Raw genomic sequence first — 136,940 nt, forward strand, 5'->3', positions numbered from 1 at the left:
TAAATACAGCTGACTTTTGCTATTTTGAATTTTGACTGAAACGTATCAGTGTATGCAGACACTCGTATTGATGATGCCTTAATACTTTAGACATTTCTCAGTAGTGGTGTAAACTAATACTCCTAGGACACCATAGGCTGATTTACAAGGTTCTAATGTGGTCCAGAACAGAACAGTGGGCTAATTCAGTCTTAGATGTGGTTAAGTGTCAATGGACACAAAATAGAGAAAAGGTTTCACTTATGTAGCAGTGTGGGCGCATATTAACTTATACCACTTACGTATGCCAAACTGCATTGCAGCCCAACTGTAGACCTCATCCCTACATCCCGTCTACCATCTCAAATAATTCTAACATTGAAAAGATACACTAAAATTATTTAATCCACTCAACCATTTATTTTACATCAGCTTTTATTACAGTGAAATACAATCTCCATTTTACAAAACACAAATGCTTTGAGTGGCTTGTTTCTGTATAAGCTGGCTATATTGATTAGTTCAATAGTGTGTACTTTATAGAAATGACCACACTTTTAAAGTTAACTGATTTATTACTGGGTAGGAAGGAACTGACAAAACCTACATGCATTGCTAGTTTTGATAGTATAGCACAAACATGAAATTGCAAATCTGAGCAATGTCACCAATTTTAGTAAAAAAAAAGGTTGTGTGTGCTCATATTCTACATGAATATACAAGTATGTTTCATTTTGAAATAAGATCCAATAATCAAATTTATAGAACATATTAGTTTCATCTAACTGGAGGAATCATCGTGGGTTTTATGTAAACTGTTTATACTCAAATGTATTTAATTCCGTTTTTAGATATTTGAGAGAATATGCATATATTCATATATATTTGTGCATGTATAATCTAAGCTTAGCAAATAGTTAACACTATTTTCTAAGACACTTGACAATGTCATTAAATCCTATCACACTTTAATTATTTTCACATAAAAATATAGGAGTCAGTCTTGAATGATACTGTATGTTACCACTAGGAAGACAAAAATTAGTACCTGGAAATAATAAACCAACACTATGCTAAAGTTGCTCCCCTATAAACATTCTCTTCACCCATGATTCCAACAACTGGCTTGGAACCCCAGAAAACTGCCACACACACCCTCTTTTTATACCCTCTTCTGTAGATAGCTACAGAACTTGTAAAAGCGACAAAACAGACTGGAAGAAATAGGCACATGTACCTTTTAAGCTAACTTGGCATGTGCAAGTTTTCTTGCAATTATTCTTCTGAAATGTGACTACTGTGGCTTCCTATCTATCTGCATTTCAAGTTGTGGTTATCTGCTAGCAAATAATTTTCTTTTCAAATGCCTATATTTTTAATTAGCCTACATTATTACCTATCATTTTATATTGAGTTTGACTTATACTGACAGTCAAAAAATTTGGAACAAATAGTCAAGCATGAAATTTCTCTTAGCAGGGTATAATGATGACAAATGTAACCAGCTTGTTTTTCAGATTTTTAAAATAAGATTCCAAAAACAAGGATTGGTGCAATGTCTACAACCACAGCACTGAGAGGCAGAAGGATTGCTTAAAAAACAAACAAACAAACAAAAAAAAAAAAAACCATCAAACCAACCAAACAAAAACTCCGCTATTAACTATAAAAGAAAAAAAAAAAAAGCAAGCAAGTAAACAAACAAACCAATAAAAGGACCTCCATAGATGTTACCACAGTTCTACTCAGCCTATTCAACCAGCATTCATACTTTAAAATAGTCAAATAGGCAATAACAGAAACAGTGCCTCATCATGAATCAGTGGCATGGTCATCTGTTGTTCTCTGTTCAATTTAAATATAAGGTAGTGATAAGCTTGTGTCCTGCCTAAATCCCTATCACTCTGACTACAATGGAAGGTTTCCTTTCACATGTGGTGCCGAACACTGATTCAGTGGCTTCCTTCTAAGGTCAGCAAGGCTCAAAATAATCACTGAGCAACTCTCCTCTACAAAATCTTCAATGTCATTGGGAAATGAATCCAAGGCCAAAAAAAAAAAAAAAAACAAAACAAAACAAAACAAAAACAAAACAAAAAACTCTTAGGGAAGTGCTCTACCAATAACCTATACTCCCCAGTCCTCATTTTTTTAAAATATAAATAAGTGCTTCTTTGCATGTGTGTGTGTGTGTGTGTGTGTATTTTTGTCTGGTGCCTGGGGAGGCCAGAAGAGTGCATGTGATCCCTGGAACGCTACACAGGTGGTCATTAACTGCCATGTGGATGCTGGTCCTCTTCAAGAGCAGTAAGTCCTCCTTTTAGCCCTCAGCCCTGCCATTTAATTTCTATTAATAGAAACCAAGTTCTTCAAAGCAATATCCTTTTGCTTTTCTCAAATGACTAAGAGACACTGCAGGTGACTAATATAACCTCAATTGTTCACCTTCTCCATTACTAAATGCTCTATATAACTCTCTCAAGGTCATCTGCTCCCAAACCAGCAGCTCATTCAAATTACCGATCAATACATAACCCCAGACCTAACACTTCAAACCTTCTACACCACACTAAAAAAAATGAAACAAAACCCCCCAAGTCTTCCAGGTAAACTCTATCCTAAATACTGTGCAAAGCATCTTCCCAATTTTGAGAAACTATGATGTCACCAAATAGTTAAGTAAGTTAAGAGTCAAGAACTGCTATGGAAAAGGGGGGGGGGTATGAAAACACTTGGGGGGAAGCACGTCTGTAAACAAAGGGTTTGGACAGTATTTAAGATCCACTCTAGCTCTAGAATTCCCCATCCATTTTCCTTTTGTCTCCTCATCTTGACAGGCAGGAATGAAAATATATGGTTAAGGGAATGAGAGATTTCAAAACTACCTTTAATCTTAGCAGATGGCCTATAGAAATGTGTTCTGCTGATCTGGTTTTAACAAAACCATTAAATACAAAATTCCATACCACACTTATTCTTAAGGCCCTGTTCACAATCAGCTATTCCGTATAATCCAATCTCATCTCCATTTTTATTTTGCTGTAACTGTACTTACATTCCAAAACAACTGCTTTGGTAGGCAAAGATTACAATAATGTGATATCACTTGTGATTTGGTGTATAAGGAAGGACAGAAATAAAATGAGTACTAGATCGTGTTTCTTCAAAATATACCAAAGCAAATTCACAGAAAAATTATACTGTCATTCCTGATAGATTCACAAATCCTAAATTTTTTTCCATCTTTGTCACGTTACCATTTATTGTCATTCCAAACACGTTTTGTACTGATAGTTGGGCGTGTGTGGTGTAGCATGGGATCTATGGGCTCGTTCTCTGAATGTGCTCACTGTTGCAGCTGCACAGACACCTCAGCACGTGGCAAACACATCAGGCAGCCTCCAGCTCTGGCACCTGTGCTGCAACACCAGCTGTCATGGGACCCAGGCAGGCTAGGAAATCCCAGATCCTCTGCGATCCTCTGCAATCCTTGTTCTCAGAAGACCGAGGCAGGAGAGTTGTCTCAAGTTCAAGGATAGTTTTAGACCATGTTAGCACCAGGCTGGCTTGTACTACACAGCAAGATCTTATCTGGGAGGGGACGGGGAAGAAGACTAAGTCTCACACTAGCAGCATGCCCCTACCCTGCCAACATCAAACCTGTTCATCTTTGCCACTGTCTTGGGTGCACAAATTATGTCTTTATTTGTTTGTTTTGTTCTTTTTGTTTTTCGAGACAGGATTTCTCTATGGCTTTGGAGGCTGGCCTGGAACTAGCTCTTATAGACCGGGCTGATCTGAAACTCACAGAGATCCACATGCCTCCGCCTCCGGAATGCTGGGATTAAAGGCATTGTACTACCAATGCCCAGCAAGAACTCTGTGGAAACTTACAAGCTTCCATGATCTGAAATAAGGATACAGAAGCAGTACTTTGGAATGGACACTTTCCGGCAAGTCTGGCTCATTTTTCAAAATTCCTTTGACAGAGAAACACAATGTACTTAGGTTCATTTTATAATGCTTTTAGTCTTACATTAGGAAGTCCATTTACTCTAACAAAATCCTGAATCTCAACAATGTGAAGCAAATGTAGTTAACTGATAAGCATCTCTATATAATATCTTTAAAAATAATACCAAATATAAAACTCTTAAAGCTGAATGGTAAAAATGACTTATTTGCTCATAAAATATTATTTATAATTTCTAAGACTCTAGATATTATTTAATAAAGACATAACAGGCTTAAAACTCAGGCATTAAAAGCAATGGTCACTCCCAGGTTTTGTTTACCAGCACCCACAGGGGCCCAGGCTCACAGTGTCTGTAACTCTATTTCCAGAGGGTCTAATATACTCTTCTGGCCTCTGTGGCACCAGGTGTACACACACACACACACACACACACACACACACACACACACTGTACACACATTCATGTAATCATACATACACATAAAATAAAAGGCTAAACTCTTGAAAATTAGGAAGTGAAAGAGATTTGGACTTTGGATTCTTGTAGAGTCCTGGATTACTAAATAGCCTCTGTAGCAAGTCTCCTTCCACTTAGAACCAGCGACACTGAGAAAAATTATGAGAACTCCACTCTAGCAAGAAGTCAATTTCACCTTTCCCTTTGGCTCTCAAGAACAAGGAAGTAGCCTGCGGATTAGATTAGAACTCCAACAACACAAACACAGTAAGCCAAATACAGTGGTGTGAACCCGTAATGCCAGTGGCCAGCATTTAGCACACCAGGAGGAGAGGTGGGAACATCAGAAACTCACAGGAAGCCTCTCCTACACTCCAGTGTGCTTCCACAGGCCATTAACAAAGAGCCCGGGACCCACTAACTGCAACTGTACAAACTCTCTCAATACTGCACATCGAAGAGCTAACAGGAAGGAGCCAAATCCCTACACCTTCTACAGATGGATGAAATGCTTGCCAACGTATTTCTCATTCACTTTACCATAAGTAAAGTGTATCTGAGGATACAAAGGAGCATCTTGCACCAAAAATGTCAGTGAGACCTAACAGAACACAGACCCACCAGTAGGCTGTAAAGGCTAAGATAATGATGCCAAATCTCCAAGTCACCTGTGCACACATATATGCACACATATATTTTTTGGTTTCAAAACTCTTTAGTCCAACATTCAACCATTTTGTAACTTTTTCCTGAATGTTAGCCTTCTCTCAGTTATAGTATAAACTCTAAAAATGATGGTGTCTTTTCATTTTTATTATCCTTAAAGAATCTACAGATCTCAAGCACAAAATGCTAAACATATGCATATTAATTTACACTCAAGTAGCAAAACAATCATGGCAAAAGAGGAAGCCATAGAAATGGGCTTCTCTAGGCCTTTCTTGGCCTCCACTTCAGATGATGAGTTAAATCTGTGTGGTGCTACATTTCCAGAATCTACGTTTTATTCTGGAATTTGAAGAGTAGAATCAAAATCTTGGTACAATTACAAATATTCATAAAAACAAAATGAAATTCTGTGCAGTAATTTCTCAACATTCTCAGTAAAAACTTAAAATTGTATTTATTACTCATTCAAAAGCAGCTCGTAAAAGTAAATACAACACTGAAGTTGAAAAAATGTATGCCCACAAAAAGTTGCCAGGTCTCATAAATTATTAACAGAACACTGCATCAAAAATAAGGCAATTACCCAAGATGTCATTAAAGATTTCTCCACTCCCATAACTAGACAGAGCTGATCTATCTAGGAACAAACGACATTTCATTCAGTTTCAGGACGTGTGAAATCCTTACGGACAGAAGTGATAAGATGTGATTGTCACTCTTTAGAATACTTGCAGGAAAATCATTTCTAGAGCACAAAGAGGCAAAGAGGTTTAATCTCTCAAAAAGATATTGTTCAAAATTCAAGAATGTGATAAAGCACACAACGGGCACTCGTGAACAAACGTACTCTTCGATACCAAATTCATTTATTTAGTACTGTTTCCATTCCATATCATCAGGAGGGTTGATTTCAACTTTTCTTTTACCTACATCAGACCAGTTGGTACTCAAGACTGTACCACCAGACTCCATCTGCAATTAAAAAAAAAAAAAAAAAAAAGTTCATTCCTGCACTGTATATCAAAACACAATATTTTCCTCAAAATGGATCAAACATACCCATACCCTCCCCCAAACATAGGCACTAAAGATAACTCAACGCCTGAACAAAGACAACCCTAGAGTAATTAGGTAGGTTTATCATGTGCACATACAGCGCCATACTAAGAGTCATGAACTCTGCTAATTAGTAGAGGAAGCATCATGTGGAAAACTTACCTTCAAATGAAAAAATCCCTTCCCTCAAAATGACATATTTTTATTTTTTTTTTATGAAGCCAGTAAAAGATAGGCAAAGTAAATAAACTTTCTAACCATCTAAACAAAATTTTAAGGATCCCCATTTAATGTTTCCCAAACACACTCTAATGTACTCTGAAATTTTCTTCTTTTAATTAAGGTACATACAAAAGAGGTACACAAAGTCAACATCCTGTGACCTGGTTATCTGTTTATAAGGAAGTGAATATATAAGCCACCAAACCCACCAACAATCCTAGCATGTGCATAGAGTCATACACTTCATAAAAATGTTTTGGTCAGCAATGAACTTTAACAAGAGTGATGTCATAAGATTACAACACAGCTGAAGAATGTGGGCTGCCTAGTGATACTGAAGCCATTAATAATATCCACAACACACAATTCTTATTTCAAACTCACTGAGCTGCTAGCCACATAAAAGGACAGCTCGTACAATTATATACAGTATATAATATTTGACAATTATTAGTTTGACTATTTCCTAAGCTAGATTTTTATTGTAATTTGAGAATATACTTCTCCGTGTGCGTGGTCTACTGTAAAATAATCTGTGTCACACTTGCAGCAGCCTCAAACATCTTGATGACATTGAGAAGCCCTGTCAGGCTGTGGGTACAGGTCAACAGGACAGCACATGGCTGATTTGTATAAACACACTCAATAGTGTTATCTAATAATAAAAATCACCCAACAGATTTCTCACAGCCAACACAGCCAAGTGTTAAGCAATACATAACTGTATTATTAAAAACTTGGAATGGAAAGATAGCACATCTGTTAAAGGCAAGGTTCACACTTCCAAACTAGAACGATGCATCTGTTGTGATGAAAATTCACTGACATGGATCACAGTAGAGTATAATGTGAATTCCTGAAACCTACATCTTTTAATTGGCTGTTATTACTAACAAACACAAGAAGTAATATGCCCCTTTGGACTGCGACCCCAAGATAACCAATGCCTTCTGCAAAACTCTTTTGAGTTCCTTTGCATGAGATGATACGGTCTACCACAATTTTTAGATCATTACTTATCTTCAAAACAAACATGAAGGGCAGCACCTCTTGGTCTTTGACTCTTATAAGTGTATGTACATATGTGTATAGGCACGGGCATGCCATGGTACACATGTAGAGGTCAGAGGACAACTAGTGGAAGTCAGATCTTTCTTTTTTTTTTTTTCTTTTGAGACTGGGTTATAGTGTTTTCATGTTTTCAGAGAAATAGTTTTAACTGTCCTGGAACTCATTTTGTAAACCAGGCAGGCCTCAAACTCAGAGATCCACCTGCCTCTGTACTTCCACTTCCCTGAGTGCTGGGATTAAAATTTGTACTACCACACAGGCTCAACCAGTCATCTCCTTCCCCACCCCACCCCACCCCCCTTGGTTTCTCAAGACAGGGTTTCTCTGTGTAGTTTTGGAGCCTTCCTCAAACTCACAGAGATTCACCCACCTCTGCCTCCCGAGTACTGGGATTAAAGGTGTGTGCCATCACCACATACCACATGGCTCTGGCTAACTTTCTTAAGACTACTAATTACCAGGCTGTATTCCCATACAATCAGTATTCTACATAACTACCATTAATATACACCCTGAACCTCTGCAATTTAAGGACTTCCTCCTTTCCTCTTCACATTTGTTTTTGAGACAGTCTTGTTATGTAGCTCAGACTGACCTTGAACTCACAGCATCCCAAGTGCTAGGATTACCACCACATCCACTGAAGAGTCTGCCTTCTTAAGTCTACTTCTTGTTATTGACTAAGACTAACTAAAGAGGAGAGTTCTTCAAAGACATAGACAATATTTTACCAACATAAATATCCCTCGGTAGCTATAAAGGGCACAGGCATGCCCTTCCTCCACATACAACAGCATCTGCAGATGCTACAGTCTCAATAGGTACTCAGTAGAAACAGCTCTTCCTCTAATATTTTCCAATCACAAATTAGTTGAGCCACAGATGGGGAACCCATGTAAAGACATCTGAATGTATTTACACTGTGGTCCTAATCATGGGGACCTGGCACAAGGCAGGCTTCAAATAAAACAAGTAAATTCAATGGGACAAGCCTGTAAAACCAGCTACTCTGAAAAGAACTCTCAGTTATAAAACTCACAGAAGTGACACTAACCACAATTTCCCCTTCTCTGTGTAAAGGTAGACTACTGTGCAGTTTAGCATCTTCTCATTTTTGTATGTTGGTCTTCCACAATTATACTTTAGAACCATAAAGGACAGTCCGTTCTGTCTTCCCCGCAGAGACAGAAGCAAGCTCCGAATTGAAGGTCAATATTGCCAAACAGATGGCTTTCTTTATAGATCTGTATCTCTCGTGTAACTGTTTTTTGTTTTGTTTTGTTTTTTAAAGGATGAAAATGGATACAGATTCCATAATGTATCTTTGACCTGACATATGGCTATTCTCTCTAGAACGCTTTTTAGAAATCAATAGTAAGGGTGAGTTTCTTGCCCGAAAGATTTTTTTGAATAGAAAATATTTTTCCTGGCAAAATTCATGACTATACCTTTAAGAAAAATATTTTATTGATGGGTAGGGTGGCACATCAGTACTTGGGAGATAAACAGGAAGATCAGAAATTCAAGGCCAAGCAAATCTAAGACCAGTCTGAACTACAGAAGAATGCAGTTCCCAGCACCCATATGACAGCTGACAACTGCCTGTAATTCTGGTTCCAGCAGCTCTAACACCCTCTTCTGATCTCCACAAGCTTAAAGGGCACATACAGCCAAACATGTGAAACAAGCACACACAAATTCCTTGAAGTCTAAATAAATAATTTATACAATTTTATAGCAGTAAATTGTCAATAAAACCCCAGAACTGATTCAGGTGGCCTCATTCAGGTGATATTTAGGCTTTCTAGCAAAAGCCTAAATTTTCTTAATCAACTGAGAAATTAAGTCATTGGATAATAATAAATACTTTCTACTAGCCCAATACTGTTCTGGGAATTTCCCATCCATGTTCTTCATTTTAAAGAAGAAAACAATGTACAATTCTATGAGATAAAACAGTAGAAGCTCAATGAGCTACTGTGACAAATTCAACTAAAAAATGAATTTCCATTAGTAGCAGCAGTCTTAGAATTTCTTATTCTTCCAACTCCTAACTCACAAATGAGTTACAAGTCACTTCTATCTCATCTCTTCTGTACGTTTCAGACTTCTCCAACCAATACTCTGCTGGAGCAAGAAGAAATGGATGTTCAGCCAATGTCTACCCACAGACTATCCCAGCTCTCCAGGCCATGCAGTTTGTCCTCAAATTCACTACTTGATCTTACTTAAAGTGTCTAAACTTCACGGCCATAGTTGAAAATATTTAAAAACTGTTGGTATTCTTACAAATGACTTGTTCATGGCACGCTTGACTTCATCAGAGCCATCTGAGTAGATCTGCTGAAACAGCTTGTTCAAAGCTGCGTCACCCTCCAGTTTCTCATTCTTCTCTTCCTCTTTGATTTCACCAACCAGTTTATCCCAGTTCCTGGTATAATGAGATGATGATGGATACAGGTTCTTTACATCTGCAAAGTGAAAAAGACACAAGTGATTCATCAGCACAGTTGATTATGTCAAGAAATATGTAAATGCTGTGACCACAGTGTACAGAACATCTTAGCAAGTAGTTTAGGTCACTGAATTTCAAGTTTGCCGTTAAGTGTCTCTTTGCTATGTACATCAATAATTAGATCTACGTTTCAAAAGCTGAATCAGTTAGCAAACTGCAAAACCCAGGACTTCCTCTGAGCAAAATAATTCAATAAAGCATATGCTTCTGATATGATATACAAAAATGAACTAAAAACACCCTGTATGCTAATCACAGTGGGAGTGGATTAAGTACACAGAAATTCTTATATGGGAAGGAAAGTTACTCAACAAGCTGAATGAAGATCGTAATTTAGATAACCACACTAAGCTACATGGTTATAGTTATGGTCAGACTGTGAGAACTGTCTCAAGAAAAAAGGAAATTACAGAAAAAAAGGAAAACTAGATGGAAGAGAGGAAAATTAAAGTTAAAGGATAGATGAGAGACGGTGAGCAGTGGCACAAGCCTAATAACCCAAGTTATATCACCAGAACCTATGAAAAGATAAAAAATGGACCTACACTGCTGTCCTCTGACCTCCAAATGCAAGCCAAATGCATGCACACCACTATATATATATATATATATATATATATATATATAAATTTTTTTTTTAAAAGAAAAGAAGCAAAGGTTTGCAAAGGGCAGCATGGGGCCAGAAGACATGGCTCGGTAGTTAAGAGTACTTGTTTTTGCACAGGATCTGGCTTTGGCCTCCAGCACATCCAGGACAGCTCAAAACCATTCCTAACTCTAGTTTCAAAGCCCACTTCTGACCACTCAGGGCACCGGGCACACATACATTACACAGGCACACTTGTCAGCAGAACACTCACACAAGTCAGTATAAATAAACCTTTAAAAAAACAACACACATAATTATAAAAACACCAGAGTGTACGTACAAACACAAACACAAACACACACACACTTTTTAGGATGTTACATTAGAGGCAATGGCAAAGGGCTTTACCTCCTGTGTACAAGGTTTTTACATCAATTCCAAATACTATCCAAAAGCATACCTCACTTTTAAATGTCTAAAGCTTTTCTAAAATTTTTATTTTAGGTGTGTACCTGACTGTTACATATGTTCACCCTGTATGTGCAAGTAAGTGCCTGCGCCAGAAGGTGTCAGATCCCCTGGAACTGGAGTTACAGGTAATTGTGAGGTGCCTGATGTGAGTGCTGGGTACCAAGGCTGAGTCTTCTATGAGTACAGCCAGTGTGCTAAACCACTGAATCATCTCTCCAACTCATCTCTCAAGATTTTAACACTGTAAGTATAGCTTTTCTACAAAATACTTAGGTATGTTTCAAAGTAGAAATGCTCTGAAAAATCAAACCAACTGTCACATAGGGAGCTATTATTCTATCTCCTGTGTACACACACACACTCACAAACACGTATGCACACACACAAAGTTAGATTACTTCAATAGAAAACATTCCCCAGCAGTGGTGGTGCACACATTTAATCCCAGCACTCAGGAGGCAGATGCTCTGTTTGAGGCCAGCATGGTCTACAGAGCGAGTTCTAGGACAGGCTCCAAAGCTACACAGAGAAACCATATCTTGAAGAGGGGAAAAAAAAAAAAAAAAAAAAAAAAGGAAGGGAGGGAAAGAGAGAGGAAAAAAATTAAGTAATTAAGCAATTTCATGGGGCTGGAGAGATGGCTCAGCAGTTAAAAGCACTGGTTGCTCTTCCAGAGGTCCTGAGTTCAATTCCTAGCACACAGCAGCTCACAACTCTCTATAACTCCAGTTCCAGGGGATCTGACTCCCTCACACAGACATACATGCAGGCAAAACATCAAAGCACATAAAATGAGAAAAAAAAAAAAAATATTAAGCCCTGAATGCTGAATAATAACCCACTTGACCTACATCTTAATATACTACCTGAAAATAACAACACAAATAGTTCTCTACATAATACAGAAAACAACAGAATTTGTGTATCTATTAGGATAGAGGCTACGTAAATACAAAAAGTACTGGCTCAACAACTCAAGGGAGGCTGTAAGACCAAGGAAATGAAGATCTAGCTCTGTTTATCATCTAATTAAACTACAGTAATGCGCACACACACACACACACACACACACACACACACACACAGAGTAACAGTTTTAGTACTAGGTTATTAAAAGGAACTCAGATACGTTTCTTTTAAAAATTACATTTATTGGGAACTGGGGGGGATGGCTCAGCAGTTAACAGCACTTGCTGCTATTGCAAAGGACCTGAGTTTAATTTCAAGCATCCACATGGCAGCTCACAACTGTCCTAACTCCAGTTCCATTGGATACAGTACACTGTTCTGTCTTCCACACTAACGATGCACACACATGGTATACAAACAATATGCAACAAACCCTCATGCATTTATTTATTTACTTGGGGGAGGTGGTCCTCAGAATTAAACTCTGCTATAAAGCTTGGCAACAAACACCTTCACCCGCTGCACCATCTCACTAGCCCTGGGCTCATAGGGGCTCACAGAGACTGAACAACCAGGGACAGAGCCTGCATGGGACTGATGAGGTCACTCGGCATACATGCTAAAGTTGTGTATGCTGTGAAATATTCCTGTACACTGATGCTCTGGCTGATTTAATAAAGAAGATGACTGACCAACAGCCAGGCAGGCAGGATAAGGTTAGGCAGAAAAACCAAACTAAGAGAGGGAAGAAGGACAGCGTCAGAGACATAAGGCAGCCACCAAGCAAAAGCCATGTGTAAAAACGAGGTAACAAGCCGTAAGTCATGTGGCAACGTTCAGATAGGAATATGGGTTAATTTATAATTAATATTTAGCCTGAGTCACTTATTTGGGACTGGGCAGTTGGAACAGGAAACGTCCGTTTGCATGTGTAGCTTGGTCTTCTTGTAGGACTCCTAACAGTGGGAACAGGAGCTGTCTCTGACTCTTTTACCTTTCCCAGCCTCAATACCCAGGGAGGTGCTTAGTCTTCCTGTAACTTGATATGCCATGTTTTGTTGATACTCATGGAAGACAGCAGGGGAGTGGATCGGGGAGTTGAGGGGCGGGATGATTGGGAAACTACAACCTGGATGTAAAATAAATAAATTTATTAAATTGACATGGAATTTACAAAGACCCTATCTCATTTACACACCAAAAAATTTTATATTAATGAATGGCAAGAAAAAGAAGAAGGTGGCAAGTGAAAGAATTTGTACTATCAGAAATGAATTGTGTAGTTTCCTACACAAAATAAAAATGGCTAGACCATATATATATATATATATATATATATGAATGAGAGATTTAACATAGCAAGAAAGAATATTATTTCAACTTGAAGTCAGCTGAAAAACACTAAAACACATTATGATCCATATATGTATATGTGTGTGTGTGTATATATATATGTGTGTGTATATATATGTGTGTGTGTGTGTGTACTTTATATATATATATTTATATAGTCTTAAAAACTGGGCATGCATTTTACATCTCAATGCAGACTAATCCTACTTCAAGTAGTCAATAGCCAGAAGCTACTATAGGGGACAGTACAACTTACAATGCTTTAAAAAAAAAACTGATTCCAAGTTTCCCCATCACACTGGAACACAGTAACACCAATCCAAATGGTCCTTCTCCAGTAAGGACTTTCTACAACCCCTTTCTAAAACTAGTTGAGAAACTACTAAACAAACATTCACTGTTTCCTGTGCTTTCATTTCACCAGCACATAAACACTCTTTCTTTCTTTCTTTTTTTGTTCAGTTTCTCAGTGTAGCCCTGGCTGTCCTACAACTCACCCTGTAGACCAAACTGCCCCCAAACTCAAGAGATTCACCTGCCTCTGCCTCCCAAGTGCAGGGATGACAGGCGTGCACCACCACTGCCTGGCATAAACCTACTTTGTATTTACCCATCCTTCATCAAAACAAAATCCAGGAAGACATAGTGCAGTTTTATTCAGAGGGTGTGTGTGTGTGTGTGTGTGTATGTATGTATGTATGTATGTATGTATGTATGTATGTATGTATGTGATGTCCTAAATGTCCTTTAAATGTCCTAAATGTCACTTTCCTCTCTATTGGAAATGCTGTCTTTCTACATTTTCACTGGTAGCCCCAAAAAATAAATAAATAAATAAAAAGCAGATGACATGGTTAAGGAGCAGGGAACATGGATTTAATTAATTCTAATGCTGACTCCAAGGAAGAATGGGAATGAAGTTTTAATCTCTACTCAACAGATAAGAACGCTGGCCCGGATAGGTTAAGTGACTTGCCCTTATCTACAGTTTCCAGCTTGCAGTACACAGAATCTGACAAGCATATTAATTCCTCACAAAACACAACAGAAGGGAAAGCATCTGAATTTCTAAGGGATTCAGTTCACAAAAATCTTACACACACACACACACACACACACACACACACACACACACACACACAGACTCAGAAAACTTGAATAATTGAAGACAGTAGGCGAACCACTGGGTTCTTGCTCATTCACTTTGCCAGACGACTATGACAGCAGAGATCACCTACATTTTTGGTGAATGTGTCCCACAGGAAGCAGCGAATTACCAGAAACACACCCACACTCTGCATCCCTGCAATTAGTCTTCCACAAATCTACTAGGTGACCTGAGCCTGTAAAAGGGAAGAAATAATACCGGGCTGCCTATTATATGAGCACTGTATTGTATAGTTGTTCACTATTTAAAAAAAAAAAAAAAAACTCAGCCCCAAACCTCTAGGAGTCAGTCCCAAGAGATGAGATGGCCTTTGAAGTAGCAATAAGAAGTCATCTGTTGCTGTCTCTCCTGGTTTTGCTATTTTTGCTACAGACTAATTTAAATTCTATCACTGGGAAAAGAAATTTTATTCTTGTAACTTCTATATGTACATGAAATTAATTCACATATACCCACACACACTGGATCTGCTGGTAACCAACTTCCTAAAAGTTGTTACAAACAAAAGTGTTTTCTACTATAAAAGGGGCAAAATCTGAAAACAGACAAGACACATCGTTGGCGTGTTTCAGCCACCAGAGCAGAGCATTAAATAACAAAGAGAAATTTCTCCCTATTCAGTAATGAGGCAATTACACTTAAATACAATCTAAGGTTGCAGTTCTAAGAGTGTCCCGCAGATTAATTATTCCACTAGTAAAAGATGCTTATCTGCTGGTTATATATGCTTAGGATGGACTTCAACACAAAGAGATTTATATAATTTATATAAATGTAACCAACCCTGGTTGTCTCCTCTTCTATGCATTCCTTTACTGGTTTGTGCCCATCTCTATATTAGTAACAGAAATAGTCCAAATGCCCTACTCTGTGAAAAGTCCTGGATCTGAGTGAGAAAGGAATAAAGGGGGAAGAGGGGAGGGAGGGGACACTCAGCAAGGCAAACCATCTTACTGTAGTACAACAGGCAGCTCACAACTCCAACTCCTGAGCTTTACCACCTTTGTCTGTATTCAAGCTTCAGGAATTAGAATAACTTTATTATATTCAAAGTATCTTTCCTCATAAATAATGAAGTAGGGAGAATGCTCATTATTATTTAATTTCAACTACACAATGAACTTAAACCTCAACAAGGCCAAAATACAAACCTGCTGTGAACTGTTTTGGTGTGGGCTCATCACCTTGCCCCTCTAGCTTTTCCCATCTCACAGCCTCTGGCTTTTTCATTTTAATTTCAATCTGAAGGATAAATAAATAAATAAAATCCATTACCCAATGTAAGATACATAAAACAGTACAAATGCAATTTTCTTAAATCATCAAAATTTTATAAGAATAGTGTCTTTGACAGTATGCTTAAATTATACAAAGTTAAATCTGAAGAATTATGAAACATTTATTTTGCTTCTACTCTTAAAATTTTAACCTTCAACAAACAATACATATCATATAAGTTAAAATTAAGTCTAGAAATTCGGGCCAATGAGAGGGCCCAGTGAGTAAAGGTGCTTGCTGCTAAGCCAGACAGCTCACGGAGCCCGTATGGAGAGGAGAGAATTGACTTCTGACCTCCATATGCATGTGTGCATTTGAGTGCTCTCTCCAAATAGGTTTTGTCCTGTCCCAATCTAAATGCTTTATTGTTCTTAAAGAGGACAGGACGATTCTGCCATTCAAGGAACATTTGACAATAACAACAGACACTGGTCTTTGACCCAAGGCTAGTAAATGAAAGGGATACAGACACCCAGTGAGAATAGACTCGAGATTCTAACAACCCCTTCAACAGATTTATACAGACCAAACAAATGTCAGTAGTGCCACCTGAGACACCCTGTTCTCAACCCTACATTAATGTGTGTGTTTCACTTGCTTCAGAAGGGTTTTGCTTTTAAATAATGTCTTGGGATTAGGGCAAAAGCTAAAACAGATTCATTTATGTTTCAGATAATTATAGATACATAGCTTGCAGATCATTTTATACAATTGCTTTTAGGGTATACACATTTAAAATTTTTTACTTTTATTTTTTAGTTTTATGTATGCACGTGTGTGCAGTGCCTTCAGAGGACAAAAGAGGGAGCCTACTCCCCTGGAGCTGAAGTTTCAGGCAGTTGTGAGCAGCCAGGTAGGAGTGCTGGGTACCAAACACAGGCACAGAGATTAAGAGTACTAGTTACTCTTCAATCAAGTCAAACAGGGCACTGTGTGACCAAAGATTGTATACAAAGTCTAGCTTGGTTAACTAATGACTCCCATCAAATCCATATACTACATCCCTAGTTTTACCTGAAGAACAGCACATACTAGCACTCACATTTACTGAAAGCTACTGTAGCCTGAGCATGTGTGGCAGATGAACAAAGTGGTCTTTATAAAGCCAATCTCTTAGCAACATCCTAAAACAGACTGACCTGAACTTGAATTTAATTTAATCCATCACTAAGACAGCACCACGAAGCATGCATGCAATAAACCATCTAAGGCAAGGTGGGGAGAACTAATTTTCTATGACTTCCTTTTTACACTTCATTTTCAATTTGTATATACTTTTAAATAAGAAGCCAAAGTCTTGAGGATTCTGGTAGATAATTCTAGAATTACTTGCCCAGTTCCAGAAATGTTTTCATTGTAACCGTTACTAAGCCAACTTATTTTTATTTAAGTAAATTTTCCTCACAAGTTTGAGAAGATGATGGGCAGTGGTGGTACATGCCCTTTAATCCCAGCATTCAGCAGAAGCAGGCAGATCTCTGTGAGCTCAAGACCAGGCTGGTCTTATAGAACAGCCATAGCTGCTACACAAAGAAATCTTGAAGGAGGAGGATGAAGAAAGGAAGAGGAGGGAGAGGAGGCAGAGGGGGAGGAGAAGAAAGTAAAAAAGGAGCAGGAAGAGGAGGAGAGAAAAAGTCTGAGATGGCTCAGGTGGTAAGATGCTTGCTCCACAAGCCTAAGGCACCGAATTCATATCCCCAGCACCGTGTACAAATGTAGCCCCTGAGCTAATGAGCTAGAGACAGGGAGTGGGGATCCTTGAGGTTTGCTGGTCAACTAATCTAGCCAATCAACGAGCTTCAGGTTCAGTGACAGACCCTGTCTGAAAAGGTGACTTGAGGAAGACACCAGATGCTGACTTGGCCTTAACACACACACACACATGTTCATGCATCCCACCGCACCACACAATTATCCTAAAACTTTGCTAGTTAACTTAAATATTTTTTTCAAAATGCATAGAAAAGGCTTTGAAGATACTACCTACTGTATTTTAAAACAGTATCTACAAGTCATCTGTAAGAACCCACATTGTGCTGGGCCATCAGTTCCCAACATTAAATACCACCATCCAACTCTGAGGACTCTCTATAAGAGAACTTCTTAATTCTTCCCTGGGGAAGACAATTCCTCCAACACTACTCCTAAGCAATCGTGGCATTCAGGGACACAACCACTATAGGCTGGTGGTAGAAGGCTCTTTCTTGGGACCTGAAGAGCAGTGGCAGTTTCCCAGCAACCTTTTGCAAACCATTGCTTCATGGTTGCATTTAGCAACTAGTTCTTTGTCTTCAGGAGGAAGCATGCCCAGCATTCTCTTACTCTGCTCTCTGCAGTCAATTAGTGTATCAAATCCCTTTGCCTTAGAGCAATAGCTCAGTTCCCCTGTGAGCAGACTCGATAATCTATCTACCTGTATTCTTACAATGAATCACTTAATAATGTGGGTGGTAGGGTGCGCATAACCATGTATAGGTCAGAGGGCAATTTACAGAAAGGTGGCTCTCCTCACCTCTTCTAACTGCTTAATTCTAATATTTACCAAGTGTCAAGACTGAGTCAGGGCAATATATTATATACAAGACAAAACTTTGGTTCTTCCTTCCTGTTATATGTAATGACTTTCCACCAAAATCCTTATTTCATAATACTCTTCTTGAAGACTCTGCCTTAGAGCAACAACATTCCAGTGTACATCATGCACACTGAGAAATAGCTGGTTATGCAGAGGAATGCATGTTAAAATATCATCAGTGATTACTATGCATGTTCTGTTGGAAAGATCTTAGGAAGATGCTAAAATGTCACCAAGGTTTTACCCCCTCAGTGCCTTTGCATACTTTTCCAGTTATCCTACGGTCTGCATGTATTGTTTCTAGCTAGAATAAAAATCCAAATTATGAGAGTAATAGTAGCATTTATTTAGCACTCACTATATGCTTAGCTTACTTAACAGAATCACCTGAGATTACTGTATATATGTATATTTATATATTTGCATGCAGAGTGAGTGTGTGTGTATGCGCACACACATGAGCAAGAGCACATGTGCACAAAGGTGACATCAGGTGTCTTCTCCATCACTCTCCACCTTTTATCTGGAGGTAGGGTCTCTCACTGAACTGAAAACACAGCATTTTAGCTAGTCTGACAAGTCAGCTAGCTCTGGGGATTCCCTACCTCCTGCGCGCTGAGAAGCATAAGCAGCCACCACAGCCACCTGACTTTATATAGGTTCTAGAAATCTGGGTCCTCACATTTGTGTGGTTAGCTCTTTACCCACTGAACCATCTCCCTAGAATTACTGTCTATAACACTGCCTCCCTCTGCTGTTTGAAAAAGAGAAATGATCCAAGATTTCACTATTTCCCTAAAGATACATAATTATGAAAAAAAAAATCAATGTATTTTCTATAAAACACAGTAGTCTAATAGTTACTACATAAGCAAAACAAGTTGATTTCAGGATCAAGACACAACCTCTTCTAACTGTAGGTCTCTCAACCCCATATCCAGCTGTATAACTGAATCCAGGAGCCACAAAAGCTTCGGCAACAGCAATGAACAACCAAACGTTACTTCAAAACCAAATATGTAAAAAGTTCAAGGCATTTAGGCAGCCCTGTGCATGCTGGCATAACATACAACACCAACTGAATACTATCTGAAAACACCTCAGCTGAGATTCAAGACTAGTGTATGTTATAAACTGTAATAATTTTAGTGCACACACGTTTTCTGAATTTAAAATACAGAAACAAAATGGCTTAATTACAGGGGAAAAAAAAGACTTTAATATATTCCTACTGTTATAGCCCAACATGTAAGAATCAAGCTACTCTATCTTTGGATTTTATTATTAAATTGGTGTTTGAGATACCAACTTGAATTTCATTAAAAACAAATAAATCATTCAATAAATTTGGATTTGGGATTAGGACAGAATTTTCAACACTTTCTGAAATGACCCCAAAAGTGCTTGTCATTCTGTGTGAAGCAGTATTCTCAGAACTGATGGTTACAAAGCCAAACGATCAAACAACTCTAGAAAATATCTAAGATGTTCTATGCATCGAGTCTTAATTCTCCATGCAAAAGCAAATAAGAACACCTACCTTCAATTTGTTTTTATCTTTACAATTTATTAAAGCAAGGTTCTATGTATAACCAAAGAATTGTTTTTAAATCTATTCCTTTAAAATTTACCACCAGTAAAATGTTTGATTTATATATCTATATATGGCCAGGGTCATAATGGTTCAAAAAGCCCTGCTTTAGAATACAACATTAGTTCTTCCATTCAGAACAAAGAAGATTCTAGTAAAGTACTACTAGCCTTAGCTGGAGGTCAGAATTAAAATATGTATCTTGGGCCAATACAATTTATTGTTTTTTTGAACCAGGGTCTCTCTACATAGCTATGGCTGTCCTGGAACTCACTATGTAGACAAGACCTGCCTCTGCCTCCTGCCCAGTGAACAATTATTTACTGTAGTGTATATTTGGGGAAATCATTTAAAGCCCACGAGCCTGTTTTCTTTCCCTATGTAAACTAAGAATAAAACATTGACTCTACTCTACAGGGTTAATATGAGACTCCAATTCAGATTCTTCCCCTACTAATTAGCAAATACTGGGAGCATATTTATGCTAAAAAATTATTCAGCTTACCTGAAATACAAACTGCATTTATGTGTCAAACATGTGAAATACAAGTTCTTAAGTCATTTCCTGCAGAAATCAATTCTTACTTAAATTACTTCAAATGGACATGCAGTAAGAATCTCATGGGCTGGGAATATACTTAAGTGGTCGAGTATCTGTGAGCTTGCACAAGGCCTACATTCAATGTTGGGGAAGAGAATGGAGGGGAGGCATAACAACACAGGACAGTATCTGAATTTCGGCCTTCTAAAGGCCAAAGCAGGAGAACTTTGAGGTCAGCCCTGGACTTAAAAACCCAAACAACTAAAATGTGATTAACAAAAGGCAAACAATGTCAAACTCACCATTTCCTCACCACCTCTCTCATATCCCCCCAGTTTTTGTGGCCAACTGCTTAAAATTCTATTATTAAGCAAATGTAACTCTCTGTGGCTAGAACCAGCATTGGAAATACTGGTTGGGTCAGCACTCAGGAAACAAGAGGCATGTGGATCTCTGTGAGTTCAAGACCAGACTGGTATACCGAGCAAGTTGCTCCAAGGATACACACAGAAACCCTGTCAGGAAAAGAAAAAAACAAAAACAAACAACAACAACAACAACAAAAAAAAAAAAATACAAAAACCAAATACTGGCTTCTCACTCTGTATCATCTACAGAGCTGCCTCATTACTAACCAGCTTTGCTCCTGACAAGCCAGACATTTTTTAAAGGATACATCTTTCTCTTTATTTTGGGTTGCACACACACATTTTACTTTATTTTTCTTTCTTTTTTTAAAGGGAGGGTCTCACTCTAACCGGTGCTGCCCTGAAAATCATTCTATGCCCAGGCTTGCCTCAAGCTCACATCAATCCTCACACCCTAGTCTTCTGGATGCTGGGATTACAGGTATGAATCACCATACCCTCCAATTTTTATATTCAATTTTATATTTTCTACTAAGTGATATTATACGACTTCCTTCCTCTTTGGAATCTTAAAATACTCTGAAAACAAATTCCATTGTGTATTCTTGTTTTGTAAAATATACAGGAATCTAAAATATACAACCAACTATAATTTCATCATTTCTTCTTAATAAAATAACCTAAATTCAGCTAAACTAATAAAAATAAGAAAATGGAGACTCATCCTTATAGTTCTTCGTTATAAATCATATAAGACTAAGTATTTGTATATCAAAACAGACCCCACTGACAAATTCATGAGTATCAAATAAGAGGCTGGTTAGAAGTAGAGAGATGGCTCAGTGGCAAAAAGTATAAACTGTTCGAGCAGATGTTTCCAGCACCTGGGGCTCACAACAACCTGTAACTCCACTTCCAAAGGGATCCACAGCCTCTGGCCTCTTTAGGCACCTGTACTCATGTGCATGTACCCCAATACAAACACACACACACACACACACACACACACAATTTTAAAAATAAAAATAAATGCTAAGGTATTTGCTCTGTATGCATGAGGACACAAACTTAGATCCCCATCACCCACAGAAAATGCAGCTGTGTCATTTGTCCTTAATCCCAGAGCTAATAGGACAGAAACAGGCAGATTCCAGAGGCTCGATGACCTGTCAATCTAAACAAAACGGGAGCTTTGGTATAGTCTAAGACCCTATTATAAAAAATAAGATGAAGCGCAACAGAAAAAAAGACACCTTACCTCAATCTCCAACCTGTACACTCATATACAGAGAAGCCTAACACATTAACTAAACAGGAGGGATGGATATGTCTATATTAAATAGAAACCTTTCTTCAAAAGTATTAACGTACATTAACAGTCACCCCAACAACCACATAAGCTAAGAAGATGTTACACTGTAATAAAACAACAACAAACTCTACCTAACACTAAAAAGTAATTGTTCTTGGGCCAGTGAGATGAATCAGCCAGTAAAGGCACCTGCAACCAAGCCTGGCAAGCTGACTTTGATCCCCCGGACCCACATAGTAGAAGAGAACAAATTCCCACAAGCTGTCCTATATCTCTACCTAGCCCACCATGGCATTCATATATCCACATACACACACAAAATTAAAAGTTTTAAATGTAATTTTAAAATTTATGAACAAAAACTTTCTTATTTACTTTATAGTATGTTTACATCCCACAAGGTCTGGGATGTAGACCTTTGGGACAGTACTTGCCTAGCATACACAAAGCCCTGAGTCTGATCCTTAACACACTGGGCGTGGGGGCTGCAAGCCTATGCTACCTGGACGACTTCATCTACCAGTATGTTTTGCAGATACTACTATTTCTATATTACATTTTTTTCAACATGCTTACCTTTGTTGAAAGTACTTTAAATGTGCTCTGTTCAGGGACTACAGGGTGAAGCAACCTCAGTTTCAAATTGTAATCTTCTCCAGAAGGGAGTTTCACCAAAGCAGACAACTAATGAAAACAAAGTTGGCATCATATTTTGTAAATGCACATTAAAGAGTAAATATTTAATATAAATACAAATTTCAGCAATGCTTCAGATTAAGAATTCAACACAGAATGTTTTTAGTGTGTATATGTGTGCACACGTGTGTGCGTGTGCATCTGTGCTTGTATGCATGCATACCCCTACACCTGCCACATTATTCATGTGGAGGTCATATGACAAGTTTCAGGAGTTTGTGTTCTCCTTCTACCATGTGGAACCCCAGGATTGAACTCAGATTGTCAGGCTTGACAAAAGATGCCTTTAGCCACTAAGCCACCTCACCATCTCTGGAATGTCAGATTTAGGTACTTCAAAAGAGTTTTTTTTTTGGGTTTTTTTTTTTTTGTTTTGTTTTTCTCCACATGGCATCTCTCATTTAGATTCTCATATACAGAACACCAAATGGCATAGTATTAATTACAGATCTAAATACACATGCTAAACATTTAAATCAAGAAAATGTAATACATAAGAACAAAGTAATAGAGCATATAATTTTAAAAATGCCTATTCATGTGTACATTGTTAATTCTACCACACCACTGCTCTTAAATCTCTATACTAGTAAGCATGGACCTTAATAATCTCAACCCAGTTTGGCTTTACCAGGCAAACCTAGCAGAAGATGCACATACAAGCCCACTAGTGATGGTGGCATAAGTTTGCCATGTGCAGTACATGCACAGTGACATACACTCCAGAGGCAGAGGCAGGAGTTCTCTAACAGGTTCAAGGCCAGTCATGGCTACACGGTTCAAATTTTTTAAATCTTCAAAATGAGTTGGGTGTTGGTGGCACACTCCTTTAATCCCAGCACTCAGGGGATCTCTGTGAGTTGAGGCCAGTCTGGTCTACAAAGTAAGTTCCTGCACAGCTAAGGCTGTGACAGAGAAACCCTGTCTCAAAGGGGAAAAAACTTCAAATGAATGCTTCCCATTCTATTTAGTATTTTCCATATTATCTCAAGAAGACATGGAGTATATATATTTAATAAACTGGTATGTTCTGCAACATACTAAACTTATAGACAGTTTTTAACATGGTTCAAAGTCTAATTACCTCTTTTTCTGAAAATTCCACATTTACATCATTCTTCTGAATATTCTTGATCATAAGTGTAATGATTACTTGAGATTCCGTTTGATACCAGTCATACCTATTTAAAGGAATACATTCATATCATTTCTGATTTTCTTAAAGTTGTTTGCCAAATTAATAGACTGATAAATAACAAGAGCTCCACCTTGAGGAAGACAATAACAAAGCAGCTGTAAACAACTTCAGGAAAATTAAATTCCTATCACTACACTGACAGAAGAGAGCTGTCTTTCCAGCCAACACAAACCCTGTAATTTCTTAATACTGCTGTTCTTAAGCTAAGACAGAAGAGGGAAATTTAACAGTTACCACCTAATGCTAACTCCTTTCTTTTTTCTAAAAGATTGAGAATGCTAGCTCAGGAAAATAAAGCAATCAGCTTCTGAATCAATCAGCAGCAGTGATACAGCAGACACAGGTCAACATGGGTCAATACTACTCTAAGCTCTGCTCACTGAAGATGGGGGCAAATACAGGGAGAAGAAACAAATGAGTACAAATTACATAGATTCCCCACAGTAACAGTGCAAAGTTCTACAGCAAACACACACGTTTCTGTTATAGTCTTAAGAACACAAGTTGTTTAACCAGGGCTCAAAGAGACTGAACCAACAACCAGGGAGCCTGCATGGGACTGACCTAAGCTCTCTACATATATGTTACAGTTGTGTAACTTGGTCTTCTTGTGGGAAGAGGGGCTGTCTCTAATTAACTGTCAGCTTTTGAGAACCCTTTCCTCATACTGGGTTGCCCCATCCAGTGGTGGAGGTACCTAGTCTTACTACAACTTAATAGACCATGCTTGGTTGACTTCATGGCAGGCCTGACCTTTCCTGAATTGAAAGGGAAGAGTGGATGGGAGGGGAGGGAGACAGAGGGTCAGAGGGAATGGGAGAAGGGAGGGGAAACTTCAGTCTGGATATTTAAAAAAGTAGTAAATAATAAAACATTTTCTCAATAAATTTAAAAATACAAGTTGTCTACATGGCTAGTGAATAATTTGTTATGTTGTATGCATGTATGCACATGGCTGAGTGTACATGCATATGTGTGTTGGCCAGTGCTTGGATGTCTTCTTCAACGCTTCCTACCTTATTTTCTGAAACGGGTTTCTCATTGGACCTGGAGTTCCCAAAATGGCTAGGCAAGCTGGCTGGCCAGTGAGCTCCAGGGATCCCTTGTCTCCATCTCCCCACCACTAGAAGTACAGATGTGTGCTGCCAAGATTACACTTTGTTTTTATGTGGGTGATGGGAATGCACACTCAGGTGCTCAAAGCTTACAGGCCAAGCATTTTACTAAGCCAAAGCCAGAGCCTTGTTATTCATTATTGTGACTACAATACTAACTTTGAACTCATGTAGAACATTTCTATGAAAAACTGATCCGAGGCTGGAGGACCTGGGTTCAATTCCCAGCACCCACATAGCAGCTCACATCTGTCTATAGCTTCAATTCCTGGGGATCTGACATCCACGGAAAAATACCAATGCACATAAAATAAAAATGAATAAATAAAAAAGAAAAACTGATCCAAATATAAGAGGCAGGACAAGGGTCTTATATATGTCCTACATCTCCACTGTGAACCACTCACCTACATGGAACTTGCCTAGCATGCATGAGGCCTTTGCTGGTTCAATCCTCAGTACCTCTCTCATGTGCACACACACATGCCATCGCCACTAGCAGCAGCAGCACAGCAAATTTCAATTCTGTGTGGCCTACTGCTTCTTTGCATGTTTAACAGGATCAACTTACATGGAAGCAGCTCTTCTTATTATACAGAGAGGCAACATAATATGGAGCCAAGCTAAGCAAGTTTAGAGATGAGAGCTATTTGAATTTATTTAAATGTTAATACTAATTAGTAGACAGCCTCAAAATATGATTTTTCATAAATACATTAACATAATTTTTAAAATTAGAAAACATTTAGAATTACAGGGTATGGCTATGCCTTCTGTGAAACCAGAGCTTTCTCTTTAAATACATTACCAGGGGACGCATTATAAAACAAAGAAACACTTACTTGATTTTTGACTGAGTTCTCTGAGACGCAGACTGATTTTGGCAAGGTGAAAGATAAAGATTTTTACATGTTAGTATAGCAACTACATTAAAAACTCATGTATTATTAATTCACTTAGCACTATGGTTCTTTAATGTAGAAAAGGTATAGTAATGTGCGATCTTAACACTTGGCAGGATGCTTGGAAGAAGGAGTTCCAGGCCAGCTTTACTCACACAGTTAGACCCTGCCACAACAAACAACAAAACTTTCTACAAGTATGACTGTGAAAACTGATTTGTGTAGTATATCCAGTCATAAGACACACTCAAACCTGATCAGGTTAGCATTTTGAAGACCATTTTTAGCCTGATGTGGTGGCAGAACACACCAGTAATCCCAGCACTTGGAAGCTAGAAAGAGGAGCAGGAGGTCAAGGTCATTCTGAGGGATAAAGCAAGTTCAAGAGCAGCTAAGGCTATGAGACTCTGCCTCAAGAAAGATCATTTTTAAGAGAGTATAACCTCAGGCTTAATTATGATATCAAATACTGCTCTAAACAATGAAGGACCACTTGAATGGCTAGCTTCAGAAGAACATTTTAATCTATTTAAGACATCTCTGCAACATACCCTGACCATAAGGAAATAAATTGACTCTTACTTCTTGCAAGTCTCACTCATAGCCTAGGCTGGCTGAACTCCTGATCCTCCTGCCTCTGCCTCCTACGTACTGTAATTATAAGGATGCGTCACCATTCCCAGTCATGGAAATGAGAATTATATAATCCATGCACTGATAAACTATATAACTTCACTAGTTAAAGCTATGTAAAGGTAAAGACGATGTCCGGAGTTATGGGTGGCCTCAGAACTGTCTCTAAATGAAAAAAGGAAGCAACCAATGAAGTAAGCAAAGCCATTCCAGAGGTGTGAAGTCAACAGGAAACAAGTGCAAACAAACACTGACCAAAACTACAATTTAGCCTGGAACCAGGACTAAAGTAGACTAAATTGGGGCTGAAGCAGTTAAAAGAGTACTGGCTGCTATCCACAAGACCCAGGTTCTGTTTACAGCACCAATATGACAGCCCACAAACATCTGAAACTACAATTCCAGGAGATCCAATGCCAACTTCTGACATCCAAGGGTACCAGGTACACATGTGGTGCATATACACATATACTTAGGAAAAACTCAGGCACATTAAAAAAATTCTTTAAAAAAGCATAAGAGGACACACTAAAACCATGATCCTTTATTACTGGACAAATGGAAATTTTATTATGCAAATGCCATTCTGTTGTTCACAGGCTCAACAGTTTAGTTACAAAGTACCCTCAGATCCCAAAGGTAGTGGATGGTACCACTGGGGGAGGCAGGGCCTAGCTGGAGCAGTCACTGGGAACGAATGCTTCTGATGGTATATTGGGTGCCCAGTCACATCCCCTTTTCTCTGGTCACCCCTGATGTAAGCTGCTATGTTTTGACTCATCTTCCCTAACCAGATGAATAACACTGCAGCTAAATAAATCTTTCTTCCCTTAAGTCACTTTTCTCGGGTCACAGTCATTGCAAGAGCCTGGCCCACACACTAACTCAGACCAACAAAAATCTATTAGCAGGCCAATTAAGAAGCCAACCTATCAAGACCTGTCCAATCAGTCCCTCATTTACCACCCAGTCACCTAGGATTAAAGGGCAACATGGAAGTTCAGAAAAGGATGAACAGGGCTTCAATTTTGGAAGCTGTTCTAAACTTTACCTATACACATGCATTGCCTAATGCTCCCAGGAAATCTGTTATGAAGCGGATTAGCTCTGTTAGCCATTGTTTATACATGAATAAATCTCTCAGAATAAGTGGTTTTCTCAATGTCACAATGTAATTTTGGAAACTGGAGATGGAAATATTTCTTAAAAGATGAATGAGCTTCTCAAAAAGGTAATTATCCATAAAATGAGTTATATATACATTTCCCAACTCAGTGATTTTCTTTTCTGACTTTGTATGTGACAACTACTACTACTAAAACAGCATGCCATAATTTAACTGCATTCTTTGAAAGTCTAAACTGATAAAAAATTAAGCAAACCATTGTGGCTTGGAGAGATGGCTCAGCAGTCAAAAACACTGATCCTTCCAGAGGACCCAGCTCCAATTCCTAGCACCCCATGGAAACTGATGTCCCTTCTGACTTCCATACATACCATACACACACATGGACATACACACAGATAAAAACACATAAAAAATGTAAAATAATTAAGGTCACCAAATATCTTGTTACTTTTCCTTACAACTACACGGTAATTTTTTAAAGATTTATTCATGTTTTATTTCTGTGTATGTGTGCCTGCATAAGTGTCTGCTCACCACATGTGAACATGTGTACTACAGAACATCAAACACTCTGAAACTAGAGTTACAAGTGGTTGTGAGCTACTCGATGCGGACACCAGGAAGAGCTGCAAGTGCTTTTAGCTACCAAGTCCGCTCTGCAGCCCTGGCACTGTAATTTAAGATTCTCATGTCCAAAACATTAACAAATATTAAGAATGAGCCACACAAATAAAAGCATTCCCAATATACTTTAAACATATGGTTAAAAAAAAGTTCTATATATGACAACTAATTAACCTAATAAGTTGTAGATACTGGTAAGAAAAAACCACCCTGATCACACTAAAACCCCATCAGCTTATATTATACACACTTCATTAAGACAACCTAGTACTTTACATGACTATAACTTGTAGTTTTTTTCAACAAAATGAATTATTTCAGATAACTATTATTTAAATGAAATTGTTTAATATTTGTAAGAGCTCATCCCAAGCCCTGGCTTAAGTATATTTGATTCATTAAGTTTAACATGACTCAGTAGAACATCAGAGATGAGTGGACTTACCACTTCAGATTCTGATCCTATAAAACAAAAAAGGACACATTTTCAGCAAACAGTACATTTGTGGGCAAAGCTACAGACATGATTTCTACAGCAAACACATCAATCAAGAAAGCGAATTCTTTATATATAATGAAGCAAACTGTTTCAGTTTTGCATCCAGGAGTTTCTTTAGATTCCTTGGTTATCTTTTACTGGTAATAACATAATATGATTGGCAAAGCAAAACCATCAAATTTTCCTGAAAATGAGGGTCAATCAGAAAGAGTCTATTATTGGTGCTGGAGTGTAACTTAGTGGTAGAGCAACATGTACTAGGCCCAACATGTACAAGGCCATGGGTTTGATCTATAGAGCCAAGAAAGAAAGATTAAAAATAAAATGTTTAAACTCCAAAACTTGAAATATTTATTTTAAAACAAAAGACCGTGGAAACCTCTGCATTATACTTACCATTCTGAGTCTCCTGGCATCTTTTAATCCAGATGGCAAAATTTGCATCTGCACCTGGAACACACACACACACACACACAAAAAAAAAAAAAAAAAAAAAAAAAAAAGACTGTAAAATACCTCATGTGAACAATGTAACATATTCATTCAAGAAATATTACTAGCTACCTACTGTGCTAGAAGTCATGTAGGTGCTGGGAATTGAACAGTCAATAAAAAAGGTGAGTACAAACAGAGAGTACAGCAACTATAGTGTTAAAAGGTCTAATGTAACCATGGGTTTTCCACTGAGCTGTTCATCCTAGAAAACTATTAAAGTTTTAACGACAACCTCACTAGTTTCTCCATTTCTTCCACTACCCTGATCTTAAAGGAACTCTCTCATAAGGCAAAGGAGACATGAATCAGATTCCCAAATCAGTTCTCATCACGTTATCTTGCAGCTACCAACTATTTACCATTTCCTCTGTGATTTGTCTATCTTCAGTACTTGAAATTTGGTGAAAACTGTCACATCTCCATGGTATCCATGAAACTGAACATACATACACAGTGAACTCTATAGTTACAGAGAACAGCAATATGAAATCAATAAATTATTTACCTCTGAAGATCTAGAACAATATCTTGTTACTATGCCTAGTAAAAGGTGCTAAATATTAAGTGATCAGAACAAAAGCTTTTAGCTGGGTGGAGGTGGTACACACCTTTAGTTCTAGCACCTGGGAAGCAGAGGCAGGAGGATCTCTGTGAGTCTGAGGCCAGCCAAATCTAGAGTGAAGTTCCAGGACAGCCAGAGTTGTTAAAGAGAAACCCTGTTCTGGAAGTAAGTAAGTAAGTAAGTAAGTAAATAAATAAATAAATAGATAGATAGATAAATAGATAAATAAAATCTGAAAATATATCTTTTGTTGTTTTGTTTTTTCAAGACAGAGTTTCTCTGTGTAGCCCTGGCTCTTCTGGAACTAGCTCTGTAGACCAGACTGGCCTCAGAACTCTCAGAGATCCACCTGCTTCTGCCTCCCAAGCACTGGGATGAGAGGCATGCACTGCCACTGCTCAATCATACATTTCTAAATTCCCTGATTTATAAAAGCAATTAAGCTATTCATAACTTATAAAAATGTTAGGCACACATGCAATATATTCTTCTGGGGAACTATTATATTCAATATTATATTCAAACACTAGTCTTAAATAACAGATTACTCACACAAGCAGTAAAAGCCTCTTACCATACAAGAGCAAAGAAGGGACAAGGCAAAGAATACATCACAGTATTAAACAACTAGATTCCTTAAAATTTGCAAAGAGCTACAGAATTCATGGGTCCAGTTAGGCTACTGTTACAGTGATCTGCCTTCCTAAGTCAAACCTTCTGTTTGCATACTGGAGCCCAAACTCCTTTCTTCTGAGAAATCAGGCAGTAGAAGAGCAATGGTAAAGGACTACAGAGTAAAACTTTAAAACATGTAGCACTTTAGCAGCAGGGCTTGTCAATTTCATTACACTGACATTTTGGAGCAGATACTTCTCATGGGAACAGTCATGTACACTAGAGGATGCTGCTCACAAGACCTTCAGTGGCCCCTTCTACTAGTCACGACTACCCAATCTCTCAGCCATTCGAAAAAGTCCCCGTCCGAAGCACTACTGTTCCCAGTTAAGAACCTGTTTTAAAGAGCTGCAGTTACTACTCCACCATAGGGGGAAAAAATAATACAATTTGGATTATGAAGTTTCTAAAATCTACCTTCTAGTAGCTTTCCAGCACTCACTTTCTTTATGTAACAGATCCTGGTATTATGTTCACACACACGTCTCAAAATCATGGCAGTTTGAAGAAGCATAATACTCTCAAAATTAGTTTTTTCTGAGAGTACAACTATGTATTTCTGTAGGAAGCCCTGGTTTTGATTCCCCAGTACCACATAAACTGAGTAAAGTGGTGCCCTTCAGTAATCTTAGTACTCCCAATGGCAGGAGGTCGGTCACAAGGTCAAGGTCATCTTCAGCTTCATAATGAGTTCAAGTTCAGTCTAGGATTCATGACACCATCTTAAACAGGAAGTTCCCATTTCTGTATCTCACAAGGTTTTCAGAGTTACCCTTTACTTCTCCATATGAAGACTCTGCTGCAAAACCTCCTCTTCTAGCAATCTGAGTAACTTAAAAACTTTTTTTTATATTATTATTTTATGTGTGTGAGTGCCTGCATGTATGTCTGTATACTCTATTTGTGTCCAGTGGCCTCACAGGCCAGAAGAGGGTGTGGGATCCCCTGAAACTGGGGTTATAGGCCAATTGTGACCCACCATGTGTATGTATATTGGGAATCAAACCTGGATCTTCTGGAAGAACATTCATCTTAACCTCTGAGCCAGATTAATTAGCAGGGAAGCACATTGGATGTTTACATATAATTCGTAGCTTCTTCCTTCCCCTTTCTTTTCATGTATGTGTATGTAGTATGCCAGAACATGTATGTGCATGTTTGGAGGTCTGAGCTGATGTCAGTAATCTTTCTCAATTGTCCTTCCTATACTTTGAGGAAGTCCTCTCAATCACAGAGCTGGCTAGTTTGGATAGCCAACTTGCTCCAGGAACCCTCTGCCCCAGCCTTCCCAGACTGAAATCAGGCAAGCCACCATCCCATCCCAACACTTCAAGGGTTCCAGGGACACAGACTCTAGTCCCCTTGCTTGCACATTAAATGCTTTAACAGCTAACTTGCTTGCCAGACCCTAATTTTGGTCCTTAATGGCAAAGTTTATCTGTGATTAAAATGCTAAAGAAAGGTCAATTTAATCAAAATTTAAGTGAATTCAAATTCTAAAAATCAACATGAAATATCATTAAAAGGACAGCAAGACCTTAACAAAATTTAGCTATGGTATTTAAGATCCAGAAAGGATAGTCATTTATGAAATGTATTTCTAATACTTACTATCTAATTTCTGTCCTTCTACAAAAGTGTCTAAAGCAGAAGCGTAGTCTTTTTCATGGTATTCACATATCCTATATGAGAACATTAAAGACAAATTAATACACACATGAGAAGTCATGGAAAATAACCTTTCTAAATAAACATACTTTTTACTTTCATATGCTAAATTGGAGAATTTCAGATATATGCTAATAAGCCAGAGGGTTTTTTTTTTAAATAGCTACTATAATATCTAGTATAATGGTCATTAAAATTCCATTTTAATACTCAGTTCAGATGACTCCGATTTTAATTGTACAAACATGCCCATTTCAAAACAATTATTCAAAAGAATTACTTTCTCAGTTAACTAAGTCATGCTTATCTGTGAAAATAAGCAGTGCTTATTAAATACATACAAAGCAGACCAAGTTTTTGTTTATTATTACATGTGGCTACCTAGCTTTGTTGACAGAAAACATCCATAAGCTCCAGCCACACTTTGCAGCTACTCCAGTCATCACTACTTTAAAGTCATGCATTATCTCCTACTTCAGTTAACATACTAACATTAGTTAGTACTGTAACGTTACAACATACATAAATAGCTTACAACAAATTTACTCAACAAATCAACATCGACTGGCTATAGTCCAAACCCATGATTCTATTACATACCCTTTCCTCAGGATAGCAGTAGGATTATTTGGATTGAGTTCAAGAGACTTCTTTACATCAGCAATACCATCTATATATAAAAAGGTAAGGTTGTTTAGTCAAACTGACAACCTAAATTGAATGCCCAGAACTCACAGGCGGAATAAGAATGGACTCCAGTTGTCCTCTGTCCTCCATGTGTGTACTATGACATATACAAGCTGACACACACAGACATATAAAATAAATAATGTAAAACATGTCAGTATTTTATTTTTAACCTCTTAAGCTGGAGAATGGTTTTAAGTGAGGAGAAGCTAATCCAAGATAAAATGTAAGTTCATATCTTCCTGTGGTCTAATATTTGGCCTATTATTAAACTGTATGTGTCCTGTCTGTGTGTCCAGAGTGTAGGTCCCAGGGAGGCTAGGAGAGGGTATCATATCCACTGGAGCTGGAGTTACTGGCAGCCGTGCGCAGCCTGACCTGAGTGCGGAACAGAATGAGGCCCTCTGTAAAGAGCAGTATCCATTCTTTAACTACTGAGGCCGCTTTCCAGCCCCCTTAGCTTTCTTCCTTCAGTTCATCTGTCATCAGTATCTGTATCCTAAAGGTCATCTCTTTTTCTCATTAACAATATTTAAAATTCTGAATCCCCCACTCAACTCTTTAAAGTTACATAACTCAGAAATACATTCATTTTTATTAAAAATTGCTAACAAAAGGAATGTAATTTGAATAGTGTATTAGTAAATTAAGTACTATCCATCAATGAATACAGCCATTTCCATAAATTCTCTACCCACTGAAGGAAAGACATCCATAACTGTTAAATCAATGTTACTCAGCACATTTCTTTCATGAAAATCCATGTTACAAATTCTCAAAGATGGTACTGGGGAGATGGCTCATCCAGGGAAAGCCTCCATTCATAAACACAAAGACCTAAGCCCCATGGAAGAACTCCAGGTGTGGTAACTTATCCACCAGGTATGAGCAGTCTAACCTAACTGGTGAGCTCCAGGCCAATGAGCCATTCTGTTTTAAAAGAGATGGACAGCAAACCCAAGCACACCCAAGGATGTCCTCTGACTCCCAGAGGCACAGGCACACTTGAACACACCCACACACCTAACCCAAACCCTAATTTAACATCCTAACGAGGGCAAAATTTTTAAGTAAACTACAAACTGACAAAATAGTTTGTAAGAAACATTACCACGGTATTTCCCAAGAAGAATGTGACAGTAAGCTCTCTGACAGTAATACTGTGCATCATCTGGATTCTGTCCCAAAGCCTTAGTCAGCTCCTACAAATACAAACATGTAGGTCAGGAAATAATGTTCAAACGCATCAAATTCTAATGAAAACATAAAGTCAAATAACCTGTGAACACATACTACTAGAGAGAAAAAAAAGGAAGGAAACAAGCTTAGAGCTTGTCACTGTAAAAAGGATCACTATTTCTCTCTTTAAAAGCTCAATAAATGGTAATTATATCATCTCATTTATTCCAAAAGAGCTGTTGATATACATAGACCAGCTCAGAATCCCTCATTTAGAGAAAGCCCAAATATCATATAGAATTTGAGGTATCCAACTTCAAAACAAAACAAACAGAAACAGAAAATTTAAAACAAAACAAAAACCTTTAAGTTAAATCTAGCCAGGTAGTGGTATAAGTCTTTAATCCCAGCACTCGACAGGCAGAGACAGACAGATTTCTGTTGAGTTCAAGACCAGCCTGGTCTACAGGCAAGTTTCAGGACAGGTTCCAAAGATAAACAGAAAGAAACGCTGTCTCAAAAAACTGGGGGAAAAAAGTTAAATCTAGAGTTCACGGAAGTTAACAGAATGAGTGAATGTACAGCGGACTGACCTTCCCTATCAATTCCAAAAGAATAAAATAGATTACAACATTCTGCTCAAAGCCCAGATAAAATCCCCAGATAACTGATTAAGAGTTAGCGAGAGAAATGAAAACGTTCACTGCCCTGGGTAGTCATAGTAGTCACAGTAGTCAGACCATTAACAATGCAAGAAAACATCACATGTCAACAAGGCCAATGCCAAGTGTAGACAAAAAGAGTGATTCTCTGTTCAATGCACCCACACACTGGTTTTTTATAAAAGATGCATTTAAATACCACTTACCACTGACTTTGTTTTTATTCTACTGATTTCCAAAACCAATGTATACAAAAAATAAAAATAAACATAAAACCAGGATGGTAGATAGCTTGATTGGCTGAATGCTTGCTTAGCACTGAGCACACACAAAGTCTTGGTAGTCAACCCTTGGAATCTACAAAACTGGATGCAGTGGCAAACGCAAGGTGGAGGCAGGAGAAAGAAATGGGAGTTCAGGGTCCTTGTCACCTACACAGCAAGGTGCAGACCAGCTTGGTATACATGAGAGCTTGTCTGAAAAAAACAAACAAACAAAAAAAAAAAAAAAAAAAAAAAAAAAACTCCACCAAAATACACCTCTAATCAACTACTTCAAACACACTAAAAGTATTACTCCAATCAGTAACATTAGATCTTTGAATGTGTCTCTGCACAAAGCTTTCCAACTGTCACCAAGCAAAGGATCTTCCACACAAGGCTCTTGGTAGGACTCCCTACATCCTTACACCTTTAACACCTTATTACTCTCCCAGCTCATGTTCAACTACAGTAATTGACTAGTAGTCCCTCAAATTTATTGCTTCATCTGACTAGAACAGCTATTCTTAACCTATGGGCTACAATCCCTTTGGGGGCCAAACACATATTTACATGACGATCCAGAACAGTAGCAAAATTACAGTTACGAAGTATGTTGGGGCCCACAAAAGTAGCTCAGTTTCATCTTGACTTAAAGTCAGAGTTGAAGCCTATCCTTACTATTTCAAGGTTAAAGGGCTAAATCCTAATGGTCTAAGCATGTCTGGCCTAAGGTGTGGTCACTGGATATCTTACCAGATAACAGAATACTTGATCTGAGGTATGGTTACTAGATGTCTGAATCCTCAAGACCAGACAATAAGAAGTTTGATCTAAGGTGTGGTTACTGAATTAAGGAAGTAACTATGTTTGTTTGTTCCTTTTATCATTGGTTGGGGGAATAGAAAAACTTAGAGCAGATCCCAGTATTCACTGGATGCCCTCCCAACTCTATCTTCTATTTCTTTCCTCAATCCACATTCCCCCTCTTAGGTACAGTTCAGACAAGTCAGCTGGACCCAACAGAAGTAGCTACGAAAATAATTGTATGGTTAGGGTCACCACAACACGAAGATCTGTGTTCAAGGGTCACAGCATTAGAAGGCTGAGAACCACTGGACTAATGTTAGTGTTCTCTTTCCAGAGGGACACAAAAATTTATCCTCTTATTTCCTTAGTGACAAAACTGTACTAGAGAGCAGATTCAAATCAGGTCTGTCAAGCCCCAGATTAGAATTTACACAAAACAGAAGCACCTCCCAGCTTACTGTACTCCAACCAACCTCTCACCGGTATTGATGTTTTCTAGTATTTTGAAATCCCCAGGCTAAGTAAATCTTGCACCTAATTTTAAAAATAATTTTAAAAGTAGCAAATGGGCCAGGCATAGTGGCATACCCCTTTAATCCCAGTACAGAGGCAGAGGGGGGAACCAGCCTGGTCTATATATATATAGAGAATTCCAAAATCTTGTCACCAGACAGCAGGTTGAAGGAAAAACTTTTAATATAGCTTTCTTTCTTTTCTTTTCTATTAACGTGGCTCAGTAGACAGAGTACTTCCCTACTGGATACAAACCCCTCTCTTTTTTTTTTTTTTTTTTTTTTGGTCTCCTCCTATGAAATTTCTATGGGGGTCTGGAGACATGGCTCAGAGGTTAAGAGCAGGCTGCTCTTCCAAAGGCCCCAAGTTCAATCCCCAGAAACCACATGGTGACTCACAACCATCTTTAAGATGTGGTGCCCACTTCTGCCATGTAAGCAAAAGGCTGTATACATAATAAATAAATCTTTTCTTAAAAAAAAAAAAAAAAGATTTTTTTCATATATTTTAATCATGTCTTTACCTTCCCCCAATTCCTCCCAGACTCTCCTATCTCCCTACTTATCCAACTTCACATTCTCAAAAAAAAAAAAAAAAAAAAAAAAAAAAAAAAAAAAAAACAAACAAACAAAAAGCATATGAAGTTCACTTTGTGTTGGCTGAATGATTACTCCTGGGCATGTGGTTTTGCCCTAGAGTGTAGTACAGATGAAAACTGATTTTCCCTTTGCAATCAGGTATCAATGGCAATTCCTTGATCAGAGGTAGGGCCCCACGTCCATTTCCCCTTCTCAGTGCTAGGACCGGTCTGACTTGAACCTGTGGTGTAGGTCTTGCACATGCTGCTTCAGTCTGAGTTCCTTTGAGTGTTTATTTGTCCTGATGCATCTGGAAGGCACCAGCACTGTTTCCCTGGATTCAGCACCTCTGGCCTATCTCTCAGCACCCTTTCCCCTTTAGACCCCCATCCAGAGTCTTTGAGAAAGGAGTTGGATATAGATGCCCCACTCAGGACTGAGTGCTCTGTCTCTCTCACTCTCTGCACATTGTCCAGTTGTGAGTCTCTATGACAAAAGCCTTTTTCAATCCCCAGCATTACATAAAACCGGCAGGGTAGTATATAACTGTAAGACTACAATCCCAACACAGAAAAGGAGAGGCAGGAAGATCTTTAGTTCAAAATCATCCTTAACTGCATAAGGAGTTTCTCTGTATTAAACTAAAATTAAGAAACACACCCCAGGTATGGTGGCACAAGCCTTTTAACCCCAGCGCTCTGGAGACAGAAGCAATCTCTGAGTTCAAGGTCAACCCAGTCTACAAAGACTTCTAGGACACCCAGGGCTTTTAACAAACCAACCAACAAAAGCAAAACAAAACATGCACACCATTAAGTTGTTACTATGTAACTATGCAGTAACTACTATGTAGCCCTGGCTGGGTTCAAACTTGAAGCCCCTTCAACCCTCCTGAATGCAGAGATTACAAGCAAGCCACAGAATTTATATAATCCTCTTAAAAAGTAAAGTAAAAGCTTCAGTATTTAAACCACCTTTGTAAATGACCTTTAAACCCACTAATCAACTGTTAAGAAAAATAAGTTTTGGTGGTAACAATTCAGTTTCATAAAAAAACGCAACCAACTTGGTAAGGCTATTACTAAAATGAAGTTTCTCCAAAACAAGCAAACTAAAACAAGCTTAAAAGAATGACAAATTTCCAAATGGATAGTGTGATGCTTGAATAAATAAATTATAATGAAGCCTGAAACATCAAGTTAAGGTAACGACTTGTGGTCTTAACTAATCAATCTTACGGCATGCTTTTAGTGCGCCACTGTCTTTAATTAGAGAAGCATTGTAGTAAAAGGAAGCACCTCAAGAGGCAACATCTCCAATGCTAACACTTGAATTGCAACAGCAAAAGGCTACTAATTAGTGCAGCCCTAAGCAAAAATTATTATAAACATGTCCATAATTACACTTGCGGAAAGCTGAGTTATGTGGGCTCAGTGGTAGAGCAGCACTTGAATAGCATCAATCCATTACCACAAAGAAAAAGAACCAAGCAAGCAGCCATAATCCCAGCACTCGGGAGGCAGAGGCAGGTAGATCTGAGTTTCAGACCAGCACGGTCTACAAGAGCTAATTCCAGGACAGCCTCCAAAGCTACAAAGAAACCCTGTCTCAAAACACACACACACACACACACACACACACACACACACACACACAAAAAAAAAAAAAAAAAAAAAAAAAAAAAGTTAAGAAACAAGCAAGCAAAACTGACAGTTAAGAGGTATCCTACTAACCAGAACAATAATGGGGAAGGGGATGGGACACAAGGCATTAACATTAACACTCTGGATGGGTTAGGGATGCACCTCCATTGGTACAGCTTGCCTAGCATACATGATCCCTAACACAACATAAAACTGGGTATGAATGCACAGGAGTCAGAAGTTCAAGGTCCTCCTCAGCTACATATGAGCTGAAGCTAGTCTGAACTATGTGAAACCCTGCCCCAATGAATAAGTAAGAATTTGAAACTGGGGCTGTAGGAGGCTTTGTGGTAGCCACTCACTTAGCATGCATGAGGACTTGGGTAGGAACTCTGCCCCAATAAACAAGTAAGACTCTGAAACTGGGGCTGTAGGAGGCTTTGTGGTAGCCATTCACTTAGCATGCATGAGGACTTGGGTTTAAACCAAAGATTCCTACCCACCCCCTCCCAGATTTTTTTTTTTTTAATTAAGACAAGCTCTTACTAAATTTTGAAATACTTAAAATTTTATGCCCTTTAAAAATGCTACTTAAGGTACAAAGAACCTCTGGATATGTCTCAATCTGCTTCCTCCTCTTTTCCATGATCACCTAGCTAAGTTCTAAGCACAGAAACAAGAGCCTCAATCCATTTGAAAGCATTGATCACTGCTGCTGAGGAAAACAGCAGAAATGATTACCACTTCATGTTTATCAATCTCAGCTGTGCTCAACAAAGCTATATCCAAGTCAGCCAGTACTAGCTGGTATCACATAGTCCCAGTCCTCCCCACTTCCAGCTGATGCCCTTGATCCCTTGAAACCAGACACCTGTTGCCTCCAAGCCTCTTGCTTTGAGCAAGTTCACCTTTTCACTCTTTTATTTCAACTACCCAGGGAGTAAAATGTAGCTAATGCCATCAGCAAATGTTGCAAGAATCATGCAGGAGAGCTTGCCCATCATGAGTAGCAAGTGCTACCTTGAGAACAGCACAGTAATCAAGATACACAAAACTCCTCCTGAACCTACTTTCATGCCTAATTCAGGGTTACACAGGAAAGCTAGTTCCTCTGAGCAGATCCTGGTATTCATTGGATGCCCTCCCAACTCTATCGTCTGTTTACTTCTTTCCTCAATCTACATTCTCCCTCTTAGGTACAGTCAAGTCAGCTGGACCCAACAGAAGTAGCTACGAAAATAATTTTATGGTTGGGGTTCCCTTGAGGTGAAATCTAAAGAAATAAGCATTCCCACGTTTAAAAAAAAAAAAAAAAAGATATAGGTCAAGTATATGGAAGTAGACGTGAGTTAGAAGCACTTGCAACAGTGTAGCTCTATAGAGAGAAAAGAAGCCCTCACCAGGGACCCTGCAGGCCATTATAAGGGATTTGGACCTTCAATGTGAGGGAAGGTCGTGGGAAGTTTTAGTAGAAAAGTGACATGATCCAACTTATATTTTAAAATTGTCATCCTAGCTACTGTATCATACATATACAGTAAAAGCATGACCACAAACAGTGTCAGGTTCCCCAAGAAATTCCTTTCCCCAAAGCTGGCATTTAGACAAAAGCTAGCATTCCCCCAGAGGCTTAAAGATAGTTCCTAGATGCTAAAAGGAGTCACTCTGCTTATCGCTGGAGTAGGGACATATAGCTCTTCCTTTAACATACAATTGTGGAGCCAGTTAGCATGTCAAGGTCAATGCTAGGCTCCCTTTCTCCCTACTCACAAGCACACAGGCTCCCTTCTTCCCAGGTACCCAACTCTCACATAACCCAGGAGATTTTACTCTCTCTCTCTCTCTCTCTCTCTCTCTCTCTCTCTCTCTCTCTCTCTCTCTCTCTCCCCTTGCTTTTCTGCTTTGCCATGGCAGTTTGGAATGAACTTTCCCCTTTTGCACTCATGGAGCAGCTATTTTGATTTCTCTACTTCACCTATTTTCATTCAAACAGAAAAAAAACTAGTACACAAAATGCAGAATGTGTGATAGCCACTAAGGTTATAGAGTACTACATGGAATACACAGGAAGTAGCAGCATCTGCCAGTGACCCTAGGACTTTGGGGGCAGCCAAGATCTATACCCCAGCACTCAATAATTATCCACTTTCCTCCTTTCTCAGTCTTCCCCATATTCTCCATTCTGCCTTTATTTCCTTTGGCAGAAAAAAAAAAAAAAAAATGCTTCCAGTCTTAACCTCAAAGTCACTAATGCCTTTTTGTTTCGTTTGGTTTTTCCAGACAGAATTTCTCTGCATAGCCCTGGCTGTTCTAGAAATCACTCTGTAGGCGGCCTTAAACTCACAGAGATCTTTCTTTCCAGCCTCTCCTTCCCAAAAGCTGGGATTAAAGAGGCATGCACCTGCACCACTACCACCCTTGCTATGAAACCTATCTGTTTGACCTGATGATCACTCAATGAACCTAGCAATACAAACCCAAGCTTGAAACATTCAAGCAACAATGTAGCTCTACTATGCTGCTAGCCTTTTGAAAGGTGGTCTCTCTCTGAGGCTCAGAATGTAAAAATGGTTCCTTTTCCCTGTGTGATTCTTAAGCTCTGAACCATCCGGGCAAGGGTTTCATACATCTAAGGTTAGTCTCAACTCACTATGTCACTGAGGATGACCTTGAATACCTGACCCTCCCTCATTCCTCCTGCTAACAACTCTCTCCAGTCTGGCCAATGCTCCTAAGCAACATCAGTACAAAGATAGTTTGTTCTAGACTTTACCTGAAATGGCCCAAAAGCAACTCATACAACATTAAAAATTTAGGCAGGGCATGAGCTGGAGAAATGACTCATCAGTTAAGAGCACTGCCTGTTCTTTCAAAGGTCCCGAGTTCAATTCCCAGCAACCGCGTGTTGGCTCACAACCATCTAATGAGGTATGGTACCCTCTTCTGGCCCTCAGGCATACATGCAGGCAGAATACTGTATATATAATAAAAACCATTAAAAAAAATTAAATAAAATAGGCAGGGCTTAGTGATGCATTAGGGATTCAAAGTTTGAGGCCAGCATAGGTATATAGGTAAAAAACCGCGTTAAAAAAAAAACTGTATGAAGAATAAGGACAGTTATCTGTAAAGTAAATGTTCTTTAGTAAACTTAGTCAAATAAGTACACGTAACAGTCAATACCTGGTATAGAGGGGCAACCATAACTATCAAACTAAAAAGTGGTACATTAAGCCCTATATTCACCTTTTCCTTTATCATAAACGCCAATAAAAGAAGCCGTTTCAGGACAACCGCAGATGGCAACTATGTGTCCTAGAAATAAATCGCAGGGATGTGCCTAAGTTTGGGGAATAGAAAGGCAATGTCTATGCCAAAAGGGCCACTAGGGGACAAAGAAATGGGTCTCAGGTTCTTAATATTGGGATTGAGACACACTGAAAATTGTAGCCTTAGCCCCACGAAGGTATAGCTGGGAAGAGGCAGAGTCTGTAGGAACCCAACAGTCCCAGTGCGAATGGAGCAGAAATGAGCTCACTCACCTCTAACGCCGCCTGGGGGTCCTCGTCGATCAGAGCATCTGAGAAGCTCTGGGAAAACCTGCCAGGAAAACAACGACTTCAGCAGGGCTCACTAACCAAGGAGAAAATAGTACGACAAACAGCAAAGGGGGAGAAAAACACGCACCGCTGGGATGTTGCAGATTCTGCTGCAGCTGCCGCCATCCCTAAGAGCCACTAAAGCTTCGGCCCGAGCGTTTTCTACCTTGGTTACCAGCTCTGCCGCCGCCCAGGGGGGGGAAACTTCTGAGGACACACCAACAGAGCTTCCGTCCTCGGTAGCCAATCAGCAGTCGCGCAGCATGCGGCCGCGGAAAAGGAGGCGAAGGGCGGGCAAGTGGGCGCAGGGCCCGCTGGGAAAGAGGCGGAAATGTTCCCCGGGCCCGGCCCCGCCCCCACCGGTGACGCGCGACACGGCCCCGCCCCCGAGGGCGTGGCCACGACGCCCGCGCCCCGCCGGCTGCTCGTTCGGGGCTCCCGCACGGCTTGCAGGGCCTCTAGAGTCGTCTCAAAGCCCCGCTGCGAGGCACCGGGACCCGTCGAGGAGTTCGCGGGTCCGTTAAGGTGTGCCACGTTAAGCACCATTTTCTCTGGTTTTTCAACATGGCGGCCGCCGAGCTGCGCGTGACGTCACTCGTCGTTGCCAGGTCTTTTCCGGCAGCGGAGCCGGGAATGGCGCATCCGTTCGTACGACGGCCAGCGGGGATCTCCGACAGGCTGGCTCGCCGGAAGTCGCTTTACCGGCTTGGAGAATGGGGTTTTCCGGAGGCGCTGCCAGGTCCTCTCCACACCCCGAGCTTCCTTCCTACTCGGCCTTCCCAAACCCAGAAAAGCCTGTTTTGAAGGCACCGAGTGAATGGAACCTGGCCTAAGCTGTCTCAGTGATGCCTCGTGTTGTAACTAACCGGCCAGGCCTCCCCTCCCACCCTCGCCGTCCTTAGGGCCAAACGTCAGACTGGCGAAGTGGTAATGGGCAACAGGAAGGAGTGGGAGTGAGCAAGAAATAGAATTAAAGTATCCGCTACATCAACCTTGACTTAGCAGCTGTTAATAACGCTCCGGAAGTCGTTTTACAAAATGAAGATGTGGTCGATGGCTTCACTTTCTAAAAAAGTAAATAAATAATCCCACGCAGCTGCAAAAAGTAAGGGGGACGGAGCTTGAAAAATGCAAGGAAACGTGAGCCCATATTCAAGTTGGAGAAATGGAAGGGCACTGGGTTAAGTATATGCCTGGCCATCAAGAGCTAGAGGTGGGGAATACTAAAACGTTTAGTGTTACTGCTGACTGCAGGCATATCCAATCTGCATCATGAGGGGGAAAGAGGAGTGTTAGTAGAAGATAACAGGTCAAAGAAAGCAATCTGAATCCACTGATTTTAAAAATGGAGAAGAGGTGTGAGAGAGACTTTGAGACAGAACAGGGCCAGATGGCTGCTAACCGAAAGAGGTGCAGGTTTCTGGTTAAGTTGGTGCGAATATACAGTTAGCCGAGATAAAAAACAAAGACAAACAAAAAAAAAGCCAAGCGGAGCATATTTGTAGGTATGTAGAATTTCAGTTTGGATCTTTTGAGTTGAAAGTTGTCCTAAGTTTCTGTGTACCCAGCAGACATTATAAAAGAACAGATGTGTGAAGATGAGAATTGTCTTTTGCTAAACCTCTTTGAAGCAAGTGTTGGTTTTCTTCAGTTTACAGTTCTCTGTACGGTTGGATGTAATTATTTCTCCGCTTCATTTATTGCACATACCTTGTGCCAGTTGTCATCTCGTTCTTTTATTATCTGAAACAAGTTCAATGTTAACAGTTTATAGTTAGTTTTTTGTGTCTTATGTAAGAGTGCCCATAAAAAGGCTATGGGAACAATCTTTTAGATCTTTCACTTTCCACGTGTAAGTCTACTGTCTATAGTTATCTTTGACAACTTTTGTAAAAGTATGACAGGGACAAAAGTTCATTTTCTCTTCCATATAGATACCAAGTAATACAGCGCCACTTACTAAAAAGATCATTTCCCCATAAATTGGATGGCAACTTTATTGTTCTAGTCAAAATTCAAGGCATCTTCTTGGAAACAGAAGTGCTAGACCTACCAGCTCATTCATTTTCTAGAAATTTGTAGACTCTAAAACTGTAAGTTTCTGTGCCTAATAAATGACCCAGTCTTAAGTATATTTGTTATAGTAGCACAAATGAACTGTTGTCTTTCTATGCAGTGAAAAACTCTACTAACCTAATTTAAGAGATTTAGTTTAGGGTCCAGTGAGGTAGCTGGTACAAGCATGTGTTACACAAGCCTGGAAAACTGAGTTTGCTCCCCAGGACTGAGGTCAAGGTGATTGGAGAAAACCAACGCCACAACGTTATTCTATGACCTTCACACTCTTGCTGTCTGTCTGTCCCTTGACTTCCCAACACACAACTTTTAATCTCTAAATGTGAGACCGAGGCTGGAGGATTACCAAGACTGAAAGGTCAGCTTGGGCTAAATAGTAAATTCAAGATCAAATACATTGAGCTATATATTGAGACCTTCTCTTGTAAAATGCCAGTGTTCTCCAAGTTGTTTATAGTATACTAATAACTAATACTATATATATACTTTTTTTGTATGCTAGAGAAATGGCTCAGAGGTTAAGAGCACTGCCCACTCACCCATCAGAAGTTCAATTCCCAGCACCCACATGGCAGCTCACATCATCTATAACTCTAATCTCGGGGTATCCAACACCTTCTGGCTTCTACAGGCACTTCACAAATAGACAAAATACATTGTGGTGGTTTGAATGAGAATGCCCCCATAGCCTCATAGATTTGAATGCTTGATCACAAAGGATTAGGAGGTATGACCTTGATGGGACAAGTTTGTCGCTGTAGGTAGGCTTTGAGGTTGTAAGTGTTCAAATGAGGCCCAGTGTCTCTCTCTTTTCCTGCTTGTCTTCCAATCTGGATACAGAACTTTCAGTTACAATGTCTGTGTGCTGCCATGACAATGACAGACTAAACCTCTGAAACTGTAAGCAAGCCCCAATTCCATGCTTTCTGTTGTAAGAGTTGCCATGATCAAGGTGTCTCTTCATAGCAATAGAACACTTAAGACACACACACCAAATGTTTAAAAAGTTATACATCGCCAGGCAGTGGTGGCATACACCTTTAATCCCAGCTCTTTGAAGGCAGCAGCAGGTGGATCTCTATGAGTTTGAGGCCAGCCTGGTCTACGGAACAAGTTCCAGAACAGCCAAGACTACACAGAGAAACCCTGTTTTGAAAAGAGAAAAGTTACGTATTAGTCCTGGGACATACCTTAAATCCCAGCACTTGGGAGGCAAAAGCAAGTGGATCCTCTGAATTGAAAGCCAGCCAGGAATAAATAGTTGAGAAATTGTGCACACACACACACAGCATACTAACATGTGATAATTAGTAAGTTATCACTGAAACAGTAGTACACCATATTACAGATAATGTTTTTTTGAATTTTTCAAAATTTAGCAATTAATTGACCAATTTCTAGTAAGTACACCTGTTTTAGGGCTGGGGAGATGGCTCAGTGAAAATAACACTTGCTGTGCAAGCCTGGTTACCTGAACTTGGGTCCTCAGGACCCATATAAAAGCTGGAAGCTGTAGCACAGGATGTGTAGGACCAATCTCAGATCCCACCCAGTGTTCTCTGACAGGTACTAGCATTCCTGCATGGGTACCCAAACATTTTTTTAATGTTTGGTTTAATGTTTGAGCCCCAGCCTCAGACACAAGTTTACTTTGTTCTTTGGCATTCTGAAGACAGGGTCTCATTTAACCTGAGGTGGCCTCAGACTCACCATATGACTGAGGATGGCCTGCCTCTATGTCCCTGAGTTCTGGGATTACAGGTTTGCACTATCATACCTCCTACTCTGTGAAAAGCCTTATAAAAGATCTAACGGGTCTTGCCTCTCAAACTGCTTTTTTATACATCCCGGGACCACCTGTCTAGGAATGGCTCCACCCACAGAGGGCTGAACCCTCCCTGCAAGTATCTGAGGGAGGCATTCTCTCAGGTGAGGATCTTTCTTCCCAGGTGACTCTAGCTTTTGTCAAATTGACAACACCTAAACAGCAAAAGAGGTAATGAGAGCAGAGGTCATAACCTAATGGATGATTGCCGTTATTTTGAAAGTAATTTGTTATCAATACATTCTCCTCTTGATCAACTGCTCTTTTGCCACCTTAATAATAAAATGAATTATATCATTGGTATTTTATTGCGTGATGTCTAGAAACTGTCATATGGTGTAGCAAAAGGAAAAATTTGCAACTTTGACCAGGAGTCTCACAGGAACATCTGGTCCTCCAGTACCACTGTAAATACTAGTAACTCATGCATGTGTGTGTGTTCTTTAAGAAACATTTACCAAAGCCATGGGACGGCTCCCTGGGTAAAAACTCTGCAAGTCTGAATTCTACCCTAGGAACCCATGGTGGAAGAATAAGATACAACTCCCCAGAAGCTGCCCTGTCCTCTCCTCTGTGTTCACACTTAGGCATGCACATGCTTGTGCACACAGCATGAGAAGAACACGTGCCAGGTATGGTGGCATGGACCTGCATTCAGGAGCCTGAGGCAGGATGATCACTAGTTCCAGGATAGCACAGTGTGTCCAGGGAGGCCTTGTGTCAAAATGCAAAAGAAATAAAGACAAACACTAGCTTGAAAACGGAAATATTGAGAATTTTTACATGATTTAATAATAAACAATTAAAGATACAAAAATGCTTAGAGGATTCCAAAATTTAAATTTTTGTTTAAATACAAATTCATTTTATAATATGAAAACATATAATATAGCCCTCTAACCATAATGATTTTTTTCCTCTACAAAAATTTCTATACTAGAAAATTTGCAGAAAAACAATTTCTTGCGACATTAAATGTACATTATTTACAGTTGAAAAAGTAATCTAAGAACTCTACTTCAGAAACTTGGATATATGTTATCTTTGTATGCAATTTCCTTCCCCCTTTACCCACAGTAAAAAAATTATCCAAATAAAAAGCAATTGTGCTTTTGTAATAACTGACTCCATTACTAGCTCAGGACTCAGGTTACTCCCTTGGCCCTTTGAAGCCCTGACTCTCAGAACAGCAGTCTGTCATTGAGCACTCAGCACGTAAGTTTACTAACTAATAAGCCATAATACACGGTGGTCTAGGAATTAATGAACAAAGAACTTAAGAGTTGATGGCAAATCTTATGCAGAAGAATAATTTTGTGAGGAAAACATTTTATACAGTATTTTACCTATATTTACACTAGGAAATATTCTGGTAATATTCTAAATAACTTTAAAGTACAGATACTAAAAATCATAAAATTTATGATAAGGGAACTTAGAGACCATTTAGTCTAGTCCAGAGCATCCCTTCTTTTTACCAGAATGGCAAAGACTAGCAGATGCAGTGGCCTGCCCTGGGTTACACACTGAGCTTGTGGGAGTGCTACTCAGGCTGCCTTTATGCTGTCACATCTCTGACATGAAGGTTCAGACATAGCAAGGCACACTTAAATCATTTTGTTGTTGCTTTCTTTTGCTTTTGGGTTTTTCTTGTTTTGTTTTTTGTTTTGTTTTGTTTTTGAAAGGTTTCATGTAGCCCAGGCTGGCTTCAAACTCACTATGTAGCAAAAGCAGGCCTTGAACTCCTGATGCCCTTTGTCCACCTCCCAAGTGCTGGGATTGCATGTGCCAACACACTGGGCTTAACATTTTTAAACAGTGCAGCCAACTAAAGTCAAGCTAAGTGACACCATAATTTTAATAGTATAAAATAAGTTTCTTGCATCTGAATCAAGACTTAAATTATACAAGTGGAATGAAAATACTTCCTATATAAATTTCCTGTTGACTTATATTTAAGTAGTATTTACAAACAATTCAGGAGGCTAATACAGTGTCAAGTTAGAAAAGAAACTTTAAAAACACTTATGATATAGCAACTGAAAAAAAAAATCTCAAGAACTTCATAGTATAAAATTCCTGCTCCTTCACAACTGAGTTCTGAAACATATAAAGAAGAGAAACACTGGGGTTTTTCTCCTCATCAGAAAAGTCAAAAGTAACTTTTTAACAATTACAAAATTATGAACTTCTGTAGCTTTATCTTAGGGGGAAAAAATCAGTTTGTTTTCAGACCAAACAATGAGTTCAATTAAAAAAATAACCACCCATAACTCCTTTGGTGTGTTAATTAAAAAGAGTTGGGCTCTACCAGCTCATTCTGTTTGATGGCTACCTGAGAGGGAAACCCATTTGAACTGGATACCACCATCACGTAAGGCTGTGGCTGCTGTTCCGTTTCCTCAGTGTCTTCATTCAAATGGTCTTCAACCTTTGTCTCTGCTTCCTGTTTAAGAGTTTTTGTTTCCTGAGTTTTGATAACAGATGTGATCACAGTGCCAGGTGGGTGTGCAACAAGTTGTGAACTTCGGGAAAAGGTCACCACGGGTGTAGTAGCACTGAAGGATGGAGATGAATCCATGCTGACAGCTCCGTTGCAAATGGACTGAACATTGCTTGTAAGAACCTGCTGTACATGGGTGGGACTGAAGACAATTGAAGGAGGAGAGCCTGGCTTCTGTGGCTGTAGCATGACATTGTCTTTCAGTACTGTCATGGGCTGTGATGATGGAATGGCTTGTAGGATGAATTTCTGTGAGCCGGCCCCTGATGATGGGTCAGTGCTGGCTATCACCGTTGTGAGTGGCACTGTCTGCAGCGTTACTGTATGCAACTGCTGGTTGCCAGGAGACACAACTACTGGAACCTGGGTTGAAGCCTGTATCGTCCTATTGAGATCACCAAATAAAAGTGAGACAATGAGCAAATGGCACATCTTTTAAAATTCTAAGGCTTAATGGGCTATTCTTAAAAGTATGTTATACATTCCCATTGCTACTTCCCTTATTTTTATCACAGCATAATTAATTAACATCAAGTCAAACCTTGTTTTAGACATATGAGCTTGGTGTGATCCCTGTAATCACCTCACTAAGGAGGCAGTTCAAGGTGAGGGCTGCATAGAAAGACACTATCTCAAATGAAAAACCTGTGAATACTGTCGCATTAATACAAGTGAGGCCGGTGCTGGAGAGATGGCTCAGAGGTTAAGAGCATTGGCTGCTCTTCCAGAGGTCCTGAGTTCAATTTCAGCACCCACATGGTGGCTCACAACCATCGTATACACAACAAATAATCTCAAAAACAAAATGAGAGTGAAACTACACATGAGCTTGTATTAAAAAAGAAAAAAGAATACAAGTGAGGCATCAATACAGGAAGCAAGGTATTTATGCACGAGTCACTCTAAAGAAAAGTATAAATTTAAAAGCAGGTCTGTTGATTCGCCATGCTCACTCCTAACAAACCCCAAACTTCCAATAGTTGTGTTCATTCTATTGTTTTCATAAGTGTAAAAATGCTTAACTTTTTAAAAACTCCTATTTTGCCAGAAGTATCTATTTTTAACAGTTACTAGGGTTTTAGTAACTCATAATTGGTATCAGATCTACATCATACAAATATGACTATAACTTCTGTGAGTTCTAAGCCAAAAGAATAAAGTTAAGGCCAAGATTTGACAAAATAAAATACACATATATTTTAGCAATTTTAGAGGCCAAAGTAATTTTCACAGTAATTTTTTCAATATAGGGTCTTTTTATGCTGCCCAGACTAGCCCTGGCCTATCCATCAGCAGACATGTCATAGACAAGTCACCCTGCCCAACATAAAACTACAACATAAAGAAATTAATGTAAAATCCAATTTATAGAACTAGCTATAATAAAGAGATAACCTCATTATTAAATAAAAAGCTTCATAAATGACTTGATGACCCAATATAATTTTAAAAGTTTGCACTTATAAATGTTATAGGTTTTGTTTGTTTATTTGAAACTTAAGTCTCTTATAGCCTAGGCTAGCCTTCATCTCCAGGTCCTGCCTCAACCACCTAAGTGCTAGGATTACAGGCATATACTACCATACCCAGCTTAAAGTTTACAGTTAGGGTTACTGTTATTATAAGTCAGTTGAAAACTCTGCATCTTGAGTTTAACTGTTCTCTCAGAATTTGGTAAAGTTATTTTGTGAAGGTTAAATTTCAAATGGCTCAGTACTAAGTATCAATTGGCAAATTATTAAATAGAGATTTTATTGCACTAGCTATAGGTGGCTGGTCACATATGCAAAGATAAACAGCCCACATGAAAAGATAAAACAGGGACCAAGTGCGACTTAGAAGTTAAAAAGAAGTGGGACAACACAGGATGACTTCAGCATCCATGTGGAATGCCGAAGCTCCTCTTCATATTGGCACCCACACATCAGCCTATGGGAGGGTAACAGCTTTTTCTTTATTTAATTTAATTTTTTAATTTTGGAAACAGGGTCTTCCTATGCAGTTCTGGCTGGCCTAGAACCTGATATGCTAACCAGCCTGGCTTCAAACGTATAGTGATCATCTTAAAAAAAATTTGGAGCCAACATTGGTGGTATACGCCTTTAATCCCTCATTTGGGAGGCAGAGGCAGGCAGATCAGCCTGGGTTACAGACCTAGTTCCAAGACAGCAAAGGCTACATGGAAAAACCCTGTCTCAAAACACAAACAAAAAACATTTGGAGATGATAATAGTGCAAGCTTGAAATCACAATAGGGAGGCTGAACCAAGAGGACAGTACACCCTTCCTCAGCTACATATCAAGTCTTTGCCTCAAAACCAAACAAAACTCGGCATGGGCATGGTGTCAGACTCCTATAATTTCAACGCTCAGTAAGAAGAGGCAGGAAGACCAAAAGTTCAAGGTCAGCGTACATATGAGGCCAGACTGGGATACAAGACACCATGTCAAAAGAAATGTAGCTATTAGACACCATCCTGAAAGAGGTACCCCAGTCACAAAAAGAGGAACACAGTGTGTACTCACTCATATATGCATTTTAGACATAGAGCAAAGGATCACCAGCCTATAATTCACACCACCAGAGGAACTAGGATACAAGATGTGTTCTAAGAAAATCATATAAAGTCCCTCACAGAACCGGGAAGGGACAAGTCCCCCAGAGCACAGAGGAAGTGTGGGGGGGGCAGCGAATGGAGAGAGAAGTAGGAGAAAACGAGGAGGAGGAAAGGAAAACATGTGCGACCAGGAAGATTGAGCCCGATTAGGAACAGAAGACAGGAGAGAGAGAGAGAGAGAGAGAGAGAGAGAGAGAGAGAGAGAGAGAGAGAGAACATAAAAGAGGGTTTGAAGATAAAATTGAACATGAAGAAAGGTCTAGAGAACTACAAGACTGCTGCCAACTAACAATTTGAGCTTCCGTGGAAAGGCTATCATAAATGCCCTTCCCGGAGAGTGAGATCAACAACTAACTTATCCATGGAGCCCTCAACTAATGTCTGTTGGAAACAGGAGCAAACACCCATACATAAACACTGAGTCGAAGTAGAACCCAGAAGCAGATGGAGAGGACAAGACCACGCAGCAGAAGCACATAGAGACAGCTTACCTGAACAAGGAGGACCTAACGGGCCACCAGACTGACAGCTGGGAAGCCAGCATGGGACTGACTCAGGCCCCCCTGAATATGGGTCTCAGGCAGAAGGACTGAGCAGTCTAAGGGACCTCAGACAATGGAGCCAGGATGTATCCCTGGTGCACAAAAAGTCCTTACAAACACATCCCCCATGGAGGGATAACTGCCTTAATCTAGAGACAGGAGAGAAGCCCTAGTCCCTACTTCACATGACCTGCCAGACCCCAACTGGATGGCATTCCCCTACATATGGAACTGGGGTGGGAGGATGAGAGGGGAGGGTGGTTAGGGTGCATGTAAGAGGGCAGAGAGGGTAAAAGGGAGGGAAGGAGGGAGGGATGGAGGGAGAGGAAACTGGGATTGACATGTAAAATAATAAATTAAATTTAAAAAATGCTTTGACTCCAAAATTTAAGTTGAAGGACAAGTTACTGGGGAAAAGGATTTCTATTTTTGTTTCCACAGAAAATGAAAAGCTGTGTATTCCTTCCAGACTAATGTGGTTTGATCAAGCCAGACAGCCTGAAACAGAGTACCAGGTGATTCTACATTCAAAACAGCTGGACCAAGCAGCCTTACAGACTACAGCCAGGATTTCTGCATCTTCTTAGAATCCCCCATGACAGTGCCCCTTACCAGCAGGAAGTAGTTTGGAAAGAACGACGCCCAAATTCCCAAATATTGTTTATGTTTGTTTTCATTTAAATGGACTTGGTTATTATATATATATATATATATACATATATATGTATATATATATATAAATATGTAGCTATTAAAGAATTAGCCACCATGAAATCCCTGCAGCCACAAACATTTTTCTTCATAATTAAATTGTCAATTGTATCCAATTATGTTATATCAGTTTTTTCTTCAAGTTAACTTTTTTTTAAAGGTTTATTTATTACGATTACAACATTCTGTTTTGCATGTATCCCCTGCAGGCCAGAAGAGGGCACTAGATCTCATTATAGGTGGTTGTGAGCCACTATGTGGTTGTTGGGAATTGAACTCATGACCTCTGGAAGAACAGTCAGTGCTCTTAACCTCTGAGCCATCTCCAGCACAAGTTAGCTACTTTTTAAATCCTAAGATTCTGCTTGTAACTAAGAGCTATAATATTGATGATTTACGATTCATCAGAATTTCTGAGGATTATTATGTGACATTCAACTTGTGTTGAAAATTAACTCAGGTGTCAAGAAGTGTCATTAGATTGTCACAACCACCTGTGTTGTTAAGTATTGTTTTCATTTTATAGATGGGGAACTATTCCTAAATGACAGCTGATCTGCACATTTAATAACTGGGCTGGTGGGCCAAAAGGTTTGGCAGGCAGTCTCTCTATTGTGTTACCATGCTTTTAAAGTAAACAAATAGCTTCAGGCACTTTTAGAGGTTAATTTTAAAGACCCTACGACAAATTATTAGTGCTTGAATAAGAATTAAAGAAAATGGACTTCAACATTTACCAGGGACAATTCTCAGAAAACACTTTACCAGGAATTTACTGTGTTATTCATTGAACTATCATAAAGTCCAAATCAGATTAAAACTTTAAAGTGTATGACTACATGTATTATCAATTGATTTAAAGGAAACTTGAGATTTTGATGACAATTCCAGTGATTTACATAAATCCTTTCCTCCCCACTTGCTTTTGGTCATGGTGTTTCTTCACAGCAATAGTAACCCTAACCAAGACAAACTACAAGAACTATACATATCCATTTAATTTTGGAACATCATTTCTTGACTTACTCTAAAATCACATGAGAACAGTCTTAAATTTTTTCAGAAGACCAATCTACAGGTAGGATTTTCTTAGTCAATTAGATGTTCAGCACCTTTTCAAGTCTGACTTGATTAAAGTAGACTGGGAGACTTTCCAACATCTGGCACATTAACGCCTGAAGAAGAGAAACTGACTTCACACTTGGGTTTTCCCAAGTGATAACATTTACTCTTGGTAGTCAATGCATCCTAAATGTCTCAGTTATGACAATTTACACTGGGTTGTTTAGACTGTCATCTATTAGGCTAAACAAATCAATAGAGTAACAGCAGACAGCACTTGGGAGAGACAGAATCAGGTGATGAGGTCAAATAGTGACAGTCTGAGGCTATCCTGGGCTACACGAGATTCATCTCAAAAACAAACATGGTCTAGAAAGATGACTCAGTGGTTAGGAGCATGTGCCACTCTTGCAAAGGACTGGAATTAAATTCCCAATATCCACATTGAGCAACTCACAGCTGTCTATATCTCCAGCTCCAACGGACCCAAAATCTCAGGCCCTTAGAGGCATCTGCTGTCAGGTACACAAAAACCCACACACAGACAGACATACGTACTAAACATAAGCAAAAGCAGAACTGCTGATAGCATCAGAGAGCTGATATAATTTTTTTCCTGGAACAATCTATTGACCAAGAATTCTGCCTTCTGAATCCTGACCCAGTTAACAAACAAATGCCCCAGCTCTGAACATCTACACATTGATGTGCATGGTCACTGTTTCCTCACCTAATACTCTGAATGGAAGGATGTGCTGTTTCTTCCTGCATGGTGCTGGTTATGGTTGCTTCTCCTTCTGGGACACCTTGTACTGGCTGTACTACATGAACAGTCCGGAAGAGCTGGGTAGGATAGGGGGCCTGTGAGGGTTGCACTGTCCTCAAAACTTCTGATGGCTGTCCAGCTTCCACAGGATCTTTGGGTTTTGTAGCTTTAGAATTCCCTGATTTTAGAACTGTAGTGGCCCCTCCTTTTATTCCTGGACTTGAAGAAGATACTCTTGATCGGTTTGCTTGATTCCGACTTGATGTGGTTGTTGAAGATAAGGACGGATCTGTTGACTCTATGCTGGAACTTGGATCCTCATCATCTATGTATATTAGATCTTTTGGCATTTCTTTAAACTGATAGACCAAGCGCTGGCCTTCCACTTTTGCAAGAATACCTCTTTGGTAATAGTACCTAGTCAAAGCAGACAATTTCATCAATTTTATTAAATCAAATATAAACTGATAGTCAACAAAATCTTAATCCTAATGATAAAATTTTGGAGCTAAAGTTTAAAAATGAAGAATTTTGTTGTAAAGAGACAGGGTCTCTTTACAATAGCCCTGGCTGTCCTGGACCTCACTATGTAGACCAGGCTGGCCATGAACTCAGAAAGCTGCTGCCTCTTGCCTCCCTTAAAGGTGCACCTTAACACACCAGGCAGAAAATGAGGAAATTTGTAAAAGAAGGGCACTTACACAAAATATATACAAACTAACACACAGATTAAATCCTTACGAGGGACTAAGATGACTTAGTAAAGTGCCTGTTTGCATAAGATCCTGAACTCTGTCCTCAGCACCCATGCAAGGGCTGGGCCCAGTGACACATCAGTAGGCCCCAGCGCTGTGGAGACATCGAGACAAGGCAGATCCATCTTTTGATTTCACTAACCAACCAGCCTAGCTGAATCAAAGAGCTCCAGGTTCAATGAGAGACCTGGTACCATAATACAACATGGAGAGTAATCAAGGAAGACACCCAAACCTCTGACCTCCACCACAAGCACCCATTCACACACCCACACAAACACATATATACACACATACATGTCCTTATTAACAACCAAATCTAAGATGAATTCTGAACAGGGAACTGAACGAATGACTGGAGATTCGCTTCTCTTCCTTCTGCTGCTAATTTGTTGGGATAATCAAATTTATCACAAACCTCAAGGCATCATCTCCCACTCCTACCTTACTAGCAGCATTCATACAAGTTTTAATTTAATTCAATTGTGCAAAATTTAGTGATTCACGCGTCTTAATAAAATTAAGAACCTAAGATGTTCTTGTAAAGGCATGCCTATGTCTTAATACAATGCCCTTTTCATAGGTGCCTCTCTGTCTTCACATGTTGGTCCTTAAAACTGTTCCTCGGGGCTGGAGAGATGGCTCAGCAGTTAAGAGTACTTATTGTTCTTGAAGTGGACCCAGCACCCACATAATGTCTGTAACTCCAATTTCAAGGGCTACAGTGACTTCTCCTGACCTCTGGGGACACGCACAGTACATACTACACAGACATGTTTGCCAGCAAAATATTCATATACATACAGCTAATCTTTTTAAAAACTTAGTAAGTACCAACTCTGCTAAGAGGAGGAAGAAGAAGTTGCAGGTATGGTTGTGCATACCTTTGACCCTAGCACTCTCAAGGTAGACTGGTGGATGTCTGTGAGTTCAAGGCCAGCATAATTTACATAGTGAAAGAGAGTCTCAGAAAAAGAGAAGAAAGTTTTAAGTTAAGATGACAAAACATATGCCCTGTAATCATTTCTATTTCAAGTCTTTCTCAAACAACTCACTCATATATGGAATAACTAAGGATACAGTCATAGAAAAACAAAACAAAAATGGGCTTAAATTTCTTTTATCTAATATCAATATTGAAGTATTCATTATTATTATTTGGGGGGGTTCGAGACAGGGTTTCTTTATATTGTTTTGGAGGCTGTCCTGGCACTCACTCTGTAGATCAGGCTGGCCTCGAACTCATAGAGATCTGCCTGCCTCTGCTCCTGAGTGCTGGGATTAAAGGAGTGTACCACCAACACCCAGAAGTATTCATTATTCCACTATAATAATAGCTGAGATTTACATTTTAACATTTTATTAAATTTCAGATCTCTTTATAAGTAAAATCAGGTTGGTATCTATTTCTGAAATGATTGGGACCAACAGTGTTCCAAGGTTTTGGAGGTGCTTTTGAATTATTTTTAAATATTTGTATAGATCTTAACAGTTGAACATCCAAACTTGGAAATGCCCTCAAGTCTAAATTGCTTAATCCTCTTGTTGTTCAAAAGTTTCAGAATCTAGATTCCTGATTTTCAGACTAGATTCTGCTGTCTGAATCATTATTTGTATGAGAACAGTATTTTCCCCGGTTGAAGTAAGATTTAACTTTTTAAATGTATACTGGTTTCTGTGAGTGCCAAGGTCTTCCTTCTATAAATATAATTCATGGGCTCAGTGGTAAAGCACTTATCTAGAATACACAAAACCCTGGGTTCATTCCTCAGCACTACAAAAACAACAGCATAAACACAAATGTAAGCCTTCATTTTTAAAAGGTGACCTGTTTTTCAATACCTAGGAAATGACGTTTAACATAACAAACACTCCACATACCTGAGTGCTCTTCCCATGGTCTCATAGTTCATGTCAGGTTTGTTTTTGTGCTTCCCCCACAATCGGGACACTGCTTTAGAATCGACCAGTTTAAAAATGCCTTTTTCTCGCTGTGTCCATTTGATGTATTTAGGACAGGTAGCTTTGTCCTGAAGCAGAGCCAGTAAAAACTCCCAAAGGTAAATTGTGTTTCCTGAAACAAAATCAATTTACTTTAAAGGAACACATTTTCCTTGAAAAGTACAAACCAGCCAACCACAGGACTAGAAGTCTTACAAGGTCCAAATTTACCCACAAAGAAATATCATATTAGTTAGTTGATGCAGTCCCTCAGGATTGGTGAATACAGTCAGAGGATCTGGTAGAGACCTTACTAAACTCATACATAAATAATATATGAATGGCAGTCTTGTCAATTAGATTCATGGTTACCTAAGAGGAAACACAGACATTTTCTGTCTGCTCTTTAAAAACAACCACACAGTGAAAACACTATAAGTACATTAAAATTTTAAAAAGCTTTCAATAGTTCTCTTTATATCAGAACTACCGTATCAACCATGATAGCGTTCTTCAAATCTAAGCAAGAGTTGCAAAAATACTAGAACTCCAACACACCATAGTAAGGATCTAGCTGATTGCTGCAAAACATTGCTGAATGCAGTAGTGGATTATTTTGACAGCCAAATGGAAAATGAATTTCATAGGCTACTTTGTTATCGCCTCTTTACAGAAATTGATGACAGTATCTTATAAGCACTGGGCTTGTCTACTTGTTCTACTTGTCTCTAACAAGGAGAGTGATGAGCTTGATTTGGGGATATGGTAGTGTGGCATCTGTAATCCTAACATTTAGGAAGTGGGGACCACCCTCAGTTACTAGGGAGTTCAAGACCAGTCTGGACTACAAGGTTTAATACACACAAAATATCATTTAATACCCCCCTCACGCACACACGCGCGCACACGCGCACACACGCACACACACGCACACGCGCACACGTGCACGCGCGCGCACACACACACACACACACACACACACACACACACACACGACAGGAAGAAGAGGGGAGGGGAGGGCACTGAATCTTAGGACTTACCCTTCCCATCTTTATTTTTCTTTTTCACTGATATATTTGGTGTAGTGGCTGGGGAATCTGGTCGTGTTGGTTTTGTTTTTCTTCCTGAAATCAGAATGGCTCTGTATAAATATTTATCCTCATTTCTGAATGAAAATGGTTAGATTTGCTATACTGATGATTACTGAAATTTCAAGTTCCAAAACATTATACATGGGGCATACAAACTGATCTCTCAAAATGTTATCTAAAAAAAAAATTGCTACAGTAAAAAATGAACATTAAGTAGGTTAGATCATAAATACTTATATATGAAATTATACTTCAGGACAAAAGACACAGTTCAAAACCAGAGTCCTTGTCTAACATGCACAAGCTCCCAAGTTAGATACCCACACACCAGGGATGAGGGTTGGGGGTGGGAAAGAAACCAGAAATTACCCTTTGGCTCACCCGTAAAAAGAAAATGAGGTTAAATTTCAAATTCTGTATTTCTCTTTGAGATTACCACATTAGTGCTTTCTCTTAAAATTTTCAAGTATATCCCAAATACCAGCAAAATTTGAGCTTAAAAAACTATCCATATTGTGGGTGTTTGCTTCTGTTTCCAACAGGTACTAGATGAGGGTAGATAAGTTAGTTGTTGATCTCACTATCAGGGAAGGGCATTTATGGTAGCCTTTCCACAGTTGCTCAAATTGTTAGTTGGCAGCAGTCTTGTAGGTCTCTAGACCTTTCTTTAGGTTCAGTTTTCTCTTCAAACCAATAATGGATCCCTCTTTTATGTTTTCTCCTCTCTCTCTCTCTCTCTCTCTCTCTCTCTCTCTCTCTCTCTCTCTCTCTCTCTCTCTCCTGTCTTCTATTTCTACCCTGACTCAATCTTCTCAGACAGTGGAACCAGGATGTATTCCTGGTGCACAAAAGGACCTTGCGGACACATCCCCTATGGAGGGACACTCCCTTGACCTAGAGACAGGAGAAAAGTACTAGTCCCTACTTCAAATGACTTGACAGATTTACATGACCCCACCTGGATGGCATAGCCCTACACGTGAAATGGGAGTGGGGGGATGGGAGGGGAGGGTGGTCAGGGTGCTTGTGAAGGGGGAGAGAGGGTAACAGGGTAAGAGGGAGGGAGGGGGAACTGGGATTGACATGTAAAATAAAAAAATAATAATAATAGAAAAAAATAAGTTAAAAAATTATCCATAAACCATGGTATTGGTGGTACATGTCTTTAATCTCAGCACTCAGGAGGCAGAAGCAGAGGCAAGTGGATCTCTGTAAGTTCGAGGCCAGCCTTGTCTATAGAGCAAGTTCCAGGACAGGCTCCAAAACAATACAGAGAAACCCTGTCTCAAGAAGCAAACAACAACCAAAAAACAAACAAACAAAAAGAAACAAAAAAAATTATACATAAAGCTGTGTGTGGTGACACACACGTTTATCCCTATCACCAGGAAAACAGAGCCAAAGGCAGGTGGCTCTGAATTCTAAGCCGGAGTGATCAGGTGTGCAGGTGGCTCTGAATTCTAAGCCGGAGTGATAAGGTGTGCCTCTTCTGTGGGGAAGTGGTTGGTTCCTGTAGTTGCATCATGTTCCAGTGACACTACATTTGGAGTTTGTTTTCTTCTTGTCACAACTGGCCTTTTGGGCAAAGAACTGCCCTTGCCTTGACCACTGACAATGGACAGGCTATTTTAACTGGACAAGCAGGACATAAGCAAAAAGAGGCTACTGAACCTAGCCAAGTCAGGGTAGGACAGTCATTAGAATTTTCCTGGTTCTGATCATGGTCTGTTGGATACTCTACGCCTTAGCCAAAGTTGGTTGGCCCAACATTACTGTGAGACCATGGAGTGCTGTCCACAGAGCCAGCTGTCATTTTTGCACCTTTAGGAAGTCTCCCACTTGCATTTTCTGCTTACCCTAGTAATGTTATTTTCCTTTTCAAGTCTTTGATGAGGTTGAAGACTAGATAGTCACAACCAATATCCTATCTTATCTTAGCTGGAGCACATTAGGTACAAGATTTAGACTTTCCTAAGTAGGACAGCTATTGGAGTAATCTGTTATATGTCACTACCCTTGGCCTGGACAGTTATTATGTGTTTCTTGCTTAATGTTGCTCTTGCTGATTGTAAGCCTAAATTTGTGTATGTTTTACCTTTCTTTCTCCTGGACCATATTTGATATCTGTTATCACTGTATATGGTTTTTGTATCAGGTTTAAAACCCTTTTATTTTGACAAGAAGGGGAAATATAGAGGCATCTTGTTCTGCTAATGGACTTGAGGTAATAGCTTTATGGTGTGGCTTTTGGTGTTCAGACATGATCTGTTTACAAGGAAGAGGAGGGGCCTCACTCAGGCTGTCTTGGGTTGTGGTCTAGGCATCCTGCATCTCAGAGCAGACCCGATGTCTCCAGGGACAGAAGACAGAGGCAGTCATTTAACTTCATTGTGTGAATGTTCCAGAAATAAATATGTTATTCTTTATTCAGGTGTTCATGAACTTCCTTTAACCCACCTTAAGGTTTCTTTTTGTAAGACAGGATCTTGCTTTAAAAAAAAAAAAAACTCAGGGCAGGAACTTAAACAGGAATAATAAAGAAACACTGTTTACTGGCTTAGGTTCATACTTACTTAGCTTTCTTAAACAGCCATGACCACCTTTCATAGGGATGATATTGAAATAATTGGCTGCCTTGCCCCCAACAATCAGCACTAAAGACTCACAGACAAATCTGATCTAGGAAATTCTTGAGTCCAGGCTTTCCCCTCAGATGACATAGGCTGTTTCCAGTTAACGATTTAACTAAGACACTCTCAATTTGTAAAAAAATGGAAGATTCTCCTTTAACATATTCCAACAATTTTGTGTTCAGTTGCCTGAAGAATCTCAACTGTCTGCAGTGTTCTCCCATTGGCACCCTGTAATGGAATCACTGGTAGACTGGAGGTTTTGTTTCTTTTGTGTGTTTTCTTTGTGTAACAGCCATGTCTGTCCCAGAACTACTCTGTAGAACAGGCTGGCCTTGAACTCACAGAGATCTGTCTGCCTCTGCCTCCTAAGTGCTGGAATTAAAAATTTGTGCCACCACAGCCCGGCTTTTGTTTTTGTTTTTTGGTTTTTTTTCAACTAGAGGTTTTCAAACACTGCCCTAGGGCAGTGCTTCTCAACCTGTGGGTCCAGATCCTTTCTCAGGGGTTGCATATCAGATATTGATATTATGATTCATAATAGTAGTAAAAATTACAGTTATAGAGTAACAATGAAAGTAATTTCATGGTTGGGGACCACCACAACCAGATGGCTGGAGAAATGTCTTCTCTGTTAAGAGCACTTGCTAAATACAGAGGACTGGGTCATCTTCCCAGTGACCCACATGACAGCTCACAACCAGCTCCAGGAGATCTCACACCTCTGGCTTCTATGAGCATCAACATGCACATGCACGCATGCGCATGCACACACACACACACACACACACACACACACACACACACACACACACACGAACATAAATAAATGCAACAAAAGACAAGAAGTTGGAAAATATCCTTTAGTGAGACAGATCAACTGTACCTAACATTTTTAGTGACTAATACAAAGAAATACCTAAATTTTTTTGTGTTCTCCATTTTTTTCTTACATATCTTAACTGGTATAGAAACACCCTTTAATAAAAAAGTATACTTGGATTCTCCATCAATACTGACTGGATGACTTAAGTAAGTTAGGCACTCACTCACCTTTCTTCCTTTTAGGTTGTTCTGGGGATGAAGCTCCTGGGGAATCTGCATTCATATCCTGCACTTGCTGAGTTTCCATCACTTCAGGAATCCCATCTAACGTGACGGACACATGGGTGATTGGGGCAACAATGTCATCTTCAGGGGAACTAAATATATTATTATCTAATGGAAAAGAAATCAATTATAATCAGTTGTGTAAGAAACAAAATCATTTCTTGTCTCTATAAACTCTCTGGAGGCCTTTTATTTCCTTTACCCTAAATCAAGGATCCTGAAGCAGTCCAGGCTTGGCTTCCTGCACAGTCTATCTTACCTGCTCTCCCCATGCCTACCTTCTGAACCTCAATTCCTATCTCACCATATTAGACCTCTAGACAAATGCTTTATTATCTGATAACAAGGAGGAAAATCATAGCAAAAGATACTTCCCTATACTTTACTGAGGGAAATGAAAACAACACAAACTCCACAGCATGCCATTCAAAGTTTTCACAGTCTACACAAAACCTACCTTTCCAATCTCATTCTGCACTCACCACGAAGCTTAACACCTCAGCCACACATACAAAAACAATCTGTCTCTCAAAAAAAAAAAAAAAAAAAAAAAAAAAAAATTTTACAAGTTAGTGCTTTGGGTTGAATCAATTCTTTCTAACTCGTATGCCTGTTTCTGTCTTCTCTAATGAAGTGTAATGAAGTGTAACTGTCATTTGGTTAAAACATTCTCTTCATAAAGCTAGAGCACCCACTGCCTCCAGATCCCTATGCTGTCACTTGTTTGTTTTTGGCTTTTATAGTTATTTACACACATGAATGAGTTCAAAATTAAACTAAGATTAAAGAAAGGAGTAATAGCTATTCTTTTTATACCACGCCATTGCCTAACAGACTGCTGCACACATCACAACATTCAATAAATACCTTGAAGTTACTTACTAACTTTGGTCTTTCCTTCTTTCTTTCTTCCTTCCTTCCTTTCTTTTTTGTTTTGTTTTTTTGAGACAGATTATCTCTGGCTGTCCTGGAACTCACTTCGTAGACCAGGCTGGCCTCAAACTCACAGAGATCCACCTGCCTCTGCCTCCCAAGTGCTAGAATTAAAGGTGGGCACCATCACCACCCAACATAACTACACTTTTAACTTTGTGAGAAAGGGCTAAAAAATAAATAGATTTAAAAATAGGTTAATAAACTGTCTATGGATTTTAAGTAACAAATGGTCAGGAAAAACTTCAGTAGGTTTTTGCCTATTCAATACAATCTATATTTATAGAAATTACTATATTATAGTAGTCTTGAGTTCAAAGCCAATGAGAGGCTGGAAAGATGGCTCAGCAATTAATACCCTTGGTGCTCTTCTAGAAGACTGGGGTTCAGGTACTGGCACCTACATCATGACTCACAACCCTCTATAGCTCCAGTGCAGTCCAAGAGATTCAACACCCTCTTCTTGCCTCTACTGGTATTACACACATGCAGTACACACACATACGCTTTCAGGCAAAACACTGATGCACATAAAGTTTTAAAAACAAAACAAACAGGTTAAGAGACTAGATTCTGTAAGTGTGATCAGGGTGCATTGTATGAAATTCCCAAATAACTAATAAAAATATTATGTTGGGGAGGAAGACAAGACTTTTGCATAATCTACTATTTCATAGGAGACAAACTACTTTTTATTCTAAAAACTTCATCAAATTTTAAATCAGTTAAACAGAACATTTTAACACAGTCCACACAGCAATGTGCTTGGGAACCACAAAAGAAAAAAATCCTCTTGTGTTCTCTTGCCATTTACTCTCTGATGGAGATGGCAAGAATAGCTTTGCAATGTATACACACACAAGTGATCATTAGCACTCACTTATTCGTTTTTCATCCAAGATAGGGTCAGGAGAATCCATATTGAGGAGTGCCTCAGCAGCCTCAATGGTCTCAATTGTTTCATCTCCATTATGACAAGAAGCCTCAACTACAACAAAGCAAAAGTAGTATTAGCTCCAATGTATGTGCCACTCTGAAACTCACAGGTGGTGTTCATCTCCTGAACCAGGGTATACCACTCAATATTGAGCTTGTATGCATGTAAACTATAAAGTACAGAACATATGCCACAATATTGAATCTGAGGTGGGTGTGTATAAGGTCTCACCCTATGCTGGCTAGGCTTTTGGTTTGGTTTGGTTTGGTTTGGTTTGGTTTGGTTTGGTTTGGTTTGGTTGGAAGGGAACCTCAATTGAAAAAGTGTTCCCACCAGATTGGCCTGCAGACACTATGAAGGAATTCAAGATTCAATGTTTATTCATTTGTTTGGTTGTAGATTTGTTATTTTTGTAATTTTTTACATTTATATGAAGGAGTTGGTTCTTTATGAACACCATGTGGGTCCCTGGGATCAAACTTAGATCATAGGGAATCGGCAGCATATTTTTTAAAAAATATACCTTATTATAGCCCAGCCTGGCCTCAAACACACTATGTACCTGATGCTGGTCTAGAACAGCTGATCCTTTGTCTCCCCTTCCCAAGTCTTGGGAATACAGACCTTGGCCTGCTGTTCCATATTTTATCTCTAAGTATTTTATCATGTATTTCTAAAAGACAAAGAGCCTAACCAAAGATATCATCTCACATTTTAAAAAATTAACAGGTGGTGGTGGTGCACACCTTTAATCCCAGCACTAGGGAGGCAGAGGCAGGTGGGTCTCTGTGAGTTTGAATGCTAGGACAGCTAGGGCTGTTACACAGAGAAACCCTGTCTCAAAAAACAAAGCCAATTTAAAAAAAAAAAAAAAAACATCAAGCAGTAACTTTTTAAGTCTTTTGTTTTTCCCACATTAAACATTTTAATGACTTGGGATATACTTTGTTACTTTAAAAATATTTATTTTTATGTGTATGAGTGTTTGCCTGTATGTATGCATTTATGCATACCACATGTATGTCCACTGCCCTTAAGGAGTCAAAAGAAGGCATGAGATTCCCCAGTTACAAGCTACCATGTGGGTGCTGGGAACTGAAGCCAGGTCCTCTGGAACAGCAGTCAATGCTTTTGAATTCTAAGCCATTGTCCAGATGCCTTTTGTATATTTTTTAGGTAAGAATCTTTCTTTTTTTTTTCCTCCCCCACCAAACAGCCACATGGTTATTCTTCCTTCCCATTCTATTGAATTAGATCATGTGTTAACCTCTTAAACAAACAAGCACATGCATCTAGACATATTCAGTTCTGATATTTCAATTATTCTTTCACTAATATCACTTTGCTTTTAACAGTCTAAAGTTTTAGTACTTGCCAGCATAAGTTACTGATGAACAAGTTTTTATTGAATGCATGTTATGTGTCAGGTATTGAGGCAGCACTAAGGTAGAGCTGAGGACAAGGCAGTTAGAACGCCACCAAAAAACTACAACTCTGCCTATTATGTCTGTTTCAGAAGCAATTTCTTTTAAGAATCAAGATGTAAAACCCTTGCTTCCAAGTAATTTCCTCAAATATCCTTAACACTTCTGACCAAAATATATGAAAGTAAGACGTACAAAATTAGGGTTGGAGAGATGATCTTACACAGAATCCAAGTTCACCTTGGATGGCCCCCACATGGCAGCTCACAGATCATGGCTTAACAACTAGTTAATTCCAGTTCAAAGGGATCTGAACACCCTCTTCTGGTTTACCACAGGCACCAGGAATGCTCATAGAGCACTATATACATCAAGGCAAAACACTCATACAAATAAAATAAAAATAAATCTTAAAAGTCACACAAAGGCCCCCTACCCTGTAGGGCCCTGCATTGACTCTGAGGCACCTTGAGCAAGCCTGAGCTGTTGGCTGGAACATTCTGCAGTCTTAGCTGGAATATTTTGCCCCAGAGTTGTTATTGGTACTCTTCCTGATTTGCTAACACAAATCTGCTGGGGAGGAATTAAGCCTGAGAATTTGCACTCTTGACCCTGGGATTGTTTTCCACTGTGCTGTGAGTCAGTATATAAGCCTGATCCTTCCCCTCAATAAACAGCATTCCTGTTGCATGAATGACCAGCTGTCTCATCTCTTATTTAAATCTCTAAGCCTTCGCCTGATTAGTGGAACAGATTGTAGCTTCAGTACTATACTGTCCCCTCCCAAAAAAATGGTAAAATGGTGGGAGGTGGTGATGCACGCCTTTAATCCCAGCACTCTGGAGACAGAGGCAGGCAGATTTTTGAGTTCAAGGTCAGCCTGTTCTACACAGCCAGTTCCACGACAGCCAAGGCTACACAGAGAAACACTGTCTTGAAAAACCAAATTATCCAGGCATGGTGGTGCACACCTTTAGTCTCAGCACTCAGAAAGCAGAGGCAGGCAGATATCAGTGAGTTCCAGGCCAGCCTGGTCTACAAGTGGAGTTCCAGGACAGCAAGAGCTACTACACAGAGAAACCCTGTCGAAAGACAGGAAGGAAGGAAGGAAGGAAGGAAGGAAGGAAGGAAGGAAGGAAGGAAGGAAGGAAGGAAGGAAGGAAGGAAGGAAGGACCAACAATAAAAAATAAAAATGCTCGCACAAAATGAAAGTGCATACTGTTTTCTAAAACCAATAAAGGATGAAAGTATTGACACAACTCACTCTTACAGTCTGTTCTTCCAGTTCTCAGTGTTATACTAGCTCTGATCCCGAACAGAAATCTTCTGTACATCCTAGGGTTTCATCACACATTAGGTCCTGGCTTACTGTTTGGTTTCCTGTGACACTAGTGAGAAAATAACATTTCTATCTCTCTCCCTGCAAATAGCTTTCACTTTATTCTCATGAATGCAGCACTAAGGATAAACAAGCACTCAGTGAAGAACCGATTGTGAATCAAGTCTTTCTCAGGTCTATTTCAGTATATTTGTAGAAAAAGAAAAGGGATCAAGAAAGCAGTATGAACCAGGCAAGCTATCAGAATTCACCATTTTCTTCATCTAATAGGCTTTAGCCTCTGCAGGTAATAAAGTTACCCTGGGACCTCCATTTGGTTTGGGGTTAAGTACATCTCTCCTTAGTAATAATAATGTACATAACAGCCTAATTTCCTTGCCTGTACATGCTATTCACACACACACCCTTCTACAAACAATACACCTAGTAACTCCCAGATTCCCTTGGCCCCAACCCTACATCAGGCTACACATCTCTTAACGATAACGTAAGTTTCCCTACTCAAGTAAAGACTGTTTCTAGTCAAGTGTATTTCCAACATATGTAGGTACGAACAGAAGGCCTATCCATTCTGAACTGGTTTCAGGTGCATGTACAGTAAGGCAAAACTTAAGTCTGCCAGTAGTCTTTAGAGAGTTCACTCTATCATCTTCTGATTATGCATAATTGACGTGCATATAATTAAAACCAGATGCATCACTGACAGGGAGGAGTGATGGGCAAAGGGCTGGAAAAACCCACAGAAACAACTAACCTGAACAAGGGGGAGCTCATGGACCCCAGTCTGATAGCTGGAAAACCAGCATAGGACTGACCCAGATCCCCTGGATATGGGTGTTAGTTAGGAGGACTGGCCAGTCTAGAGGGCCTCTGGTAGTGGACCAGTATTTATCCCTAGTATAGGAATGGACGTTGGGAGCCCATTAAACATAGAGGGATGCTCTCTCAGCCTAGACAAATGGGGCAGGGCCTAGGCCCTGCTTCAAACGATATAATAGATTTTAAAGATCCCCCATGGAAGGCCTCATGGGGAGCAGAAAGGGGATGGGATGGGGGTTGTGGGGAGACAGGAGAGGAGGGGAGGGTGAGGGAACTGGGATTGACATGTAAAACAAGCTTGTTTCAAATTAAAATCAAAAATATTATCATAAAAAACACATGCATCATGAAGTGGAGAATGCATAATAGAAAAAACAATTATATAACCTAATCTATGAATTAAAATAAAGAACTACCCAAACCACACCCATTAGCCAGCCCCTGCTTCCTTTAAACCCCATTAAAAAAAGACACTAAATTTTATCCTGGGGCCCTTGAATAATCTGTCACTCTTGATAGGACCCCATCTATCTATAGCCTCTATTATTGCTCTGCTATGAATAAAGCTACCTTACTTCTTTTGCAAATCTGTGTAAGTCCTTATTTTCAAATCTTTACATAAAAGACCAAGAACCTGGAAACACCTGGCCCATACCCTAACCACCAGTAACAATAACACACATACACACCTGTAAGCGTGATGTCATCATCGTCATCGTCTATGATTTCTTCTTCAGCAACATCCAATGAGCTTTCAGTAATCATATCATTCGGCTCTTCCACACAGGCCAGACCGGCATAACTATTGAGAATATCAGCACCAGGAACATGTTCCACAATGACAGCAGGAAATATGGCAGGATCGCCAAGCTGAAAGTGACAGAAAGGGAGGAGAAGAGATAAATTCTGTTTTTGTTGGACACAATTCAAAAACATTTTACTCACTTTTTCAAAACACACTTGACACTCACTTGTAATTTACTTGATTTCACTTTCTTAAGTGGGGACCATTCCCAGGACCCAGTGCAGGCTAGGTAAGAACTCAAACACTGATCTACACCAAACCCTACAGGTTATAGCAATTTAGCCCCTAGATCATCTTATTTGTTTGGGGGGGGGGGGTAGCTTGAGTGTGTGCATATATGTGTATGTGTGTTTGTCTTAGCTTTTGGAGACAGACTCTCTCTTTGTAGCTGATCTTAAACTCACTCTCCTAAACTCTAGGATTACAAGTATATACCACCATACCTGGCTCTACTACTTATATTTTAACAATCTTTTTGGTGTATAAGGACTATGAACCTATAACACCTAACATTTAATAATTAATCTTGTCTCAGTTTTTTAAGAGACAGGGTCTTGTGTATCCCAGGCTGGATAATCTTGAATTCCAGCGGCTCCTGCCTCATTTCCTAAGAACTACAATTACAGGTGTGACCCACTATGCCTAATTCTTCATCTTAATAGCCAAGTTTTCACTGGTAATTCTAAAAGTATGTTTTAAAATGGCATTAGATTTAAAAACTATTTAAATAGGCTTTAAAATTATGCACAAGCACAAACCAGGAAGTGGAATGCAATGAAATGTATACTTAAATAAATTCTTACTACAGTTTCTCTCACAGAAAGACATCTCAGGTCAGCAACTAGTACACTGTTACTTGGCAGGAAGCCTTGATTTGCACGGCCTTTGACTGACTCATATGAAAGCAAATAACTCTCATTTTCTATTACTGTCCTCTTTAAGGATGACTGTATTAAAGTTATGAACTTTTCCTACTAATGTCTGTTTATAAAACTGCAGAATTTTAGGACAGGTGTTATGGCACATACTTTTAATCCCAGCACTTGGGAGGCAAAGGCTGTTGAATCTCCATGTGTTTGAGGCCAACCTGATCTACATACTGAGTTCCAGACCATGGCTACAGAGTAAGACCCTGTCTCAAAAATAACAGCCAAACCAAAGATGATCACAGAATTTCATAACTGAAAATTTTAACATCATCTAGCTCCCTTATTTTATCATTGAGAAAACTGTAACAAGAGGTTTTTTTAATCGCTGTATTATAAATTAAGCTACTCCTTTGTTTGCTTTGTTTAACTACATTACATACTCCACAGTTGTCTCGAACCCACTATGTACACTATGTAGCCCAGTGTCACCTTGAACTCATGGCATGCCTCTGCCTCAGGTTCCCAAGCACAAGAAAGAGCCACCATGCCTGGCTTCCTTTAAATATCTTATTTTGGAATAATTTCTTACTTTAAAAAATTGCAAAACCACATCAAAGGATTTTCATCCAACTTTTACTCACATTCTAATTCTAACACTTCAGCATTTCTATTATTGCTACATTTTGACTTTTTTTCTGATTTGTTTTAAAGTGGTAGTAGACATACTTCTTTTTTCTTTATGGGTGGTTTGTCTGCATGTATGTAAATGTACTATGCATGAGCATACACCAGGAGGAGAAAGCACTGGACCCCTTAAACGAAAGTAAGGAGTTACAGACAGTTGTGAGCCACCATGTGGATGCTGAGAATTGAGCCAAGGTCCCTGGAAGAACAGCCAGTGCTTTTAACTGCTGAGGTCTCTCCAGGTCCTAGACTGCCTTTGTAACCTGAAATATTGTTGTATACCTTAAAATACATGTCAGGGACACCCCTAAATACTCATCTGTCCCAGTGCTGGGGATACTAACTTAGACACTTGGTTAAATGATATGTATCAAGTTTCTCCACTGTAAAGTTAATATTCTTCCTTAATATGATAAGTATTTTGTGAGAACATTCTCCTTTAAGTGGGAAAAGATTCCCGTTTATAGAAAATGGCATCAGGTACTTTTGACATTTTCCTCAGGATTGCATACTACACTGGACTTATGGCTTTGTTATATACTAGACAGTGTTGATCTTTTAAAACAAGTGTGTACACAGGATTGCAGAGTAAGATCGGATATTACTTGTATCATAAAAAATTTAATTACTGAAAGCTAATAAATTTTGGGTGTTAAATAGATAGTATCTTCACCTTCAAGAATGTTATACAATGAAATTTGTGATGATCTTGAAGCACATTTGGTTTTAATTCAAAATGTTTCTTCCTGCTTCAGAAAAGTTAAAAGTAACTGGCTTTTCAAACTGTGTAAGTAGTTTTGAAACTGAAACTAGGGGCTCAAGAATTTACATTGTGAAACACATAAACACACACACACAGTAAAGAAAATATTTAATTTCCAAAGCAAAATATAAACACTTGACTTTAAGGACATATGTCTGTAAGTCAGAGGACAAGAGCAGGAGTTGGTTCTCCTTCCAAGTAAGTTCCAGTTTAAACTCAGCTTAGCAGGAAGAGTAGCAAGTATTTTAATTTCTGAGCCACTTCAAGGACTCCCTTTCTTTTCTTGAGAGGCAATCGGTTTACATGCAATACAACCTAGTATGAACACTGACCTAAAACACTTCCCTTCTCTTCTGTCTTAGGAGCTCCACTTAAATCCAATTCGAATGGGGCTGAACCCAATGTTCAATGACTTTTTATCTAATTTCACTGTATTTTGTACAAACCAATATACAGGATAAGAACAGTCCATCACCCCAGAAACATACTCAAGGTCAGCTGCTAAGTCCAAGACAGGCATGCCAAACGTAACTTGAGGGTGTAAGACTCACTCAAATAAAACCAGTACATTCCTCCTTATGCAAACCTACCTAGTTCTGGCAATTTGGACAGAAACTAGCAAGAAGATAAATATTACAAGAAACACCTTAACAATTTTATCTGAATCTATATAGTCCATACATTTGAGTGTCTGCATGTGTTGTTTGTACAGGCGATAGATGCCTTCCCCCTTTTTTGTACTTTGGTTTTGTTTTTGTTGCCCTTGTTGTTGTTTTTGGGACAGGGTTTCTCTGTGTAACAGTCTGGATGTCCTGAAACTCATCAGACCTGGCTGGCCTTAAATTCCCATAGGTCCATCTGCCTCTGCCTCCTGAGTCCTGGGATTAAAGACGTGCGCCACCATGGCCCAGCTTGTACCTATTTTTTAAATACAGGGTCTCTCACCTGGCCAGGAGTTCACAGATTCAACAAAAGTTGCTAACAGTGAAGTCGGGGGTCCTCCCGTCTCCCCAGTGCTGAGACTATAGGCATGCATCAGTACACACAGCTATGCCCATGATTGCTGGGGACCTGAACTCAGTCCTCAGGCTTTTGCCAAATGAGCTACCTTTCCAACCCTCCTGCATTTTAAATAACTAGATATTATTGCTACCCTCTTCATTGTTCTAGAATAGACAACTATAGCTTGCCTGGAGAAGATAACTATTGTTTCCACTTTATTCAAAGATCTCAACAACACTTTATCAAACATCTCTATTTTTCTACAGTGCCCTCCCCAGAGCAAATTACTGTTATCAGTTTCTTTGCTCCCTGGCAGAAATAATCCATGTATACATCACATAGTTTTATGCAAGTTTTTTGAAGATGTATTTATTTGTTATGTATACAGTGTTCTGTATGTATCCCTGCAGGCCAGTAGAGGGCACCAGATCTCATCACAGATGGTTGTGAGCCACCATGTGGTTGCTGGGAATTGAACTCAGGACATCTAGAAGAGTAGCCAGTGTCTTTAACTAGGGAGTCATCTCTCCAGCCATTACAATTATTTTTACAATTTAACAATTTATTAAGAAAAAATTCAGTACCAAGCATGATTTCCCTCTTGTTGAGAGGGTCTTAAGTGCAATAAAAAAGCTATTGGTTATCACCAAGGTATGTGTGTCACTACTGCAGCCTTAGGATTGTCACACCATGCTGCTGTTGTGGTTTAGGTGTTGTCTGCTTCCCTCCTTTGGCGCCTTCTGGTACCATGAAAGCTAGCTCTCAGGGCAGGCATTCAGGTCAGTTCTAGCCCAGGAGCCTGTAATCTAAAGTGCGTGTTTTCAGCAAAACCTTCCACCTCTGGAGGGCGGCAAAGGTCAACAGCAATAGTCTGTAATGTCTCTTGAACAGCCCTAACCAACTCAAAGAGGGCTTCTCATGCCTGGTTTTGGGTTTTTGTTAAATAGTCTTTGGCTCTTGGAGGGAGAATTATCAGCCTGTATGAAAAAAATTTTCATTTAAACTACATTTATACAAAGATATACATGTATGATACTCTTCTCTCTCTCTTTTTAATTCTTTTTTGTTTTTAGAATCCCTTCCCCCAATCAGATCACTGTGTCCTGCTCTTTCCCTCTCCTCCATCAATGGTCTCTCGTTTACTATACACATGCTCAAAGGATACAGAGGGAAGGAAGACAGGGAGCAAAGACAGCACGAGGCCTCAACCCTCCACAAAGAACTACAAGCAACTAAGGGATGCTGAGAGTGGGAGAAATGGTCTTTCTCAGGGAAGACCCTCTACTGAAAACATGCATACGCGTCACATTTTACACAGACAGCAGGTTACATGTAACACAGATGCACATAACACATGTCATGAATTTTAAAAGAGCAAGGGAGGACATATATGGGAAGGTTAGAGGGGAGAAAGGGAACAATGATGTAATTATATAGTAACCTCCTGTTGTCGTGTTTTGTTTATTTGTTTTTTTTTTGTTTTTGTTTTGGAGACCTGGTTTCCCTGTGTAGCCCTGGCTATCCTGAAACTTCCTCTGTAGACCAGGCTGACCTAGAACTCAGAGATTTATCTGTCTCTGCCTCCCAAGTTCTGGGATTAAAAGTGTATACCACCACTATCCGGCTCATAGAACCCATTTTTATGGAAGTGGTCACGGGTATTTTAACAAAAGACATGTACTTTGCTCAGTGGTAGAGCGTACAGGCCCCAGCTTCAATGCTCAGCAATATGGGGGGGGGGGGGGAGAAAAGAAAGAAACTATTTCCTTTGATCCAAAAGTTTGGTTAAATGTGAAGAATGCCTTTAACCTCAGCACTTGGGAGACAGAGGTAGGTGAGCCACTGAGAGCTGAGAGTTCGAGGCCAGCCTGGTTTACACAGTGATTTAGAGGGCAGTCAGTGCCACACATAAGCTGAACAAGGATAACACCAACTGACATGCCAACGTGAATGGGGAAAAGCCCACGAGGTCTCAACCCTACACAGGAACTATAGACAAGAGTGGGAGAGGCGGCCTTCCCCAGGGAAGAACACAACAATTGCTGTCTAGTGCCAAATCATCAGTCCTGAAAACATATCCAAGCAAAATTACACAGGCTTAGCAGGCTTCATCTAGAAATTTGTGTGTAAACTTATATGCATGCAAGAACAAGTAGTGAAAAAAAATAAAGGTTATGAATTTGAAAGAGCCAGGATGGGTAGATGGGAGGGTTTGGAGGAAGGAAAGGGAGGGAGGAAATGTTGAAATTATAATCTCAAAAATAAAATTTAAAATCATGAGCCTTCCCACTTCTTCAGGGTGCTATCAATTCACATAAAATAAACCCAACTCACATTGGTAAGAATACAAGGGGCTGGAGAGATGGCTTGGTGATTAAGAGAGCTGGCTGCTCTTCCAGGGGACCTGAGTTTGATTCCCAGCACCCGAATGGCAGCTTACAACTATCTATAACTTCAGCCCCAGGAATCCAATGCCCTTTTTGGCCCCCATTACAGGCACACATGTACTATACTGACATACACACAGGCACACACACACACAAAATAAAATTAAATAAATTAAAAAATAGGAGAGAGAAGTAAGAAGCCTGAAACTACAGAACACATCTCAGGTGACTACAGGTGTCGGCCTCTATTACCATAAATGGAAGGAAAGGGCACACTCCAGTAACTCCAGCTGTGGATCTGGACTCAAGATAAACTGCCTTTTATCTGGATTCACTAGCAACTGACTAAAGTATGAGTCATCAAGAACCCAACCCTTCAAAACCACACACTGTAAAATTCCTCACAGCATGGTGAGCCCTGCTCGCTTACATACAGAAGCAGAGACAGGGGGATTGCCGATAGAATCAGGCTTGCCAGGGCCACCGAAGGTAAGGAAGACGGTGTGAACAAAATCTCACATGTTCAATTATCTAAGCTTTAGATTTTTAAAGTAAGTAAAAACCTATGACTTGAACCCATCTGTTTGGACTGCCACAATAAGTACCAACACCTAAGTGCCTTCAACAACAGAAATGTATTCTCCGGGTTCTGAGCACTGTGTCCGAAGTGAGGGAACTGGTATGTGGCCGGTACCTTCTGCAGACCACTCAGTTCTCCTGGACTCACATTGGCTGTCTTCGTGCTCATACTGTGTCCTCCCCATGTGTGTCTGAGTCTGAGCTTCCCTCCTATAAGGAGTCACTCTATAGTAGGGGCTCGCTTCATTCATCCAAATCACATCTACCTTGTCTCCAAATGAGGTCACATGCTGTGGTGATATTAATAAACTCATAGGACACAGTTTAAATTAGCTTGGAGTCTACTGTTTGAACACTGGCTCCCTCTATCCCAACACCAAAAGCTTATGAAAATAAAATAAAGACATATATGAATTTACTGCTGGTTTTAAATTGAGTAGCCTTTATTCTTTATATTTGAACTCCTGTTTTTTTGTTTGTTTGTGTGGTTGGTTTTTTTCCTACATTGTTTAAACCTAACTCCTTTCTAAGGATTTCAAAAAAGAGTTTCAAAGGGTTAGAGCAGTGAACACATTGACACAGCCTTGTAGTCCCAGACACCAGGAAACTAAGGCAGAGAGCATCATTTGACCACAGCAGTTTGAAGCCAACCTATGCAACACCAACTCAAAAAATAAATTAAAATTTAAAAAGGTAATTATAAAATGATGAGACTACAAACAACTAAAGAAAATCTGCAGTTTCTTTTATAAAATTTCTAATTTTATTATTTATTACTTCTTTGTTGTGTTAGAATCAAACCCAGGACTTTGAGCATACAGGTAAGTGTTAAACATCAGCTACAACTGTAGTCCTGATGTTTCCTTAAAAAAATAAATAAATAAATAAATAAAGTGATCGTATCTCTTGAGCACTGTTCTACTGCTGTAAAGAGACACTACGACCAAGGCAACACATAAAAGAAAGCATTTAACTGGGGGTTTGCTCACAATTGCAGGTTTAGTCCATTTTCATCAAGGTGGGATCATGGCGGAGTTCATGGCACCGGATCGGTAGCTGGTCCACAGGTGGAGGCATCAGTGGGAGATAACAGGGCTTTTGAAACCTCAAAGCCCACCCCAGTGACATACTTCCTCCATCAAGGCCATATCTGCTCCAGCAAGGCCAAGCTCCTAACCCTTCTAATCCTTCTCAAACCACTCTGATTAATCAAGGTCATCCTTATCTCTATGGTACATGAGTCCCTTTCTAAAACAAAAAGAAAGATTTTAAACACTCTTTAAACATATCTAAAAACGTTCCTCATTTAAACAACTAGATTGACCGATCGTCTTTTCTACCCTCTTGAGACCATCCATGTCCTTGGGAATCTGAGGTTAACAGAGTGTCACACATGCTAAGTGGAAACCGTATCTGGGAGTTAGCAGATACTGGGCCATATCCCAGCTCTACGGTTAATTTCAGAAGGAGGATTTCACTAAACTCTCCTGTTACTTAACCTTGCCTCTACATTGGAAACATTTTAAAATAGCAAATAAGTACCAGGCAATACAGAATATTTGGGGATATGGACAGGGCCTATAAATAAATTTACCCAGGTGGGTCCAATTTGCACTCAGGGTCTAGAAACACTGATAGAAAGAATTATTCAAAACCGCATTGCCTAAATTGGGTCAACTTTTATCATTCATGAAATCTCTGAATGCTAGATAGAAATCTAAACAGATACCTCACAGGGTCTTTTGCTCCTTGGCATTTGTAAATGATTTTCACTTTGTGGAACAGATCCAAAGCAAACCACAGGCACCTGGGACTGGGGGGGATAAAGATTTCCTGGAATCAAAACTCGATCAGATCAGTTTTTGAAGCATCTGTTTCTAAAAGCAGTTTCACTCTAGTGAGTGAAACTGAGTTTCATGGGTTTTCCAAGTTTACTGGAAGTCTTAAAAAGCTCAAGGGGGTGGGGGAGAACATACTATGTACAGGTAAATCCTAGAGCGTGTGTTGAAAGCAAAGTTTCAGCCAACATTTTTGCAGCAATAACACAAATCAAACCAAGGACAGTTCCTCAGATTTCAACACTGTCCGCTACAGTTTCCGTTGGCTGTGGCTCATCACGCATGTTATAAGTCAGTAATATCAACTAAGAGGAGAGGAGAAGGGACCAATGGAAACATGGTATGTGCTTCTGTAATAAATTTCTTTATTTCCCTCACTACAGCAGGCCCTACAGTCCTACATGGTGACTTAAAAACTACAGAATACTTCAGTGCTGTTAGGCAAGTTTAAGTTTTCAACAGGCTTTCAGATATTTAAAAAAAAAAAAATACAAGAGCACTCATATAGCTTGTTTGCCAAGTTTCCCTAACAGCAGCTCTCAATCTGTTCCATGGCGATTGTGAAACATCCTGCCACAGCCCTCTAGAAAAAAGCTCACAGCCAAACAAAGGGCAAAACATTTTCCTCAAACAAAAAGCAGGGGGAAAGTCTTTTTTAGATTCCTTCAACGCAGATACATCTTTTAAATAATAAGTACAAGATGAGCATACTTCAAAGTAGCTACATATGTTCATACCAAGACAGACAGACGTAGACACGCACTGCTCACACACCCAAATAGCTGCTGCCTCATTCCTCCCACCTTCTTCAAAAACTCCTAGACTCTAATAAGATTTCTCCAGTAAACATACAAACTAAACATAGTACACTTATGAAAATGAATCTTTAAGACCAATTCCTGCACCCTGCTTTCCAATCAGACTGGGGGGGGGGTGGGAGTGGGGAGCACAAGCTTTCAGCCTTGAAGACACCACTCTGGAGACCTGTGATTTAGTCTTGAAATGACTTCCTTCACCTCCAATTCTGAAAAAAAACCAAATGCTTAGCATTTCATCCTATCACAAGGAGCTCTGACAGGATTTTGCCATGGACCAATTGGACTATATACATGTATGCAACAGGATGGTACAGCAGCAAATAACTCATCTCTAACTGGATATCTAAACACACTTGGACAAAAAAAAAAAAAAAAAAATCCGAGAATGTTCAAATTATCCAGGTTCTCTAAGTTTCTTTTCTGGGTCTATTAAGGAAAAAAAAAAAGTTAGAAATTATTATAGGGATTAAAAAACGTGGAGCTAAATAACTTTTTATATTGCAAGGCGTATAATACATAATCAAGAAAACTATACTGATGAAATCGTTCAGTATTTTACCAAAATAGAAACAGGAAATCTCCTTTGGTTTCTGTTTGTCTTTTGTTGTGTTTTGGGAATTAGGGGCTGGACCTCTTGTATGTTAGGCAAGCATTCTACCACTGATCCTCATGCCTGGACCTCCCAAATTCTACAATTATAGTCATACATTATTGAAATAAACAATTTCTAACCACCAAGTCTAACAACCTGAGTTTGATCCTCAGGACCCATATAGTGAAAAGAGAGAAACAATTCTTATAAAATGTCCTCTGACCTCCATTTCTGAACCATGGTGCATACACTGGATGGATGGATGGATGGATGGATGGATGGATGGATGGATGGATGGATGGATGGATGGATAAATTAACTTGTACAATTTTTAACTGATTGGCATGTTCTTTATCCCTTAATAGGCAGTCTCAAAGAATGTACATGAATCTGAACTAGAACCCAAGCACATATTAAGCATCATGTTGAAAAATGATGATCAACCTTGGCTACAAAATCTATTACAGGTGAACAATTCTAGGTCTTTTGGTTATGCAGTAACAGGTAATGTTATAATGCCATACAATAGAAAATGAAAAGGCTAAGCCATCTCTGCAGCCCTCTAGCCTCCATCTTTGACAGCAGTTCAAAAATGATTCTCCTAACAAATTCACGGTGAAAGCAGCTGCCATGTTAAGGACTTTGGATGGCTTACACTGCTGGAAATCCACAGCACTATGCCATATTGCCATCACTTACTAGTCAATCTGCCCAGAAGAGGCAGACCTGAGATCTAAACCCAGATACTTTGCTCAGTCAGCAAGCTTGGCCACCACCACAGAGTGCAAGTATAGACTCCTGAGATAAACTATCACTGTAACCAGAGTTTCATCTCAGTAAAAGCTTGGGCTTAAAAACGTGTCAATGGCTGCCTTCATCATGAACCATGTATTTAGAATCACAACAAACCATGTTCTTTTTACACCTGCTTGCTCTAGTAGATGGCCACCCTTCTGAAGACAATTGGCTTTTCACAGCATCAAAACCTTAAGGTCTAATCAGCATTTGAAATTACACTGTAAATCCCTGTGAGGTTGTTGCTAATCTTATTGGTTTTTCTTTTAATTATTTTCCATTTATTTCATTTTGGTATATTTTGCTTTGTTTTTTAATTATTTCTTTTATAATTCCATCATTTCCCTTTCCTCCTTTCTAACCCTCCCATATATTCTTCCTTGTTCTCTGAAAAACAAGCACACAAGTAACAGTATACAGATTAAGGAGGATGTATTTGGGGAAATAGATACCTATATGTGGTGATTTGAATGAGAATGCCCCCCCCATAGGTTCACAGATTTGAATGGTGGACACCAGATAGTGGCACTATTTGCAAGGATTAGGAGGTGTGGCCTTGTTGTAGAAAATGTATCACTGAAGGTGAGCTTTGAAATTTTCAAGAGCCCAAGACAGGCTGGTGGCTTTCTCTTCCTGCTGCCTGCCAATATGGGTGAAGAACCCTCAGTTATTTCTCCAGCACCATGTCTTTCTGTAAGCTGCCACACTGCCCACCATGGTGATAATGGATTACACCTCTGAAACGGTAAGGCAGCCCTCAATTAAATGCCTTCTTTTATAAGAGTTGTCTTGGTGTCTCTTCACAGCAATAAAGCAGTGACTAAGACAATACACATAATGTATGCAACAACAAGTAATGGAAAACAGAGGCCACGAATCTGAAAGAGAAAAGTTTCAGGGTAAATTGTGATTGGGCCAAGTATCCCCAAAAGTAAGGCTCAATCTTAAGGTTTTTGTTCTTGTTTTTTTGTTATGTGCTGTTGCTGTTTGTACAATATAGATGAGCACATCTACATCTAAAGACCAGAGCTAAACCCCTAGGTTTAATTCCCTAAATAGGAGAGAGAGAAAAGGGGGAGGGACCCAACCATAAGGAAATGTATGTTATGATTCCATTGATAAAAATGCCCATAATATGCAAACATACAAAGATAGAAAGCAAATGAATGGATTCCAAGGCTGAAAGTGGGCAGAAATAGTACTGCACTCTTTGAAGTGGGGATTATCTTATCATGTCAAGTCTATAAAGTGATAATGAAAACAATTTAAGGGGGCTGGGGCGATGGTGCAGCAGTTGACAGCACTGGCTGCTCTTCCAGAGGACTCAGGTTCAATTCCCAGCACCCACATGATAGCTCACAACTGTCTGCAACTCCAATTCCAGGGAATTCAACACCCTCATACACACATACATGCAGGCAAAAACACCAATGCACATGAACAATAAAAAAAACTTAAAAGAAAACAATATGATATTGGCACAATATAAAAACATTTCAATTAAACAATACATTAGAAAGTTCAAATTTTCTGTCTGTACTTTAAGCAGTTCAATATATGAACAAGGATGGCAGTTTTAGAATGGAAACACATGTAACAGTCAATGGTAATAGAAGTCTACCACTGGAGGAGAGTTATTAGATCACTTTAGCACCCCCATGTAAAAACAGGCTTCAGATGAGCTGAAGAGCTAAAGTTGTGAAACATACTAGAAGGAAAAAAAAAAAAAACCTTAATAATATTTGTGTTAAGAGGAAGCTAAGAGCTGGGTGGTAGTAGCACACACCTTTAATCTAGCACTCAGGAGGCAGAGGCAGGTGGATCTCTGTGAGTTTGAGACCAGCCTAGTCTACAGAGCTAGTTCAGGACAAGCTCCAAAGCCACAGAGAAACCCCCTGTCTCAAAAAAAAAAAAAAAAAAAAAAAAAAAAAAGAGGAAGCTAAGGAAAAACAAAAGCCCAAAATAGATAATTTTAATTTACAGTGCTGATAAATTTTAAATGAACTTCTGAAATTTCTATAGGACATAACACATATAATTAAAAACTGTTAGTAGACTGGGAGAAAATATCAAAAGAAGAGACAAATTACCCATTCTAATTATAAAAGATTACAAAGACAATAATGGTTCTAACATGATAAAGAAGTATTGGGCAATAGGACACTAAGTAACTCAAAAGAAGTTTACATGGTCAATAAACAAAATTTAAAAACAATAAGCTACATCACCACTAGTATTTATGGAAATGCAAATTAAAGTAGTAAAATATCATCTTCAATCAATAGATGATTCATAAAAGAAAATGGAGGATTTGTGTTGGAAATGATATGAGAAATACACTGTAGTGGAAACTAATACCATCTTGGAGAAGGATGTTTTATATTATTCTTTTAGTAAACTCAGTAATATTTTTTTTTGGTTTATTTTCTGTTTTGTGGTTTTTTGTTTGTTTGTTTGTTTGTTTTTAAAGGTTCTCACTATTAAGCCCTAACTGGCCTAGAACTCTCTATGTAGACCAGGCTGGCCTCACACTCACAGGGATTCAATGTCAAGTGCTGAAATTGAAAACATGCCACTAAAACCAGCAGCAACCCCATTTTTAATGATTTTCAGATGTCCTTGTACAACTGTATAAAAATACACCGAATAGACACAAAGGTGTACTGACAAGATGACAGTACTTGGTCAGTATAAGTAAGTTACGTTCTGGGAATGGTTCTCCAAGTCCTATAAGCATCAACTCATTTACCCCTCACATCAGTCCTACAGTTTAGGCCTTTTAATTTTCATTCTTACTGCCCTATTGAGAAAAGCAAAGCACAAAGGGTTAAGTAATGTGTAGGTCTGTAGTGAGATAGTCCTTCTGTAGCACTGACCACGCCCATTGGGGGTGGAGCGATGGGCGGAGGTGACCTGAGGAAGGAGGTCGGAGGGGGCCAGGAAGGCGCTTTCTGGCGTGACTCGGACAGGAGAGGATCGGGTTGAATTTCCTGGTGTTCATCTGTCTAGGTTGTCAGTTATTTCTCCCTGAATAAACATCTATTCGGCCTATTTGTTTATCCTGATCCTTATTTACCGCAATATAGGTCACTGTAGTAAATTAAGCCAATATTCAACCCATGCATTCTAATTTCAGTATTTTAATTCTTAACCACCATTGCCATCACAGAGGGTATGGTATGACCATTCCCAAACAAGGGTTTTTCATTGTCATACCATATATAATATGAAAAATACTGGTAGTGGGCATGGTTAAGAACCAGTAGGGTAAATAATGTGTCACCCAATACTACAAGGTCAACACACACAATTTTATGGACTATTTTTTAAAATCTTAAGATAGGGTCTCAGGCTGCCTCAAACTCATCTTGTAGCAAAGGCTGGTATTAAACTCCTAATCCTCCTGCCTCAGCCATCTGAGTGGTAGGATTGCAAGTATACTCTGCCTCATCTGACACATGTTATGCATTTTTGTATTATGTGATTTTAAACTGTCAAGTCAGTACTTTCATATAAAAATAAAACTAAGTTATGTGGCACATGCCTATAATCCTAACCTCAAGAACTCAGAAGATGAATGCAGGAAGATCTTAAATCCAAGGCTAGCACAAGCTACATGATAAGATTTTATCTCAGAGAGGCAAGGTGGCACTCCGAAGGCAGAGGCAGGCAGATCTCTGTGAGTTTGAAGCCAGCCTGATCAACAAAGCAATTTCCAGGACAGCAAGGGCTTTTACACAGAAAAAACCCTGGATGAGAGAAAGGAGTTGGGGAGAGGGGTGGGAGAAAAAAAAATCTTATTTCAAAAGCAATGAATAAAAATTAAAACAAAACTAAACAAGGGGACAGAGCCACAGTTTTAAAAAAAAATTGATAATATGAGCAATGAACCCAACCCCAACTAGAGCAGCCAGGAGTCCACATTATCAAAAGTCAAACTGCATGGGTTCAAGTTGTGGTTCTTCTAATTACTAGCTATAGGGTTTGGAGCAAAGTCCTTAATTTATGTTTCAATTTCCTCATCGCAAAATAACGCTACTGGCATTTACTTCACAGGTTAATATATAAAGTCTTTAAGTAAACAGAAAAAAAAAGGGTGGAAGAAAAGAATTGAGAAAGGAAAGAGGAGGAGAGGAAAAGAAAAGACACCAGGTGTGGTGGCTCATGTCTGCAGTCAGTAGACAGGAGCCTGAATACCAGGAACTCAGAGCTGCCTTTAGCTATATGAGACCATGTCTCAAAACCTAGAAAGTGAGCCAGCACTTGGGAGATGTAGGCAGATCTCTGAATTTGAGGTCAGCCTAGGAGTTCTAGACATGCCAGGGTAACATTGTGAGACCTTTTCTCAAAAAAAAAAAAAAAAAAAAAAAAAAAATGAAAAATTGCTGGACTCGGTAACACATGCCTTTAACCCCAGCACTTGGAAAGCAGATATCTGTGAATTTGAGGCCAGCCTGGTCTCCATAAGGAGTTTTAGGCCAGCTAGAACTACATAGTGACACCCTGCCTCAGACAAACAAAACACAAACAAAATAAAAAGTGAACAAAATAATAAATTGGGGGGGGGGGGGTAAAGCCACTGATACTCTTGCTGAAGACATAAAAACAAAACCTAAGATAAATTAAGTACATCCAGCATAGTAAGTGTACAAACATTATTGTGCAGTATACCTCTAAGTCTACTTATACACATCAGGAACATGGTGTATAACGTCAAATGGGTATCTCATGGTCAAGGGTGTGAAAGCCATGTACTAGAGCACACCAGTGAGCACCTTAGTGCTCTGTCCTCTGAAGCCACATCCTCTGTGCCACATCAAACCTCACCACAGCAAATCCAGGACCTATCACAAGACCTTTCCTCTATGAAGAAGCCACAATCAGAACACTATTTTTCAAACTTCAGTATGTACACAAACATCCTGTCTCAAAACAATTCAAAAACACCTTCTCCTCCAAAAATCTCACTTCTATCATCTCTAGATTACATTCCTATCAACTTTAATTCTATTTTAGTTGTAGCCTTTTTTCCCCTCGGTTGAATCTCATCTTGATTTTAAGGCTACTTAGTCCAAATTCTCACCATTTGTATTGGGTATTGTATCACTTCCGTACCCAATGCAAACAGCTAAGAAACTGCAATGTCCCATCAAAACCAAGAATCAATTGTATTACTTGTAGTAACTATGCTTCTAGAAGAAAAACAGACCTTAAAATTGGTCTACTTAAAGTTTTGGAACCAGGCTTATTGTAGCCTATGAACCAACTTTATTGAACACACTTTAAACCCACTGCTTCTCAAAAAACTCTAGCAAACTAACTCTATTCAACACACTAGTCCCCACACCACCTCTCACATCCTTGCCTGTTTTAGATTAAGTAAATCACCAAGTTCCAAGAGATTCTGTTCTAGCCTCACACTGTGGGAGGATCAGAGGATCGAAGTTAAGCTTAAATCTTTCACCTCAGTATCTCTTGAGATCTTAATTCACATAAAGGCAATAAAGGAAGCAGCATATATTCCACATATATGTATGTATGTATCCCACACATATATATTCTATGAACGGTGACTTCAAAAGTCTTGGTTCAGTTCCCCTACACATGACAAATCCAGGTCTAGAAGAGTTAGGAAAGTGACTTCCTCAGGGTCATATTCTTTGGAGTGAGAAATGGGATTGTGAGATGGCCAAATTGTTTAACCTCCTTGAAAAACATAGCCCATAATTAGAAGATTAATTATAGACATTGGTATGTTCTCTAGAACTTTAAGTAATCCAAAATATTACATGGCAGTTACTATTTGGTCTCACTTTAGAAAAACAAGATGAACCACAGATATTATTTTCTTGTTACCACATCAAAACTAATGGTAGCATTTACATACAGTGAATTAACTGACACTTAAAATATGAAATGACATTATTGCCTAATACTTAATTTCTAAATTTTTATTTCAGTACATTTGCCTACTAACAAAGTAAATAAGATTCTGATACTAATGAAAAACTCCTAGGAGATACACTAAATCCAATTTTTTTCTGACTCACCTGCTGTTCATCCTCCATGACGTTGCTTGCAAATTCAAACACCAGGTCGTTCTGTCGGACAACAGCAGCCATAGTAAAGCATTCCCTTAGATCCACATGAGAGAGTCCCAGCCAGGCTCAAGTCTGGAGCTGTGAGATGCAGATGGTTTGGTAGAGTCCCTCAGACAAGTCTGTGCAGTTCCTACAGACCCAGGCACTCTTCAGAGAAAGGGGTACTGCCGATTTTCTTGGTTCGTTGACATTCTAGCAAAGCCCCACTTTTTCTGAAATACCTGGTCTTCGGTCTTCTAGGCCCTGAAAAACAAAAGCTTACATTAGTGGTGAAAAAGCAACCACCTGGCTAAAATGTAACAAGTGACACAGCACAGTGTCTCCAAGTGTCATTGTTGCTCTTAAGTAAAATCAACATGGCTAGTAAACGCCAGCTTTATTTTTAAACACCTACTTTCTCTGAAGACTTCATTCCTGAAATAAAAATCTCCCTTGTTACTTTTTCTTTCTTCTCCAAGCTACACTTGAGTTAAAGAACTGCGGTGTGTACATATGTATGTGTGTGGGGGTGGGGGATTGTCCAGTAATAATTAGGAAATTTTAAATCCCAGCAGAGGATATACAAACAATGACATTCTTTCCACTAACACAGCAAATCACCTACATGCACATTAACCACTACTCTCGGGATAATTTCATAACGTACTCATTTGTCCTTAATAGCAGCAGCCAAGCACCATCCCCGACCAAATATATATCTAAATGAAGACAGTTAAAGGTTGTAAATGTTGTTTTACGAGCTTTTTAAAGTGAGCAGAAATTAAAGCCTACTTTTCTGTTCATGAAAACCAGCGGTGAGTAAAAACGCTGGGAGTTACCATACTGACCCTGTCTTCAGGGGCTTGGTGGTTTTGAATGCACTGAAATGTAGCCTTATCTCTAACACAAGCAACAGGAAGGAAACTGCACTTGACCACGTCACGGCAAGTTAGAATATGCAAAGGGCTGCACTTTACAATAGTAGAAAAACAGAAATGCAACTTAGGAGCCAAAACAACCTCACAGTGTTCTGAAAATGCCTGCTGAACACATTTGTGTATTAGTGTTTTTAAAAAGTAAAGTTACCATTAACAAAATTAACGCCGGTGTTTATCACAACCAAGTGTACGAAACATTAAATGTTTATGGCCATAAATGTGACATGGAAAGTTGAGTCTTTAAATAGTTATCTTTTAAAAATTGAGTTATTTGAAACGTCTTTCATGGTATTAATATCAATATTTCAAAAAGATGAAAACTAAAAGTAAATTTAGTTGTAAAGTATCAAGTTTGGCAATTAAGAGACACAGTGAGTCAGTTTCCTGGGAAACTTACATCTAATTAACAGGAGCTAGCCAGGTCAGGTACACTATTTCCTAATTTCAGTCAAGCCAATTCCCTGTGTATTCCAGGTTTTAGAGATCAACATAGGTCACTGTGATTTCCATAGTTGGAAATCAAAATAAAATAAGGGTTAGGAATTCAAATCAGATTTTTACCCACTGAACTCGGTGTTGTCCAATTCTGACCCGCCCCAACCCTTTCAACGGAGATTTAACTATAGCATTAAGAAAGTAATTTTAACACTGTCTATCATTTTTTGAGCCAAGAGAAGACAAATTTTTTTCATGTTTAAATTGAGCACAGATGTATCAACATAGATATAGACTTGACCTTGCACAAACATTACTTATTGTTGCCCTTAAATGATTACAGAAGCCAAGTCCTCTACAGCAGCTCTGCCTTATGTGTTGCCCTGTACCAGATAGCTTTGTTTTTGCCTCCCTTCTTAACGTCCATTATCCCCATTCCTGTAACCCATTATTCCCATTCCCGGAAAGTTCCCTCCCACCTCTGAATCTTATCTTCCCATTCTTCAGTGTTTAAATCCCTTTTTTTTTTTTTTTGGAAAGAGGAGGTGGTTGTCATGTAGGCCAAGTGGGCCTCAAACTGACTATGTAGCCAAGGGTTACTTTGAACTCCTGATCATCCAGGCTATATCTCCCAAGTTCCTTCATAAAGTCTCCTGACTTCAATTCTCAACCCATAAGGATTGTTCCCTTCAAAAATCACAGCCCTTACTGCCTGTAGTGCCACCTTAACACTAACCACATGTATCCCACATTTTAAACTGGTGTTCACTTAATTCAACCAAATACATGTTTCAGTGCTTCTTGCTGTCTGAAAACCAGTATGCAGGCATCAAATAAAAGTAGCACAAAACCTCTCCAGAGTCTCTCATTTCTTCTGTACCCAGCAAACCTGTGTGCCCATACTAAAGATAAGACGGTTCATGTAAATGACAGATACGTTTTAAATGCCCACTGTTGAATATTCGAGGTATTTCTACATAGATTCTTGCTTTAGCAACGAAGTACTTTTGATAAAGAGGAAATTACTATCAACTACAAACCCAAGAGCAAGCGAATACAAACAGGATTGAGGGATGTTCGTGACACAGAAGTTTTTCTGTAAACGGGTTAGGTTCTAAAACCTGGTTTTCTTATTAAGTACAGCGGACTCATGTGACTAATCTGTATGAAGTTCTAAAGTGAACTTCTTCTCAGCCGCATCTCCATAGTGCTGTCATGTTTTACTAACTGACCTTTGGAAATTTCAAAAGTAAGGACAAGCAATGAACATAGCCTGACCTCACAACACATGATTGACAACCTGTAAAAATAACCCAAGTGGATAATCGCCATCACCCATCCGCAGGGCTGAGAAAGATACTTAGCTCCCCCAGTCTCTGTTCCCATGGATAGGGAAGTTTGTTAGCTCAAATCAGAGGGAAAGCATTTTCTTTAGTCTAATTAGGCCTCTGATGTTCCGTGTCTCCCTCCTTCCTGTGTAGGTATCCTACGGCTTTAAAGTGGTCCTTGAGGAAAAACCTTTCTGAGTCTTACCAGACATACCTTCTGTGTATGTCAAGGATACTGAAATAACATAACTCAGCTGTGTTAATTTTATTTAGTGACAAATCTGATACCTAAACCAGAAATCAAGTTTTCATCTAGTGGTCTGTAAGTACAACACTGCTAATACTAGAATCTCATTTCTTGCATCAAAAGTCACTTACTGTAATTCACAACCTTGCTTCTAAATCTACCCACACCTTTTTGCTATTAGTTTAAAACACAGATGTAAGTAAATGTATAACCAAATTTAAGGGGAAAGCTCCACTTTATAGTTTTCTCCAATTCCAGCCACTAAACTCCTAGTCAGGTCCATCTCAGAGTCCCTGAGTTATTGTGTCTAAAATGTCCAAAACAGATACCATGAAGTTATTCCAGTTCAGAAAAATACATGGGCATTAAGATTAGAAACAAAGAAGTCCGCTCTACCCTAAGACAATTTAAGATCTTCAGTAAACTCTAAATGTGTTTAAAGGCTAGGCACAGAGGCACAAACCAGTAATTGCAGGAAGGAGTTTGAGGCCAGTCTGGGCTACATAACCAGCCCTTATTTAAGGCAGTCAAACAATAATACCAAATTTGTTTTAAATTTACATATTAATGAGCCATTTATCCAGAACATTGCTGCTATAATAGTTCTCAAACACGTTTTTATGGCCAGGTAGTGGTGGCACATGCCTTTCATCCCAGCACTCGGGAGGCAGAGGCAGACGGATCTCTGTGAGTTTGAGGCCAGCCTGGTCTACAAGAGCTGGTTCCAGGACAGCTTCCAAAGCCACAGAGAAACCCTGTCTCGAAAAACAAAACAAACAAACCAAAAACGTTTTTACAACATTATAAAGCAACAAGAAAAAAAGAAGAACTCTCTTTATTTACTACAGTCACATGCTGTCACCTTACTTACACATTTTTGAGAAGTAATCCAGACTAGCTCTAATGTCTTTCTCCTTTGGAGAGTTATGTCACAGAAATGCTTAGCATTAAAATTTCTAAGCTTGGGGGCTGGAGATGGCTCAGTGGTTAAGAATACTAGCTAGTTTTCCAGAGGTCCTGAGTTCAATTCCCAGCACAGCAATCACATGATGGTTGACAACCATCTGTAATGTGATCTGGTGCCCTCTTCAGGCCTGCAGAGATACATGCAGACAGAACACTATACATAAATACATCTTAAAAAAAAAAATCCCTAAACTCTCATCACCAATCTTCACACTTGAGGGAAAATCATAAAACAAAAAATTGCATGAATGAACTCTAGCCTCAGACCACTTGGGTTCTGCCTCTGAGGTACAGCTCTGAGCAGTCTCCATACCTTCAATGAGTGCTCATTCTGTTAAATGAGCATAATAAATGGCAGCGAAACCTAGAGCAGTGAAAATCGTCTGTGAAATACTTGTGCAGGAAACAGACTGCATGCCAGTGGCAGAGCACTTACCTAGAAAGACAATGGCTTCAGTCCCTCATCCCACTTAAAGAAAACACCAAATACATGTGCAGAATTCCTGGTATATAAGTTGAACTCAATAAACATTAGCTTAATTATAGCTCTGAGAATAGTGTGCAAAATATGCAACAGGTGCACCTCAAGTCCCTAATTATTTTTCAACTCCCATTTCTGTAATCACCAAGAGTCTTCACCACAATTACTGGCTCAACTCCAACAACGTAGCCCATTAGCAACAAAATCTAAGCTGACTCCAGTGCCTCGCATTCTGGTATCCTTTTCATAAATCCAGTTGTTTAAAGGTTAGGACTTTAAAACTTCACTCATGGGACTGGAGAAATGGCTCAGCAGGTAAGAGTATTGGCCGTTCTTCTAAAGCGCTTAATTCTCAGCACCCACATGGTGACCTTCGCCTGTCTGTAACTCCAGTTCCAGCAAATATGACAACCTCCCCCAACTGGAGCACAGATACACATGCAGGTAAAACACTCATGCATAGGAAATAAGCAAACATTTTTTAAAACACTTAACAGAGTCTAGGTAAGACCCTATTCCAAACATGGTGACCTTGTCAGTTTTAAAAACAAAACACTAATTATTATAAAGTATTCCAAATATAAGAAAATATTAATGGAAACATGCCAAAATCAATCTTTCATTGATTACAAAGCATAAAATATAGGATTTTTCTGTTTGTTTTTGAGACCGTGTTTCTCTATGTAACAGTCCTAGCTGTTCTAGAACTTGTTCTGTAGACCAGTAGACCAGGCTGGCCTCAAACTCATAGAGATCCACCTGCCTCTGCCTCCCGAGTGCTGGGATTAAAGGCATGCACCACCACCGCCCATTTTATGATTTTTTGGGAAGCATTTCAGATATTAAGTTATGAAAAATCCATTAAGATTGTTTTTAACATACTTGATTTTTTTTTTTTTTTTTTTAAAGCTGGATGGTGGTGGCTTTTAATCCCAGCACTCAGAAGGCATAGACAGGTATTGTTCTGAGACCAGCCTGGACTACACAATGAGTTCTAAGACAGCCAAAGAAACCCTGTTTTAAAAAACCAGAAAACAAAAGATTCCTAATCTTTTTTTTTTTTTTATTTCTTTATTACAAACACATTCTCTGGAAAATGATAAATGAGACTCAAACAAACAAAAGGTTTTAGACTAGATTACTCTAGCTCAAGAGGTAAAGGGCATCAGCAAAGAGGAATGGCTAATCAATTATTCAGACGACATTTGTGTTTACGTACACAAGCTAGTGGTGCAGTGGCACCCCAGCAAATGGAATTCTGTATTAACTATACAACAGATACCTGAACAGGAAGTACTCTACATCAAGCGATAACTACTAAATAGACTCTTGCAAAATCAACCTGAAGCATTCTAAGAACAGCAAGGATATTTGGAGAAAAAAAAAAAAACTATTAAAAATGCATCAGAAATTAAAGAACATAAGATGAAAAAAGAGAAGCTCCACACAATTAGAAATCAGAAGTAGTAAGCCTACAGACCAATACTGGAATTTTTGTGTGGTGGACCACACAAGTCCATGGTTATCAAACTAAACTGCACAACCTTCCTGGGCTCTGCATACTATCAATCTAAAAATTTTGTAGAATCACATGTTTGAGAGTTGAACAAACAAACAAAAAACCACTATGCGTAACTGAGGACTACACCCTTATGAAAAAGGTAAAGATCTGGGCCTAAGGACACTGGTATTTAGTAGCAAAGAGAAGACAAGGGGGCCAGTCCCCTCCTGCCCCTCTATCTGTACTAACAGAACTTCATTAATTTTTTATTAGCAGAGTATTGGGGCCTGGGCATCTCTTGCCAAAGTACTCAACCACACTCTATCTAGTACAGTTACTAGCTGAAATGTCTTGGTAAAATATTTCATGCATCCTCTTGATACTTGGGATAGATCATTTCTACCTGTGTATTTGGTTGGAACTGAAAAAAAAAAAAAAGATTTGCAGATTTCCTCTTTATTGCCTTAAGCCTTAGTTTTACTATTACTATTGATACCCACACCTACCATATCCATATTCTTACCTTACAGCTTCATTCAGCCTTAAAAGTGAGGAATAAAAATAAAAATAAAAGATAAAAACTTGTAAAGCTTTTTATAATACTACCACAACCTAATAACTGATTAAAATGCTTTCAGATAATGTTTACTGACCCTGTTCATAGTTCCTCAAGTGTAGTGTCACTGCAATCATTTACATTAACACATGTGACTATGGGGACCAAAGATGACTCTGGAACTAAGAATGCTTGTTACTCTTGCACAAGACCTGGGTTTGGCTGCCAGCACCTACTACAGGAAGCTCACAATTGCCTGTAACTCTAGTTCCTAGGAATCCATCGCCCTCTTCTGGCCTCTGTGGGCACCAAACACACATGTGGTTCATATACATCCAAAAGAATAAACATAAAACATAAAGAAAAGATACAAGTCTTTTAAAAGTAAATGTGAACATGGGGGGGGGGAGATAAACACCATAATGCAATTACCATTATGTAAATAGAACTGAATTTCTCCAAACAAGAACAGTATTAGTCATTTAGTTACCTATAGGAAGGGGGGGAAAGGGTAATAATTTTATTTATTCAAAATTTTAAGATATTTTTCTACACTTATGAATGTTTTGCTTGCATGTATGTATGTAAGTGCACTTGCATGCCCAATGCCTGTTGTAGGTCAGAAGAGGGCATCAGATCTACTGGAACTGGATATGGATGGCTGTGAGCCTCAATGTAGGTGTTGAGAACACTTGGGTCTTCTACAAGAACAGCAAATGCTCTTAAGCGCTAAGCCATCTCTCCAGCTCCAGGACAATAATTTTAAAATAAACCTCACTATAAAGATCTCTTCTAAGCTATATATCACATACACAAAGTGGAGGAGGAACACAAATGCTCAAAATAAATCATTTCTCATTGCATTCTGGCCTTTCATAATTTAATTTAAAAAATACATCAGGTATGGTCAACTTTAACATCAGCACTCAAAAGGCAGAGGCAAACAGATTTCTAAGGGTTCAAGGCCAGGGGGCTGGAGAGATGGCTCAAGAAGTTAAGAGCACTGACTGCTCTTCCAGAGGACCCAGGTTCAATTGCCAGCACCCACCTGGAAGCTCACAACTGTCTGTAACACCAGTTCTAAAGAACTGGACACACACAGACATACATGTAGGCAAAATACTATAATAAAAATAAATGAGTTTAAAAACAAAAATGCAAGGCCTACCAGAATACATAGCAAGCTCCAGGCCAACCAAGGCTACATATTTAAGACCCGTCTCACTAAAGCAAAATAAGTAATAAAATGCTTGGGGCTGGAGAGATTGGAGAGATGACTCGTGAGTTACAAACTGTTATCCTAAGACTTAGGACCAAAATTCATTTCTAAGCACTGTTGTGTGGTATATTCACATGCATACACACAAATAAAAATTTAAAAATCTCTTTAAAATAAAATGCTTAAAAGCAAGGCATGCTGGTATCTGTCTGTAATCCCAGTATTTGCAAAATAGAGAGGCAGGAAAATCTGTTCTAGCCTGGTTTAGACCCTAAGAGACCCTGTCTCAAAAAACAAAAACCAAACAAACAAAACCTTTGTTATCCATTCTAACCTTTTAAAAATTTAACTTCTTAATTTTTCAAATACTCAATGGAATACAAAACTGTCTCTCTTGTGGAGGTGTATCTTAGAAAAAACAGAGGAATAAAACCAAGTTTCTGTAATTTGTACCATACCACATATATGACCACCAGTTTGGTTTTGTTTGTTTCTTGGAGACAATGCCCTTGAACTCAGGGTCCTTCTTATCCTTTTCCTCTGTCTCTGAAGTGCTGGGACTTCAAGTGTACACAATCACACTGGCCTCCCATGTCTTTTAAGGAGCTAGCTATTCAGTATAGCTACTTAATACTGGGCATCTGTTCATTCAAACCAACTGTCTTTACTTTAGTTACTATTTAATTAAGAAAGGACAACAGGGGAGTGAGGCATCCATGACTGTATCCAAACTGATTTTACTTTCATACAAATATCCAGCACCAATGGAGACATCACATAAAAAGCTTCAGATGAGGTTCTGGCGGCCCAGGCAAAGCAGCAGGTCTGTCTTTTCCCAATCAAGCTCACCTACGCTTCAACTATATTCATTTTCAAAAGCATCAGCATGCTCAAACCAAACGGGCTGACTTTCTATACTTTTGCCTTTTTGCTGACGCCAGAGGAACAGTCCCAGGACTCCGAGGGAGGCTGCAATTACTCCCCACACCTGAAATTCCGGTTCTTTCACATACTTCTCCGCTTTCCATTATTGGCCACTCAGCTTACGGGGTGTCAAGTTACATTCGGGCAGCATTTATAGTACCCGAAAAGCCAACAGATGTCAGACCTAGACCTGTTCGTACCTGTGGTCTCAGGATTAACTCTTTTTGAACATGTTCTGAAAACATGAGAATTTAAAACTAAAAGAGAAACAGGGAATGGTAATCACAAATTCAGTCATGAAGAAAATTCCAATTCCTTTTTCAAAAAGGCTAAATCATCACCAAAATATTAAATTATGCTTTGTTATGCAAATTATTCATCTTCAGTCCAGTAACTAAAACCTGAACTCTGACAAAAAAAAAAAAAAAAAAAAAAAAATCTACCCAGAGAACGCAAACATGTTAAAACGTCCTTATCAGTAAAACCTGTTCAGGCAACTAAATATTTTTCTCTGCAACAAACAAGAATTAACTTGCAAGAGATCTGTATTCCATTTTTGTTGCTGTCTATTCCTCTGGTTAATATTTTCATCTTAGGAAAAACAGGCTCTAGCGCCATGGTTTTCCCATCTGAGAGAAAAGCTGATTCCCATCAGTAACATTTAGGCTTTGGCACTGACTGAGCCAGGAAAGCCAGAGAATGTACTTAACCTCCAGAGCCAGGTGTCCTTCAGCAACAATCCTAGCATTTGCAAGTTAGACACCAAGCCTGGGTACAAACTGAGATCCTGTCTTTAAACCAAGTGAGGATGGGGGTGGACTCAGTCAGTAAAGCCAGTTCAGTCTCCAGAACCCACAGCATGCGTGATGGTGCCTGCTTTGCAATTCTGGTCCTGAGAAGAATGATCCTTGGTGCCTGCCGGCCAGACAGTCTAACCTAATTGAGCTCCAGGCCAGTAAGGACTCTGTCTTATGACTGGGGAATCCTTACAATCATCCCCATGACTAACAGGCACCTCAGCTTCTAAACTCAGTGAAAATAAAACATCAGCAACACCAAGACCACAAAGACAGAGATGGGAAAGCAGAAGGCATGGGCTTAGTAGTACAGGATACGCAATTAAAATACTGACAGTGTTTAAAAAGCCTGGGCATAACTATTTTCCTATTTATAAAACTTAGGAACTAACTTCATTGTAATTAATCTGAAGATTTGTGACATATATGGGCTAAATTTTTATGGTGTTCATCTTTTAAAATATAAGGACTCATTTTTTTTTTTTTTAAACCATTTGAATCCATTTCAGGTACATTAATTACCTAGAGCTCAGTTCCTTAAATCATGGGTGAATCTGTGAGGGTCATAAACACCTTGCAACAGTGAAAGTTCCCCCCTCCATGTTTTGTTTTTGAGGCGGGGCCCCAGCTGGCCTTGAACTCGATGTGCAGACTGGGCTGGTCTTGAACTCAAAGATCCACCAGCCCTCTGCCTCAGCCTCCAGTGCCGAGATTCAAGGTGTGCACCACCATTATAGGAAACAGAAGATCCCTGGGTATACAGGGATCAAACCTAATTCAAAAACAACTGTGTGATGAATCTAAGGTGTTTCAGGAAGCACACATCTACGATGCATCATGGGACTTCACTGCAGCTTTGGTTCAGACCACACATCATGCCTACTATGGGCTGTGCATGTCACCACACTATGCAATGCTGTGAGCCTGAAACCTTAGCTCAGACTCTAGTATGTTATGAACTGCAAAGTTTTTTTGTATGCTTTCTGTTCTTACAGAAACAGTTTTAACTAGGGTCTCTTACTCATAAGTATCAAATTAAGATATATTAGCTTTGATTATTTTTGAACGTTTCATTTTTAAAGTTGGAACATGTGCTGATTAATTGAGTTGCATTAAAAAAAAAAATGTTCAGGGAGGTCAGGGAGATTGCTTTGCTATTGAACTTTGCTATCGATGTTGTTGATGACAACCTTTACTTCCTGAAACCTAAAGGTGGGGAAATTAACTCCTGCAAGTTGCCCTCAGACCTCTACACATAAGCCAACACACACACACACACACACACACACACACACACACACACACACACACACACACAAACACCCCAAAACTTTTAAACATTAAAAAAAAAAGTACAGTAAATGTTAGCTTGGGATTAAGACAGAATCCCCAAAGATTTGGAAATAGCCTTGAACATACTTCTGCCATTTTTGTACCATGTATTTATATGAAGCAGCATTTTCTGCTTCATTAATTATAAAATTAAAATATCAATCAACTCTGAAAAATGTCAAAGATGTTTTATGCCCCATAGTATCAAATGTTCAGTAGATTTAATTATTTCATGTGAAAATAAACAAGTAATCCTCATTAGCATGTAAATGTATTGTCTTTAATAAATGATAAAATCACATATATACAAAAGAATTGCTGGGTTTTTCACATTCATTTAGTGTGTACATGTGCATGTGGTTGGTGTGTCAGCAAACAGCTCTGCAGGAATGGGTTCTCCCCTCCCACCATGTGGGGCTGTGGATGTACCTCAGCTTCACAGCAAGCACCTCTACTCACTGGACCTTACAAAATACTTCCTTATGGTTTACTACCAGTAAAGGTTTGCTTTGTACACCTATTTTACATAATAATATAATTGGGGGTCAATGCAAAATTTCTCATGAGAAAAGTAGCTCAAATTAGAAAAGCTCTAAGAAGCCCTAAAGTGCTTCAGTGATGCTGGCTGAAGTTTTCTCCAACAGGAAATGGTTGACTATGCTCCTTTTGATGTCTGTCTAGAGCTAGTCAAAAGATCTCAAACATCTATGCTCAGAGGCACCTCTACTATTGATGGAATCAGTGGTAAGTAACTCATGAATGTTTACTGAATTTACCACCTAAATGCAGCACTGTGAAAAATACAGAAGAACAATGCATAGTTCTTTATCCATGAAGAAGTTTACAGTGTAGTTCAGAAAATAAGATGACTACAGCTAAACCCCAGGAGGCAGTATTTAACTGTCAATAAAGCAGGTCAGTGATGTATCCTTGCAGCCAGTCCAGGGGGTTTCAAAAAGGGTTCTAACAACAGAGTGTGGTCCCTGTGCTTGAAAAACCCAATGCAAGTTCTACTAATATGTGACTACTGTTTCAAAAGTGACAAAAACAGCTGTGACCAGCGTTGCACAGATGATGGCAAAACTGACAGCTTCCATTTACTGGTGTAAGCTACTCTCCTTTAATCCTTTATTGGTGGCACAGATAGATACCTTCAACAAAGGTTTTTAAAATGCTCAGGTTATGGCCAAAAAAAAAGAAACAAAAACTCACTCAAATAATGATCTGTGCTTTGTCTCTCTAAGAATTAGAAGGGATGAAGCAGAGGGATGGAAGTACACACCTGTAATTGTGGCACCAGGAAGGCAGATGCATGAGCAGGCAATTATGAGGCCAACTTGGACCATATAATGAGTTCCTGTCTCAAAAATACGCCAGGTACAGTGGTACATGCCTACTATCTCAGCCTAGGCTACACAGGAAGTTAAAGGCCACCCTAAATTCTATACTTAAACTTTATCTCAAATAACTTAAACAGCATCAAAATGCTGAGCAGTGGTGCTGGTGCCCGTCCCCCCCCCCCCCCCCAGCTGCTCAGAGGCCTGGCAAGAAGACCAAAAGCTGAAGTTTGAGCTACAAAGTGAGGTCAAGGCCAGTCTGGCAACTCACTGAGTGAGACCCAGCCTCAAAATCAGTAAAACACAAACAAATAGTTAAATATACAAACAGTTTAAATGAGTGCTGGGTTCTCTGGCATAGTGATTGCTCAGTATCTATGAGACCAGGTTTAATCCTCAATATCACCAAAAAATTCACAAATTATTTTTTTTAAAGAGCAGAAAATGGAAGAGGACTAGGTTCTCCTCTCTCTCTCTTTTTCTCTCCCTTTCTCCCTCCCTCCCTCCCTCTCTCTCTCTCTCTCTTTCTGAACCATGTTCTCACTGTTTAATCCTGGCTGAACTCACTATGTAGACGAGGCTGGCCTCAAATTCACAGAAAGTCACCTGCCTCTCTCTGCCTCCTGAGTGCTGGAATTAAAAGTGTGTACCACCACCCTCAACCAAGACCTTTAAAAACATGACTATTACATTCTTTGTATAGGCTGTTCCACTAGACACCAAAATAACCTTCCTTTGCTTGAATACCAGTAAAAATGAAATATATGAACTAGCTGCATCTATGCAAGACTATATGCTGTCCAGGTGAACTAAGTATTTTGAATAGACACAGTGAGTTATTCAATAAAGCAAATAATATCCACGACAACCAATTTTCTTCACTACATAATACAGCCTGCTCACCAGCATCCAGGAAAGCTTTACCTCTAAGGACCCAGCTCAGTGGAGGAGCCTGGGCACTCATCTAGCCTGCACAAAACTCTAGCTTTGATCCCTAGCCCCACAGAAAAAAGGAAGAAGAGAAGAAAGGAAGAAGTGCTCACTTCAATTATTTTTTGCAAATAAACCACAAAGCAAGATGTAGAGAAGACACACTCCAGTTCTTCAATTATCCTGTCGATCTGATTCCAGAGTAGAGCTATCAAGTGTATATATGCACCTGTGCTTGTACGTAGGTAGACCTGAGTACTAAATATACAAAAATAAAGGTAATTAAGGCATGGTCTTTGTCCTTAAGCGGTATGGTTCCTGAGAAAGCAACACAGGGAACAGACAACTAAATGTAAATAAAGGTATCAACCAAATGATGGGGGGCAGACTGGGGGGGTAGACACTTGTGAAATGGGGTTATTTTATTAGTGGTAACTTCCATCTTGTCTTCCCAAGTGCAGACTGTGAGAGGGAGGGATGCATTCTAGCCAGAAAGAACAGAGGTGACACTGAGATTTAAATCTAAAAGAAGAGGTGGGACAGTCCTAGTAGAAAAAAATAAAAACTTCCACCGAGAAATGGAATTGCTGCACCTCTTTGGTCATCTTCAGCAATTTTTGTGAGTGCAGATGGATTTCCGACATTCAAGACACAATGGAAACCAAGAAAATGTTAGAAGGCATACAAAAGAAAATGCAACCATCTACTCTGATACAGGAAGGCCACAAAAGTACATTCTTTTTCTTTAAACATTTTCGTCCATTGTTTGCATTAAATATATTTAGTAAGGCTGGGCATAGTGGTACCCACCTTTATTCTACAGAGACAGATGGATCTCTGTGAGTTTGAGGCCAGCCTAGTCTACAAGTAGAGTTCTAGGACAGCTAGAGCTATATAATAGAGAGACTCTGTCTCCAAAGACTAAAATAAAATAAATAAATGTACTCATAAGCCCCAAGTCTTAGTAAGAGGTCCCGCTTCAAAATTGATGGCTCTGTAGTGCAGGAGTTGTAGCTCAGTGGCAATGAGTGTGCTTAGCATATCCAAGCCCTCGGTTTAGTTCCCAGCTCTAAAAGTAAAAAGCATGGCTCCTAGTAATAACACCAAGGCTGACTTCTGCCCTGATAGATATCACACATGTGCACGCATATACAAAGCGAACAATTCCTGAGGAACACCACCTGTGGCTCCTAAGGAACGCCACCCACAGTTGACCCCTGGCCTCCCTCCACATGCATATACCTATATACACACACATGCACACATACACTCACATTAAGATATACTTAAACTTAGGGTGGTGGCACATGCCTGTAATCCCAGGACTTAGGAGGCTAAGTCAAGAGGCTCATGAGTTCAATGCCAGCCTGAGTACATATAGAGACTCTAGGAAAACAAAACGAAGTCACAAAAGGAAACATCTTTTAAATATGTAAAACTTGTATTTTCTTATCAAGTCCTGTATCAAACATCCAATGGCCACCTCATATCCATAGAATCCATGTCACAAAGAAACCTACCATACCCCTAAATCAACAAGTACAAAAGTTTAATGAAACAAGCTTTATGCTTAACTGGGCTCCCTGGTGGGAAATTAAAGTAGCAACTGTACATCTGTGTCTCTGTTCCTCTCTTCGTGGTTTAACTGACAGGAAGCAGAGAGCAAGATACGGCATACAAACGTCAAGTACTTCCTGCCTTCTCTGCTGCATCTTACTTTATAAATAGTTCAATTGCCCGAGTGAAAATATAGTATGATATCAGAAACATAAAAAGAAAAAAGACAATAGAAGTATGTTGGTGCTGAGATCTAAGACACAATATGCACACAAAAGAACAATGTTCAAATCCTCTGGCGTATTCCCAGGAATGAATAGCAAAGATCATTCTGTGGCCAGGCCTGAAGGAGGATGGCTATGGAGCAAGAGGAAACCAGGCAATTTTGTAAGACCCTGTCTGGAAGAAAAAATACAAAAAGGACAGGAGCTATTGCTAAATGGTAAGGTACTTGTCTATCATGCAAAAGGCCCTGGGCCCAAGGGGTAGAAAAAGAAAATTTTAAGAACCACATGATGAATAAAACATCAGAATATGCCTTCAAACGATTTTACCTGTTTCAAGAATTTGCCTATTTCAAGAGTAACATTTACTATCCTCCCTAACCCTAGCTTTACACATCAAAACAAATGGGAGGTAGAGGAAACCAGATCTTCATAAAGCATTCTAGGCCAGCCAGGGCTACATAGTGAGCCTCTGTCTTTAGACAAGCAAATAAATAAAGTAGATAAGCCTACAGCTCAGTGATGGCACATGCCTCTAATTCCAGCACTCAGGGGGCAGAGACCAGCCTGGTCTACAGAACTGAGTTCCAGGACAGCCTCCAAAGCTATAGGAAACCCTGTCTCAAAAAAACAGAGAAAGTACTACTTCATTCTAGGTCATTGTCTAAAAATGACATTATTCATATCACATAAGCCCACTGAGAGCACCCTATGGCTTTTTTTTCTACTAGAATTTAGCATACACTTACTATTTAGGTTGAAGTAAGGCACTATGCTCCTAAAGTACAAAATCTTATAGGCTGGCATAAATATACAGTTTCATTTTTACCTAATATTTTCAAATGAAAGGCTAAAACCTTAATATTAATTAATCCTAATGAATACCTCCAATTTAAACCTGAATCCTGGGCTGGAGGTTTAACTCAGTACTGCACCATTCACTTAGCCTATGTAAGGCTGAGAAGTATGCAAGGGAGATAGGGAGAGAGAATGAGAAGGGCTAAAGATAAGCTCAGTGGTAGAATGGCATTGTCGAATGTTCACAGCCCTAGGTTTCATTCCCAAGCACTACAAATAAATAATAAAATCTGTGTGTGTGTTGCACACTCTTGCAACACTTTCTAACAAACTTTTTAAAAACTTAAATAAACACAATGTATATGGAATCTTTAAGCAGCACTTAAACTTAAGTTAACCTAGAACGTAAGTGCTTAAAAAGGTATGTTAAACTACACTAATCCAATTTATAACTACTGGGCTTTCGTTATAACAGGTATTTCAGATGTACAAAGTAACCTACCTTCAAAGATGCCTCTCACAAAGTGTTCTGACTTTATGTGGAATATAGATACAGTACATTTCCTACAGAGGCTTTAACAGAAAGACTAAGTGTCTAAATGGACGCTCTCTTTCAAACCTTCTTTCTTAAAATATTTCTTTAATTCAAACTGAAACTTTGTTTTTCTTGGGGTGCTAAGGATTGAAACAGGCCACCTGCATGCTAGGCAAGCAATCTACCATAGAGCTGTACCACTGCCTCTTGAGCCTGAAACTCTAAACAGCAACTCAAAGTTCTTCCAGTCAATAACATAATAACGAACTATAAACTAGGTGTGGTGATGCTTGCCTGTAATCCCAAGACTGGAAAGCTGAGGTGAAGAATTCAAGGCCAGCCTGGGTGAAATAGGGAAACCCTGTCTCGAAAGAAAGAGAGAGAGAGAGAGAGAGAGAGAGAGAGAGAGAGAGAGGGAGGGAGGGAGGGAGGGAGGGAGGGAGGGAGGGAGGGAGGGAGGGAGGAAGAAAGAAAGAAAGAAAGAAAGAAAGAAAGAAAGAAAGAAAGAAAGAAAGAAAGAAAGAAAGAAAGGAAAGTCAGAACAACAACAAAAGGGATGGTGGTGGTGGAGAGATGACTCACAGGTTGAGAGTACTTGCTGCTCTTCCAGAAAACCTGAGTTCAGTTCTCAGCACTCATGTTAAGTTCCTTACAACCACCAGTAACCCCAGAATATCAGAAACCTCTTGTTTATAAAAAGGAGAACGAATTTTAAAAGCAAGGAAAATTTCAAATGCACTAACAACTGATCTACTATAAGTTAATTGAAAGGTACATTTTACCTATTGCTATAAAGCACATTAATATGGCTGACACCACCGTTAACTCCTTTTCTATTCAAATTAAAGTCACCGTACAAAAGCCCCTTCAACCATCAAAGCAGTAGCAGCTTCCTTCTACCATCCAGTTTCTCAAGGCAAAGGCACAGGCTCAGACCAAATACTTTCACTTTCTTTGAGACAGTTGATTTCTTCATCGGGTGCTCCAAAACACAAAAATACTTCATTGTAAAGCCATGTTTGACATAAGCTGTTATAAAAATTAAAAATTATGCCACATAATTTTGTGGATATGCCATTGCCTACTTATCCGAATGCTAATTTTTGAACAAGTGGGTCATTTCCAGTGTAGCCCTGTTGTAGTGATTCTCAAAAAGTGATTCTCAGATCCACATGGGACCTAGAAGCCTCTTCAGCTCTTCATTAGGTCCAAATGGTCTTCATTATACAACTTGGGTGTCAGTTACACCTACCTTTTCACTGCGCTGACAAGTGCAGTGTTGCTGTAAAAGCAAAAACACCTAGAGCTTGCCAGGCCTCAGTATGAGTCAAGGCTGAGCAGCCAAACCATCCTACTTGCAGTTTTACCACCTAGCACTGACAGTTTTGTAAAAGTTTTATTAAGTGTATGAGTGCTTCACCTGCATATATATCTGTGAACCATGTCTGCCTTGTGCTAGTGGAATCCAGAAGGAATCAGAGCTCTGAGAATTGGAGATACAGATGGTTGTGAACTGCTTTGTGGGTGCTGGGAATCAAACCCTGGTCCTCTGGAAGAGCAGCCAGTGCTTTTTAATGCTGAGCCATTTCTCCACTGACTTTTGTTTTTAAAAGCTATTATTTTCTTAAATTATCTATTCCTTTGGTCTTTGCAAAGTCTTCACATGTCTCAATAAGAAAAGTTAATCCTACAGAACTCTTGAACATATGTTCTTGGAAGTGCATTAAAGAATATTTCCAAACTAGAAGTACTTTAATGTCATCAAACAAGAAACAAGAAATACGTGGTATAGAAAGAGGATGCAAAGATAAGCCTTAGAAAAGCTAACTTCATTGAGTTGAATGAAATAAGCAAATCACTACAACAGAAAAATGTTGTTCTATTTACAACTATTACAAAGTTCAAAGAAGTAAAACTATATTTAAAAAAAAAAAAAAAAAAAAAAAAAGATTATCACGAAAATCCTACCAGGCAGTGGTGACACACAGCTAGGTGAATTTTTGAATTAGAGGCCAGCCTTGTCTACAAAGTGAGTTCCAGGACAGCCAGAGCTAAACAGAGAAACCCTGTCTCAAAAACCAACCAACCAAACAAACAAACCAAAAAAAGCCTCCTTTTATAGTGTTACATTTTGACTATACTGGACCATGTAGTTTCTTAGCCCAGAAAACAGAAAATAATTACCTTTAGTTACATTTAGATTCTTTAAACTATACCATCCAACTTTGCACAAATACAATCATTAGTTTATAACTAAGCATCTAGTATGTAGATGATACATCATATAAAGCTATCTTGCTATCTTGAAAGTCTCTAGTTTACAGACGATAGGATGATATATCCTAAGAAACAACAAAGCAAAAACTTTTTTTTAAGACATTATATGTAGTAGTCCTGACTGAAAATCGACATGTATCATCACACCTGGCAAACAAACAAACAAACAAAAACCAGCACTGTGGCCCATGTCAGTAATTCCAGCATTTAGGAGGTAGAGAGGCAGGAAGGTCAGAGTTCAAGTTTATTCCCTTCTTTACTACACAGTGAGTTCAAAGCTTGGAACCAGTGTCAGCATCTAAGTAAGCCATAAAGGTGGCAGCTGAACTATCGCCAGTCAACAGTTCTAATTCTCTATGATTCAATTTAAACTTCCCTTCAATCTTAAAAAGAACCACAGCAGGATAGCTAAGTCGGTCTTCCTGTGTCCCCACCCCAAACCTCCCTGTCTGCCTTTCCCCCTAAGCCCTGCCTTTGAATCACAGTAAGAACGTGACAGCCGAGCATGGTAGCACATGCCTGTAACCCCAGCACATGGAAGCCGAGGCCAAACAGAGTTCAAGACTAGCAACAGAGCAAGACCCTATCTCAAAACAAACGTGAAAAGACACTGATATACATGGCCAATGTCTACTATTTTAAATGCAGCACCATCTCAATTTTAAGAAATTAAATTCTTCTATTTAGTAACTATGTTCTTAGTTTGCTTATTTGCCTCTTGATTTTTCACTTATGGATCACTAGCCTTTAAAAAAAAAAAAAGGTAAGAAAGTGTCATTGGGATTTTGTTGTTATTGTTTTGTTTTTTCAGTCCAGACTTGAAGCAAATAAAGCCTTTGCTTAGTCAAAGGCCAACCAAACCTGCAATATGCAAACAAAGGTGATGGAGAAGGGCTCACGGCTGAACTGTCAAAATGTCTGGGCTTTCTTATAAGACCATAATACTGAGATCTGCTAACACCAAGACTCTTCTGAGAAAGAAGTAACACTCTTCTTGCCTTCCCTTTCAAATCTACTTGGACTTCAAGCACTCAGAAAGCCAGAGCCAATCTTCAGCCAACTAGTTAGAAACTATTTAGGTCAGTAATAAATGACAGTGAATTGATTTCCAAAAATTCTTCCTAAGCATTACATACTCAAATTTTACTTTTACACAAAATGTTAGTTTCATGAATGTTTCAAAAGTAAAATATTGCTGCACAGTGAAAGTATATTTGCCAGCCAAATATAATAGTTTTAATGATAACAAAGAATTCAGGAAAAGACTGAGCCACCTCCTGTTAACAAAAGGTTTACATTTTTTTAATTAAAAAAAAATTAAAACTAGTAGTAAGAGGAAGACCAACACACTCCTATTCTCTACACAAAACTGAAATAGTACACAATTCCTTTAGAAGCAGTTTCACTTCTAAAGTTGCTATCCAGAGCAAGTTCATGTGAGCATAAGGCTTCATTTCTCACCAACACTGAATGAATCAGTCCAGACGGTCTTCCTCTCCACTGAAAACACGCTCTAACACCAAAATGTTGCTTCACTGTAGAGCGCTCTATGTAACTTTTACACCTCTCTCTGGTTTTCAAGATGAAATATTTAGTGTAATTCATTAACTTAAAAAAAGGAAGCAACGCATAGAATGTTCTGTGAGCAGCACTTATGACTAGATTGACCCAAGATTTCATACTTAATTAAAAATCGTAATAAAGCCACTGTTCCTGGATTTCTTTTTCAATGTCTGAAGCTCCTAAGCAATACAGTTTACTGGAGTCACTTCTCAGCTAGCCCCACAAAGACAATTAGATTTATTTCGATTAAAACTTGATCTGGCTTGCTTTGGGGGGGTCTCCTTTATTCTAAAGTTAGAGGAGGGGAAATCCAAGCGCATTAATATAGAAAACGCTGTGGGGAAGAGCTAGGACTTTGAATGCTTTGTTGCCTCTAGTGCAGGCATGTGACTCACTGCACACATTTATTTATCAGAGTTAAAGAATACGTTCGGCCATGTTCTACCACAGGTAAGAACCTCCTCCAAACCTGTATTAGCTCAAAAGTAGCCAGAAGCAAACAACAAAATCACAAGTTACCTTTAAACTTTGTCTTCGGCTTTCGTCCTCTGGGCTTGAGACTGAAAAGCAATCCGGCAAGTTTTGTGCTGTTAAAATGGCTCCTGTAGATTGGGGAAGTGGTGTCTGCTTCAGCTTATGACTCACACATGAAACTAAGTGTTTCTAAGCGAGGCACGCCCATGTTGCTGTGGACCCAATTATTCTGCTAGGTCAAACATGCAAATGCACAGGTTAAAAAAAAAAAAAAAAAAGAGGGGGGAGAGGCATATGACAGGAGTCAGACAAGAGCCAAGGAGCAAAATCTACCTAGTTTAAACTGTCACATGGTAATTGCTGTACTTTAAAATTAAAAGTATAAAGTAGAATGACAAGCTACAAGAAAGATAACACATCAAATAAATACAACTACTATAAAAGGAAAAAGGCGAGAGAGGATTAAGAGGGAACGAACTGTGTCTCTTACCACAGCAACTGAAAAGGTGCGTCTAACTTAGCTACTCATTAACTCCCATATGAAGGGATATATGGCTATGTAATCTAGCAAAGCTAGCAAACTGTAATACCAGATGCAGACTTCTCTACATAGATAAAAATTCACTAGAAAATCCAAAGTTCAGTAGAAAAATAAGTGCCAATTAATGTGACTAAAATAACTTTTAAAAATTCATGTTAGAAAGTCCAACATAGCACAATAATTTTAAGTAGAACTGAAAGGTTGATAAAATACATTTTAAAAGGTCACAACTCTGTCATTTCCAAGACAGAGCCACAGCTTTACCCGCCTTCTAAGTATCAGGCAGACACCCTTTTCCAACCCTGCACTGTACCCGGGCTAATCCAATGGGGTAAATAAAGCAACGTCCTCCAGGCCACCAGGTCACCATCTGACAAGGTGCTCAAGCCACCAAAACATTACCACAACTGTTTACCCTGGCCCCTCGCAGAGCATATCTTAATGTATTGGAAGAAATTAGTTAACTAACATGGCCTATTTATTTCACTGAAGGGTCTTTTTTTTTCCCTAAAATAATCTCTAGGGCTTAATAAATTAATTTTAATTATGCAAAAGAATAAATCAGTTTTGACTGCCAAATGTCCTACTTAGCTGACTTAATTCACAATGAATTTTCAGAACCCATTCACCAAGGAATGTGGTTCTCTGACAGTCAATGGAAGTTCACTTTACTGGGAAGCCCCCAACTCATTTCCACAGCTGAAATATTTTGGGTAATATCCATATAAACCTATTCTGATTTTTAAAAGGTAATTAGAAATAAAAATTATAAAAAGTAAAAATAAAAGGATGATATCAAACAAATGGCAACACTGATATTTTTTTAAACTGACAAAAAAATTTACAAAAAAATACCCATCTTGTAACATAGGGCTGGGGAGATGGCCCAGGCAGTAAGGAGCTTTCCTCATGAGCCTGAGAACTTGAGTTTGATGCCCACCACCCAGGTGAAAACCTGGGCCTTGAGTTGGGATATAGCTCTGTAGTCAAGTGCTTGCCTAACATGAAAAATGTTGTTCAATGCCTAGCAAAAAGGGGAGACAGGAAGACCTCTGGAGCTCACTGGCCAGCTAGTCCAGCCTAATCTACACTATCTCAAAAAAAAAGATGGGTGGCTCCTGAGGAATAACATCCTGACCTTAGCTCTATCCATGCAGGTGAGCACACATAGGAACATAGAAAGGCCTTGGAACAGAGGTCAATGGCACACACCTGTAATTCCAGTTACTTAGGCTGAGGCAGGGCAATGCAAGGCCCAGTCAAGCCCAGGCTACATACAAACAAGCTCCAGATCAGCCTTAGTTACATAGCAAAACCCTTTCTTTAAAAACAACAACAAAAGCAGGATTGAGAGTGTGGCTCAGCAGTAGAATACTGGCTCAGTGGTAGAATACCTGCCAATTATGTGCAATGCCAAATCCACAACACTGAAAAAAAAAAATCCCTAGGGCTAAGGGTACACCTCTAGTATAGCAAATCACACACCAAGCATGTGTGAAACACAATACACATACACTCAGGTTTGACGCCATAGTCATCCTGGGAGGTCAATAAATTGTGTATATATATCCCATAGGAACATTGTAATATACTGTTCTGAGGTTAGGATTGGTATGTTTTCAAAATAGTAAAAATCAGGCACAGTAATGTGTGCCCATAATGCCCAACTCAGCTAGTTAGCATGTTTAAGACCAGCATAAGCTATATTAGACCCTGAGAATAAAACTGAGAACTTAATGTTTGCACAACAAGCGTTTTACTAACTAAGCATTTTCCAAATGAGCAACTACTACCTTTATACATTGTTGGTAGGTAGGGAAAATGATATAGCTACTTTAGAAGACACTGGCAGTTTCATAATAAGTTAAACATATATGTATCATGTGATCCAGTAATAAACGCCTACAGTCAGAGCTTTTCAGTTTTTGAGTCAGAATTACACTCTAGGCAAGCAGACTTAAATTACTATGTATGTAGTTCAGGCTAATCTCAAACCCCTGGCATTCCTCCTGCCTCAGATATTTTTTAAAAGATTTATATTATTTTATTCATATAAGCAGTTTGCCTGAATGTATGTCTATACACCATGAGTGTGCCTGGTGCCCAAGATGGTCAGAAGAGGGTACATTGGATCCTCGGGATTTGTAGTTACAGATGGTTGTTAGCTACCATGTGGGTGCTGGGAATCAAACCTGGGTCCTCTGCAATAGTGAGGAATGCTCTTAACCACTAAGCCTACTACTCTCTAGGCCCTTAGTTCTTTCTGACACAAGAATTCACCATGTTTGGGAACTCATTATGTAGAACATGAGGTCTTCCTGCCTGCTTCTGACCACTGAAATCATTTTTATTTAACAGTAAGATAATAATTTCATTTAAAAGGATTATGGATATAGCTCAATAGTAGATTGATGCCCTGGCATGCCTCAGTGAAGTTCTGAGTTCCTAGCACCATGGTAAAAAATATACGTACACCCACACCCTCCCTGTCCTTTCTCTACTACCAACTACAGTCTTGCTGGAAAACAACTCTATACCAATGACAATAACCTTGGTTCATAAAGGGGAAAGAGAGGAACAACTATGAATGCAAGGAGCAAAACAAAAGCCCAGGCTACCCAGTGCTCCGCTGTAACCCTAATCCTGGAGGCTGAGGCAGGAGAACTTCAAATTATAGATAGCTAACAGAAAGCTTTAGGCAATGCGAATGTTGACTGTCAACTTGATTAGCATGCAATACCTCAGGGGTTAGTGAAATACAATGGTTTTCCAGAAACAGATCAGAGGATTATGGTATAATAAACGGAACTCTCTCTTTGTGTATTCACAATACAGTGGCATTAGTAAAAGGTGGAAAAAGGCAAGAGGGGATGGGGCCTAGCTGGAGGAAGTAGGTCACTATCTGCGCTGTCCTTGTGGCCATGTTTCAGCTGGCTTCTTCCTGTGTTCCCCTTTCTCCGCTTCCGGTTTGCCAAGAAGCCAAGAGCAGCCTCCGCCCAACACTCCTGCTGTCATGTGTGCCCATGGCACATGGAGCCAAGCAACCATGAAGTGAATCTTCTGAAATCATGGGCCAAAAGAAACCTTTCCTTCCTTCAGTTGTTTATGGCAAGTATTTAGATACAACGACCCAATTACCCCATCCATTAAAAAAAAGCCACATTATTTATCAAGGTATTAAGTTTTTTACATGTACATTCAACTTTTCTTTTTTCAGCCCCACTTTCTCACTCCATCTCTCTGTTTACATATTTCCTCTCTTTCCTCCATACATACATACCAACCATGCACATAAGCATACAAGTTCATATGCACACATACACAGTCCAGACTTACTCCAACCTCCTGGAACTTGGGGAATTATTCATCCCTACTCCAATTTGTTCACCCTCCTCGATCCTACCACCCAGTCTGTCTCCTAAACATCCACTCGACTCTCATTTCAAACATCTTCTCTGTATTAAGAATCCTCTCAACAGACATACTTACAGTTATTGAAAACACTTATCACCATAAACCTGAACATCTTAGAGATCCTCTGTCCAGTCCAGTGGCTTTTCAATTGCTTACCACAAGAGCCTTCAGGAAAATACAGTTAAGGCTGCTATTTAAATAAAACTTCAAACACTGACCCATTTTAAAAATAAGAAATGGGGCTGGGCATTGGTGGCACACAACTTTAATCTCAGCTCGGGAGGCAGGGACAGGCAGATCTTTCTGAGGTCTACAGAGCAACTTCCAGGACAGCCTAGGGGGTATTACACAGAGAAACCCTGTCTTGGATAAAAAGAAAAAAAGGGGGAAGAGGGAGGGGGAGGGAGGGAGGGAAGGAGGAAGGGAGGAAGGGAGGGGAAAGAAACGGAAGAGACTAAGGAAAGAAAAGGATGCCAGGCATGGTGGTGAATATCTGTAACCCTGACACAAAGACGACAAAGGTAAGAGCCAAATTCAAGGCCAACCAAGAACACAGTGAGTTCCAGGCCAGCAAGGGGTCAGAGACTCTTGTCTCAATTTTAAAGAGGATCTCCACATAGAAATTGCTTTCTTTAGGGTCTGCCTGAAAAGAATCTTGAGAAATAATAATCATTATTGTAAACTTAACCAAATAGTGATTCTAACTGCAGCTGCCATGCAGATGCACTGCTTGAGCAAATTAATATACCTGGCACCTGAATAGGAGCTACTAATTTGGCAAACACCTTATTCTCCATGCCTATCCATAAAATAAACCGGAAAGTTTACTTCAGCTGGCAAGGCCAGCAGTACATATTCACTATCCTATTTGAAATACATCAACCTTCCAGTCACATGTCACAACAAGCTGGGGTATTTGTTTGAAGACCAAACAAACACAGAGCAAGCAGCAGAGGGTACTCATTAATGCCAGCTACTAGACTAGGACATGACCAGTTACAGAAACCCCCTATTCTGTTAAGAATTTGTACAATATACACAAACAAACACAAAGCAAATATCTCTCCTTTTAGTTCTTCATCATGTAACATAGATGTACAGACTTTATGTGAGTATTGAAATATTGCTATTATAATTTAAGGTATAGACTATCAGAAAAGCAAAGACAAAAAGTAATACATTTTGAGGATCATTAGCATATATTACAGGAACACATGCATGACATAAAGTGGTAGATAATATAATGATACTCGTGGGACACCTCATCATTTAGAGGTGGGGGAAATATAAAGAGCTTACAAAAGAGGCTGAGAAAGAATAGAAAAATGGGAGAAGAAAACAAGGCCTATGCTATCAGCATGGAGTCCAGTAAAAAAAATGTTCCAAGAAGAAGGAGCCAGGTGAGCACCAAATACTGGTAACAGACCAAGGAAGATGAGGTCTGAAGAAAAATGATAGCTGGTCTTAGCAACACAGTCATCACTATTAATTTTGAAAACATTGAAGGGGGTGGAGTGATTAAGATTAAACACTTGGCCAGGCGTTGGTGGTGCATACCTTTAATCCCAGCACTCGGTAGGCAGAGGCAAGTGGATTTCTGTGAGTTCGAGGCCAGCCTGGTCCACAGAGAGCATTCCAGAACAAGCTCCAAAGCAATACAGAGAAACCCTGTCTCAAAAAACAAAACAAAACAAACTAACAAACAAGAAAAGATTAAGGGTATTTGCTACTCTTAAGAGAATCTAGGTTTATTTCCCAGCACTGACGAGACAGCACAGAAACATCTGTAACTCCACTTCCAAAAAATACATGTACATGGGATATATACAAACCTACAGGCCAAAAAAATCTCATACATGTAAAATAAAATAAATGTTTTGTTTTTGTTTTTTGTTTTTAAGAAAGGTTGTATGTGTCTATTTTACAGGTGCTTTTCTCCTGTTGAAGTATTCCCTCCTTGAGATAGAAGGGAGCTCATAAAACTCCTAAGAAGCTTGAAAAGCACAAGAAGTTTGTAAAAATTAGAAGCCTCCACTACCTGAAGTCAGTGTGTATAAGCTGCTGAGGAGGAGACCCTTCCATGGTGTGGCTGCCTAGGGGTCCTGACTCATACTTACAGGGCGGGTGCTTTCTCAGTGATTCAACTACTGGAGACTCACCCATTATCCTGTAACCCCAATAAACTTACCAGTTCACCTAGCCAAACTTGGGTGACACTGTTTCTTTGTTCCATCTTTGTCCTCTCTAACCAGGATAAGTAGAAACATAGTACCCAGGAAAAGTCACACAACAGAGTTCTAAAATGAAACAGCCTAATTAGAGAAATTTCAGGAGAAAGAGGGGTGAGATTAAAGATACGGTTTGGGGGTTGGAAAGATGGCTCAGAGAGTCAGAACATTTGAGGTTCTTGCAGAGGACCGAGATTTAATTCCCCGTACCCACATGGTGGCTCACAACTATCCAAACTCTAGTTCTAGGGGATCTTCTGACCCCTGTAGGCAATAGGAACACCCACAGCACACTTGCACATGCGCAAGCAAAACATCTGTACGCAAAAAATAAGATTACTTACTTTTTAAAAGCTGGTTATTTTGTTATGATTATAATCATGGGAAGATTTTTCTACTTAGAGATTAGGAGAGGAGAGAATCAGAGGGTCTACTGTTTAACAAAACCATTTTTCTACTGCCAAAAACACTCCGCTGTGCTTGCAGTAATTTTATACAGGCTTCTGCTTTATAAATAATAACCTATCTGAAGACAGTTATTTTATTATGTGTTTTATACAATTATATATATTTGTAGACAATTTATTTCATACTACTATAGGATTTGAAGAGTTATTTATTTTTAAGGCAGCTTCACAAGTGCTATCAACCTTCACTTTTCATATGTATTTATTTGAGTGTGGATATTTAGGTTCCACCAATGCACATGTGGAGGTAAGAGGGCAACTTACAGAGATCAGTTCTCTTCTTCCAGTGTGTGTGGGGGTTCAAACTGAAGTCCTTGGGCTTGAAGGCATGAGCCTTTACCTGCTGACTCATCTCTCCGGGCCCCCTACCTTTATTTTTTGAGATAGTCTTCCACTAAACCTGAAGATTAAATTAATTCAGCTAGGCTTGTTGGCCAATGAGCTTCAAAGATCTGTCTCCTTCCCCCCAACTTTCTTTAAAGACTGGAATTATGAACACATGCCACCATGCCCAGCTCATTATGTGGGTCCTGGGGATCCAAACACAGGTCCATAGGTTGTATCAAGTAAGACTTTTCCCCTCCCCACCTCCCCCCCTCGTTTTCTTTTTGATTTTTTGCAATACTAGGAATTAAACCGAGGGTCTTGGGCATGCTAAGCAAGCACTCTGCCAGTGAGCTAAATCCCAGCCCCATTTTCCGTTTTCTGTAAACACTGGAATAGCAGGGAGATCTGGCTTATTTTGAGATTCATTTCAGCTCTGACATTTGATTCTATGTTCTTTCTAAATTCTCAGAGTGGTGTTTACAGAATGAGAACAAAAATCATATGAACGACATGTGTAAAAATGTCTCAGGGCCTGCAAGATGGCTCAGCAGGTCAAGGCTCCTACCAAGTCTGATGACCTGGGTTCAATCCCTGGGTCCCATAAAGTATAAGGAAGAAACAACTGAGCAAATCGCCCTGATAGCCACACAAATCCTGTGACATGCTTGTGAGTGGCATCTATACACTCTTCTTTTTAAATTTTTAAAAAATATTTATCTACTCTGTGTGTGTGTGTGTGTGTGTGTGTGTGTGTGTGTGTGTGTGTGTGTGTGTAGGAGACTTAAGCTCAGTTCCTCATGATTTCACAGCAAGTGTTTTTAACTACTGAGCCATTCCCCAGCCCTTTCTTCACCAAGTTTTGATAACTGGCAGGAAGATATTACCAGTCAGTAATGTGAATTTTATAAAACCTTCAAAAATCAATTATTCCAACTATACTTTCTTTACAAATAAATATTTAGATCTGAATTACTTTTATGTGCATGAGTGTTTTGTCTGCACATGTGTACCTGGCACCCACAGAAGTCAGAAGAGTTACAGTCAGTTAGTTGTGAGCTGTCTTGTCTGTGCCTTTTTTATTTAGGCCTCAATCCCAGAGGCCTTGGGTTCTTAAGGCCAAAACCCAGCAACATAAAAACAAGTGCCTTCCATTGATATCTTTGTTACTTGATAAAAAGAAAAACAGGGGAATCTTAGGCTTTCTTTTTCTTTCTTTCTTTCTTTTTTTTTTTTTTTAAAGAAAGAACACGGGCTTATTTAGAACATTACAAAGACTGCCAGGGTAAGGAAGATCACTTCTTAGGCTATCTTAAGGGAAGATGGCTTGGTAGGTAAGTACTTTCCAAGCAAGCCTGAGGACATAGTTCAGATCCTTAGCACAAACATAAAAGAGACTGGGCTTCACACCTATGACCCCAGCCCAGCAAGGAAGAGATAACAGAACCCCTAGGGCTTACTGACCAGCCAGTCTAGCCTAAAACACAAGAGAGACCTTGCCTCAGGGGAATAAGGAGGGAAAAAAAGGGAGAACACATGACTTCTCTGGCCTCCACACCCGAGGGCATATGCTCACACACAGAGAAAATTGACTTTTCTTATTACACAACACAAAGAAATTAAGAAACAACTGTTTGCTTAGTAGCCTAATGGTTAAGGGTATCAACTTCAGAGTGGAAGACCACAGTGTGAGTCCCAACCCTACTATTAACTAGTTGTTCAATCTAGGCCTACTTAAACTCTAAACCTCTGTTTTAACTTCTCTAAAGAGGGCAGAGACCATCCCTATTTCACAAAGTAATTCACTTAGACTCCTTATGATAGAGCCAAGAGTCACATGTTCTCAAATACTTAACAAAACAAAAAAAAAAAAAAGGCAAAGCAATTATATAATTCAGCAACAAAAAGGAATTCTCATTAAACACAACTTAGATGACACTCAAAAGCATTGTACTGAAAGAAAACAGTATTAAAAGGCTATATGTAGTATGATTCCATTTACATGACATTTTTTTGAAGAGAAATTACATCAATAAAAAAGAAAAAAACAGACCAGTCATTGTTAGTGGTGAGGCCTGAGTAGTGTAACCACACAGCACGCAGACCATCATGCAGTCATATGATGGCATAACCCATGCTGATCAGACATTATCTGAAAGGGGTAAAGAAGACTCTACAAGAATGTATGTGTTCTGATTTTTCAATCTAAGAAGAGCGTGTACTTAAGGAATTTCTCATAAATTCTATGATCTATTAAATTGATTCCTACTAACTACAGAAGTGCCAGGTGTGGTGATGTACACTTTAATCCCAGCAGGGGTGACACAGGTCAACCTGGTGTACACAGTGAGTTCTAGACCTACACAATGACATGTAGGTCTAGATGCAGATATCTCAAAAGCAAACAAATAAACCAAATTAAAAGGAAAAAGAAGCACCCTTAATAGGGCTCCAGACACAATGTAGTGGTAGGTCCTTGTCCAGAATGTGAGGTCTTGAGTTTGTTCTTCAAATTCAAAACCAACTAACAAAACAACAACAAAAAACATTTGTTAGGGCTGGAAAGGTGGCTCAGAGGTTAAGAGCACTGACTGCTCTTCTAGAGGACCCAGGTTCAAATCCCAGCACCCACATGGCAGTTCACAACTGTCTCTTAACTCCAGTTCCAAGGAATACAGACATACACACAAGCAAAATACTCAAATACATAAAACAATAAAATAACAATAATGTTTAAGAAAACCACTTGTCTACCTCCTGAAGAAATTCCAATACACACTTAGCCATCTTGACTTCGGTCTCCCTTATTAAAACCTCATCCTTGGTCACCAGCTAAGAACATGTCAGGTTTGTCACCTCCTCTGTTTAACCATTCTCACTCAATAAATCTCCTGTGTCGTTAAAATTCCATTGCTTCCCTCCTCGTGATCCCACTACAGCCTGCAGAGGACCTAACAGATGCCTGGATCATCATTCATGCATTCACATTTGTTCACACACACGGACACACTGCAACACTACTGAGCCCTTGAGGACTGTCTATGTGGCGTTCTTTTCAAATAAGGTCCCACTGTTGCCCAGGCTAGTCTCCAGCTCACTGGTTAGTAAAGTTAATGAACAATTCTGTCTCCTGGCCCCTCCTCTCAAGTACTACAATTAGACCACAAATGTAGTAGTTTTCCTCCAGAGCTCTTGCTGCTGACTTTGCTGAAACACCTGAAAAACACTGTATTTTACATCAATTGTGTTCATGCCTTGCTGGTTATTTCTTTTAGTCCAATGGTATTTCTCCATTAGAACGGTTACTTAGTAAATATTTGCTAAATGATTCTGAAGTTGAACTAAATATTGGCTCAACAGCAAACTTTGTTTTTCTTTCTACCTAATACAAACTAGTCTCCGGTAATTTCTACTTAAGTTGAAATTCCTGAAAGCCTCTTTCTCACTTTGCTGACTTAGTCTACACTGAATGTGCAGGTTGCTCAGGCTGGGTCTGGTAGCACTATATGGAGAACGTATTCCAAGCCACAGAGTTCTATATTAGCCGGGGTTTTATTTGTTTTGTTGTTTTGAAGAACAGCTTTCTGGATTAGAGTCAGCATTTAAATTTCAGTATCCCTCCATATCAATTAACTTCAAATAGCATTATCAAATTTGAGAGAAAAAGAGACAAGAGAAGCAGAGAAAAGAAAAAGAAGAAAAACTCCAGACTAGGACAGAGTACCCAAAAGTGGCCAGTCTCTTCTTTTTTTGGCGGGGGGGGGGGGGGGGTGTTGTGAGCCTAGCCTTTAAGAGCTGAACCATCTCTCCAGCCCCAGGCTCTTTATTTTTTATTTTTATTTCTTTTTTTTGGGGGGGGTTGTGAGCCTAGCCTTTAAGAGCTGAACCATCTCTCCAGCCCCAGGCTCTTTATTTTTTGTTCTCATGGCCTTTTCAAGCCTATACTGACACAGCCCTCACAAATACATGTTCCTAATGAGAAGTAGGCTGGTAAAAGGAATAGTTGGTCTGAGGAGATGGTTCAGTGAGCAAAATGCCTACGGCACAAGGGACTCAGTTCAAATTCCCAGCACCAACAGAAAAGGCCAGGCATACAGTGCACATCTGTAACTCTAGCCTTGGGATGTGGGAAACAGAGACAGGGCTCCTGAGGCTCACTGGCCACCGTTAGAGTTGTGGTGATCAGCTGTAAGTGTCAACTTCTCACTGCCTACAATCTCCATGGATGGAAGCCTTTGGGGTCTCTAAGAGGGTTCCCTGTGTCCAATAATTGAGGTGAGGAAACACGACTGAGGGTAGCAGGCTTCCCTAGGCAGGGGACTCTGAACAGGACAGGAGTGGAAACAGCAAGCTCATCAGTAGCACCATGCATGATTTTACTGTTCTCTGCCCATAACTGTGGATGCAACACGATGAGCTGCTTCAAGTCCCTGCTGCCTCTTCATACATATGAAGACCTATGCTGTGGGCCCGTTTGTAGTGTGTTTGGGGAGGTTTAGGCCTTGTTGAGAGGGAGTATGTCACTGGAGGTGGGCTTTGAGAGTTAAAAGACTGGGGCCACTTCCAGTTTGTGTTCTCTGCCTCATGCTTACAGTAAAGGATGCAACGCTTTCAGCATTCTGCTCCAACCATCATGTCTGGGCTAGCTGCCACGTCCATTCTGCTATCATAGACTCACCCTCTCGAACTGTAAGCCAAAATAAACTTTCTTCCTTAAATTGCCTTGGTCATGGTGTTTCATCACAACAACAGAAAAGTACCTAATACAAACTGGAACCTCAGATTGTGAACCAAATAAATCTTTTTAAGTAAGGTGCTTTTGTCAGGGCATTTTATCACAGTTAACAGGAAATAAAACTAAGGCAAGAGCCAAAATGGGAAGCTCCAGGATCAATGAGAGATGCTGTCTCAAAAAATAAAGGTAGGATTACAACAACCAGCATGGCAGCATAACCCTCAGGGTACAATAGTGGTACACACATCTTAGCAGGAACTAACAACTCTCTAACGGGGCTTTAGGCCTGCTCAAGAAGAAGAAAATCATCCCCAGTGCCAGAAACTTAGCAAACTACCCAGGGCTAATAAGGTCAAGGATCTTCCTACAGGATCCATTTTACCACAACCACCATTTTACTAAGCCAACATAATTCCTAACTGCATTCTAAACAGTAATCTTTATACCTACAGGTACGTGCTGTCCTTACCCATCATCAAGGAAACTTCTCTATGCAACAGACACACCATTACAGAAAAACCACAACCAATCAAAACAGTGATCACGTAGTACCCAGGCCCAACTGACACACCTACAGCACAATTTACACACATAAGGCTTCAAGGAACATGGTAGAAGTGGGAGAAGATTATAAGAGTCAGAAAAACAGCAAGTGTCCTGCAAGGTTGTGTCTCCTAGAAATGTTAAGAAAGCTACACCATGAAGTCTCAACAACACTATTCACCTAAACAAGACCTGAACCAGAGAGAACACTACATGCTCTTGTCCCCAAACCCTAGACAAAGAACTACAGACAACCAAGGAATACTGAGAACAGCTTTCGAAGGGAGCAGCCCCTCCCCCAATTGGTTATCCACTTCTAAGTGGTCAGCCCTGAAATCACATACATACAAGCAACACTATATGGATTGAGCAGACTGTATTTATATATTAAGGAAAGAGAGAGAGAAAGAGTATGTGTAATTAAAGGAAAAGAAGCCATCAATTTTAGAGAGAGATAGGTGGTACATGGGAGAGGCTGGGGGAGGAAAAGGAAATGGGAACTGATATGATTACTGACCTCTGGCCTCCACATGGACACACATGGGCAGGCGCACTCCCACACTTGCAAATATGCATATGCCACACACACACGTATAATATAGGAATATTAAAACAAGATATTTAACTAAGTATTTACTTACACTTTTTATATGGATAATGAAGCCTTCCTTGAACTTAAATTCTGTAAGAAAGGAGCATTAGCTGTAGCTAAGCTGTACTGCTCTTTTCCATGCTTCAGTCAAATCACTAGCACAAAGAAACTTTAAAACATAAAAGCAATCAGGTGCAAACACCTGTGATCCCAGCACTGGGGAGGTAGAAAGAAAGCAAATTTGAGTCCTGCCTGAGCTACATGGAGATACCCTAACTTAATCAATTTTAAAGACATTTCTAGACGTAATTATTTTAGGGAAATAGCTCTTGGGAACATGCCAAATCCTCCATTTTCCTTATTTTAATCTACCACACTACAGTCTATAAATTCATTCTTTTCTCTGAGCCCTTATATATTACTTTCTTTGTAAACTCTACATTCATTTTGTGGGACCTAAGCAGGTATCCCCCCACCCCAGCCCTTCCACTTTTTGGGAAATAGAGCAAAAACTCTAGAAAGTTATAAAGTTAGAGAACTTGGTAGTGACAGAGCAGCAAGAAGACTTTTTTGAAGCCTGTCTGGGAACTCACTTTGTAGACCAGGCTGGACTCAAACTCACAGAGATCCACCTGCCTCTGTTGTGATTAAAGGCCTGAGCCACCACCACCTGGTGAAAACTAGTTTCTTATTGTTGCCCATCAGGGATACAGAGGAATCTGGGAAGCTGACAGCAAATTCAAATACTGTGGTAGTTTGAGTAAGAACAGCCCCATGGGCTCATGCTTGATCACCAGGTGTGGCTTTGTTGGAGGAAGTGTGTCCCTGGGAGTGGGCTTTGGGGTTTCAAAAGCTCAAGCCAGGCCCAATGTCTCTCTCTCATCTGCTACCTGTGGATCCAGATGTAGAAGTCTCTGCTCCTTCTCCAGCTCTATAGCTGCCTGTGTGCCACCATAGAACACTGTCTATAGACAAACACCAAGGTGAAGATTTAGTATAAACAGAAGTGATATCAAGAGCAAAAGAAGGCAGAACAACAGGTTCAGCATCCTGTCTGCAGGAAGCCATGCTATCCCTCCCATACCAGAGTGCTTCTTTACCCCAAGCAGAACTAGAAGCTCATTGGCTTTACAACGTCTAAGATTTGGCTGTTTCAACAACAATTTTGAATACATCATCAAATTTCTCTTCTCTAGAATGCTCCTAGAAGAATCTGAATTACTCATGATTTGGGAGAGGATCTGTCATTATCTCCTTTGGAATAGCTTGGGATGGTCTTAACTACAGCAGTAACAAGGTGCTCATATTTCCCAGATTGTATCTATCTTTCCATCATGTGGTCCAATTACCAATGCCTTCAGCTCTGCATCCTTAATCTCATCTCAAAAAGATAGAGTAATGTATATAAAAGACAAGTCAGATCATACCACTCTTGGGGTTCAAAATCTTTCCATAATTCCTCCTTCCACACAAAATTAAAGTACTTTTTAGTTGCTGACCAAGACTGAAAGATCTTACCCCAACATGCCTCTGTGATCTGATCTTGGTACTCCCTGCCTGCTTTCTGACCCCTCCTTACTGTGCCATGGACACACCAGGCATTCTTCTGACTTGTCTTTGGACAAGCTGTTCTCACTGCCTAGGGAGTTTTGCTGCTAGATGTTCACAGTTAAAGTCTCTCGCTTCCCGTTATAAATCAGTGTGGTGGCAGCTTTGTGCATTTTTCTCTGTACACAATGTGACTTTGCCTGTCTTCTAATCAAGAAATAGAATGGTAAGCAGGGTATGGTAGCTCAGACCTACAATTCCAACCTTGTGGAGGCTGAGGCAATAACACTGTCTCGAGTTCAAGGTCAACTTGGGTGGCAATCCAAGCTTCTATCTCCATCTGCCACAGAATAACCAAGTTAACAAGGAGAAGCTCTATGTCAGGTATGTGTGGGTGCCCCCTGCCTCTCTCTCATCTGCCCCTTCTTTCCTCTTCTCTTCACCTCCTCCTCTTTCTGTTCTCTCCCTACTCGCACTTTTTGAGACAGTGTATCTCTGTGTAGCCTTGGCTGTCCTGGAACTCTGTATGTAGACCAGGATGGTCTGCTTGCCTCTATCTCCTGAATGATGGGATTAAGATATCTGCCACCACACCCAGCTGACAAGCCTTCTCTCAATGTCGGAAGCATTTTTGTCACAACTGAAATGTGAATACCTCATACGTCCTGGAGAGAGGCCTAGCCATGTGTGTAAAGCCACCCTAGAATATGTATCTAGTCCCAGCTGAGTTGGCCCAAATGTGATTACCCAGCCAAGTAACACAAATATGTGATTATTATCTAGTTGCTCAAAACTTATGACTTGTCCTGTGCTGTGGCATAAACACCCACTAAAACTAACTAACTATATTCTGATTTGTCCACGGTCACATAGTTAGAAAATATAAACCTGACTTAGGAAGCCAATCATTAATCCAGAATCGTTGTACTTTCTAGAACATCTCAAATTTTTATACCCTCAAAAATATTGTGTGTGTGTATGTGTGTGTGTGGGGGGGGCACGCTATGGCACATATGCATGTGGGGGGAGGGGAGTCTAGAACAACTTTCTGAGTCAGTTCTCTCTTGTGTTGTGGATGGAACACAGGTTGTCAGGCCTGTACAATGTCCTGGTTAGCTTCTTTCCAATTTGACACAAACCACCATTACTTTGTAAGAAAGAACCTCAGTAAAGAAAATGCCTCCAGCAGATTGCCTGTGAGCAACCCTATGGTCCACTTTCTTGATAGATAATTGATGTGGAAGTTCGCAGCCCACTGTGTGTGGGGCCGCCCCAGAGCAGGTGACCCTGGGTTGTTTAAGGAAGCAAACTGAACAAGCCAGGAGGAACGAGCCAATAAGCAGGGCCCCTCCATGACCTCTGCATCAGTTCCTTCAAGAGGAACTGTGATACAGAGGTTAACACTCAATAAACCCTTTCATCCCCAGGTGGCTTTTGGTCATGGTGTTTATCACAGCAATAGAAACCCAACTAGGATACAGGGAAGGGTTTCTACCAATGAGCCTTCTCACCAACACTTTCCCAAATTTAAGGACAGCTGTTCTCTATTGTGGTACCTTCTAGGTGATCAGCTGTGTCACAATGAAGCTATAGCTCTCCTTCCCAGCCGCTGGCTGTCAGAAACTCATTGAAGGCAACAACGAACACAAGCTTCATGCTTCCTATGATAATCATATATGTCCACAGAAGTAGCTGGTGGTGATCTGAGTGAAGAGTGAAAGGGTTATGTAGTTGAAATCAATGGTAGGAACAACAAACAGTTTTCCCATGAAGTAGGGTGTCTTGACCCATGGTAGAGTACACCTGTTTTTGAGTGAGGGGCACTGTTATATGTAGAGAGCCACCGGTGCCATTCCCGAAGATGGCGCCAGTTTCCTGTCCATAAGCCAGCAAGGCGCGGATGCGCGATCCATGTCATGGGGTGACAGTTACGAGCATTGCAGGCTGCACCTGTCAGTAATGGACACGACTCCTCTGAGCATATATAAGCAGAGCCCTTTTTCCTCCTCGGGGTCTTCCCTCAACTTGCTGTAATGAGCCACGCAATAAACATAGCTGCAGAAGAATCCTGTTGTTGAGCGTCGTTCTTGCAGGCAAGGCAATAGCACCCGGCAGTTATAGACCAGAGGTTTTCAACCTGTGGGTCATGACCCTTCCAGGGATCTAATGTCATATATCCTGCATATCAGACATTTACATTACAATTCATAACAGTAGCAAAAATTGGTTATGAAACAGCAATGAAATAATCTTACAGTTGAAGGTCACCGCAATAAGAGAACTCTATTAAAGAGCTGTAGTATTAGGAAGGTTGAGAACCACTGTTATAGACCAAAGAGAACTGAAGTAGAAGTCTGTTTGAGTTTGCATTGTGGATGTCAATATGAGTGTCACTGTGGTGGAGCTGGGCCCAACAGATACTACTGTGAGGTATTAGTGAACCTTGGCAGTTGGGGCCCAAAAGCTAGAAGAATCCAAAAGTTTTTCAATCTCTCTAAAGATGATGAAGTCTGCCAATATGCTGTCAGAAAGCTCTTAAACAAAGAATGTAAGAAGTCTGGAACCAAAGCACCCAAGACTGAGTGTCTTGTTAGTCACATGTATGGTGGCTTGAATGAAAATGGCCCCATAGGCTCATGGAGAGTGACACTATTAGGAGGTGTGACCTTCTGGACTTTGGTGTGGCATTGTTGAAGAATGTATTCTAGGGACAGGCTCTGAGGTCTCAGAAGCTCAAGCCAGGCCAAGTGTGTCTCATTATCTTCCTGCTGCCTGCTAATCCAGATTTAGAATTTTCAGCTCCTTCTCCAGCACCATGTATGCCTGTGCGCCACCAGAAATAAATACCCTAACTAAGACGTGTCCTACAACACAAACACTGACATATTTGCTCTACAAAAACAACACACTAAGAAAAATGAGGAAGCTGCAGAATATGCTAAACTTTTGGCCAAGAACAGATTGCCAAGAACTGTCAGCTGTCCTTGCTGAGATCTTCTAAGTCTCAGCCCAGTCAAAAACAAGTCTTTATGCGTAACAAAGAAATTAACAGACATAGAAAGATAAGCAAGTATAATCTGTTACAAAGATTGGAATCCTGACAGTTAAACATAATGAAGTTCCCAGAATTTACTACCCTTTCTGCCTTTGCTATTGTGTCTGCAACCACCTTTAGCCTCCACCCCTCAAGATTCTGCTCAAGTCCATCAGAAGTGTGGGCGTATAGAAGTCTTTAAAAATAGAGAAGAATGAACTCCAGACCAACCAGGGATATAGAGCTCCATAGAGCAAGATCCTGTGCCAAAATACAAACTAACAAAAATTTTAAAGATCTGAGCTAGGCTTAGTGGCCTATACCTATAATCCCAGCACTTGGAGGCTGACACCTAAGGATGGTGAGTTCAAGCACAGGCTGGGCTACATAGCCATTCCAAGCCAGTCTGAGCTTGAGAGATCTTATCTCGAAAACAAACACAATAAAAAGATTCAATACTATGTGCAAACTTAAGAGTATAATTAAAATGACTTCAGTAAAAATATTTGAATTCTATTTTGCATGAAAAATATATCAGAAGAAAGGATCTGTCACTAACTTGTATTAGCCAAAAATTTCACACTCATGCTAATCTTTTTAAGATTTCTATATCACAATTAGATCTAAATGCTAAAAACAAAAGTGCCAGAAAAAAACACAAATCAACATGTCTTTCTAGATATAATACTGAAAGCAGAAAAAAAAGGAATAACATTTTACAAATATCTTTTGTTTGCTTGTTTGCTTTGTGAGACCGAGTTTGTCTGTGTAACCCTGACCATCCTAGAACTTGCTCTGTAGACCAGGTTGGCCTTGAACTCAGAAATCTACCTGTCTCTGCCTCTGGTGTGCTGGGATTAGGGGTGTGCCACCACCAGACTATAATTTTATAAATATCTTAGCCTAAGCAAAACCAATGGGGGAAAAAAAACTCAAAAAAGTCTTAAATACATATATTCCAAGTAGCTTATACATGTGAACACAGCTGTCCAAAATCAGCAAATTCTGTACTTCAAAAAATAAAAACTAGGTATTAGAGATATGTCTCATGGTTAAAAGCACTTACTGCTCTTGCTGAGGACCCAGATTCAGTTCCCAGCACCCACATAACCAACTCATAACCAGCGGTAACTCCAGTTTCAGAGGATTCAACACCCTCTTCTGTTTTCTGCAGGCACCAGGCACATTGTGGTGCACACATGTACATACAGCAAAGACACTCATACACATTAAAAAAAAAAAAAAAAAAAAAAAAAAAAAGCCAGTGGTGGTAGTGCACGCCTTAATCTCAGCACTCAGGAGGTAGAACCAGGCAAATTTCTGCAAGTTTGAGGCCAGCCTGGTCTACAGAGCAAGTTCCAGGACAGCCAGGGCTACACAGAGAAATTCTGTCTTGAAAAAAATCAAAACAATTAAATAAAAATAAATTTTAAAAAAAACCAAACCCCAAAATAAATATATCCTAGGGCTGAGGGATAGGCAGCTTAATTGATGAAGTCTTTACCCACCATTTACAATACTATGGGTTTGGTACTTAACACGGCATAAACCTGGCACACACCTGTAATCCCAGCACTAGAGGCTGATGCAGGAGGATGGCAGCAACTTTGAGGCTCACCTGGATTACACAGTGAATTCTACTGAATATGATTGTCTCAAAAGGCCAAATGAAAGGAGAAAAGAAGATGTGGCTCACAGATGGGTCAGTGGCTAGGAGTGAGGACCTGAATTCAGTTTCTAGCACTAACCCCGTCCCACAGTCAATAAATAAATAAATGTAATGAAAAGAGTAAGTGTGTTAAGCACATATTCTAAGGCATTAGTGATGAAATCCAGAAAATAGGCATGTAAGTGTTCATATAATTTCTACTTTGCTATATGCTAAAACTTTTTTGCACAATAAAATTACAATTTTAAAAAACTAGTCATCAAATAAAATTATCTTAATAAAAAGAAGGTATGGGACGTGAATACACTTCCCACAAGAAATGTGGCCAAACACAAGAAAAGATCCTCGTTCGTTCTGACAGCCTCGGAATGAGAAGAAAACCAGTACCATTTTTCACCCACTAAATTAGCAGAAAGTCAAATGACTAGAGGGAGCAAAAGGGGAACAAATGCTCTCACTGTCTCATGACGAGTGAAGAGCATCCTTCCAGAAGGCGATTTCACAATCAAAATACCCCGAAGTGTTTGTGTTTTACCCAACAATTTCAATCTTGGAAATTCTTTCTAACAAAATAAATATATATACACAAAGATGTAGAAAGATTCATGGCATTGTTCAAAGTTTGTTTGTTTGTTTGTTTGTGTTTTGAGACAGGGTTTCCCTGGATTGCTTTGGAACCTGTCCTGGAACTAGCTCTGTAGACCAGGCTGGCCTTGAACTCACAGAGATCTGCCTGTCTCTGCCTCCCGAGTGCTGAGACTAAAGGCATGTGTCACTAATGCCTGGCTCAAAGTAATAAAAAAATTTAAAAACAACTGTTGCATCAATGAGGAGCTATTAAAATATGTACAATCATATGGAATGTCTCAGTATTCAGTTGTTAAATATGATTGTCTTGGGGTGGAGAGATAGCTTGGTCAGTGAAATACCTGCTGTCCAAGCATAAGAACCTTACCAGACACCCAGTCCCCATGAAAGAGAAAGCCAGATACAACCATGCATCTGTGCCTCCAGTACTGATGGGTTGGGAAGAAAACTGCTCATTGGCCCTGAAGCTCATTAGCCAGCTAATCTAACTGAATCAATAAACTCCAGCCTCGGTGGGAGACTGTGGCTCAAAAAACAAGGCAGAGTGGGCTGGAGAGATTACCAAGTAAGTAAGAGCATGTGTTGCTCTTCCAGAGAACAGGAGTCTGCTGGGTCCCAGCCACATTCCAGTTTCACAGGACCAACACTTCTGGCCTCAGAGGGCAACCAACCACACTAGCATTCTCTTGTGTTCTCTATCTCTCACGCACACTTAAAAAATAATAAAACTAAAAAAATTTAAAGAATCCTTTAGAAAATACTAAGATAAAAAATGGCACACAATACTGACTTGCGGTCGACATACACAGAGAATACAATCATGCAAAGTGGCATGGATATGGAAAGGTGATAAATTCAAGTGACTGATATATACATATATATGGTATAATCAACTACACAGTCAGCATTTATACAAGTATGATGTCCATCTGAGTGCTGAAATCAACTACAAGTCAGCAACAGTATACTTTGTTTAGTCAGATCTTGATCTGTATTTGCTATCTAGTGCCTAAGTATATACTCTGTACCAGGCACTGTTTCACCGATTTAAAAGACATCAAGTTACCTGTTGACTGTACTGAAGAATTCCCTTATCCATATATGAAGAAAGTCAACAGTGACCCAGAAAGTGACCACAAGGGTCTACTTTAGAGTTAGCGACAGCCTCTACGGAAAGAGGATGGCTGACCTGAGTCATGATGAGCCATTCTGATACAGGTGCTGAGGAGGGGATTAGCAGGGAGATAGATGACAGTGGTCCAAAGGCAATGGGGTCTGAGGAAGTTACTCAGGATGCAGGGAGATGAAGGAAGTATAAAAGCACTCAGAATGCCCAATAGAACACCCGCCAGTGTATATGTGGGCAGGGAGCATAAGACAGGGTTTTCTGAATCCCAGGTTAGGCTTGAAGGCTGAGCATCATGGCACCCAGTGTCAGCTCTGCACTTATGGGGTAGAAGTAGTAGGACCTTGAGTTCAAGGTCATCTTCAGCTACACAGAGAGTACAATGTATACTACTTCCTAACAATACAGCTAGACAAAATTCTGAAAGCTTTCTTCCCTAAGTCCTTGACATACATGTCTTGTTTAATCCCCATGGTTGAGCTATTAAAATCATCCAAAGAGACTGGTGAGATGGCTCAGTGGATAAAAGCACTGGCCACCAAGTCTGCTGTCCCGAGTTCCATCCCTGGGACCCATATGACAGAGAAGAAAACTGACTCCTGCAATTGCCTCTGACCTCTGTGAATGTGCCATGGCGCTTGCACCCATCCCACACACAGAGAAATAAGAAAATAAATAGAGTAAGTTACTTTTAAGAAGTAATCCAGATGCCTGCAGAGCAGTCATGGGGAAACAATTCTCCAGTAGCAGTCCACACACAAACATGCGTGGGAATCATCTGGAAACACTCCTGAGTCCCACACCTAAAGACTCAAAAGTAGATCTCAGACCCAAGACTCCCCTGATGCTCAGAAGCTACTCTAAACAAGCTCTTATACCTCAACAAGGACTAGTGGTGCCTGATACACCCTGTCCTGGAACACCATAATTACACCAAGTCGGTGTGATTATGCCACAGTGGGACGTGCCCATCTGTATTCACCAGATTCTCATCAAGGAATCAGCAAGCCATACATTTTTCAAGTATTTCATGAACCCTATATAGAAGATATTTTTTAAAAATGCATTTTTCCTTTTTTTTTTTAAAAAAAAAAAAAAAAAAAAAAAGGTCACCCTGGTGACAGGTACCTTTCACTCCTACTGCCACCCTCTCTCATCCCCTCTGCTTCAGACCATACTTCTTGGAAGATCTGTCTGTATCGAAGCACACTATTTCCTCTTCCATCTCCCATTCATTCTTCAACTGGACCTATTCCACCCGAATCCTGCTCCTATTGGGACACTAACTCTGTCCTAATTAAAAGCAATAATCCTCCCATAGCTAAAAGCAGCTAATACTTCAAGAGCTGTCATGTTATTGCTAAAACAGTGGTCTAGGCTCTTTCTCAGTTTTTCTTGCCAGGTCTCACCACTCAACATTGAAGGGCTGAGCATCTTAGTTAAAGCATTCCCTCTCATTCCAGACTCTCCCTGGGCAAATCTGTCCATTTCTAGGGCTTCAAACTGACATGTCATAAACGTAAAAGTCATTTGTAATCAATTATCTGAACCCTTAAATTCACCCTTCTCATACATGCTGCCATCATCAACAGACCACATGGGTCATCAATGTATCGCCTTAATAAGTATATAACTTAATCTTTCAGCACTCAAGTACAGGTTAAGTGGTAATTTGTATTTAAAGGTTATTGTGTACAAAAAGGAATGCATGTTGTCTCCATACTCCAGCACCTTCTTCTGTACTCCCTATTTTTGTTGTTGTCACTTTTTGAGACTGGGTCTCCCTTGGTATCCGTCATTATCAGTCACCCTCCTGCCCCATCACTGCCCCTAGAGTCGACAGTTCCTTGTATGTTCTGATATTTGGCATCCTTGTCTCCCCCAATAGTGTATCCACAGGTTTGGAGACAATCCAGGCTAGCCTTGAATTCAGGTGATTCTCCTGCCTCAGCTTCCCAAACTGTAAGGTTATAGGAAATCACACTCAGCTTTGTGTCTTTCTACTCAAGTCCAAGGTCTTCTACTTCCCAAAATATAGTCTCTCTGGCTTCAGAACATTTATAAAATGTTACTCTTTCAACCTCCCCTCCCTTCTGATCCTACTCACTCCATCTCTCCTAGCCAAGGCATATTCCCTTCAGGTCTCTAGTTAAATGCCATTTACTCAGGGAAACTTTCTCAATCCAGCCGTAGAGTATTTTGCATACAAAACTTACCACCAGCTTTATATTTTTCAAACTATCCTTTCCTTCCCACTAATGCCTAAATTCCAGAGCATTTTCATGCTTTTACCTTGTTACATCCCCCAACACATAACATTCCAATACTAGTCAAATTAGTTACTTCATCTTATTACAGATGTTTACACACAAAACCTATTTGCATACCTCTAATACAGTACAAGAGGCATTTGGTTCCCTCCCAAGTTCCTGGCTTATACTTTTCCAGGGAAGGGTGTGGCTGTATATACTTTCATCTGTCAGCTGTCTCCAGATGGTCATAATGAAATTCACTAACCTACTCAAATTTGGTACAAAGTGCTGACACCCTCATTCCCTGGAGAGAGTCCTTGCTGGATTTCCCTGCAATGTCCATCCCAACTGGATATTCGACAGCATCTCAATAAAACCCAAAGGACAGAATTCAGAAAATTTCTGGGTAGCAGAAAACAGATTTCTGCAGGGTAGTGACCTGAAGAGGGCCCAGAAGCTCCATCTACACCTATATCCCTTCTTCCATGGACTCAAACTATGCCATTTCTTGATACATACTCTTTGTGACATGCTTTATAATATACTGCCAAACATATTCCCTTCTATTCTGTTTGTTACCCAAGGAAATTTAATCAGACCCCAGAGGAAGTTGTGGGAACTTTGATGAGTACCCAGCCAATCAGAACACAAGTCTAACAGCTTGGGGCTTTGGATTGGCATCTAACATGAAGGTTCCTTAGGGACTGAACCTTCAACTTGAGGTCTGACGCTATCTTCAGGTAGAAAAGTGTCAGAAGTTAAGATCACAAAGCACTTGGATGAAGTCCTCTGCAAAGCTGCTTTCTTGCTGGTGAGAAATCCTTACACACCTAGTGTCAGCAACTTTTTCTCCTTTGTTGATTGTAGTTAAGACCAGATGAGAAAGATAGGGATTGCTTTTCTATTAAGAACACCAAACACAATACAAAATCTGCTATTTAAAACTTTTTAATTGGCTAGAGGCTAGAGAAATGGTTCAATGGTTAAGGATATTTGCTCTTGTAGAGGACCTAGGTTCGTTTCCAGCACCCACACAGCAGGTAGCATCTGTAGCTACACTTCCAAGGGATCCAGTGCCTCTTCTGACCTGTGTGGATCATACCTAAACAACTCCCCCCCCCCCAGACTCCTGACTGACAGTGGGAGAATCCAACTGGGCCCTCTGAATGTGGGTGACAGTAGTGTGGCTTGGGCAGTCTGTGGGGACACCAGCAATGGGACCAGGATTTATTCCTAGTCCTTGAGCTCGATTTTTGGTGCCCATTCTCTTTGGAGCCTAGATATTGGGGGGGGGGCCTTGGTCCTGCCTCAAAGTGATACGCCAGACTTTGTTGACTCCCATGGGAAACCTTAGCCTCTCTCAAGAGTGGATGGGGCAGTGGGGTAGGGGGAAGGTGGGAGGAAGGTAGGGGGAGCAGGAGGGGAGGGAGTTCAAGCTGGGATTGGTATGTAAAATTGAGAAAAGATTATCTTAAATAATTTTTAAAAAAAAAAAAGCCAACTACTGCCTTTCCCTGGCAAATACCAAGTCTACTTTCTCTATAATTCAACTGCTTTAGATACCTAAAATGTGAAATTATGAATTATGATTTTTTTGTGACTTGTTTGTTTCATTTAGCACAATGTCTTCAAGATTTATCTATGTTATATCATAGTATATGTCATAATTTGTTTTTAAGACTAAATAATATTCTATTGTGTAGTTAAACACATTTTACTTTTCCATTCATTGATTGGCAGACAGGTCATTTACACCAATGTTGTCATAAATATTGGAATATCAATACCTCCATGAGATAATCCACTCTTTGAGGATATCTGTATACATTCTCAGCAACAAAACAAAAGGCTGGAAATTACTCCCTGCCAACATCTGCTATTTTCTGGTTTGCTCCCCCACCTCCACCCTCCCCACTTCTCACCCCTCACTCCCCCCCCCACCCCCGGGTTTCTCTGTGTAGTTATGAGTGTAGTTATGGATGCTATCCGGGAACTCACTCTGTAGACCAGGCTGGTTTCGAACTCACAGAGATCTGCCTGCCTCTGGATTGCTAGGATTAAAGGCATGTGCACCACCACCCAGTTTATTTCCTGTCTTATAGTACCCATCTCAGAAGGTATATACTAGTAAATTACCTTTTATAAAAATTTATTGTGCCTTTTGTCTATAAATTTATAGTTAAACATACTCTAAAACTATGCTTGCTATCCAGTTGCAGTGAGGGAGGAGCGATGAGCAAAAGAGTCAAGACCAGGCTGAAGAAACCCACAGGAACAGCTGACCTGAACAAGGGGAAACTCATGGACCCCAGTCTGATCTCGGAAACCAGCATAGGATGGAACCAGGCCCCCTGAATGTGGGTGTTAGTCTGGAGGACTGGGCAGTCTCTGAGGCCTCTGGTAGTGGATTAGTATTTATCCCTAGTGTATGAATGGACTTTGGGAACCCATTTCACAAAGGTAGATACTCCCTCAGCCTAGACACATGGGGGAGGGCCTGGGCCCTGCTCCAAATGATATGACATGACAGACTTTGAAGACTCCCCAAGGTCTCACTCTCCCTGGGGAGCAAGAAGGAGATGGGATAGGGGTTGGGAGGGGAATAGAGGAGGAGGGGAGGGTGAGGGGACTGGGATTGACATGTAAAACAAGCTTGTTGCAAATTTAAATAAAAAAAATTATCAAAACATATGCTTGATAAACTAAGAACATTTCCAGTAAGTATTGATAATGCAAAGAAGTCTATGAATGAAGAATTTTGAAGGACAATAAAATTATGGTTCATGTGAACAGTACAAACTGTGGACACAAAGGAAACTTACATTCTTACTCATCTCTAAAATTCTGACCCCACCAGTATGCCTGGAGTGCTTAATTCAGCCAATATTTTGCCTCCCATCAGGATACCCTCTCACAGCACCTGTTAAGGAGCACCTCCCCCATCAACTGCCTAGCCTGTGGTCATGACCTTCCTGCCAGGCCCTGCCCATCCACTTCAGCTCTGGTAAGTACACACTGGACACAGCACTGAGGCCCTGTCCTTCCCACTCAACAGTGAGCTGCATCCCAGGCATCCCGCTCAACAGTGAGCTGCATCCCACACACCAAGGACTCATGATGTTGGGAAATCTGACAATCAAAAACAACATTTTAGCCTTGAAAGGTTAAAAAAAAAATATATATTAAATCTGGAAATAGAACCCAAATAACTTCACAGAACAATCAATGAACACATCCCATTACTAGAAATGAACACATCCCAATATTAAAAATGTTCTGGTCTCCAATTCTAAATCCTGAAGAGATTTTTAATCGAAAGATTAAACTATAAATAAAAGTTTGAGACAATTTAAAGGCTTTTTAAATGAGAAAGTCACTCAGCTAGAAGCACTTGGAGGACCCAAGAGTATAAAAACATTTTAAATCAAAAATATTTATTCAGGGTCAGTGAGGTGCCAGGGACTTGAGGGGACTTACTCATTACCAAGCCTAGAGACTCAGGATTTGCAAGGAGAAAACTGACTCCCAAAAGTTGTCATCTACACACACACACACACACACACACACACACACACACCATTCCCACCACTCAGGGGGACACGCATACTCCCAAGATAAAATAAAAATGTAAAAACAAAGAAGGAATAAAATAAAAAGTATTTCCTTAATAGTGGGTGATTTACATTAAAAATGTTAAAATTGGTTTATAAATTTTACTAAATAATTATCGGCTTATAAAAATTCCAAATAATCATATCCTAGAATTACTTTTTGAAGGAAAACACCTTTAACCATGTGCACTGATGAAAAAGATAGATATGGAAAGTAAAAGGTCTGCTATGGCAGCAAGTGCTGTGTGGCTAAGGACAGATAAAGAGAGACGCCTAAGCGTGTAGGCTAAACAGTAACTAAACACTTAAGGTTTACAAAACTGTCCTTTACAATTTTTAACAGGATAATAGCAAAAATCACTAAAGGACAGACATAAACAGATGTCTAATGTAACTCCCATAAAAATGTAGGTGGGAATCAACTCCATAAAGTTGTCCTCTGACTTCTACAGAGTCACGCACATCTTTCCCCCCTCCCTCCAGACAATTGAAATTAAAGTCTCTGTGAGCACCTGGCCTTGCCTTTTGGATGGCAGTGAAGGGGCACAGGCCACACTTACCTTTCTGTGTCTGCTGTCCACAATGGTGTCCAGCACAGCTCCAGTGAAACAAGCCTACCTTCGAGGCTGCATGACTTCACTCACTTAAACCTGCACGTTTCAAACAGTCTACTTCATCTGAAATCAAGTTACTTATCAACTGTAATTTTAGATATGCATCTAGCCAAAAAAAAAAAAAAAAAAAAAAAAGTGAAACATCACCTACAATCCTACACAGTTACTTTGGCACAATTAAATAATTTAGACCTATTATTACACCATGCCACACTTTCAAAAAACTGAGTCGGAAATATTTAAATATAAAAAAAAAAATCATTAACACTTAGATTGCAGTTACTCCAGAAAGAAAAGGTAGAGTCCCTGATGTCAGTCCCAGGTACCTTATGGGACAAGGATCCAGGAAATACTTCAGCTAGCCTCCTCAGTACCGATTTCAGAACACTTCACAATCACTGGCCTAGAACATCACTGCAGCCTACTCAAACTGTATTCAAACTTCAGTAGTGACACAATTTCAACACAAGTGCCTACACCACACCCACCCAGACACCTCAGGGAATTCAACTGTGTGAGCTGTTTACGACAGTGATTGGCTGTAAACAACGCATGTGCTGGGAAAGTTATTTTGTCCAGTCCAGGCCTGGGCCATTTCCTGAGCTGCAGAAGGCAAGTGAGTCTACTGCAATCCCATTTCAGTTTGGTTTTAACTCAGTTTACTGTGGTTTAATTTGAAAGCAGACTGTTATTTTAAATAAATAATATAAAATATTCAAACTTAAGTACCATTAAGGTCATCCAAAGCATGGAAGAATTTTTAGCCACACAATAAAAAATAGAAGAAGCCACATTTATTTAGGGGGAAAAGGTGTAGATTGCAATTCCATGTATACTATAAAATAGCACTTGAAAAAAATCAGTGTCTGAACTACATAATGAGACTATCTCAAAACAAGAAAAAAAATCAGTACAAGCTTAAAAACAAAACAAACAAACAAAAAAACTATCTTACATAGGTCACACACACCACAGTGATTCGTTGTTATTTTTTCCAGACAAGGTTTCTCTGTATAACAGTTCTGGCTGTCCTGGAACTCACTTTGTAGATTAGGCTGGCCTTGAACTCATAGATACTCACCTGCCTCTGGCTCCTGAGTACTGGGATTAAAGGCATGGGCCCCCACTACCTCCACGCTGCGTTGCACCTCAATGCATTGTTAAAAAATAAAGTGTGATCAAATGGTGGCTCTCACCTATAGTTCTAGTAAGCAGGAAACTAAGGAACTAGAACTACTTCAAACCCAAGGACAGCCAGGGCTACAAAGTGAGCTCAGGGCTAGCCTAGGCTAGACAGATATCCTGTCTGTCTCAAAATACAAAAACAACATGTATACCCAATAAAATAAAGTACAAACTTAATGAGTTTCTGGTGCAAAGAAATTTACCACCTAAACAGCATGCTTGAATATCTTCACAGCCTTTTATATATATATTTATTTGTTTGCTTATTGTTATTTTGAGACAGGGCCTCACTATGTAGCCTTGGCTGGGCTACGGTCCTCTATGTAGACCAGACTGGCCTCAACTCACAGAAATCCACCTGCCTCAGCCTTCTGAGTGCTGAGACTAAAGGCGTGTGGCACCGTGCCTGACCTTCACTGCCCTTTTTAGGCTCTTGTATTTGGATTCCCTTTATTTAGAAGCCTCAGAGGTTAAACTTTAAGCTTCCTATTTAATAGTCTGACCAAGTACACCAAGACAGAAGAACCATAGCCAATTATAAAATAGCTAATGTCAAACGAGTGCAGCTTTCCTTTCATTCCTGAAGATTTGATGTCCAAACCAAATGTCCACAGGGTGGCAGTGTCATAGCCTTTACTTGGTTACTGAAGCAAATTTGTAGTGTTCAAAACGCAACTCACCTCATAAACACACAGAGATGTGATCCACACTGAGCAAAAACTGCTGTTCTATCAAAAAAAAAAAAAAAAAAAAAAAAAAAAACAACTCTGTGCTTCATTTCCCGGTTTCTCTGAGCAGTATTTACTTTCTGACATCTCAAATACTTCCTGCAGCCAAGCCTTTGAACCCGAACTTTCTGTTGTGCTGTCACTAATCGACACAGTTAGAGAGAGACCAGAAGCAAGCAGAGAAGCTAGCCTCCCCGCACTGCAAGAGAAGCCTGACTGCGGTCCTGGGAAAGTGAGAGTAGAAAGGAGAAAGAGAAGGAAGGTGTGGATGGACACCACAGACACTGCTCCCCAGCTGACCCTGCACAGTGCTATCAAATTAATTTCATTAGCTCATATTACCAGAAACTCATTTTCCTAGCAAAGTAAATTCCTTTGGCCCCAAATTCCAGACCTCTCAAAATTTCCCTGTCAAGAATCCAGAAGACGCCCAGCATGAAGTGTTTCGACAGCCTTTGCAACTTGGCTTTCAGACAGTCGAATGCTTCCTAACACTCACAGATGCCATGCACAGCTCCAAGTATGAGGTAAAAGGGAAGTCACAAATCCCCAGCACACAGTCACACTGCCTACAGCTCAGGGACGGGCAAACCCTGCACTCCACAGGTAGGTGGTAAGGGTCCTCCACAAGTGTGTTCCTCTACAAGTGTGGGCCACTAGAGAAACCCTAGAGGCTGAGCACGGTGGTGAGGAGGCAGCAGAACTCTCCAGAGCTCTGACATCATTCCCCACTGACCCTAATCTATTTCTGCAGCCTTGTTTCCCACTCCTATCCTGCTTGTACCCACACTTCAGCCAAAATGTGCTAGCAACTGTTAATGTGCTTCTGCGCCTGCTGCTGCCTCCACACGCCTGGTCTCCCGCCCCATCCGAATCAGGAATGCCTAGCTCTCCTCAATGCCCTCCCTTCCCAAAGGCTGCTTCCTACAAGAGGGCCTGTGCCATCGCCTCACACGCACCTGGATGTGAACTTTAAATACTTGGGACACTAGTTTAGTCTGAGCACTGTCAGTCACCTGAGGACTTGACAACTCTCATGGGTTAAGTACAGCATGTGCTACATTGTTAGAACAATCTAGGATTCCTACTTTCACTTATCAATTATTTCATCATTATTTTAAAATGGGTAATACCCAAATGGCAAGCATATTTAGAGATAAAATGTTCTATAGGCTTTTTTTTTTTTTTTTTTTTTTTTTTACAGTTTTGCCAACATGTAACAACTTGGGGCTGGAGAGATGGCTCAGTGGTTAAGAGCGTTGGCTGCTCTTCCAGAGGAATTGGGTTTGTTTCCCAGAACCTACATGGCAGCTCACAACTGTCTATACCTCCAGTTCCAGGGGATCTGACATCTTCACACCAATGCACATAAAGATAAATAGGGGCTGGAGAGATGTCTCAGTGGTTAAGAACACTAGCTGGTCTTCCAGAGGTCCTGAGTTCAATTCCCAGAAAAAAAATTAAAAATTTTTAAAAAATTAAAATTAAAATAAAGTATACAATCCCATGCTTTTTTGTGTGTATATAAATATATATATATGTATATGTATATATAAAGAGATTTGTGTAGCCATCAATAAAGTCTAATTTTAGAGTCTTTCAGGTACCTTAAATATAACTGCATTAGCAGCTACCCACCCTCCTTTCTCTCCTCTACTTCAAATGGCTGGCCTAGAACTCACAGAGATCTATCTGCCTCTAACTCCCAAGTGCTAGGATTAAAGACATGTGTCACCACATGGGGCTGCAAAATGGGGTCTTTAATACCTGGTTTTACAGGGCACTGGGAGTGGTGATGCACACCTTTAGTCCCAGCACTCAGGAAGCAGAGCTAGGTAGATCTGGGTGAGTCTAAGGCCAGCCTGCCATACAAAGTGAGTTCCAGGACAGCCAGGGCTGTTGCACAGAAATCCTGTCTTAAAAAACAAAACACTAATACATGGTTTCTTTCACTTAGCATATTATGCCTGAAACTGGTTCACAATTGGAACAGCATGCATGCTCTATCTTCTTTCTGCCAGCTAGTGTCCCATTATACAAATACACATTGACATCTAATGTTCCCTTGGGCCATTTCCAGTTTGTGCTTACAATGAACGATGCTATAAACACTTACAAGCACGTTGTAACTGAGACATGTGTTGTCACTTCGGAGGACTCACATGGCAATTCTGGTTATTATTTTAAGGAACTGCCTAACTTTTCAAACTGTCTATACCACTATACATTTGCACCAGCAGTGTGTGTGGTTCCAACTAAGTGTGTGTGGCATAAATTGATCTCAGTGTGCAGTATGAAATTACTTATCTTCATGGACCTAGAAATAAGATAAAATAAACTGGGGGTGGGGGGGCATGAGAGATGGTTCTATGGTTAAGGGCATTTAAGAGGCCCCAAATTCAGTTCCTAGCATCTAGTGGTGACTTACATCCATCCTAACATCAGTTCCCAGGGAATGAACTCCACACCCTCTTTTGACTTCCGTGTATACCCAGCACCCTATCGGTACACATGCATGCATGAAGGCAAGATGCTCATTAACATAAAATAATACTGTGTAATTTTTTTTTCTGAGGAAGGGTTTCTCTGTGGCTTTGGAGCCTGACCTGGAACTATAGACAAGGTTGGCCTCAAACTCACAGAGATCCACCTGGCTCTGTGCTGGAATGAAAGGTATGTGGGTCCCCACCAACGCTACCACCACCCAGCTTTGTTTAAAATTTTAAAAGGGCCTGTGAAATGGCTCAGTAGGCAAATGCACCTGCTATCAAGACTGACAATCTGAGTCTGAGCCCAGGGC

At 39.7% G+C, this 136,940-nt stretch overlaps 2 protein-coding genes across 3 annotated transcripts; both read right to left on the reverse strand.

The window, feature by feature from the left end:
- Positions 1-5,925: 5,925 nt before the first annotated feature.
- Sugt1 (SGT1 homolog, MIS12 kinetochore complex assembly cochaperone) lies at positions 5,926-42,552 on the reverse strand. Its single transcript, XM_051195326.1, has 13 exons — positions 42,316-42,552; positions 42,171-42,228; positions 34,095-34,185; positions 32,897-32,966; positions 32,240-32,310; positions 29,293-29,346; positions 28,843-28,859; positions 25,952-25,983; positions 23,881-23,977; positions 22,677-22,784; positions 15,587-15,677; positions 9,720-9,901; positions 5,926-6,053 (listed from the first exon to the last, which is right to left on the reverse strand). The coding sequence occupies exons 1-13, from the start codon at positions 42,351-42,353 to the stop codon at positions 5,952-5,954; spliced, it is 1,011 nt and encodes a 336-aa protein (XP_051051283.1). The 5' UTR covers positions 42,354-42,552; the 3' UTR covers positions 5,926-5,951.
- Positions 42,553-46,895: 4,343 nt separating this feature from the next.
- On the reverse strand, positions 46,896-105,064 carry Elf1 (E74 like ETS transcription factor 1). 2 transcript variants are annotated; one of them, XM_051195327.1, is made up of 9 exons: positions 104,987-105,062; positions 84,493-84,786; positions 68,000-68,180; positions 63,671-63,778; positions 61,801-61,965; positions 58,067-58,150; positions 56,967-57,159; positions 54,295-54,747; positions 46,896-49,016 (listed from the first exon to the last, which is right to left on the reverse strand). In XM_051195327.1, the coding sequence occupies exons 2-9, from the start codon at positions 84,562-84,564 to the stop codon at positions 48,419-48,421; spliced, it is 1,854 nt and encodes a 617-aa protein (XP_051051284.1). In that variant the 5' UTR covers positions 84,565-84,786; positions 104,987-105,062; the 3' UTR covers positions 46,896-48,418. The 2 variants fall into 2 exon arrangements, with proteins under 2 accessions (XP_051051284.1, XP_051051285.1); XM_051195328.1 differs by lacking the exon at positions 63,671-63,778 and having other exon boundaries at positions 104,987-105,064.
- Positions 105,065-136,940: the final 31,876 nt, after the last annotated feature.

Source organism: Phodopus roborovskii, unplaced genomic scaffold (genome assembly GCF_943737965.1).
Source record: "Phodopus roborovskii unplaced genomic scaffold, PHOROB, whole genome shotgun sequence".
NCBI classification, from domain to species: domain Eukaryota; kingdom Metazoa; phylum Chordata; class Mammalia; order Rodentia; family Cricetidae; genus Phodopus; species Phodopus roborovskii.

Excerpts from the sequence above, each read along its gene's own strand:
- Sugt1 (XM_051195326.1), bottom strand. The coding sequence starts at position 42,353 with ATGGCGGCAGCTGCAGCAGAATCTGCAACATCCCAGCG. Across the intron at positions 15,678-22,676 it reads TTAAAGTACTTTCAACAAAG|ATTGAAATTAAAATGAAAAA; the intron begins GTAAGCATGTTG and ends TTTATCCTTCAG. Across the intron at positions 9,902-15,586 it reads ACCAAAACAGTTCACAGCAG|ATGTAAAGAACCTGTATCCA; the intron begins GTTTGTATTTTG and ends TTCACTTTGCAG.
- Elf1 (XM_051195327.1), bottom strand. The coding sequence starts at position 84,564 with ATGGCTGCTGTTGTCCGACAGAACGACCTGGTGTTTGAATTTGCAAGC. Across the intron at positions 61,966-63,670 it reads CTTGGATGAAAAACGAATAA|ATAATAATATATTTAGTTCC; the intron begins GTGAGTGCTAAT and ends CTTTTCCATTAG. Across the intron at positions 58,151-61,800 it reads ACAACCTAAAAGGAAGAAAG|GAAGAAAAACAAAACCAACA; the intron begins GTGAGTGAGTGC and ends TTCTGATTTCAG.